A 144,179-nucleotide genomic window follows, 5' to 3' on the forward strand; every position below is an offset into this window, starting at 1 on the left:
TAACAACCTTTGATCATGAGCAAAGTCACTACACAAAGTTTGGAATTATTTAACATGAGTTAAAGGATCACCTTTTCCATTATAAAGTTAAAATTGAGGAACTTCTACATGTTTAGGAGGGATGAGTCTAACAATATCATGAGATAATGGGCTTGCTACATCAAATGTGGGCACATTATACTTGGATCGATTCATAGAAGTTATTTGTTGTTGTAAGGAAGATATTGTTTGGGCTAGACTATTGATTTTAGCTTCGATAGAAGGATTAAAATTAGACATGTTGGATTAAGAGGGTGGACTAATATTGTTGAATGAAGGAAGAGATTGAGAATAAGGAGGTGGAACACTATGATAAGTTGGTAATGGAGAATATTGGGTATCACATGGAAGACTCATGGGAGGAATGAAGGAATTGTGATTGAAGGAGTTGCCCCTTGACTAGCATTTATAGGTAGTGAATGTGATTCAGTAACAAGAGGAACACTCGTGGTAGGAGGTATGAAATAAGAGGTATTTCCCCCATGACTAACATTTGTAAGTATGACATTTTGTGTAGAAGTATCCATGATGTTTGATGTGAAGGTAGGAACACTAGTCATAGAAGTTGTCAAAAAATAGAATGATTAACTTGACTAGGAGGTTGTGTATAACCTAGGTTTTCAGCACAACTCTTCATAGGCATGATATTAGAATCAACAATATGAGAAATGCCATGCAAGATATCAACACCATGTTTATCACTTTGAATCATTCTTTTTAATCCTTCAATCAATGGGAGAGATCCACTTTCTGGGTATTCTTAACTCATCCATTGTTGAAGATTGTCAAATTGATTGTCTATCTTTGCCAATTGGTCAACAGATACTCTAGTGAGTGATTATTCCTCATTGTGAGAATTATCAAGAGGATAAATGGGAATATCTGAAGGATGGGAAGAAGCAACAATATCCTCATTGAAAAAGCTAACCAAATTAGGTTCTATTCCCTCGGTAATTAAGCCTTGGGCAGCCTTAATTCTACAACTTCTTCTAATGAGGATACTATAGGTAGGACTAATAGTAGTAACACTCATGCACTAGGGAAAAAGAAATTGGAAATAATAATGCAATCTCCTAGGAATTTGAAATTTAAAATTACGGCTTTGCTTAAATAACCTCTTAATTTTAAAAGTTTGAAAGGAGGGAAAATCAAAATTAAAATTAGGGTTGTCCAAATTTAACCTTTTAATTAAAATTTTGAGATTTTGAAATATTGAAATATTGAAGAAATCAATTTAATTTTAAAAATTAAGGTATGTGTAGTGAACTGCTTAATTTTAAAATTCAAATTGACAATGGAAATGTCAAAATTCAGATTTTTTTTCAACCTAAGGGTGACCTAAACTCAATAAAATTTCACAAATATCTGGAATTGTGCAGTAAAATACAATCAAAACAAGCTCCCAAAATTTGAGCAAAAAAAGTCAGGACCAAGTAGGTAGTGACTTGGTCCGGACACACAGTTCGACCAACTTTTCTCCAAATTTTCGGGAAAGCAAGATATTGTGGTTTTTATATGAGTTCCAGAAAGATATGGATATTGGAGATGTCTAGATATGTGAAATTAAGCCTTGAAGGTCGAATAGGACACACTTAGGATGTTTGATAAAAGGGCATACTTAAGGGCCAACTTTTTATGATGTTTAGAAGAAAGACAAGAGTCTTTAGATTTAATTGAACCAATTAAATGCTTAAAGGAAAATTTGGATTTGCACAAGATTAATTTAATTTAAAAATTAGGATTTGTTGCATAAACAGCTTAATTTTTAAAAATTTAAATTTAAAATTTAAATCTTGCAAGGAGGGAAAATGAATTTCAAAATTGAAGCAAAGACCCAAATCTGAAAATTAATTCAAGATCTACACAATCTACAATGTCAATTTTAAAATAAAAAAATTAGGGTTTTGTCATCCAACCACATAATTTTGAAAATTTTGAAAATTGAAAGTGTAAATGAAAAATTGAATTCTAAAATTGAAGAGTTTTCATATCTAAAACAATCAATCCAATTTAGACAAATGACAAGCTCTATTTTGACTCTAAAAATTAGGGTTTTGTGAATTTAACCTCTAATGTTTTTTAAATTGCAAAGAAATTAAGCTTTTGAAAATTTGAGTTTTAAATTGCATGCACTCAAATTTGAAAGAAAAAATCATAAGAAAACATAAGACAAGGTTCACCAAAATGTGTAATGGGAAATTGGGAACCTTAGCCAATTCTCCACATGGAGGAAAGGTGGGAACTTAACTAAGGTTCAATTTTCACTTGGGGAGACTTTACATCCAAAAGAGGGGAATGAATCTACTAGATCCAATCCCAAAGGATGCAAGGATTGAATACAAAGTAGATCGGAATGGAATTGACCTTCTTTTATAAGTTGATTGATTGAATTAAGATAAAGTACTAAAAATGGAGAGAAAGTATGTGAAAACAGTGAACTACAGATTGCGGATTCAATCGTGCAATTGGATCTGAGAAGTTTGAGATGATTCAAAGATGCTCTATGAAATCCGATAAAAGTTGCAAGGACCATATATCTAGACAGGGGTGCCCTCCTATCGGTCCTCCGAACTTTTCACGCATCGAAAAGGGTTTTTCCGTCTTTGCGAATAAAGCTTAATTCCAAATTTACAGCTTCGCACCTTTTTCTTGCACACAGAAAGAAAGGGAAATGTGTTGGTAATAAGGGTTTGTCTTCAGATAAAACCCCAGTTTTAAAATAAATCAAGTGGTTGAAGTAATGTAAATGAAATGACTAAAAGTAGAAATCCTCCTCTATGAGGCGATATTGAGTTGAATGAAATTGAAATGCCTATACCTCCTTGTGATGTTTTGTTTGCTTCCACATGGAAGTAGAGTTTCATGAAGTAGAATGTTGATCTCCTCTTCAATGCTTGAAATCCTGTCTCTATTGCTGCTCCATAGCTTGAAGGGAGACTGAAAAATGCTCAATTGCTCTTGAATGCTTGAATTCTTGATCTCTTGAATGCCTGGATGCTTGATTGAATTTCATGATCTGTCAAATGAGAGGGGAAATCCCTCTTATATACTTACCAGTGGTTTTAATTGATTGATTTTCCAACTTAGGCCAATATAGGGGGGATTTTACTGCTCTAATTTGAGATGAGCACAAGGGAGGGACCCCAAAATGGGTCCCAAATAGGGGATCCCATGGCATCATGCCCTAGTCCCAGTGGATCCTATGGTGCCATGCCCTGGTCCTATCCTATTTTTGGGTAGGATCAGGGTGTAGGCAGAGTGCTAAGTTTATTTGCAATGTAGTTTTGATGTGCATGAGCATATTCATGTCTCTGATCAAGTTGAGGAGTGCAATCACTAAGGCGAAGACCCACTAGTACATTCGGAGCTGATTTTCGACGGTCGTTTGTCGGATTTGTGATGAATTTTCGTCGGAGTGCCAACAAATTCAACCATCCAAAACTCGGTGTTGGATTGGTCGACGATGCCATACCCATCGAAAATATGACAATCCAATGGACTCTGTCGACACTATATGTCCACCAATTACGTCGTCAGTCGAAATCTTGGTAGTCGTCGTAATTCCGACGATGATAATTTTTATCAAAAAAAATTTATTATTATCGATGTCGGCATTTCCTTCCTTCGATGGCTCTTTTATATCGATGAGACATCGCTAGGTCTCATCGATCCGGTGTGCTCCTTTATTTTTCCATCGAAATACTTCTTTCATCAATATCACTATGCCCTGTTGATGAATGAGTCTATTATCTCACCGATAAAGTTACATCGGCAAAACCACGCATATCGAGAACATGCCTTTTAACCTCCTCAATACCTATATCCTCATCGATATCTTTTATCGATATAGCTTCCTTTTGTCAAATCAATATTATTCTTTCAATGAAAACACTCCTTTCGGTGGGTCCTTTTTATGTTGCATCAATAGTATTATTTCCTCGAGAACTTTTCCCGTCGATGAAGACCCTCTCTGCTTTCTTCGATATCTTTTGTCGATGAAGTTATTATCTTTGGTGAGTCCTTTCTGGAATTCATCAGCATTTCCTTCCTTTGATGGCTCTCGATGAGACATCACTGGGTCTCATCGATACCTTTTGAATTCGAATCGATATTATTCTTTCGATGAAAATGCTCCTTTCGGTGGGTCCTTTTTATGTTGTATCGATAGTATTATTTCCTCGACTCATTCATCGACAAGGCATAGTGATATCGATGAAAGAAGTATTTTGATGGAAAAATAAAGGAGCACACCAAAGCCCAAGGTTTCTTTGACATAAGACCCGATGGATATCAAATATGTTTCGATGAGGAGACAGTCATACTAACCGAATATAGTATTTCGATGAAGGGAAAAAATACTTGATAGAAGTAATAATCAAAACAAAACTATTGTCGATAGAAACAAAGAGATCGGTGGACTAAAGAAACAAATGATTGAAAGACATATCCTCATCGAAATGATTATTAATTGCTGCAAAAATCAGAAACAAATCCCACAGAAGGTCACATCGCCATTAAATTCAAACGTGTGCCTGAGTGACCATTGTCCAAACCGCCATAAGTAGTGGATCAACATCAAAGGGCACAACATTAAGGAATTCACAGGCAACAAACTGAAAGCAGGAATTGGGTGACTTCACAGATAAAGCTCAGTAATTAAAAGTAAGTTGTTTGCACACAGACCTCTTTTTTAAAACTCAAATGGAATCATCATCTAAAACTAATAAGACCAGAAAGGGAAAAGAACCTATCGTTGCAGAAGAAAAACCTATAAGACAGAAAAGGGAAGGGTGTTCTTTGGCCCAGGACCTGATTGACCAGTGGCCATCATCCAGTTTGAGGTCCAAGAAGATTAGAGCTGATGAGGAAGGCCTGGAGGACCGGTTTGAGGATCTTGGAGACATATGGATAGAATTGAGAGGGTACGAATTATTCATATATGTGTACAGCAGAAGAGTTTCCCCTCAAACTATCAACAATTTATGGCGATTGAACTTAGGAAAGTTAGTTGTGGCTAATGTATTCATGAATGTGGAGCTCATGAAGGCATTGGCAAACAATTATGACCCTAAAGCCAGGACCATATATAACTACATGGGTGAGCCAATTCTTGCAATCAAAAAGGAGGTTATTGACACCGTGTTCGAGTTGGATTGGGGATTTGAAGAATTGATTGACCTCAAGAAGTTAACAAGTGAATATTTTAACCTAGAGCACATTTACAAAATGTGGAGACTCCCTATACATAGACCTAGGAATGCAGGGTCCTTAGTGCCACTAGATCAGGATGACAAAGCTCCCTATGATGTCAACTCTTTCCATCCATATTTCAAGTATACCTATTACTGTGTTGCCCAAGTGCTAGGGATAAAATCCCATCCTTTGATGGATGTTGCAGCCATGGTCATTTGTGCCAATTTGCAGTCTAAGGACCCCCGCTTCTTTGATTTTTCTACTTATTTGGTTGAGGTTTTGAATCATGGGTTAGAAAAGTTAAAGGGGGATGTCATCAATGTTTATTTCAAGCATTATTCCTTACTTATGCATATGCTATTGTATGTGGGCCAAGATGAAGGGTTATGGCCAGAAGAGTTATGTGCCAGGACATATGACTGTTGGCATTCTTGATGTTTATGTTGTGATTGTCATTGATGGACACACACTTGTATTGAGATCCCCTTTGTATGTATGAGCTAGAGCTCAACCGGTATGTGTTCCAACCGGTATGTTGTATTCTAGTCTTTAGACTCATGATTTTTCAGAATGCGTTTCCCGATCTCAAGCGGCATGACAACCTCAAGCGGTTCGTAGATCTCAACCAGTACAAGGGAGCAAAGCGGCACAACACATTCTTACCAGTCTTCATTTTTTTGCCAAACCGGCAACCGGTATTTTGTATGAACCGGTAATACTCTGTGATGAGTTACCAACTGACATTTTGTGATGAGTTACCAACCCATCAATTAATTGATGGTGCCGACACACTGACAGTGCTTTTTGTGTCATGTTACTGAGTATGTCTAGATTCATTGAACCTAGGAAATTGTAATGCAATCCTATTGGACCGACATGAAATCAGATTCCTTTAAAAGGACATCATGTCTAGGTTTTTGAGTTGTTGTTGCTGTTGGTGAAAGGGTTTATGTTGTGGCTAGGGTTTAAGGTGATTGTGGAGTTGTTGTAAGAGTGATCCTATCTGAGAAGATTGAGTTGTAAACAGAAAGAGATAAAGAAGACTGAAGTAATGCTGAAGTGTGTTAGCAGTGGACTATACTAGATCTAATCAAGCAGTCTATGCTATAAGATAGATCAAACACTTGTTGATTACTCACATCTTTGACAAGTCTATAGCCCTTAACCAGGTAGGCCTCAAAGCCTTTGTAAAATCCTCTAACAAGGTGGTTAACTTGTGTGAATCTGAAATCCTCTAACAAGGTAGTCTTTAATCGGACTTATCTCCTAATAGAGATTGAGATTCCTAACAGGATCTGTTTTAGTGAAGAACATTGTAAGACCTTAACCAGTCTGACCTTAACCGGTCTGGTTTCTATTCTGTAGATAGTGACTTGTGAGTTCCATCTCACCATGGTTTTTCCCAGTTGGGTTTCCATGTCAAATATCTTGTGTTATGGTTGTATTGCTTTTGTGGGTGAATGCTTTATTCACATTTTGGTTTGCGTGTGTGGTAACCGGTCTATCTGTTAGACTATTTTACTGGTTTATCTTCAGACTATGTAAGTGTTTAAGTACAGAGATTTTTGGCATACTAATTCACCCCCCCCTCTTAGTATTCATCAATTGGTATTAGAGCCAACCTTTCTATAAGTTTAACCACTTGGAAAGAGATATGGGGGAATACACTTTGAGGGAACTTACTCAACAGCTCACTAAGTTTGAGCAAGCCTATGATGATCTTATGGTCAAATACAAGGCATCTCAAGCAAAAAGGAGAGAACATGCAGAAAAGCTAATGGATCTGTCTGAAAGTAGTTCTGAAGATGAAGCTAATATGGAAGCCATGATTGCAGAAGTGAATAAGCTGAATGATTCAAACTCCAATCTGAGAAAGGAGTTGGAAGGACTGACTATCTGATTTAGTCAAGAGCTTGAGAACCGTAGGAAAGCTGAAGATCGGATAAAGGATAGAGATCATGAGATCTCCAAGTTGAAACAAGAGATTAGTGCACTGACTACTCACCTTCATGAGAGCGGGATGGAAAAGGAAGACATGCAAGGTGAACTAAACATAGACATCTCTAAAAATGCAAGTCTAATGGAGACAAATATTGCTATTTCCAAAGAACTCTCTGAGTCAAAGGAAATACTTGCTAAGTTTGGCAAAAGTACTGTCAAGCTAGAGAAAAAGCTTGAGTCATCTAGACCGGCAAAGAATACCAATGGTCTTGGTTTCTCTAGACATGAGGAAGGAGAATCCTCAGGAAAAAATGTTGAAGCATCAAAGAAGCAACCGGCACTCAAAGGAAATGGTAAGCAAAAACTTAAACCTGTTTGCTTTAACTGTCTTAAAGAAGGACACACTACCAATGTATGTAGAAGCAAAGCCTACAATAATTTTCCATATTTTATTAACAATGTACCTAGATCCAATAAGTTCAATGGTCATTGTTATGCATGCAACAAGTTTGGGCATAAAGCATCTGAATGCAGGTCTATCATGAACAATACCGGAAGATATTTTCAGAGGACCCAAGGAGCTGGTCCGGAATCTTTTGTAAACTGGAACCCCAACCGGTTCAATGCCTACAATTATCAGTCAAGCAACAACGGTTATCAATTGGCAACCGAATGGAGAGAAAATTGTTGGATTTGTCATGGACATGGACACACTGCAGCTACATACAGAAGGAAGAATGGAAATATGAACAATGGACCTTGGAGAGCACCTGGATTGGTTTGCTATCACTGCAACAAACCGGGTCACATTACAAGATTCTGTAGAAGTAGAAAGAGTATATCTGATGATATACCGGTCACTCAGAAATGAGAAGCTGATGTTGAAAAAGTTCAAGCGGACATGAACAAAATCTGGAGGAAGAAACCAACAATGTTGGAAGAGGAACTGGTTTCTGCACCTAGTGTGGAAATATCAGAACCGGCAAACTAAGCTCCAAAGAGGCTTAGGGGGAGAAAATGGCGAAATGATTGTGAACCCCTAGTAACACAGCTAAAAGACCTTAACCAGTACATGATGCTTGTCGCTTGGCAAAAGACCGGAAATGGTAAAGGATGCAAATTAGGGTTTTCACCCTAATAAAGAAGCATTAATGGTGGTAGGTGAGAGACATGTATAAAAGCATATTTCAAATCAATTCTCACTATCTATTTTCGAAGCGAAGAAAAGTTTTCAAGTGCAGAGTGAAGAAAAGGCGATTTGAGCTAAGATTTCAAGAAATTGATAAATCTTGAAGCAGATTCAAATCCAGTTTACAAGCGGTCGTGGAGAACTCAAAGCGATGATTTGGCAACCGACGAAGAGTGAAGTGAAGTAGAATCAGGAAGCCCTAAATTCACATTGTAAAGGTATTTTTCATGTTCTTGAAAATACTCAACAATGGCTTCCGCATCTCATACCAGTTCTAATACATCCATTGAGTCAAAAAGTTTTATTCAAAGGAATTCCAAATATAATTCCTTATCACAAGTTCCGGCTGGAGTCATAGTTGAAGAAGGAATTTCTGATTATATTGATTGCAAAATAGAAGACCTAGGGTCTCTAGCTATTCACACCTAGTTAGGTTTATTTTGCGGCAAGGACAAAAAGATCAAACTGGAGTTTAGTATCTTAGAGAAGAAGAAACTCCATAATACAATATACTTTCTAGAAGATTTTATGGAGGATCACATCAGGATCATTTTGAGCAGAGTCCACAGTGACAAGATGTACCTAGAGAGGACGCATGATATCACGCCTCAGGCAATTGATGTAGTCACCAGTTTTTGCAACATAGGGGAAGTGCCAGCCCTAAGAACAGTAAGCAAAACTGAAATGGCCAAGCTCCCCGGTTCAACAAGTGACTCATGGGGTATGATAGTTAATCCTATCAAGGATGATCTGGTGAAATACGCCTGCATGGTGATAGGCTACAGAACGTTTTCAGCCTGCAGGATTAATTTTGTATCTGCTGTAGTGGTAAATGCCGCTTATCGGATGATTAAAGAGGATGCATCTTTTGACTTATGCACCGATATGCAAAGGCAACTCCTATTGAATCTGAAGGTGATCAAATAGGACAATGTACTGAGGTTTAAGTTTGGACAACTACTGATAGGGTTGTTCTTCTATTTCCAAGGCTACTTTCCTGGAGTAGGAGATGTCCAGTGGTCTCCTGACCAACCGGTAACCAAGCAGATTAAGGAAAGCATACAAGTCATTGGAACCAGTTACCTTGAAGTAGTGAACAAATATTTTGATGAGTTCAGAAGAAAGATGAGTCAAAGGGTAAGAATCTTAGGTGATATAGTAAAGAAATATGAAGATGACATCTGTTTCACCATTCAGGTGGACAAATGCTTAATGGAGGCTATTGAGCCTAGAATGGAGGAAGTGGAGCCAATGGGCTATGAAGTTATGTATGATATGCTGGAAGGGTATGCCTCAACCCTTATTGCCTCGTCTCTTGATCCAAAGGCTAAAAGGACTGGAACCTACTTGGAGAGGATTGTACCGGTTGAAGAACCATCTGTTAAGAAAGGAAAAGAACCAGCATCGAAGAAAGCCAAAGCAGTGCATGTAGCATCGGCACCGGCTACCACTGCAACTCCAAGAGTGACCAAGCGGTCACCTGCAAAGAAGCAACCGGAGGTAACACCGGCAAAAGTCTTTGAAAGAAAAAGGAAGACGAAGAAAAATGAACCGAACTCTAAAGAAACTGAGTCTGATGAAAAGCCAAAGAAGGCTAGATAGACAAAGAAAATGAAGAAGAATGAACCAGTAGCATCCGCACCAATAAATATTGACATCTCCTCATACAAACCTTTGACACATTTTCAAAGGACAGTTAAGAATATTAGGAGAAAATTACTTCATGATTTAATAGATTATTATGATGATTTTAGTGATGAGGAAAAGGAAGAAGTATTACAGGAAATCATCATTTATTTGTGTAAAAATGATCGGTCACCATCAGAGATTAAATCTCAGACACCGGATTCTTTATTTAAAGCACTAGATAATAAATGGTGCATTGCCATTGAAAAAGAACATGAGATTAGGGAGAAAGTCTTTGCACAGTACTTTCCTGACCTCTCAAATTCAAAATTGTTCGATGTGTTGGATCAATATAAAGGTCTTTTCTTCACAAGGAGAAGAAGACTCTGGTTGTTGGAGGGGAGAATTGATGATGTTGAAAAATATACTCATCAGCATATAGATTATGCTATCAACTCTCACAAAGCAAAAATGGCCAACCTCCAAGCGGAAAAAGGACCAGTTGTATCCAAACCGGATGAAGTTTTTTATGAGGAAGGAAACCTGGTTGAAGAACCAATCGACACTATCGATGTCGATGCCCTGGATGTAGAAGATGTCACTCAGGACATACCTTCTAAGGGAACAGAATAGGGGCAACAAGCTGAACAGGGTGGTGAGCAGGCTAAGGACACATAGGAAGCGGCTCAAGAACAGGAAGAGAAGAAGAAGAGGGATGAAGATGAGAAAAGGAGAAAAGAGGAAGAGAAAAGAAAAGAGGAAGAGGAGAAATGAAAAGATGAAGAGGAGAAGAAGCAAGAAGAGGAAAGGAAGAAGAAAGAAGAAGAGGAAAGGAAGAAGAAAGAAGAAGAGGACAAGGAAGAAAAGAGGAAGAAAGAAGAGGAAGAAAAGAAGAAGAAGGAAGAGGAAGAAAAGAGGAAGACAAGAAGAAGATTGAAGAGGAAGAAAAGAAAAGGAGGGAAGAGAAAGAGAAAGAAGAGAAGGAGAGGAAAGAAAAAGATAGGAAAAAGAAAGACGAAGAAGACACGGAACAAGAATAGAAGAAAGAAGTAGAGAAAAGAAAGAAGGCAGAAGCAGAAAAGGCAGCAAAAGCAATGGAGAGAACTTAGATGGAGACTCCGAAGGCAACCGGGAGTCAAGCCAAACTGGCTGATATCTCCAGTCCTATCAATCTCCAATCTGTAAGTGAGTCAGAGCTTATGCAAAGCATCAAGGTTGCTCAAGAGCGCCTTGAGATCATTCGCGGGAAAAAGGAACAGGACATAATTCAGGCAGCTATAGACACCCTTACCGGTCTAATCCCCGACACCAATCTTCCTAACACTGAATCATCACTAGCACAACTCAAACTACTATGTACTGTATTGGATGATTAGGTGCAGAGCCTGGAAGAAGCAGCTAAGGCAAATGTCAAGAAAGAGCACCAAAAGGCTCTTAACGTTGCTCTGGTGAAAAAGATGAATGAGCTTAGGACTGAACTGCTAAAAGACCAAAAGGACATAAGGAATGCCTTGGATGAGGGAAACTTGCTGCTAAGCAAAATATGTCAACCTCATATGTTCTACGATGATGTGCTAGCCAAGAAGCAAAATCTTCAAACGGACTTATCGTCCTACTTGGGCACATTTAAGACACCTTATGATTCCTTTGCAACATATGGGTAAACCATTCACAGATCCAGTCAGCCAAAATAGAGCAGGAAATCAGTACACAATCTAAAGATTTGTAGGAGCTACAACTGGTTTTACTTCCTTGTCTACAAATTCTTCAGAAGTGTTATTTGAACCTAGATTCCTTGACAATCATGTAGGAGCTAAGCACAGTTGATGCCATGGAGGAATAGGTATACCAGATACAAACAGAAAAAGAAGTGGCCACCTCCTTACTTGAATCCTGGTCTTTATCCATGAAAAAAATTTTGCAGGACTATAAATCAGTTTTTGACAAATATTATTCATTGTTGTCATAAACTTTTTATTTATATCAAATGGAAACAGGGTTGTTCAGTGATACTTTGTCATTGTTGGCAAAGGGGGAGAAGTATCTATTTTTGGTTTGAAAATTTGGTCTTCTAATACAGGGGGAGAAGTACTCTATCTATTTCGAAGACAAATAGGGAGAAGCATCTGTTTTTGAAATTTTGATATATGTTTTGATATATGCTATATGCTATGATGTCTCAATGATTATACTCTATGTGCAAAATTGCTATACACTGTGTTGATTAAGGGATAGTGTATATGCTTAGGGGCAGCAATTTTGTTAATAGCAAGTTTTTGTTGTAAAACACTTAGATGTCAAAATTTTATTTTCCTTAGTGTTGCCATCAATGCCAAAGGGGGAGATTGTTGGCATTCTTGATGTTTATGTTGTGATTGTCATTGATGGACACACACTTGTATTGAGATCCCCTTTGTATGTATGAGCTAGAGCTCAACCGGTATGTGTTCCAACCGATATGTTGTATTCTAGTCTTTAGACTATTGATTTTTCAGAATGTATTTCCCGGTCTGAAGTGGCATGACGACCTCAAGCGGTTCGTAGATCTCAACTGGTACAAGGGAGAAAAGTGGCACAACACATTCTTACCAGTCTTCATTTTTTTGCCAAACCGATAACCGGTATTTTGTATGAACCGGTAATACTCTGTGATGAGTTACCAACCAGCATTTTGTGATGAGTTACCAACCCACCGATTGATTGATGGTGCCGACACACTGATGGTGCTTTTTGTGTTGTGTTACTGAGTATGTCTAGATTCATTGAACCTAGGAAATTGTAATGTAATCCTATTGGACCGACATGAAATCAGATTCCTTTAACAGGACATCATGTCCAGGATTTTGAGTTGTTGTTGCTATTGGTGAAAGGGTTTATGTTGTGGCTAGGGTTTAAGGTGATTGTGGAGTTGTTGTAAGAGCGATCTTATCTGAGAAGATCAAGTTGTAAACAGAAAGAGATAGAGAAGACTGAAGTGATGCTGATGTGCGTTAGCAGTGAACTATACTAAATCTAATCAAGTAGTTTGTGCTATAAGATAGATCAAACACTTATTGATTACTCACATCTTTGACAAGTCTGTAGCCCTTAACCGGGTAGGCCTCAAAGCCTTTGTAAAATCCTCTAACAAGGTGGTTCACTTGTGTGAATCTGAAATCCTCTAACAAGGTAGTCTTTAATCAGACTTATCTCCTAACAAAGATTGAGATTCCTAACAGGATCTGTTCTGGTGAAGAACATTGTAAGACCTTAACCGGTCTGGTTTCTATTATGCAGATAGTGACTTGTGAGTTCCATCTCACCTTGGTTTTTCCCAGTTGGGTTTCCACGTCAAATATCTTGTGTTATGGTTGTATTGCTTTTGTGGGTCAATGTTTTATTCGCATTTTGGTTTGCATGTATGTTAACCGGTCTGTCTGTTAGACTGTTTTACCGGTTTATCTTCAGACTGTGTAAGTGTTTAAGTACAAAGATTTTTGGCATACTAATTCACCCCCCCTCTTAGTATTCATCAATGAGAATGCTGGGATGAGAAAACCAGTGCAACTATGGGTTTCTTCATGGGACCAGAGGTATGCGAATAATCAATATTGGCATTTTGAGGAGTTCTTTGTCAAGACATTATATAGACTTTTGGGATGCCCGTGCGATCATGCCCTTGCACCAAAGGTTCAAAGATTCCTAAGACCAAAAGATTTCGCTGAAGATCCCTCAATTGAACATAATTGGGGAGATTGGTATTATTTTTCAGACTACACACAAGTCAAGGTATACGAGTTCGGAGGGAGACCATACTTACTACCACTTACAGTCCCTAACAGAGTGGCTTTTCTGGAAATTGTGAGGCAACTGTCAATAGTGAGTACAGAACATCTGAAAAGCCATGGGAAACAATCAATTGTACCTGGGTTGTTAGTATTTTCAGATTTTATTGTGAAAAGATCAAAGAGTTATGGCCTACTGCAGACAAAATTGGATTATTGTGGCATGGCTATGGAGGATCGAAGGCCCAATTTCGATCCTGAAGGATACATAAGGATAGCCTAGTCATCACAAAAGCTGAAGGCTGGAGAGCATAAATCTTACCTACCGAATGACCTTATTAAGAACATTGGTAGAGAAGAGGCCAGAGTGAAGCAAATAAAGTTTGAGAAAGCAATGCAGGCTTATAAATGGAAGCTTTTTAGAAGGAAAATGGATGAGAACGTGCTGCAAAAGATTGAAGAACCCTTGGAGTTGGCCAACAAACTTGTGGAGCATGAATTGGAAATACTTGAGGGAGTCCCACCTCATGTTTTTAGGGATTACATTGATACTATTAGGAATACAGAGCCTTTGGCTCATATGTCTCCTACTTCCACATCTAGCATCGTTCCATTCACTCCTCGAGAGGATTACCCTCTTGTTATGAAGAGGATACACCGATAGACTTGGCAACAGAACAACTAAATGTCTGAGAAGTGGCTGACATCAGATTCCTGGAGCATGAGGATTTCATTGCTGTAGTGACTTCATTGCTTCCAAGGAGTTCACCGCATTCCTCTATCAATATAAAGGATCTCAAATTAGGAATAACATGAGAAATAGTGAAGAAGAGCAGCAGCTTCAAAAGTTACAAGAGGAGATGGATCTTGTGATGAGAGAAATGACACCTGAGAAGGGAAGATAGTTGCTTAAGGAAGCTGGTGTGCTATTGTACTCTGGATGGGACATGAACTCTACCTTGTTGTTTGATGGATTCCTCAAGAAATAGGACCCAAGTAGGCAAATGATGCCAAAGAGATTGATAAACTCTTTAGAGGATCAGGATATGATCCAGATCAGAAGGCTCTTCTACAGTGGGCTATCTATCCCAAAGATAAAAGACCTATATTGGTTGATACAGAAGAAGCTTTTAGACATTTGATGGTGCAGCATGTTGGAAAGACTGACCCTAAAACAAATACCAAACTAAATTTGGATGTCGCTAAACTGAACCAAGATCAGATAGAGTTTCTGGTCCGAGAAAATTTTACATACAAAAGCCTATATGAGAAAACCGATGAAGAAAAACAGAGGCTGCAAGCAAGAATGCTTCAGATTGATATAGATACCAGTCAAACAAGGATGACATACGGTGTTGATAGAGATGCCATGGATGCCTTGACAGACACTATGTATTGGAGGAACAAGGCCGAAAAGACATCTCGGCAAGTAGAAAAGGTACAACAAAAGATGGATAAGTTGATTCTGGAGATCATTGAACATAGGTTCAGAAATATGATGCAAGTTGCATAAATCTATTGGAAAACATACACTGGAATAGTCAGAGCTTTGAAAGAGCATGAAAGGCTCAGGTCTCGGTTGGGAGACATGATGAATGACAACAGTCTGATTAATCTAGGTGAGAAAATTGAAGCTGAGGCTTACTTGAAGTCCCATGATGAATTGACAAATCAATTAAGGAAAGAGCTTCAAAGGCTGGACGATGGGAATACCCCTAGGGTGCCCTCTTTTTATAGTAATGATGAGTTGGTATCATTCGAACAGTGGAAACAAGAGTTCATTGATGAGAATAATCGAGCAGTAGCAGAGTTGGATCGGGAAAAAGAATTGTCACTTTGTGTTAACCATATTCTATCCAATCATTTCCAGATAGAAAGAGACATGAGGACACTAAACAATGATGTTCTAATGTATAAAGATGATAAGTACATTGAACACATAGGAATGTTGAACTTGTTTATCTTCCAGTTTGTTAACAAAAGTGCTAATTAATAGTTCTGTGTTGAAAAGCCACGATGCTTGGTGACAATGTATACCCTCATATAAATGAGGGAACTTTTGTAACAATAAGGATCATTAGAGAAGAAGTAGAATATAGCCTCAGGCTTACTATTGTACCATTTTGCGAACATACATAATATAATCAGTTGTCTTTCCTTTGTGTATATGTTGTGGATTGCTGCATCTTTCTATAGGTAGTTGCTTGTGATATTATCTAAAGGAGATAAGGTTACTTGTGTTCTTCCAGTAAAACTTTGTGTTTCATATTGTGGATTTGAATAAAAGATTTACTTGCGAATATAGTTTTCTATATAGTGCGCTTGCATATTATCTCAACCATGGTGCGCCTGCATATGTATATAGTTTTGTTTATAGGTGGAAAGCCTGAGGTTCAATGTCGAACTTGATTGCTCTGATACCACATGTAATATTCCACATCTGGCATACACTTGAGCCAACTAACTCAGTGGTTTACTAACCAACTATCTAGCGAACTGCTTAATGTCTACTAAGAATAACAGTCATAAATGACCATCATAAGATAATTAACATACACTTGAGTCAGTTGATTCATTGGTTACAAAACTTCTAGGTTTAGTTGATCCAATTTGTTACATAGCAATCTCATGTCTACTGATATTAACGGTTTACAAGGACCTTCATAGGATTGTGACATAACCTAACAAGCCAACTACTACAAATCCCTTATCTCTAACAAGCTTCAACTGTCATCATGGAATTAAACCTAATACAACATTGATTCCCTTATTTAGTTAAATTAACACACCATATTATGACTCAACAAAAAATACGGTTCTAATATATTTTTTTGTCTTTCTATATTCCCAAAAGTATGCATCTAATTGATGATAAGAATCCTTCTTCAGGTCTTGCAACCATGGAGACTAGTTATAATCTGATTATAACCGATGTACATTGATTCCAAGATGAACCATATTCAGTTGAACTATGAGTTAAGAGTGGAAAACAAATAAACATACAATAGCTACAAATTATAGCAAGGTATTGTGACTATAAGATAGAAACCATCCTAGGAGCCTCCAATATATCAAAAGTTGAGAAAGTAGCAAGCTTACTGTACAAAGACAGTGATCACTATAAAGTTGCAGTCAAGTTCAAAGCATTGATTTGTGGGAACAAAGGGTTTCATATGGGGATAGAGCAGTCTCATGAAATATCATGACAATCATAATCATAATCTAAAGAGTAGTCAAATCTTCAAGATAGATTGGTGATAGTGCAGTCATTCTGTTGAGCATCAAATCTGAATTAAGTAAAATATCTTGATTTGAGAAATTAAATCATAGAAGCCATCTCTCTTTGGAAGAAATCATCATTTTCATTGATACCGTAATAACCCATAAGTTATCGAACAAGTCTAAAAGCATTCTATCGAAGTATCTAAGATTCAAACACTATCAATGAGACCCAGTGATGTCTCATCGATATAAAAGGGGCATCGAAGAAAGCAAACGTCGATCAACTTCAGAAAGGACTCATCGAAGACAGTAACTCCATTGATAAAAGATTTCAAGGAAAGTAGAGATGGTTATCATCGACAAGAAAAGGTCTTCGAGGATATAACACTATCGATGCAAAAAGACTCATGGAAAGAGATGGTCCTATTATCACTGTTTTTAAAAAATGGATGTTCTCGGTCCATAATTAGCTAATTTTGTTGAAATTTTGAGTCTGGTATTGGCCTTGTTACCTCTATTTTGTTGTAAGCCAATGGGAAGGTTTAAGGGTTTTAAGTTTTAACCTTCAAACTGTCTGAGTAAAAACCTGGTTCTAATTCTGCGTTACTTTTTACCACTTAAGTGATGGGTCCGTTTGTCATGAGAAGTGTCCCCCCATTATTATTTACCTAGGCGGGCCCTTAAATATTTTAAATTTTATACGCCTATTACTTTGCCTTCTCCTAATGATTATCGGGCCCTATAAGTGTCATGCAACTCTTTGTTGATCCAACGACCTGCGTTGATTCGTAGCCAGGAGATGCTCATGGTTTACCTATTGCGACGTAGCGAAAAGATGGTAGGCCCAGGCAAGGTGGTCAATAGAAGGAATAAAAGCAGTGCAAGTCCCTGAGATCTAACGACCCCCATTATTTTGTGGGATGAAGATGATCGTGAGTTACCTATCGTGAAATGGCAAAAAGGAAAGTGGGTCCACGTGATAGTAAAGCTAAAGTTAAAGACCTATCATTTCTCTTTTGATCAGACGGATCGCGTGGTTTCGTGGGATGAAGATGATTGAGTTTTACCCTCTGTGAAATAGCGAAAAGTGGTGGGTCCCAGAAGCAGGAAGGTTTTCCAAAGAGTAAAGAGTGGTTGGTTCAGAGAATGATCAATGGCCCGCGTTGATTCACGGCCAAAAGGTGCTCAAGATTTAACCTTTGCGAAGTAGTGAAATGACATGGCAGTCCAGTTAGCGGTCCAGGTGGTTTAGGTGGAAAATCAGAAAGTCGCACATGGCCTCGAGGTTAAGTAAATCAAAGAATAAACTTGGCGACTAGTTGGTGGGCCCAACAGATAGATTGAATCATACCGCCAATGAAGAGGTGATCTGTCAGGCACAGGTGGCAGCTTAGAAGTGGATCTCACGGAAGTTTTTCGAAAGTGGAAAAGTCTTCGAGGATATAACACTATCGGTGCAAAAAGACTCACTGAAAGAGATGGTCCCACCAACAAAAGCTATCGAAGAAAGAAGAGGTGGCCCCCATCGATGAGAAAAGGCTTTCAAAGAAACAATATCATCGATGCAAGATAAAGAAGATTCACCGAAAGAAGCATTCTCATCGAAAAAGTGATATCTATAAAATAGAAGAAAACTACATCGATGAATGATATCGATAAGGATATGAGTTTTGATGGGAGGACAAAAGAAGTCACTGAAGTCAAAAGTCTCTTCGACATGAAACCCGGCGGACAGCAAAAAGATTTCGATGAGAATATGAGTTTCGAGGAGACTAAAAAGTTTTTCGGCAAGTAAGAAGTTGCCACATCAGTTTCTTGGGAGATCAAATGCCAGGGTGGATAGCACTGAATTAGAGGGCCCACATCTACCAGATTAAAGTTGTTAAAGAGCGGGTATCTCAAAGAGGATCCAACAGTGGGCGCTATTTCACAGCCAGAAGGAGCAGGATAGTTACCGTTCGCGAAACAGCGAAGACTGTTAGCCTTAACCACTTGGTGCGTGGTTAGTGAGGTAAATTGTCAGGTCAGGACATGATAAAGATTGATCAAGTTCTATCTGATCTGACGGCTAGCGTGGTTTCGCTAGGTTAAAGTGCACAATGCTTACCATTCATGAAATAATGAAAGGAATTTTAGCCCGTTGCCAGATGAGGAAAAGTCAAAAGGTAAAAGCAGTGCAAGTTCTATCTGATCGGACAGTTGGTGTGACTTCGCTAGATGAACATGTAAGGGTTTTATGCTTTGCGAAATAGCGAAAGAGCGAAGGATAGTTTTGACCCGTTGGAGCCAAATTTTTGAATTCTTTCATGAATTCAATTCTAAAGGGACAATCGAAGCATGCGACATTAAGGGATGGCCGAAGTATGCGGTGTTAATGTCGCAGTTAAGAAGCCCAATTGCCATATATACTCTCACATCAATTGAATGAAGGTATCATTTCAAAGAAGTTGTTGTAGACAAAGTTGGTGCAGAGCAGAATTCTTCAAGCCGAAATCACGTTTTCTTGTTCTTTGCTTACCTATTGCTTGAAAATTGTTGAATTGTGGTTTTGTTCTGTTAAAGAACTGCTTTGATTGATAATTGGCATAGTTGCATACTTTCAAAATGGCACCCAGATGGGAATTGACAGGAAAGGTGAACTATCAGGACAGAAACATCTATGGTGACTTTCTAGAGTAGTTAACCATGTCAACTAATGTCAGGGCTAGGGCCAAAGAGTTAGTACCAAAAATCCCTCGTTTGAAAATTAGGGATGGCCTGTAAGACGAAGGAAATTGGTTAAGGGACCCCGAAATAGGGATATCAAGTCTAAGTCTTTTTAAAGTTGGTTTTGGTCAAAGACATGCCCCCGCCCCTTTGAATAGCATCTGGGAACTGGATGTGGGGAAGCTTGTGGTCCCTAGTATGTTCATGGATGTATATTTGTTGACCCTGATCACACAGAATTATGACCCTGCTGCCAGATGTATCAGAAATATAAAGGGATCAGCCCTAGTTGAAATCAAAGATGATGAGTTTAGAAATGTTTTCAATCGTAGTGAAGCTTCAAATGATCTTGAGCCTATTGATTTTGAAGCATTAGCTCAAGTCTACAATGCACAAAGAGATCATCTTAGGAGTGGCCCATTGAGAGAATTCTTTGTTAAAATAGGAGGGTTAACAGTTGTAGGCCACAGTACAATGGAACCATTTTCCCTGAATTTGTTCACTTTAAGAGCTAAGGGTATGTATTGGACACTGTGTCAGATCTTTGGAGAAGATGCTGAGAAACATATGCCAACCTATTATATGCTGATGATTGCCCAAACTAATCCCTTCCCTCGCAATAATATTTGATTTTGCCGCATACCTCATTGATGCTATTCATGCAGGGCGTGTAAGGATTAAAAATGGTAAGGTGGATAGGCCATTTGGATGGTACCCCCTATTAATGCACATGTTTTTGTTCAAAGGTGTTGATTATTTTGCAAAAGATATGGATTTGGTCAAGGTTAAAGATATAGAGGAGATGCCTATGCAACTTTGGAGCACTGTTCTATCTTGGGATAGAGATGTTAGAGTATTCGGGTATTTACTTGATTAATTAAATATTCTTTGTTTAATTATTTAAGTTCCCTTTATCTCTTTTACACTTAAGCTAACTTTAGGTGCATATAATTAATTATTTTAATTAATTATTATGTGCAAACCTAGGTTTTCCCTTTTTAGGGTTTCTTGACCTATTAAAGGTTGAGTTCTTTCTTTTCATTGTAAGAATCACATTACATATTTTTGTGAATATTGAGCTCTCTCTTTTTGAGCATATTCTCTGTGTTTTGTATGTTTTTCAGATTTTGCTTCATTGCTTCTCCTTGTAACAGGTTATTCGGCTTGCAGAAGATCTTTAGGCTCCTGTGGTGTTGTATTTTCTCTACTCCTATATGGTATCAGAGCTTCAGATCTATAGCTGCCTATTCTTGTTTTGAGAATTTTTGCTTTGGAAGTAGATCTGGGGTTTCAGGAATTTTTTATGTACCTAGGGGTTGAGCTTTTTTTTGAGCACTTTGGACCTAAACGAACCTTACCATTGTGCTCAGAAGGCCCGAAAACCCCTATGGTCATATAAAATTTGACCTATTTTGGTTCCTGAGCCTCTGGGAGCATTTTTTTCTCAGATCCAGGTCGTACGACCTTGGCATGCAGATCGAGAAAAAATTTAAAAAATAAAAAATTTGCCTTTTTACGGCATGCAGGCCGAAATTTGTTTTTAAAAAAAATTTATTGAAAAAAAAGCGAAAAAAAAAAGGGAGGTTTGTTTCTTTTTAAGAAAAAAAAAATTTTGGGGCACATTTTTTGTGGGTACCGTAGGGTACCGGACTGACAGGCCTATCAGACCTGTCAATCTAGCCCCTGCGGCCCCCGCCGGCCATGTAGCTCCCAGTCTCCAGCCGCCACTAGCCATGCAGATCCCGATCCCCGCGCGCCACCCAGCCTAGCCCCGTCGCTCCGCCTGGCTCTGCTGCCACTGCCCAGCCTGGCCCCGCTACACCGCCAGGCGCCCAGCTCCCTAGCCTTCCCGCCGCCCGACCACTGCCTCCCTGTGTTGTTGGCTACCCGGCCCGCCGCCGCCTACAGCCCTCAGTCTCCTCCCTGGCCCTCGCCGCCACTTCCGGTCGCCCTCCACTCCGCTCCCCAGGCATTTTTTTTTTCTGGCCGGCCACCGGTCCGCCACCCGACCGCCACCCGGCCGCCACTGGTGTGCCACCCACTAGCCACCAGACCACCAACAAGCAACCAGACCCCCTTTTTTGGCTTTTTCAGGGGGGGTTTGGTTTTTTGGCCCTATCTTGGGCATACGGAGTCGTTTTTTCAAGAACGAATAAGCATCGGAAAGCTGGTTCCGAGGCCAACCTCATGGTGTTGGTAATTTTTTCCAATTTTTTTGTTTGACTATGTTTTTTTGTAGTCAAAGTGAGGTCTCTTTTTTGTACTCCGGGAGACGTAGAATGAGCATCTGAACTCCGTTTTTCAAAAACTTTATATTTTTGGAAAGCTTGTGCTGTGTACTTTCCAAAAAAATGGGTTTTATTTCTAGATTCTGCTCCATGCATATTTTATTCAGTTTTTTGCTTTTCAGCACTTTGGTGGATATCGTGGTTGTTTCAAGTCCTGGGATCTCTTTTCTGAGTAGGGTGTCTCTATTTTGATTCTCGTTTCTATTTTCAGTCTTCTTATCATTGTAGCATTGTAATTATGCAAACGCACTGAGATAAAGTGCCATCATGCATTGTTTACTTGGAATCTTGCATATCTTGTGTCTTGTTGTACATGCACTATTGATCAAGTGCCATGAGGGGGTTGATGTTTGTCTTTGTTTGTCATCTTCCTTTGTCAAGTGAGTGTTCCTTCCACAACATTCACCTCATAATGATGTGTCTCGGCACCTTTGATGTTCTTGGTTCTTCGTCATGCAGTTATTTTTGGCTGTCCTTTTCAGTGTTCCTGTCCCTCTCCCACTTTCGCATTATGGGGAGGTTTATCCTGTTGGTTCTAATGCTTCCGTGGTTCGATTGATCAGCTCTTCAGGCTATGGTTTCTCATGCCATTTGTATCTTTGATTTCAGTTGTTTTGCCTTATTTGCCTCCTGATTCGAGTAATGTCATTTGAGGGCACTCATGCAGATTACAGTCTTCTCTACCTGGTCATGTTCTAGTTCAGTGGAGGTTCTTCAGATCAGCAGTTATTCTTCAACAGAGTTTGCAGGGTCTTCATGCTTCAATGATATTCTTTTCCATCTCTTTTTGGAGTAGAGTTTTGTTCCCATGTGGTTTTCTCTATTTCTCCGGTTCATAGAGATTTCATTGTATTTGGGTACCTGATCAGGCCTTATTGTCGGGACCCATCTTTATTGCTTTCACTAGCTGTTCTAGGTTTTAGCTTCTCCCTAAGTCTAGCTTAAGGGGGGGTGTTAGAGTATTCGGGTATTTACTTGATTAATTAAACATTCTTTGTTTAATTATTTAAGTTCCCTTTATCTCTTTTACACTTAAGCTAACTTTAGGTGCATATAATTAATTATTTTAATTAATTATTATGTGCAAACCTAGGTTTTCCCTTTTTAGGGTTTCTTGACCTATTAAAGGTTGAGTTCTTTCTTTTCATTGTAAGAATCACATTACATATTTTTGTGAATATTGAGCTCTCTCTTTTTGAGCATATTCTCTGTGTTTTGTATGTTCTTCAGATTTTGTTTCATTGCTTCTCCTTGTAACAGGTTATTCGACTTGCAGAAGATCTTCAAGCTCCTGTGGTGTTGTATTTTCTCAACTCCTATAAGAGAGGATGCTAGTTTTCTGAAGTTTGATAGATGCTTTGCATCTAAGATTAGAGTTCTTTTATGTGCAGAAAATCCTAGGATTCCTAAGGCTCTTTTGGGATTCCTTAGGCCTAAAGAGTTTGCTAAAGATATCAAGATTGTTCACAACTAGGGAGACATGTATTTGTACCCTGTTTCTACTGTTTTCAGAGTATATGGTTTAAGAGGAACCCCCTATCTACTGCCCTATTAGGTCCCATTGAAGATAGGGATTGCAGAAGTGTTGAGACAGATTAGAGGAATACAAGAGGTTGAGATGACCAATAGGGGTAAAGGGACCATTTTCCCAACTATTACCATGGCCCATCATTTTGTAATTACCAAAGGTGGCTGGAAATACTTTGAAGAATTCTTTAAGCCATATATATTGTCAATTACAGTTCCAAGATGCAGACCCTGAGGATTTCTTCAATGTCATTTTCAGAAAGAGGGCAGTATGTAAAAGTAGGCCTCACTAATTTCAATTTCCTGAAGATTTAAGTAGAAATGAATTCATCTTAGATGAGCAGGAATTAAGAAAGGAGAAGTGGGTTGCATACAAAAGAGGACTTGATTTTATTCATCAATTTGATTCTAGCTATGACCCTCTTTCTAGTTTTACCCCTTTTGAAGAGAACGTTAAATTCTTAATTCTTTATTTTGAAGACCTAATGCAAACCCTGAAATAAAAAAGGGAGGTTATAATGCAAAATGATCCTGATAGGGCTAAATTGGTCTTAGCTAAGCCTACCTTTGCTAAGGCTATCCCACCTGGTAATTATATGATGCATAAAAAATCTAAATATACTATGATGATGCCAGTGACAAGTGAGCCTTCCACTTCAAGAGGAAAAAGGGCCATTGAAGATGTCATTGATATTCAAGATTCCCCTAAAAGGCAAAGAGTAGGGAAGGAAGTTGAAACTGATGAGCCTCAATACTCTCCATCTCAATCCCCTATTCACATAGGAGATGAGAAAGCAGTGGCCAAACAATTGCTACAGTTAGGGAGTCTCGGTGAAATTGCATACACCTATGATGAGACCCAAGAGGGAATGTCGAAAAAGCCACCTAGTGCTGAAATGAATATAACTGATGGTGAGCTAAAGGGAAAGGAATTAGACCTCATTGTCAAACAAGCTAGTGAAGAGTTTCTAGCTGACAACAATTTTGTCACAACAGGGGATTTCATGCAATTCGTATGGAAACAAAACATTGAACAATTCAAGGCTAGATGTGAAAAGAGAATGAGTGAGCAGCCTCACAAAGATACAAATTCAGTGGAAGAAGAGGTTAAACAAGAAATGATGGTTGAATTCAAAGCTATCACTCCTGAAGCTGGAAGAGAGGTGGTGTCAAAGGCTGGTGTTATAATCCTCCCTGAAGCAGTAAGAAAAGAAACCAAGCCAATGAAGGGAGTGACATTTAGCAAAGATAATGCTTCTCTGGTCATGTGGTCCCTCAAGAGGGATGAAAGTAGAAGAAGGAAAGATACCTCAGGATCTAATCTATAGCAGATGCATTGGTTCTTGAAGCAGTAAGAAAAGAAACCAAGCCAATGAAGGGAGTGACATTTAGCAAAGATAATGCTTCTCTGGTCATGTGGTCCCTCAAGAGGGATGAAAGTAGAAGAAGGAAAGATACCTCAGGATCTAATCTTCTAGGAGGTATGATAGTAAAAAGAGCCCAGGATACAGGGGTGGTAGAAGCTGCTAGTACAGTCTTAGAAACTACAAAGTTTAATGTAGCAGTAGCAGAGAAAGAAGCAAAGGAAAAAGTTGATCTCCAAGTCAAGTTGGAGACAATTTTAAAGGCTTATAATGAAGCCAAAAAGGAGGTAGCCAACATGGATACTATTATTGCTAGACTTCAGAGTCAGTTGGTAGGACAACACTAAGGAGGTGAGTCCTCTACCCTAGCGATCTCTTCTTCTCCAGCAAGACCTCCACCTACCAGTCCTCTTATAGAATTCCCCCCTTCTCCTATGCCTTCTGGTTTTCAACCAGCTGAGACTTTTCAACATGAGTTGGAAAAAATGAAACAGGCTCAAGCCTTGTTTGCAAGTAAGTATGAAGAGAAGGTAAAGGCCACCATTTTGAGTTTTGCTGATACAGTAGAGGCCCCCACTATGCACACTAATATGAAAAGAATTTTAGACACTCTGTGTGAGTTAAATGAGGACAAGGCTATTTTAGAGCCTATTTTGAATAAGTGGATGCCAAGAGAAGTGGATTTAGAACTTAATTTGTGCATCCTATGAGGAAGCAGGATCTGATGTTACTATCAAATCCACATGTGAGTTGCCAAAAGGTTTGACCAAGTTAGCAGAAGGAAGAGCCACTGTAGAGAGGAAAGCTAACTTATATAGGAAAGAATATACTGAGCATAAATTTGAATTATTTCATGGGGGTTTTGTCAGCCAAAATTAGTTGAAGGACAAATAGGTATGGCTTGATGAGCTGGGAGCTAATTTTTCTTTGAGGGTAAATGAAATTGTTAACAAAGATGCAACCTCTCTCTTTGTTAAAACAATTTAGGAGATAGAAAAGATAAAATCACATTATAGTTTTTTGGAATCAGAGGTGAGGAAAAGAAGAAACTCTTGGAAAAGGTTACTTAAGTTAGAGAAAAATATTGTTGGCTACTCATGGCCTACTGATGATGTGTTCCAAGAGTGGACCAAAAGGTATGCGGTGCAAGAGGAAGATGCTCCATAACAGTTGGAAGATGCTCCGGGACAGTTAGAAGATGTTGCAGAAGAGTTACCAACTGAAAAGGCCGTTGAGATAGAAAAAGACTTGTAACTGCTTCTGGAAAGAAGCTATGGTTGTAACTAATTTTCCTTAGGGATGTCCGAATCTTGTATGTATCCATAATGTTATAAATGGATACCAGGAGAGAGGAAAAATGATCACAAGAATTCGTAAAGAAAACTCTGCAGAAATTTATTGGTGTTTTTTCTAGTGTTTCACAGAAAACTATCTAAGTTTTGTAAGATTTTCCAAATTGAATATAAATATACAGACCATTAACTTTGAGCCTAAAATTTGTGTTGTCTTCTAGTATGCTTTCAAATATTTTACTAGTTTCATTTGGGTAATTTAGGGTTATTTCAATTGAACAGCAAAGAAAGGCACTGGTCATCTATAGAATACAATTCATCAGTTCACATTTTATTTTAAAGCAATAGGAGTAGCTAAGTAGGAAATATAGAGTAGACTATAAATAGTGTATATACATAAATTTCAAGCACAAAAATTGAATAATTTCTACAACAACAATCTTGAACTCATCTGCTATATCTCCATCCTGGCAATTTATGTCATTCTAAGATGCATTAGGTTAGTCTCAGTCACTAGAACACAGTTTGCAACATGCATTAGGAGTTGTCCTCCTTACAAATAGTGCAAAATTAAAAAGGTATTATCAAAGCTACAACCACAATTCAAAGAGGAAGCTTACAAAGATAGGACAAAGCTAGGTACAGTCATAAGTCAAGACAAATTCATAGTTGAAACTCAGTCCAAAATAGTGAAGAAGTGCAACAAATGACATGAGAAGTCTAAAGAAGTATTATAGCAATCATGAGTCAAGGATTAATGAAGATATTTTTTGCATCCATGATACAATCCTTAAAAGCATCCATGATACAATCTCAAACACACTTTTTACCATTCTATTGGTGATTTTGCCCAATTGTGTATGTCTAGCTTATATATGAAAATGGCATTTTGCAGCTTTCCACCGACCATGTATTTGAGATGTCTTTGATTTAGATATGGCATGAGCTTAGTCGTAGAGTGAGACTAGGGAGTTGGACCATCTCAACCATGGTGCGCCTACATATGTATATAGTTTTGTGTATTCATTAAATATTTTCATTTAATTTTAATCAACTAAAGAGCAATATTCATGACTTACAAGTAATAAAAAAACTTACAAGGATGAGGCATATTCATTACTTACAAGTAATAAAAAAACTTACAAGGATGAGGCATATTCATAACTTTTGCAGTCCTACCTTCGATATCAACACTAGAAGAAACTCATATTGTTCGTGTACAGACAAGACAATATGGGAGTTCATTATACCCAGCAACTTGTGGTGTTGTTGTTCATGTTGGCTCCACTTGCACCCTACAATTAAGATTCAATATACATTATTCAATAAGATTAACTGTGCAACATAATGAAATATTGAAAAGTGTGTTACCTTGTTGAGCTTTGCTTGGTTTCAAGAATAGTTTAATATTCTCTACTTAACAGGGCCAACCACGTGAAGGTGGAAGATCATTTGGCCCCTCCCCCCCCCCCCCCTTAACATCACTCTAAATTCCTCATTAACATCTTATAACATTCATTCATTAATTCTTTCTACCATTAATAAAATATAGCATTCATTCATTAATATCACATAACGTTCATTAACACATAACATTGATTGACATTAATTAACACGCAACATTCATCAATATTAATTAACACATATCATCCATAACCATTAATTAGCACATAATTACATTCACTAACACATAAAAATCAGTCATTATCAAATTAGTTAGATTACAATCATTTCTTTCTTTGTTTTTTCTTTGAAGCTATGAAAAGACTAAGTGGAACATCGGTTTCTTCATCATTTCCCCCCTCTGCAGATGTTCTGCCAACTGTTCGTGATCTCAATGTATGCCTAGTCCTATACTAAGGATGAGGACACTGAAGTGAAGGGGGGTTCTCTGCAATAACAAAAAAATAGGTTAAATTCAAAAAAAAATTATTATTGTTACAAGTATTTCATTAATTTAGAGAACATAATTTTTGTGCTCTTTACCTGATGGGGCCACATCATTTTGTGTAACCTCAACCTCAACATGTTGTACACCCTCTAGATCATCTAGAGTTGAAATACTAAAGGTTACATTAATGTTGAACACCAATTGCAATTATATTTGTTTAAAGCAATAACAGTGGTCCTCTTTACCTGAGTGGGGAACATCACGTTCTTGAGGTTGTGTACCCAGATCATGCTCCACATGCTCACCACCGACTACATGCTCTAAAATATTAACAAAAAAGGTTACATTAATTACTACTCTAATTACAAATTAAGATATATATACTTGTATTAATAGCTAAATAAATAAATTTACCGAAAAAAAATAGCTAAATAAATAAATTTGAATAGCAAATGAATACCTCCACTACTGGGATGCACATCCGGACCTTCATGTGCAGGTTGCATTCCAATGACATGCACATTGTTATCATTGCTTGGTTATTTAAAACAAATATAGTCACTTTATGTTGGAACTCAACATCAATTAGATTATTGGTAAAGTATTCAATTTGAAACAACTTCCATTTACCATATTTACCTATGTGACGGATGCACTCGAATGTTGTGTATGGCCACTCAATTCTCGTAGCCAATCAACCACAGCTAAATAGCCTTGCTGGTAGGCAATTCTCTTGTAATCTTCTGTGGGCGCTCTATTGAATTCAGAGCCCTGCATTTTTGCTTGGTACCATGAATTTTGCTTGCATTGTTTGATAAAAAAAACATTTGCAATTTATTAATATTTTGATGCAATATTTCATTTACATGAGATACTTACAATTCATGCAGCAAGTTTCATGTGACCACCAAAGCCGAGTTTGTGTTGCCCGTGTTTTTCTTGCCTTGCCTTGGTTGCCTTTGATGTGTCACTCAGTCTATAAAAAGTATGAAATATGTTAGATTATATAAATATAAAGAGTAATTAATTAGTACATAATTACATTCTTAATAGTATCCAGTACATTCTTCTGGCGTGTAGTGGTTTATTTCCTTTTTTCCTTTCAATTCTCTCCTTAGCATCCAATATCAGGTCCTTCCACTCCCTCTCTGGAATCATGGGGGGACGCTCGTACTTTAGGTTCCTCTCCAAATGGGTCCTGTATTGGACCCTCACATACTTTAGATATGTGCCAGCTTTTTCAAGGAGCTTGGTTTTGTCAAAGGTGTCATTTCCAAACCACTCAACCATTTGCTTTGTCAATTCATCTTTTAACCTTTTTTCTTTGTCATTCCACCTTTTAAAGCAAAAAAAAATCTGTTAGATTCAGAAATGAACTGAATCTACATTTATTACACTTCAAGAAATGGATCAAAGGAAAACTATTCTAGCAATGATATGAAATCAAAAGTGGATAAGGGTTAGTTCACATATGATGTACCACCTTTTACGTATGGTAGGCCCAAATATCTGCAATGCAATGTCACTAAGATGTTTATAGAAAATATCATTGCCTGCAAAAAATTTATGGGATCATTAGTCCAAAACGAGTGATCATAAAGTAAATTACAATTAGAGTATATATAATAATAATTTTAAAGTACCTGGAACCTTTTGTATCTTTAAGGGAAGCATTTCTTCATCACTCACGACCAATGTGGCCTGCAACGTTCCCGTACTAGCAATATGAGAAGATCCAGGAAATGATGATATGTTATCAGCAGTAGTCACCTCTAGCACATCCTCATGTGCATCTCCTCCTGCAAAAAATGAATCCACTATGAAATGGCATTAGAATTCAAGGAAGAACGCTTGAAGGGAAATAAACACATGACAGAAGATAGAGCAAAAGAGAGATCTACCAACAGTGGGCGGGCCAATATGATGTGCACTAGAGGATGTTTGCATGCTACGTGTTGCCGACATTGCAGTCAACAATACAGGTGAGGGTGATCTCTGATGAGGCGGTGGCAACATTTGCACAATAACATTGACAACACCTAAAGAATAATACATTAAATATATCACATTAAATATATGAAAAGTGCAAGAATTGTAAACAAGGATGAACCTTTATTTTTAAAATTGACAGTATCAAGTATGATGTGTTTTGGGTACTCAGAGTGATAAGCCAAGCAAGTGATAATACAAGAAAATCATCATCACCTAAAGATCCTGCAACACCCTGATCGTGGGAATGACTTTCATGAGGGTGGATAAATTATTGTAAAAACAATACGTACATATTTTAGTTAATGACATAAAAGAGAATAAAATATAAACCATTATTGAACTTTTGTTATAATTAAAGCTTTCATTACTGCTTACTTGCAAGTTTTCTGCTATCTTAAACAATAATTCCACCCTCTGTCATATCTCATCAGTGGTAGGATGCACGGCTGCCAAAGCAACAATCTCTTTTCTAATTTTTATAAGAGGCATTTTAAAGAATTTTACAAGGTCTGTGGGATCTTCAGGGTCATCATTTCTTAACCCTAATGATTCCACATCCATAGAAAGGTGCTCAAGTACTACAACTCCCTTTCCCTTTCCCCGAACATCCGCCTGTGTCAAGAATATCATTAACAATTACAAAATTAGTATAAATCACTAAAAAAAGAACATAATAATGTAACAGTTTGCTTCTATCTAATTTGTACAATTACAATGAGGTTTACCTACTCGGTAGAAGTCTCGCAAGCTACATCTCTGTCTGCGATATGTGATGGATCCATGTCGGCCTGTGACAAAGAAAAAGTATAAAAAACGTTAGCGAAATTACATAGTACACAACACGAACAACATGAACTTTGTAGACAAAAAGAGTATTAAATAATAAAATGATGTTGTCATCAAAGTCATTGTAAATTTTTTAATTCCTTACCTTTACTTTATGTAGACTATGCAGGATCCTCAACTAAATGGTTGACGATGTCTATAGTCAATGACCTATTCCCACCAATGGTGACAGCATCACACAGGGACTATACCTGAAATCAACACCATCAATTGAGAATCATAAGCATTACTACATTTGTAAGTTGATAAATAATAAATACATACGTATCATAAGCATCAAAAGCATCACATGATGTGTCATCATATATGTAATTGAGCATCACAATTAGCATCACATATCATGTGTCATCATAAACATGTAATCCATCACATATGTATCATAAATCACCATCCATCACATAGGTAATAAACAATCGCCGTCATCATCATCATCATCATCATCATCATCATCATCATCATTATCATCATCATTGTCATCATCGTCATCGTCATCATCATCACCATCATCACCATCACCATCACCATCATCACCATCACCATCACCATCACCATCACCATCACCATCACCATCACCGTCATCATCATCATCATCATCATCCTCTTCTTCTTCTTCTTGTTCTTCTTCATCATCATTGAGAAACTGTCGATCGTGATCATCATCCACTTCATCTTCTACTTCTTCGGTATCTTCTTCTTTGGTATCTTCTTCTTCCATCGCATTATACTTTATTGACCTTCCTCTTGGATCATGTCTAACAACAAATGACCAACCTGATTTATGTGGAACCTCTGAGTAAAATACTTGCTCACATTGGCTTGGAAGAACATAGGGCTCATCCCCAACTGGTTCAAATGACCTTGTATTTAGCATTATAAAACCATTATCATGTTCAATAATAGTTCTATCAGGATCATTTTTAATCAATCGTAGCCTATACCATTTGATGATGAACAAAACTAATTTGAAGGAATTAAAGTCACACTCAAGTATATCATCCAAAATGCCATAGTATCGATTTTGAGAATGTTGAGGATGAATGTCATTTCTCAATGAAATATTTGTCACCTCAAAGATTGCAGTGATGCTAGAATCACAAGTTTTCTTCGTGTCATTCAACTTTTTTATGCGAAATTTATGACCATTGCAGCACATAGCGTTGTGGTGTTTCACTTGCGATATGTCAAACATGTAAAATTTATTGCATTGTGAGTCGATAAACATATGGGTGATTAATAAATTTATACGTACCTATTTATCTCTTAAACCATATGCTAAATATTTTTCCCTTTGCATAACATTGGAATCTCCATTATGATGTGCTTCTTTAACCAATGAAGCCACACCTTCCCATGTTAACGTGCGTCCAGAATGTTGACAACGTTCAATCCATATTGTCATCCAATCAATATTGTTTGCAATATACAAATGTAGTGCATCCCACTCTCGACCAACTGTACAAAAAATAAATAGACGTCTTACAATCGATTTATTTTGAAGATTAAGAATTAATTAAATACAATAACATCTTATAATTACCTCTCACTTTCCTCGAACTACCTTTCCTCTTCAAGTACTCCCCTTCGAATTTGTTAATGGTGTTGGGATCCCAAATGTGATCCACGTGGATCTTTTCTGCAAACTTAGGAAGATATTCAGAAATGTACACCATAGTCTGGTATACCATATATCCCTCCACCATAGAACCCTCAGGATGTGCTCTTTGTTGAACCAAAGCCTTTAAAAATTGCAAGTGCCTCTCAACCATCCACATTGACCTAGTGTGTAAAGGTCCACACAATTCAATCTCCTCAACTTGGTGTATGAGGTAGTGTTCTTGTGCATTGAAAAAAGTTGGATGTAGACACTTTTGCATTTCACACATTAAATGAGGAATTATTCTCTTCCAATATTTTATATTGTCTTTATGGATTTCTTTGCATGACAACCACCTACAAGGTATTCAAGATTCGCAAAAAAATATATTACATAACAAGTAAAACAAATTGCAAATATAATATCTATACAACAAACTAAATAAATATCACTACTTACCTCATGTATTTTCCAAGATCATATATGACTTGCTTAACATTATTGTCAAAGTCGTCTAGGAGAGATAGAGGTAGAACGTACTGCAACAATTATAAAATTATCTTTTCATTTTTTTGTAACATAATGAAAAGTACATGTACGTACAGTACTTAAATACATACTAAAAACACAAGAACATGAATTACCTTAATGAAGGTATGCCAATCATGCATTTTCATCCCTGGCCCAAATTCACTTTTCTTTGATATGAGATTGTTTATATTCGCAGCAAATCCTGTGGGAAATCGAATTTTTCGTATGACTTCTTTTATAGCATTGCTTTGCTGGTCCGTTAATAACTAAGGAAGCTCACTTATATTAATTTGGTCTCCATGGCTATTTGATTGAATGACATTTATCATTGCATGATTGGAATCCTGAATGTCACTACATATTTTGACAATTTTTTCTTTGTGACTCCTTCCATCCAATATTTTCCATACTGTCTCTGTTATATTCTTTCCAATATGCATAATATCAAACAAATGAACAATTTGTAACTGCTCGTAGTAGGACAACCTACTAAATTGTCGGAGACAACTTTTTATTCCCTTAGGAAGGTGATCATTTATGCCTTCACAACCTTCATGATCATCAATCACATCATCAGTAAACAAAACAAAATAGAAAAGATGTTTTATGACAAACCAATAGATGGAATGGCATTACCTTGATGATTAATTCTATTATATTCCAACTTCCACAGGTGAGGTGTCATTCTTTGTGGCTTTGATGTATTCTCTTCTTTCCCATTGAAAAGATGTTTTTCAGTATTTCGATACTTATGATTTTTGTGGAGAAAGTGCCTATACTCATCAAACACCTGCTTTCGTAAACTTTTTGAATGACGAGATTTCATCTTTGGACCACAAATAGGACATGCAAATTTTCCCTTTGTTTGAAGACCTACAAGATAATGTATAATTGGATTAAATATGATAATTTTTTGAATTATAATGTTCATGCACAACTTAAACACTATAACATACCACAAAAATGTGTTAGCCCCAGGGCATCGTGTATTGTCTATAGAAGCATCGCATGGAATTGAAATTGTCTTTGTCCTATTGATCTAGAGACGTCATACATAGTGACACCATTCCATAACTCCAACAACTTGTCGATAAGAGGCTCAATATATACATTCATATCTTTAACTTGGTACTTACCTAATCGAATGAACAAAAACATTACATAATTATTGATGCCTTCCTAAATGGACAAGGTTAGCAAATGACAAACAACACACAAAAACCAAAAGATCGTTAGTGTTAGTCAATCAAAAACTAATCTAAAAAGGCATACCAAGAGAGACACTAAAAACATGCAAGCATATTTAACTATCAAAGCAAACATGATGAGGCATCTCCAAACACCTCCTAACATGCTCTTAGTTTCTTTCTCCCTTGTTCCTCTCCTCTCCAAGTTCCAAAATAGCATAGCTCTCAGCAGCTTTTTGCACTATGGATGCTTATGGAGGATTGAGATTGTAGTATAGCTCTAAATGTGAAATGAAAAGCTAATACTATGCTTATTGATGCTAAAATGATATATTTTAACCAAAATAACAAGATATTAGATTTCCTATGCTAAAATGCCTATAGCTTAAATGCATACAAGTTTTCAGGATCTGGATTATGAAGAAATGGGCTCTATTTATAGAAAAAATGGAGCAATGGATGGTTGAGATTGAGCAATCTTAACAATGGTCAGGATTGAATGATTTCAAATCCATGTGAAGGCTTTCAACCCAATCCCAGGATGACAAGTGTCAATGTAAGATAGGTTGAGAGGGGAGGGAATAAGCATTAAATGCCTGATATGACCTTGGGATTTAAAGTCAAGGTTGGTTGAATGAATAAACTCTTTATTCAAAGAATAAAGCTTTTATCCAATGGATAAACTCTTGTGCAAATGTGAAATGGATGAATATGGTCAAAACAATAAATGTTTGGGGGGGGACAAGTTTGAAATAACCATAAATGGTTATGTAAGAGCCATAAATGGTCATGTAAGAGCCATTAGTGGTCTTGGAAGACTTTGGGGGTTAATTTGTTGAACACAAAAAGCATTAAATGCTTTTCAAAGACTTTGGAGTCTTTGAGAAGTGACTCCATTTTGCTTAGGAATGTGACAATAATTAGGGGATGGATTAGGCTAATTAGGAAGGGGTTAGAAGAATCTAGAAGGGGATTAGATTTTTGCAAGTGGAGTTGGTGGGTGAGGGAAAATAGGATTTTATTAAAATAAAAATTTATTTATTTCAATAAATGTGTGCAAGTTGCATTTGTAGGAAAATGCAAGTGGGGGGGATAATGATTTAAATAAATGTTTTATTTAATTTATTTAAAAGAGGAATAGGGGGATTTAATTAAATAAATAGATTTTATTTATTTAATTGATTTAGAATTTGATTTAATGAATTAATTAAAATAAATTGAATAATTTATTTAATTAATAGAAGAATGTCTGGGGATGAATTAATTAAATATTAATTTAATTAACTAGTGGCTAGTGGATTTTTAATCAAATAAATATGAAATATTCATTTAATTAAAATGGACAGATTTATGTGACTACATTTGCCCCTCTTTGAGACGGTGTGGTTTATCGCGTCGTTTCAAAGAAAGAAAAACTGGTGTGAAGAAATGCCCCATAAAATGTAAATTTAATGGGTGGTATGCCCCCTTGAGAGATGGGAAGAAAAATTTCAAAAAATCGGGCGATCTCTTGAAAAAGAATGAGAAGTGGAGGGGAGGTAGAATAGAAGAAATTAGCAACAACGGTGAAAGAATGGAAGAAAAATAGAGTGAATACGAAGAAACAACAAGCCAACAAGTACCCTGAGGTCATGCAAGAGATACATAGAAGATGTAGTGTGGGGTTTGGATTGATGCTATACAATTGATCAAAATTGGTTGGACAATCTGGTGCAATCGGTTTAATTGCCCCGGTCAAGTCAAAGCGTGACAGTTGATGTCAGTTGGTTGCTTGGACATGATAAAGTCTGAGTAAGTGAATCAAAGTGACCTGATGTGACTTAAACAATTGATGTAATTGCCCGATGAAGTCAAGGTATATGAAGCAAAATACTCATTGAGACGTAGACAATTGATGTAATTGTCCGATGTGATTGTGTTTGATTGGTTGATCAATTGATAGTGTGTGCATGTGATGGATGGTTGTGGGGAATCATGGCAGCCCCGTTGAGACTAGGTCATTATGATAAATGCCTGATGTAGTCTAGGATTACCATAATCGATTACCTGTTGAGATTTGAAGATACTTGATCAGAGTATCTGTTGATAGTCTAGGTGTGTGTGAGTTGAGGTACCTGTGCAGACAGAGTAACTTGCTTGGCTTATTGGATGACTTAGCATAGGAAACACAATCCCTCCTATTTTAGAGATGGATGGTGATGAATGTGGCTTGATTGGGTTGATTGAGAAATGATGTAGGGTATGTGATGCTGATTATCGAGATGGGGAGGGTGAGGGGGGGGGTTCGATGTTAGATAGAAGAAATGGAGGACCTATGGCTCATTCCTATGGAAGAAGAGGAAAATAGAGTATGCATTATTATGACTATGTATGCATGATATGTAGCTATTATGAATGTATGGATGGGTGGAATGCAACGAAATGCAATATATACATATGAGATGAGATGACGATCCATAGTGCTCTATGTTCATCATTGAGCTTTAAAATGTTGGAAGAGAATACAAGCATCTTGACATAATGATTCAAGATGACCTGAGTATTCCTTACATGGATTTTATATAGCAAGTTAATACAAGCAACTTGATATAATGGATCAAGTTGACCTGAGTATTACATGCGGAACATACAAGGATTATCTCCATTCATGCATGACTTGGATCGTCCTCCTTGATCTTAGGCTGATCATATCCTGAGACAAGTGCATACCGTACTAAGAGATAAAAACCTTTATCCAGTTTGGATGAGGTAGGAGGAACCAAAGGAAGAGAATTGTACCTGAAAACAAATAGTATATACATAAAGAATAAAGAATATGGATCCTTGGTAATGGTTCATGCCCATATGGTCGAGGTATACGCTGTAGTCAGTAAGCCGTAGTGATCTATGACTGTATTTTGCATATGATCACGTAGCTTGGTGAACTTCCCATGTAGACACCATTAGTACATGCCCCAGAACTTCATCGGAAATAATGTGCAAACAATACAAAACAATGCTGAAAGATCCTGATACAGATAAACGAATGATCGTACTCACAAATCAACCAAGTATTTGATAGCTTAACATAATTTTCTTGTCAAAGAAAACGTCATTGTTGTCTTTGTTTTGGTAAGGAAGGATGCATCCTTGTTGAAGACAGTTTTTGAGTGTTGATGTGGATTGTGTGGTCGATTGGTAAATGGTCATTGTGTGAGTATTTTGTCAATGCTTGCTTTGGTATCTGCATGGATGAGTATGTACAAGGTGTTTGTCATGTTTTTGTGTGATTTTTCAATGGTTTTGGATTTTGAATGTTTTTGGTATTTTGGTGAGATATTTTCCAATGTTTTTCGTATTTTGATGATTGCTTGAATGAAGAACTTTAATGAATCATAAGACAATGTAGAATCCACTTCCATCAATAGGTTAAAGGCATTGCCCCCAATTTTAGACATGACAATGAAAAAGCGGGATGCAAGATGTATGGAGTACTATCATAATTGCAGAGGAATAACAAGCCATGGTTTTGGATGGATGGATGTATGTATGAAGTGGATGTGATCGCAACAAGTCTGAAAGACAATGGAGCCATAGCCTATACGAGTGGCACCTGTTTGCCAGGTTTTCACCATCGTACTTACCCAAGGTGCCACCGGAGTGGTTGTTCACCGTTTGGATGCATGATTCTTCTTTACTTTTTTGAATGTTTTTGTATTTTCTTTAGAACATTTTTCTGAATGTTTTTGGTATTTTCTGGTATGTAGGGGAGCCTGATGCTCTGTACATCTTAGGTATAAAACCATTTAAGGTGCATGTTGTTGATTGGATCTGCAAGCGGTTCTCCTTCTGAAGTAGCCAACTGATATGCCCTGGACCCGAATACAGCAGTGACAACATATGGGCCTAGCCAGTTTGAGTCGAACTTGCCTTGATGTTCTCTGTTTGGTTGGTTGTGAGGATTCTCTCGAAGAACAAGATCACCTACCTCAAATGTACGAGGTCTAACTCGGTGATTGTAGCTTCTGCTCATGCGCTACTGATAGGCTTTGAGATGATTGTATGCAGCTTGTCGCTTCTCATCGAGTAACTCTAAGTCTTGGAGGCGGGATACTCTGTAGGCTTCATCATCTATTAGATTGTGCAAGGAAACCCGTAGTGATGGTATCTCAACCTCAATAGGCAAGATAGCTTCTGCATCATAGACCAATGAACAAGGAGTTGCACCTGTAGGGGTTCGAATGCTAGTTCGATATGCCCATAGCGTTGGATTCAGTTGAACATGCCAATCACGACCAGCATCATTGACTGTCTTTTTGAGGATTCTTAATATGTTCTTATTTGATGCTTCAGCCTGACCATTGCCTTTTGGGTAATAGGGGGTGGAAAAGCGGTGTTGGATGTGAAATTTCTCACAAAGTTCGCGGACATCCTGATTTTTGAAAGGAAGACCGTTATCTGTGATGATGGACATGGGTACACCATACCGGCAGATGATGTAGTTGAGGATGAATGAGGCGATCTGCTTGCCAGTGACTTGGGTAAGTGGAACAGCTTCGATCCACTTTGTGAAATATTCAGTGGCGGTAATAATGAATTTATGGCCATTAGATGAAGATGGATGAATCTTACCCACAAGGTCAAGACCCCATTGACAAAAAGGCCATGGTGTTGTAATTGGTTGCAGTTCCTGGGCTAGTGCATGTATTAGGTCACCATGAACTTGGCATTTCTTGCACTTCCTGACAAAGTAGTAGGAATTCTTTTCCATAGATGGCCAATAATATCCATTGCGCAGGAGTTTCTTAGCTAGTGATGGACCACTTGAATGAGTCCCGCAAATTCCTTCATGGACTTCTTCCAAAGCCTTTGTTATCTCATATTATTCTATACATCGAAGGAGAGTACCATCAAGACTGCGGCGGTATAGGGTTTCGACAATAATGGTATATCGAGCAGTTTGGTGAATGAAGGTTTTACGTTGGTTATTTGACTGGTTGGGAGGAAGGGTGTGATCGCGGAGATAGGTGTAGAACTCACCATACCATGGGGATTCAGAACTGACAAGGTGACATATCATCTCGGATTCAGGGATATCATAAGTGGGGATCCAAAGCTGTTCGACCAAGAACTCATAGCGTGTTGAATTTTGTGGAAGATCTAGGAAAGATGTGATGGTAGCCATGGCATCAGCAGCTCGATTCTGATCTCTTGGTATCTACTCAAAAGTGATAACAGTAAATGATGTCTTTAGGTTATCCACCATTTGCTTATATGGCATGAGTTTATCATCTTTGGTCTGATATTCATCTGTTGCTTGTCGAATGACCAGTTGTGAAACGCCATATACTTGTAGTTCTTGTAATTTCCATTGTACGGCTAACCTAAGTCCTGTGATCAAGGCTTCAGACTCTGCTATGTTGTTGGTGCATGGATATGTGAGCCTATAAGACTTCGAGATGCTATCACCCTGAGGTGTGATAAACAGAATGCCTGCCCCCGAGCCGTGCCTAGTGTATGAACCATCAAAATATAGTTTCCATGGTTGTGCTATTATGATCATGAATATCTCTTCATCTGGAAAATTGGAAATGAGAGGATGATCGCCTATGAGTGGTGCATCGGTCAACTGATCTGCAATAACTTGACCTTTGATAGCTTTACGGTCCACATACTCAATGTCAAATTCACTTAGAATCATCACCCATTTGGCCAAGCGGCCTGTTAATGCTGCTTTGTTAAGTAAATACTTGAGTGGATCAATCTTTGCAATGAGTTGTACTTTGTGTGTTAATAGATAGTGCCTCAGTTTAGTGGCTGCTAAGATTACTGCTAAGCAAGCTCGCTCAATAGGTGTGTAATTGAGTTCATAGCCCACCAGTGTGCGAGAGATGTAGTAAACAGCACACTCTTTTCCTTCTGCATTTTGTTGTGCCAGTAGTACACCCAATGCTGTACTTGTTGCCGAGATATAAAGTAACAATGGTCTTCTTGGATCTGGTGGCATTAGCAACAGTGGATTCATGAGATAGTCTTTAAGCGTCTGAAATGCTTGTTGGCATCGGGCATCCCATTGAAAGCGAATGTTCTTGTGTAGAAGATGTGTAAATGGGTGACACTTATCAGCCAATTGTGCAATGAATCTTCGGATGGATTGGAGTCGCCCTTGTAATGTCCTTAGCTGACTGATATTCTTTGGAGGTGGCAAATCCATGATTTCTTTTACCTTTGCTGGGTCAACCTCAATACCTTTACTTGAGACAATATATCCTAGAAGTTTCCCCGAGGTTACTCCAAAGACACATTTCTTTGGGTTGAGTGGAACATGGTATTGTTCCAGTCTATGAAAGATTTTATCTAAGATGTGGAGATGCCCTTCTCTGGTGAGTGATTTTGCTAGTAAGTCATCCACATAATCTTCCATCATGGTATGCATCATGTCACGGAAGATGGTGGTCATTGCTCTTTGATAGGTTGCTCCTGCATTCTTGAGACCGAAAGGCATCACATTCTAGCAATATGTGCCCCATGGACAGGTGAAGGCTATCTTATGTTGATCTTCTAGTGCGATCTTTATCTGATTGTATCCTAAAAATCCATCCATGAGTGAAAGCATGGCATGTCCTGCTGTTAGATCCACTATGATGTCAATATTGGGAAGGGGGAAGTCATCCTTAGGACAAGCTTTATTCAGATCTCTGAAGTTAGTACAAATGCGGATGCCCCCTTTTGGTTTGCCAATAGGCACACTATTAGAGATCCATTTTGCATAATCAATTGGTCTAATGAAACCAACATCTAGGAGTTTCTTGAGTTCTATTTTGACTAGCACTGCAATCTGAGGATGCATCTTACGAAGCTTCTGCTTGACAGGTTTGGCTCCTTCTGCTACAGTAAGGTGATGCATGACTAAATCAGGATCAAGCCCAGGCATGTCTGCATATGACCATGCAAAGTTGATCTGACACTATTGAAAGAACTCTATAAATTTAGGTTGTTCCTCTGGAGTGAGAAGAGATGCCTGAGATGAGGATTGCCAGGAGTCCCCACATTGTATTCTTTGGTTTCCTCTATGAGAATCGTTGATCGTTCTTGTTGTGTACTATCAGGGAGAATGTCAAACCCTTCATCCTTAGGCGCCTCAGAGAGGTTTTCACCATTGGATACGCTCTTTCTTTTTACTTTTGTTGGATCAAACAGTGCCACAGTGTGGTTTTCACTAGAAGATCCATGTTTTATTGTTATATTTTTGCAGCTGAAAGGTTTGGCATCCGCCCCGAAGTATGCGGCGCTATTAAGTTCAATGGCGAATCCAGCTTTGTGATCCCTGCTTGGTAGGTTATCCCTTAATTCCAAAAAGTCAATGATGGCCTCATCATTTTGGAAGAAGTCAAGGCATGGGGAATTTGGTTGGTTCCATTCGATGAGTTCAAGGTGGATAATGGGCATTACTTCATCGATTAGGTTAAGTTCGTTAGAGGTATCAGTGAGGTTTAAGACGTGATGGTGAAGGTTGTTAATGGTACTCTCCTTGTCAGAATCAGGCGTAGGTGTAGACGTAGGGTCTGTGGAAGATGTTTCCAGTTCAGGAACCCAAGTGGTCTTTATCTATGCTTCTCCGTAAACAGGGATGTCTTTACGTGGCGGAGGTGGTGATGTGTCTTCCTCATCTGAAGTATTAAGCTGTACCGAATCAAATTCCCATTCATGTGAGTCGGTCTCTGAGTCACTTTCCAGCATCCGATTACTATACCATACTGGGATGTCTTTTGAGTTAAATACTGCAGGTGTGATTGGTTGATGTACCTTTGTAGTGATCGGTGCTGCAAGGTGGTTGATGGGGATAAAAGAATCTAGTACGGGGAGTATCGGTAATATTGACTCAGTTGCTTCTGTTGGAACTGTTGGTGCTATAGATGTGGCTGCGGGTTCTGACACAGTTGCCACTGCTAATGGTACTATTGATGGGATTATTGGTTTGCTTGGTGGGATGATTGGTATTGGTGGTAGTTGTGTTGGGGTTTTGAGCCTTGATGGGGCAGTTGGGATGGTGCTTGAGGCTGCTTTAATGATAAAAGGCGTCTTTTTTGCCGTAGGTGGACAAAATGGTTTGCTGGGTTTTCCTTTGAACTTGAGTTTAGGAAAGATCTCTTTTTCAAAGCCTAGGCCTGTATTACCTTTGGGCTTTAATTCTGGTAGTAGAGGTTCATGTCGTCCTTGTTTGCAATATCCCAAAGCACTCTGACCATCATATCCCATTCGTTGCATAATGAGGAGACCTTTGCCATACTGATCCGTAGGAAGTGTAACTCGTGGTATATCAGTGGTGATGGGATCCTTATAGATCCATTCCGCTAGGTCCTCATCTTGTGTTTCTTCCTCTTGACTCTTTCCAAGAACGAAAGGCATCAAAGCACATGCTGGTATTTTTATTGGTTGCTGGAGTACCTGTTGTGGTTTACCATGTGTTCTAGGAGAAGTGGGCATTTGTCCCACACAAAAGAGTTGACTCAAGTTGTATTCCCCAGGACCTTCCTCTGCTATTTTCATCTTAAGCTTTTCTTGCTTTGGTATAGTGGTGTTTGAACTGGCAAGAGAGGTGGGACTTATATATGATGTGGAGGAAATGGCTTCTCTATTATTAGGAATGGTAATCTCTGGTTGATGACTGATATTATGGCAAAACGCAAAGGGATTTGCATCGCCCCGGATTGTGATCTCTACACCGTTATGTGGGAACTTGATACGTTGATGGTAGGTAGATGGAACAGCTTGCATGGCATGTATCCAAGGTCTTCCTAACAATAGATTATATGGCAGAGGAAGGTCCAGAACTTGACAAATGATGTGCTTTACCACGGGGCCCACTCGGATTGGTAGTACCATAGCTCCTTTGGATGAACGCTCTACATCATCATAGGCTTTGATTGTGATCTTCTTGCGAGGATCCACTGATTCTACCGCATATCCCAATGTTGTGACCAACTGTAGTGTACAAATATTCAGGCCTGCTCCATTATCGATCAAGACTCACTTGATCCTATGTTAGTTGATAAAGCCTTCAATGTGGAGTGAGGCGTTATGAGGTTGCTGGAAGGAAGAGTTGTCACTTTCGGAAAAAGTGAGACAAGGTGATGACTTTAGACTTCCAACCATGGCTTGAAATTGGTCTGTATTTAGATTTGCAGGGACTGACGCCTCTTGGAGTGCTTGATCCAAGATAGTTTTATGAGAGGGCGATAGGTGCAAAAGCTCTAAAATGGATATAAGCGCAAGGGTTTTGTCTAATTGTTCCACAAGATTGTACTACTTTGGGATGGAGGTGGTGCCTTGTGGAGCTACCTTTATGGTAACTTTGCCGCGACGCGTAACAACATTGCAATTTGAGTTGGGATTTTTGAATGTTATGGTTGCAACTTGTTCACTGGCATCATACAGATGATTGACAGTGTAATTATACGCAGCCTGTGTATAATCTGTGGTATCAGTGCCTCACCTGGAAGTGGAAGGACCCCTTTGATCTTGTGATGGAAGTGGATTTTTGAACATCAGATGATCATTATTTGTTGTTTTTGGGTAATGTCCTTCAATTTCAATTTCTCCTCGATCAATAAGATCCTGAATGAGATCTTTCAATCGGTGACAATTACTTGTCTTGTGTCCTCTTCCTTGATGGAATTCATAGTGTTCAGTGTCTCTCCACCATGTCGGTTTGACCTGAGGCTCATAGTTTGATAGTTTAGGTAGAGTGACCAAATTTTGAGAAATGAGTTGTCGCAACATTGTTTCAATGGGTTCCCCTAAGGGAGTGTATGTGCATTTCTGTTTTTGCTGACGAGGTCTAGGTTCATCATGAGATGTCATGCAACCTTGATTGGAAGGAACATTTGTGTTATTCTGAGGTGGAGGATTTTGTCCTGCAAACACCTGGTTTTTGTTTGGTGTTGCACAGATCAGCCATGGTAATGTCGCATTCAATGTTATGAGAGTAATGAGCGAGGAATTTTTGGATGAGTTCCTCAAATGTTCTAATGCCACTTGGTAGTCGGGAAAACCATGATGTGGTTGTTCCTCCCAAGCTTTGGGGAAAAAGGTGCATTAGGTAGGTGTTTTCATATGCCACTTCAAGACAAGCGGAATGAAATTCTCAGACATGATCATGGGGATCCCCCTTTCCTCTATATTTTTCAAATTTGGGTGTTTCGAATCCTCATGGAAAGGGTGGCATGTAAAGATTCCTATCAAAAGGATAGGGACAGATGTCATTGAGTGAGAATTGGTTAATCTTGACACCACTATGAAGTTGTTGGGCGAGATTCTCGACTTGTTGCCGCAACATCTCCATTTCATTTGGAGGAGGAGGTGGTGGGTTACCTCAAGGAATGTTATATCTGATGGGATCTCTACTTCTTTCTTCTTCATGGCAACTTTGTCTTTCTGATGCTTGTCTTAATTGGGCAAGATCAAAGTTTGAGGGGAGTTTGGCTCCTTCTTGAGTGAGTTTTAAGAAGTGAGCATCCACATTGCTCATGAGTATTTCTTCAAACAATCTGTTAAAGAGAGGGTTATGCTGAGCCCTTTCTATTGTTGCAAGAGTAGGAGTACTTGGGTTTTAGTCATTCGCATTTCCTCCAAGTGCTTCATGGAATTCATTGAGATTTCCTCTTCTTCTTCTTCTATTTCTATTTCTCGTTGTCGTGACTGTGATCGGGTTTGAGCCATTTTGTTTATGAGTCTTTGTTGAAATTGCATGAAAATGATGATGAGTTCTTGATGAAATGAGAAATTGATGATTGGTGGATTGTGTTGCATGTGGATCTCTAGCACCTTTAAGGTGGATGTAACCAAAATTCCTTCTTTGAATTGCTTGTTTGTTTGATAAGTTTTGATGTGATAAGGTGTAGAGAAATCTGAGATGTGTTACAGATTGGACTACCTAGTAATGAGAGGATTCACTCATGAACTAGTTTTAACCTGCGTAGATGTGTTTCTTAGGATGAGCTTATCCTAGATGTAGAAACAATCTAAAAAGTGATGTGATGTGTTTGATTTCAAGCAATATCTAAAAGAGAACTTGGAGCAAGAACCTCTTAATGTTTTGAGAGTTGGAACAGATTGATGATGAAGTGATGATGTATGAAAAAGATGATGGATGAAAATGTTTTCAACTTCAATAAAAACTTTGTGTTACAAATGGGACAAACTCTACCTCTTCCCTTTCAGGTGTTGGAGGAATTTCTCGAGCTGTGTTGTAGGTGATGCAGATGTTTGGGAAGAAGTTGGGATTAATCTTACCTCCTTGGTTTTTGTGATAACTCAGAGCTCTATATTGCATAAAAGCTCTGCGGTTCAATGATTCGGAATCAAATTCGTTTGTTTTGCCTTGAAGGTAGAGACGCATACAATGTAGAAAGACTCTATGTGAGACACAGATTTGTCTATTGATATAGAAGAATTTCCTTCTTTTGATCAAAGCCTTTGAGCTTAATGGTCTTCTTTTCAAGTTGATATTCTGATGACACTTCTTCTTTCGCAAGATGTGAAGAATGGTCATAAAGTTTTTGACTCTTTGTTTGCACTTTGTTTTTGATGTGTTTGGTTGTTTTTGAGAAATGTTGGATGAATACTTTGTTTTTGGGATTGACTTTCTGATTTTTCTTTGACAAGAAAACAAAGCAAGCACACAAACACCAAAATGTTGCCTAAAAGGCACAAATGAGTATGGGTCTAAATCAACCCAATCCTTGGACTTGTATATGACCCTTCCTTTAGATGTATTTTAAGGTGTATTTCCAAAGCCTGAAGTCGGCTCAATTTGCACTTGGTCTTTAAAACGAACACACTTCAAACACTTTTTATCCCTAAGGTCAAATGGCCAATTGTGATAAATTTAGCCCACATCTTGATATTTCTTCGACTTTGGTACTACATACCTTATGAATCCCGCCGTGGCAGGTAAGGATGTGATATACTAAGTCTTGCACGAGCATAACAAATAGATGATCCCTATGATGGGGGAGTCACCACTTTTATCAAGCCACAAGTGACTTTTCAAAAAGCTATGTTTCTACTCAAGGAAATATGTATGGTGAGTATCTTGGGAGCAAAACCATCTATGCTCTTGCACTAAATTGCATCGCAAATATCCTCAATCAATAGAATGGGTGGGCTACTACTTAAAGGTGTTTAGTCATGTTCGATGTTTTTGGACATAAGTTCATTCTGCAGTGACTCACTTAAGAGCCTTGTAACTGGTGGTGGGGCCCATTTGTCCTTTCGGCCAGTTACACTGTAGGAACAGCTATACCCAAGGCTACAGCTTTCGCTCTCACCTGATTTCTATAGCGGCTCAAAGGATTTACCGCTCGAGGTCATTCCCAAGAGTATCGATCCCTTGGCAGGCCTCTCTTAAAAAGATAAAATTTTGAGTGTTACTAACACTTTTCTCTTGCACCTAGGACCACGAGAGCCAAGGGAGAGGATAGTGTGTGTTAGAGGTAGGACCACTCGATTGACTTTTGTGCACAAGCGTGCCAAACACGTAAAACACTTGTTCTTTTTAATCCATCATTTCAAAATGTGGTCTAACTATTTGGAGATGTTGCTCCAACAGCCATGGTGTTCTTTTTAACTTTTAAAGGCAATGTGTTTTGTAATCTAGAATTCGAAAATCCTGGTCAACTTAATGAAAAACACGTTTGCTTGAAGTAAAATTTGTTTTGTAAAAATTTAAACAAGTGGATTGTTCTTTTTATTTGCCCAAAATTGAAGTGTGGCCTGTGATTTTTAAGTTTGATGCAAGGAAAGCAAATTTGTTTGTTGATTTTAAGCACCAAAAGACAATTTATCCTAACTAGAACGCAACACAATTTTGTGTTTGTCAAGTTTTTAAGCACCAAAAGACAAGTTTGTGATTTTTATGGTGAGTTTTTAACCTGCACAAACAAAAACATGTTAGTAAAATCGATGTTCAAGGGGGGCTTCCACAAGCCTAGGAATTTCCATTTTTGTGGTTACAAGGCGATTTGGATGACACTCTGTTACAATAGCGCTAGTCTGTGTTTAAGCAGAGGTGCTACTTAACACAAAAGCGCTTAAAGAAGGGGAGAGACAGAGAGGCCAAAGCACTAGAAGTTTGTCAATAGCGCTAGAAGAACTACCAAAGCGCTAAAACAGTTTTAAAAGCACTGAAATTTGGTCAATAGCGCTATTGTAAGAACAATAGCGCTAAAAGCATAAATGACGGTAGCGCTGAAATGTGTTCAATAGCACCAAAGCACAACCTATGTGACAATTTCAACAATCAGACATGTTAGTTAAAAAAAAATGATATGTTTTTGGTGGTTGGATTCACGTCGGGTTCACCAAATGATGCCTTCCTAAATGGACAAGGTTAGCAAATGACAAACAACACACAAAAACCAAAAGATCGTTAGTGTTAGTCAATCAAAAACTAATCTAAAAAGGCATACCAAGAGAGACACTAAAAACATGCAAGCATATTTAACTATCAAAGCAAACATGATGAGGCATCTCCAAATACCTCCTAACATGCTCTTAGTTTCTTTCTCCCTTGTTCCTCTCCTCTCCAAGTTCCAAAATAGTGTAGCTCTCAGCAGCTTTTTGCACTATGGATGCTTATGGAGGATTGAGATTGTAGTATAGCTCTAAATGTGAAATGAAAAGCTAATACTATGCTTATTGATGCTAAAATGATATATTTTAACCAAAATAACAAGATATTAGATTGCCTATGCTAAAATGCTCTCTTAAAATGCCTATAGCTTAAATGCATACAAGTTTTCAGGATCTGGATTATGAAGAAATGGGCTCTATTTATAGAAAAAATGGAGCAATGGATGGTTGAGATTGAGCAATCTTAACAATGGTCAGGATTGAATGATTTCAAATCCATGTGAAGGCTTTCAACCCAATCCCAGGATGACAAGTGTCAATGTAAGATAGGTTGAGAGGGGAGGGAATAAGCATTAAATGCCTGATATGACCTTGGGATTTAAAGTCAAGGTTGGTTGAATGAATAAACGCTTTATTCAAAGAATAAAGCTTTTATCCAATGGATAAACTCTTGTGCAAATGTGAAATGGATGAATATGGTCAAAACAATAAATGTTTGGGGGGGGACAAGTTTGAAATAACCATAAATGGTTATGTAAGAGCCATAAATGGTCATTTAAGAGCCATTAGTGGTCTTGGAAGACTTTGGGGGTTAATTTGTTGAACACACAAAGCATTAAATGCTTTTCAAAGACTTTGGAGTCTTTGAGAAGTGACTCCATTTTGCTTAGGAATGTGACAATAATTAGGGGATGGATTAGGTTAATTAGGAAGGGGTTAGAAGAATCTAGAAGGGGATTAGATTTTTGCAAGTAGATTTGGTGGGTGAGGGAAAATAGGATTTTATTAAAATAAAAATTCATTTATTTCAATAAATGTGTGCAAGTTGCATTTGTAGGAAAATGCAAGTGGGGGGGGATAATGATTTAAATAAATGTTTTATTTAATTTATTTAAAAGAGGAATAGGGGGATTTAATTAAATAAATAGATTTTATTTATTTAATTGATTTAGAATTTGATTTAATGAATTAATTAAAATAAATTGAATAATTTATTTAATTAATAGAAGAATGTCTGGGGATGAATTAATTAAATATTAATTTAATTAACTAGTGGCTAGTGGATTTTTAATCAAATAAATATGAAATATTCATTTAATTAAAATGGACAGATTTATGTGACTACAATTATTGTGACCATTTTACTACAATATTTATAATTAAATTTAGACGGCTATATTTAAATGATAAAATACCTGGAACAATCATTGCCAACATTATGTTCTCCCTCTTTATTGACATCCATGGAGGAATGTTATTGTTGATAACAAAAATAGGCCACACTGAGTAAACAGATCTCATCTGTCCAAATGGTTTGACACCATCCGCTGCCAATGAAAGCCAGAGATTATGAGGTTCTTCTTTAAAGTGTGGCCACTTTTCCTCTATGTCCATAAATGCTGAACCATCCATAGGCATTCGAATAATTTCATCTCAACTTCTATTGTGTGCATGGTAATCCATAAATTGTGCCAAGCTAGTGCACTTGAATAATCATTGCATACGTGGAATAATGGGAATATACCGAAGAACCTTGCGAGGAACCTTTTTTGTTATTTGATCTCTTTGATATCTACTGATATGACATTCAGGGCATTCAGTTCGAAATTCATGTTGTTTTTGATATATAATATGATCATTGGGACAAGCATCTATTGCTTGATACTCCATTCCAATATCTTTCATAACGGCAGATAATTCTTGGTATGAGCGAGGTAGAATATTTGATGGTGGTAACAAAAACTCACCTATCAATCTACAGCGAAAAAATATAATTTGTTATAATAAAGAATATTAATGGTACAACATGATTCACAGTTTATTATGACATATATGACATGCCTTAACATATGGGACATTGTTATGTTGGATAAACCATTCATAACCTTCAAGTTCACCAACAACAATATAGCGGAGAGATGAGTTGCATGTGAGCCTTCGTAAAGGGCCTTAGATGCCTTCTCAAGTAGAGGGACATCATGAACAACATAAAGGTCATCTTCATCATCATGATCAACTACACGAGTACTAAATGAGTCATGGATCAATGTATTTGTACCATCATCTTCAATTGTGCTTTTTGGCTCATGATCGTCATCTTCCATGGGATAATTATCTTCAGCTTCGATATTCACACCTCCATGTTCATCCACTTTGAAAACCATATTCTCAGGGTTGTGTTGATCCATACCATGTGCTCCAGGGTGCTCGACCTATATAAAATTGATAAACCTAAATAAACTGTGATCATGATCTCATCATCACGTGATTTATTATGTATATAAATTGTCAAAATGATATAATGAAAAAATTACCAGTGGATGATAATCATGTCCACCTTCAAAGTTACCATGTAGCCTACAATGTTTCTTCATTGTTTTGATTAGAAGTCTTCTAGTCTTTAACCCCTTACAAATTTTGCACGGACAATAACATTTTCCATCACCTTTTCTTTTCAAGTTAGACCACAATCTAGCAATTGTCTCCTTATTTTGTTGTTCGTTGATATTGTCTAACACGGTCTTTCTTCACTGGAAAGAAAATAGAAATGATCATCATTGAACAAAGCATCTTATTGAATTTAGATTTCTAGTTTGCTTATTTTGCATATAAGCTCGCCCAAATATTTTACAGTTATTTTTCATCAAGATTCCCTCAGGAGCTGGCAGATCCTGCCTCCATACTTTAATTCTGTTTTCTCAAAGGACAATCCTAAAAATCCATGCATTACAAACAACTTTTTACACCTTTGTTGGTTGTGGTGGCATCACAGAGAGTTTACATCAATAAATGAAGAACATGACAATGCTTTTAATGCAGCAGTAGAAGTCTATCTCTTATTCAATATCTCTAGTGAAACCCCTATGATCTTTTGTTGGAGTAGAATTTGTTATATTCTAGAAAGGGTCTTGTCCTTTGTTGATGTGATATTCATCTACCTCAAGAAATAACTGTTCTTTTCTCCAACAAGAAGTGGAACTAAATGAAGATCTAGCACCATGAAATGAATCCTCAAAAGGATTACTATAGTTAGTTTTGGTAGATAATGATCTGGGTAAAATACTAATGTGGCTTTAGGAAACATTATGTACTAGCTTAGCATACTCTAACAACTTTGGTGCGACATGCTACATCCAATTAAGTCTCCATTGGTATCTCTATTGTGTTTATGGATTGGGATTAAATGTACTCTTTTTATACACAAATTTTACTTTCAACTGAGGAGGTTTGTATGTACTTACTTGTCTTTCGATTGTATTCCTATTTCAAGAATTTTTTCTATCAACAAATCATTTGTTGTAAGCTGTATAGTGGAAGCTTGAACATGCCTTCCATGCTAGCCTTGTTGATACGTGCAACACCATCTTGTGCAACAAATCTTTAGAACTCCACTATTTCATTGAAGAGTGAGTAGTAGGGACAATCTAGGACACTTACAGAGGTTTTGCAAGAGAGATAAATAGACCTAAATATTATGGCTTGATAATGATCAATAGGTAAACAGATAAGAAACTCTCAATATCAAAATGACTTTCTCAATTGTCTTTACTAGAAATGGATAGATCTGCTAATAATGGCTTTATGACTGTATGTCAACTTTAGACTCAATCCAAGAAGAGCTAGAACTAATATGTGATATCTAGATTTATGATCTTTATAATATAACAATCCCATAATTATGTTTCCACGCATCTATACCACAACACAAACATCATGCTAGTGTTCAGCCATAGCAATTGATATCCTAATTATAGAATGTGAAATATGCACATAACTATGAATAAAGATTAAGAAAAACAAAGAAAGATGCTTATTGCAAACATAAATGACTAATGGACAAGAATTGAATTCATTATAGATAGTTTTGAATATCAAATTCACTTATTTGTGTGAATTTACTAACTCATGTACTTATGGCCAACCATTTATCTCTTTCATAAATTAAACACTTATTAATAACATTAAATGGTTGAGTAATTATGTTTTAGTTGAAATTGAAAATAAAATATTTTATTTCAGGACAGCTCACACTATTCCCTATCATATTTTAGACTCTCGGTTTTGTTAGTAATGGTTTGATGTCTTTGGAGCTGATCATTGCATTTTTTTAGTTACGTTTTCCAGCGTACTCCTAGCCTGTGCCAAAATGGGAGCTTTGGAACAAGGTATGGGCATCCATCAAAGCATAAAAGATAGAGGAATTTTGTCAGATGTGGTTGCAACTGCACAAAATGGATTTGTTGAGAAGGGTTTAGAAACTTTCAAGCAAATGCAATCGGCAAGTGTAAAGCCAAATTCCATGACCATTGCTACTATCCTCCCTGCCTGTGCCAAAATGGGAGATTTGGAATAGGGTATGGACATTAATCGAAGCATAAAGGATAGAGAAATTTTGTTAGATGTTGTAGTTGTAACTGCCCTAGTAGACATGTATGCAAAATGTGGAAGCATAGACAAGGCACGTAAACTGTTTGATAGAATGCCTGAAAGAAATGTTGTCTCATGGACTGCAACGATTGCTGGAAATGCACAAAATGGATTTGTCAAAAAGGTTTTAGACACTTTGAAGCAAATGAAATTGGAAGGCATAAAGCCAAATTCCACAAACTTTGCCAACACCCTCCCTACCTATGCAAAAATGGGAGCTTTGGAACAGGGTATGGACATCCATCAAAGCATAACGAATAGAGGAATTTTGTTAGGTGTTGTACTTGCAAATCCCCTGCTTGACATGAATGTAAAATGTGGAAACATGGACAAGGCTCATGAATTGTTTGATACGATGCCACAAAGAGATGTGATCTCATGTGAACAATCAACACGCGCGTATACGGGAGGAAGGGATTGCTGCTACAAAATTGAACGCTCACTCCTCAATCACAGTTCTATGGTTTTACAAGATTAAACTAGGACAATTAACCACCACATGTATATTTTTTGCAACATGAAATTAAAAACTAGGGCAATTTGAATCTACCTTCTGTGTGGGATTGCCTTCGATGTGGGTTTGATGTTCTTGGGGGTTGAATTCGCCACGGATGCCTACGCGGGACTGCAATTCACAAATGAATTCCCCACCTCTTTTTTTATTTAGTAATGGTTGCTATCGTCTAAATTACGACGAACTCGAGCACTTTTTTGAAAAAAAAGAAAATTCTCATTGCTAATGCCTTCTTCGTCGAAACCAAATGGGAAATTTCCATCAGAAATACAACGAATGTGGGCATTTTTTCAAAAAAAATCAAATTTGGCCACAATATACCTTCTCCGTCGGAAACCTCAGTCAAAAATCTAGTCCAAATGTATTAGTGACCCAAATGCAGTCAAAAATTGCAAGGGGTGCAATTTTAGGACATTTCATTTTTCTAATTTTTCAGAGGAAATTTATGGATAGAGGTGGATGGGGAAAAATGGATTTTGAGGATAGGTGATGAGAGAGATGGATAGAGGACTCAAGGATCAAGTTTCATATCAAGGTAGTAGGAGCCCATTTGGAGTGATCATCGGGTGTTGGTACAACTTTATTAGGAATGAGTGGATTATGCAAAGGCTTGGATTAGATGGTTTTGATGGGGAATGTATATGGTGTAAGGGATATGGTAGTGACAATTGTTTGGATGGGATGAAGGAAATTTATTGTGATGGGGGGATGTTGTCAAGACCAACATTGGCACATGTTGTGGGGGATGTGGGATGAGTGGAGGAGAGATGGATATAGCATGTGGATGGGATGGAGGAATTATGATAGGTAGCTTTGGGAAATAGGGACCCAAAATAGATTTAGGAGATGGAGGGGGAGAATGTTTAGCTGATGTAGTAGCAACTTTGGATGACATTGGAAATTTTTCTTTTGGATGCACTACTTCTTTTTTCTTTGGAATCCACATTGTTTTTACTTTTGATTAAGTGGGCATTTGCGGATTTTGGGATTCATTGCATTTTTGTACTAGCTTATTCTTTGTGGGAGCATATCTCTTTGAGTGGATATGGTCATCTTTATATTGTTGCGGATGTATAGCTTTATGCATTTTTTAGTAGGCATCCAAATTGTTGCTAGTAGCTTTGAAAGGAGTGTGTGAAGCTATAGGAGATGGAGGAAATATGGATGAAGTGATGGATGTAGGATGGTGGATAGAATGTGAGGATATGTGTCTTTGTTGATCGTGATTAGGAATGAAAGGAGAAGAAGGTTTATGGTGGGTGACGTGGATATAAGGGCCCAAAATGGATTTAGCATGTGGGTGATAAATGAAGGTAGATTTGGGGATATAGGGACCCAAAATGGATTTAGAGGATGAAGGAGGAAGATGGATGATTGTTCTGGCTTTATACGATGGAGGAGGGGGAATGGTGATAAATGATTTGGAGGATCAATGGGAAGATGCAATGGTGTGTTTGGAAGCATACTTGGATTTTGCATTAGTTGTACCAAAATTTTTGGATGAAGCGCCTTGGGATATGTAACCAAGACCATGAGATCCTAGATGTGCTTTGACATGGATGGGATCCAAAGTACCTTTCTCATGTAGGCCCAAGCCTTTTCCTTGATAGTTAATTTTTTTGAGAAATTTATCTAAAGTAGGATACTTATTCTCTAGGTAACAACATGTGAGTCCATTATTAGATGGAGGAGACTGGGTAGTGTATATGATATGTTCTTCTACTGCGAGTGAACTTCCATGGATGAATGTAATCGTACCAAGGGGATAGACTGAAGGTGGTGAGATGATTTAGATAGGAGGAGATGGAGGATCAAGAAGCGGAGTATATGGGATGAGAGGATCTTGACTTGGCAAAGGCAAAATGGTAGGATCTTGATTTGGATCAATAAATTTTTCAACCTGCTCTAGAATAAGATCTTGACATAAGGGGATTGGTGTGGATGGTGTGATGAGGGGTGAGTGGGTAGAATCTTTAGATGGATTGGATGGAATGATGGAATGTCTAATGACTTGGGTAGCTGGAGTAGATGGAAGGATGGGAGGTTCATCAACTAGGGCAGATGAAGTGGATGAAAGGATAGGGGATCCACCAACTAGGGTAGACAAAGTGGATGAAAGGATGGGGGATTCATCGAATTGAGTTTGAATGATGCTAGGAGTAGGTGATGTGGATTATGGTTGAATGCTCTCAATGGATGGGTGCTTTTTTATGGTGTTAGGAGGTGGGAGAGGAATGATAGTTGTGGGAGTTGGAAGTAAAGTTGGTAGTTTGGAGGAGGGAATGGATGGTGGAGGATTGTGGTAGGATTAAGTGGATGGTGGTTGACTGAGATTGGATGAAGTGGATGAAGGTACTTTGGTGTATGATGGAGTGGAAGATGGTGGATTGAGATAGGATGAAGTGGATGGTGGGGGATTGTGGTAGGATGATGTGGTCGATAAGTTGAGATAGGATGAAGTGGATGGTGGATTACGATTGTATGGAGGATTGAGGTAAGATGGAGGATTAGGATTGGATGGAAGATTGAGGTAAGATGGAGGATTAGGATTGGATGGAGGATTAGGATTAGATGGAGGCTTAGGATTTGATGGAGGAGTGAGATAGGATGTAGGCTTAGGATTGGATGGAGGTGTGAGATAGGATGAGGAATTAGGATTAGATGGAGGATTAGGATTAGACGAAGGATTGAGATAGGATGGAAGCTTAGGATTGGATGGAGGAGTGAGATAGGATTATGGATTAGGATTGTATGGAGTGAGATAGGATGGGGTATTAGGATTATGGATTGTGTAATGGATTTGGGGATAATGATATGGTGGATTTTGATTAGGGATGTGAGTGGTAGTGTTGTGAGGAAAAGAGGGAGGTTGAAATAGGACAATGGGAGAAGATGGAGATATGGATGTTGCATATGAGGGATACGTGGAGGTGATATATGAGGGAGTTGTGGGTAGAAGACATGATGGATTTCCCTTGTAAAATGTGTGATAAGGATTATGAGTGGATGCACATGGAGGAATGGTCGGGTAGCTAGGATGAAAAAATGGATTTTGGTATCTAACACTTGGTGCAAGCTTTCTAAGGATGAGGGCATCAAGTTTTTCAATTTCATATTCATCTTGATCAACCATACCATCAAGGTTTTCAATTTTATATTCATCTTGATCAACCATACCCTCATCATCATCAGAATGGGATGCAGTGGAAGAAAATGAAGGACGACCAAATTGATCATAATAAAACTACAACATGATGATTAGTTGATGAGTTGGGGAGATGAAAGATGAAGATGGAAAAGGATATCAGACTAAAGCTCCAAATGAGACGAGGACTGACTTCGAGGAAGTTGGAAAGAGGATGAAGCTCGATGTTTGATGTTTGATTTTCAACTTAGGAAGAAGGCGATGATGACACAAATTAGGGGATGAGAGGTGATGATGGACGATAGTGATGATGCAAGAATTGAGATGGTTACAACCAAGGTGATGACTAGCAACTAAGATAATAAAAGTGACCATGCAAGTTGAGACCCTATTAGATGATAATAACAATATCAAATTTGAAATAATGACAACCAAGGTTATGACTAACAACGAAGATGATAAAAGTGACCATACAAGTTGAGACCTTAGTAGATGATTATGATGTAAGATTTGAGATGATTACAACCAAGGTTATGACTCGAAAACTAGGATGATAAAAGTGACAATGCATATCACCTTTAGGAGATATGAAGCATTCATATCACCTTTCTCTTCACCCAAGGTCCATGAAGGTGAGGGGAGAGGATACTTGATGTAACAGTTGGTCCACCCTACATGCGCACAAAGCATGCCAAACATGGAAGACATGGGATTCCTTTCCTTTAATCAAATTGAAGTGTGCCTAATTAACAAAAGACACAAATGCAAAATTGAAAAGCAATAAAGTAAATGAAATTGTTTCAGTGAAACCCCTCTTTGACGGTCCTGCGATAAAAACATTAATGTTTTTGAAAATTTAGGGTCTTCTACCAACAAATCTACACATATGTTAGCAAAAAAATAGAAAAAAACAACAAATTAGTAGGTTAGAAACAAAATGATGAAATTAACATTCGAGAAAATGACAGTAAATGAAACACAAAGCGTTCCCATTGCTTCTTAATGCATTCTCGAGGTTTCTTGGTGCATTCTTGAGGTTTCTTGGTGCATTCTCGGGGTTTCTTAGTGCATTCCCAGGGCTTCTTAATGCATTCCTAGGGTTTCTTTCAAACTTGTTGGATCTACCCACAAACCAGAAAATAGCAACAGAATAGTAGGTTAGAAACAAAATGATGAAATTAACATTTAAGAAAATGACAGTAAATGAAACACAAAGTGTTCTCGTTGCTTCTTAATGCATTCTCATGGTTTCTTGGTGCATTCTCGGGGTTTTTGGTGCATTCTCGGGGCTTCTTAGTGCATTCTTAGGGTTTATTAGTGCATTCCCGGGGCTTCTTAATGTATTCCTAGGGTTTCTTTCAAACCCGCTACATCTACCCACAAACCCACCATTTTTTGTTACAGAATGCAAATTTTTAAATAAAATGGTGTAGAAAAAATGCAAAAAGAATGCAAACCCGCTAGAGTTAACCATGAACCCGTTGGAGTTACCTACAAACCTGCTGGAGCTTATTTTAAACACAGAACTGAGCAGCATAAAAAACTGGAATTAAGTTTACCAGTGCAAACCCACAGGAGTTGACCACGAACCCACTATTTCATTGTTAAATCCACAGAAAACACAAAAAAATCTTGAGAGCAAAAAATGAAATTTTTACCCTTTGTACGACAGCAGGAATGCATTTCCACTAGTTCTGTTGGTGATCCAGCTTTTTCACAGAGCGAACCCGTCATTTATCGAAATTGAGTTATTGATGAAATTCACTTCCACCAAGGTGGAAATCAACCTTTATTCCTGCATTTTTGCCTACAAGCATTTAAAATCTGCAAAAAATACACTTAAACAACAAGAAAACGTGAGATATGACTCGTGAAGTGGGTCCCACTAGGTGTGCCAAAAAATGTGCAATGAAAAATGTGTGTGAACACAAAAGGACTAAAAAGCAAGATAATTAATCAAGCAAACACAAGACATCATACACCTCAAGATAAGAATGATAAAATCAAAATGAAATTAAAATAAAATAGCAAATGCAAACCAAAATCTTGCTTTGATTTGATAGTTCCTCAATATTATTTGTGCTCAATGACATCTTCAAATACTCAATTGTGCTCCATGATTATTGATGCAAATGATAATGGATGTGTGATGATGAGTGATTATTTCGGCAGAGTAACGTCATGAATGTATGAAAGTGGATCATTTTGGCATTATAATGATATGATTATGAAAGAGTGGATGATTTGCTTGAAAAAGAGGGGGGATTAAATAGGAGAGGAAGGAGAGGAATGGATTGGGAAAATTCAACACTTGTCCTCAAGGAGGACAAGTGGCAATCCCAACAATGACAAGTGGAATAAGATTTTATTCTTATCCTGGCTCAACAAGGGAGGACAAGTGTCCCTTAGAGGGACAAATGTCAAAAGGGATTTGACATGTGCTCAAGGACACATGTCTATTTTGGGAGGGAGCCACCCAAAATACGCTTCAATTTCCTAATATTAAGGAAAATAGGGAATATGTGTGTGCACACACATGTGAGGGGAGGTTAGGATAAGGTTAGTTTGGGAAGATAGGGTTGGTTAGAACCCAAAGGTTAGATTGGAGGTTAGGTTAGAGATGGGTTAGTTAGGTAGTTAAAAGTTAGGAGGAAAGGGACATATTTAAATAATTAATTAATTATTTAAATGAGGGGGGAATTAATTAATTAATTAAAGGGATTGGAAAGGGGGATTAATTAAAGGGATAGGAGAAAAGGATAATGAATTAAATAAAATAAAGTGAATTTATTTTATTTAATAGAGGAAGGGTTAAAAGAGGGATTTAATTAATTAAATGATTTTGGGTTGTCAAGTAATTAATCATATGAGACTATAGCATAATTAATAAAAATAATTAGCTAGAAGGGAAGGAATGCAAATTGTAGACACCCAAATATGTCCACTTAATTAAATGAATACTTAGCATTTATTTGATTATTTAACAACCGATCAACATTTAATTAAATTAATATTTAATTAATTCACCCTAATCCTCTTCTCCTATTAATCAAATAAATTGAATAATTTATTTGATTTAATTTATTAAACCATATTCTGACTTTTAATTAAATAAATCATATTAAATCTCCTTTTCACATTTAATTAAATCTACATTTAATTAGATACCCTCTTCACATTTAAATAAATTAATATTTATTTAAATATCTATCTAAATGCAAGTTGCAACCAATAATTGAAATAAATCAATTTTATTTTAATTAAATCCTAAAAATCTTCCCACGTGCATTCTCCTACAAAATCCACTTGCATGCCTAAACCCCTTCTATATTCTTCTAATCACTTCCTACTTCCCTAATTACCCCTTAAACATTTGCACATTCCTTAAGAAAATGGTCAATTCTCAAAATCCTCCAAAGTCTTCATAAACCATTAAAGGTTTTATGTCTTCAACAAGTTAACCTCTAAAGTCTTCAATAGCCCTTAATGGTTAACTAAAACTCAACCCTTGGTTATAGACTTTCTCTCTAACTTAACCATTCTTTTAACTCATGGGTCTCTTCGAGCATTCATTGCTTTGACCATGGTTATCCTTTAACTCTTGCACATTATTTTATCCTTTGGATAAAAGGATTATCCATTAACTCAACCCTAACCAAACCCCCTAGGGTAACCATCATGTCCCCTCCTGCATTTAATCTCTCCTCTCAAGCCTTCTTATGTTGACACTTGTCAACATAGGATTGGTTTGAAAGTGTCACATGGATTGAGGATCATTCAATCCTAACCCTTCCTCAATAAACTCAATCTCAACCCTTCATTTGGACATTGCCTCTATAAATAGAGCTCATTCCTTCATTATTGAGGATATACACACACAAATAGGAGTTATCCATGCATTATCATTGTTACTTAGAATTTGAGTGTTTTCTAGGAAGCCCTTTGTATTATGCTTTAGTCTTTCCACTAGTTGGAGTTACTATTTAGTCTCTAATACTTCATTTGCATCCTCATTCAACACTTGACACAATCAGCCATCTCCCATCCTCGATTTGACATCCCTTGTGTGCTAAGTGCTCAAACTGAGGGCATACATCAAATAGCAGCAAGATCTTGGAGAGGAGGATAAGGAAGAGGCATGGCATAGGGAGCATCATGGGGAAGTTCATTTTGTTTTGTTTATTTCCTAATTAGCTTCTTGTTTACTAATCTTTCTTGATATGTTTTGAAAGGGTTTGAGTTCATTATGTTTATGGTTGAGCATGTTATTAGATGATCTAATATTGGTTTTCCACTGATCCCCATTTTCATTGCATCACTAATTAATTAAATAATGCTTAATTATTTAATTTAAAAGTGTTCAGGATAGAAAATTTTAATTAATCAAATTTTAGGCGTCTACAGAAGAATACCTACATCCTTAAATGTTAGCATATGAAAAAATGGGTAAATTCTATAGAATAATTTTATCTAAATAAGGAAATCTATTCATGGATGATAATAATATCAAGTTGAAGTTGCAATAGTTGTGAAAAATGTTTGAGGCATCCACCATTTTGAGGAAGTATTTGTTGGGTGTAAGGAAGTTTTGCAACTTGAATATCTATTTATTCAAAAAAAATTAATTTATGCAAACAAGGTGAATTTTAGATTCACTTGAATGAAGAGGTGATAAGAAGATCGAGAATTGTTTAAGCATGCATGGTACACGGGAAACAATAAATTTGAAGGCATTAGGTGGACTCCATTTTGATAAATAGGGTTCAATGCATTGGCAAATCATTGAGTATGTTTCAATCAACCAAAGAAAACAAAGGGTATTCACTTTGTATGGATGTAAGAAAAAATGCATAGAGTTGGTGAATTTGATGGTTCAGATAATTGAAATGTTGTCATTTCATGGATTTGAAATGGCAGCACTCAAAGGAGAAAGTTCATGATATTTAGCCTGGAGAAAAGTGTCATTCCATAAGGAGAAAAATTTAAATGGGATTTCACTTACTAGTGGAAATATTAAAAATATAATGTACAACAACCAACTAAGCATTCCATTAAGTGAAATTATTTTCATAGGAAAGACAAATAAGAGAAAATTTCTTCAGCTAGAGGTAAAAGGGGTTTTTACATGAGCAGTAAAGTGAGAAGATAAAGTGCAACTAAATAAATATTTTCAATAAGTGAAAATGTTTTACAAGTTGTTTATTTTGTGAAAATAAAAAGTTGTAAGAAATTATTCTCATAGCAACACAAGTCAAGGAGTGAAATATTTTTCGTGGGAGTGCAAATTGAAGATTAAAGGTTTAATGGTAAAATGAATAATAATTTTGTGACTTTTGGTATTCGGGTGGAAGCTAAATAGTTTTTGTTCATTTGTAACTAAAAGGTGAAACAACAGGGATGCTATATAGTAACTCCATAACTATTTTGTAGATACCGATGCCACAAAATACTTCATATCTCCTAAATTATTAAGTAGAATTTCTAAAAGAATTGGTTTTATGGCTAAATCATGGACTATAGAATATGCCAATCAGATGAGAGATCGAGTAGAGAAATGTTTATTTGGCCCTTATAGGGTCAAACTTCTAGGGTTTACTATTGCTTGGTTAACGTATGTAACACCCCTAGGATCCTATAATGTGATATTAGGGATGAATTGGTTGTGGGAGCATATGGCCAAGGTTGATTCTTTTTCCAAGACTTTGGAATACTTGGATGACCTTGGAAACAAGGTTTACCTTCAGGGAATCTAACATGAATTCAAAGTGTGACAAATATTTGTCATCAACTAAAGAGAAGTAATAGGAAGGGGTGTCGGGTGTATGCAATAAAAATGGAAGAAGTAATAAAGTGATAAGTAGGAGGCATTTTTCTACTCATGAATCACGGGTCAATGAGTTTGACTCGTAAACTACACAGTTGAATCCTGATAGCAATATCACAAGAAGTAATAGAGCTTGAAGAAATTGCTTATCATGATGATATGATGGTGTATGAGATGTCTTCACATGGTGGAAACGGGATAAAATAAGTCAACAAGAAGGAAGAAACTCTCACTAAAAAGTATCCTTACCTTCGAGACTATGTAGATGTGTTCCTTGAAGAATTACCTAGAATGCCACCTAAGAGAGTGTTTGATTTCTCCATAAAATTGGTACCAAGAGCTAAAACTGTATCTAAAGTACCATATCACATGATAGTTGTAGAGATTATGGAGCTAAAAGATCAGTTGCAAGAGCTTATCAATAAGGGATTGATTCGACCCAGTGTATCACCATGGGAAGGTCTGATGATATTTGGTAAAAAGAAAAATGGAACTTTGTGCTTATTTATAGATTACCGAATGTTGAATAAGGTCACAATTAGAAATAAGTACCCTTTACCTTAGATTGATGATATATTCATCAAATGTGTGTGCAAGAAGTTTGAGTCCACTTTTTGGCCAAAAAGTGGAAGTGTTTTCCCTTTTTTCAGATTTTTCGACATTTGACCTAAAAAATTGAAGCACTTAGAGATTGAATCTTGAAAAAAATTAGTAATATGAAATGTAGCACTCAAAGTCTAATTTATAAATATTTAATTTATTTTAATACCCAGATAATATAAATTGACTTTCAAAAGGGATTTCTAAAAACCACTGTTTCAAAATGCCTATTTCAAGACCATACCATGCACATGTATGGCCACCACTTTTTGACATAAATAAGAGTTTTTTCGAACCCTTTTGGGAAAAGATTTGTTAGAAACTAAATTAGTTTGATGATGATATTTTTTTGTACTTTTTTTTAATTTAATTTTGTTATTAATATTTTATTGGCTCTAATTGTTGTTTTAAAAACTTCTCATGTACAACCACAATAATTTGACCTAAAATTATCATTTTTTGAAGCAAAAAAATCATTTAGAAAATAATTCTATGTTTTCTAATGTAATACAATTTGTTTTTCAAAAAACATAAAAATATAAAAAATTATTAAATAAATAAGAAAACTTGATATTTCAATTTTATAGACCAAATCCAGTACAAATTGATTAAAAAATAGAAAAATAATCAAATCTTTAAAAAAATTATATATATATTTGGAATCTACACAACATAATCTCTAATGGGTTTTAATTTTATCTTATAATTGTGTAAAAAAGGGCATCGAACATATGACAGAATTTAATATTTTGTTACTCACATAGTCCAGCGTTGTACTTGTAGGTCCAAGGCTCAAGTTTGGGCATTCCAGGCCTTACATGACCTAAATCCCAAGGCACATGGTGAGGTTGGTTTTCAAATTTTAAATAATGAGGCCTTGTTCTATAGCAGGTCCCCGTTATTTAAATGTAATGGGTCCCCACTATATAAAGTGCAAAAATGAGTTTGTAAGATTTTTTTTTTTTTTAAATATACTTTTTCAAAATGGGACCCCATTTTTTTACATAATGGGCCCCCATTATTTAAAAATATATAATTTAAACAACAGGGCTCCATTTTGTAAATAACAGGGCCTCGTTTTGTGAATTTTTGGTTCAGGCACCCAAAGCATAATTGGTGACTGTTTTCTAAAAAATGAGTCCCTATTTCTAGCGATGTTCTTCCCAATGCATGCACTTCTCCCTAATTGGGACCCAACTTCTTGCACCCAGGAGCTGCAGTATTTTCCAAAAATAGATTTGTAGTTGGTTTATCATCAATTTAGATTGAGAGAAGAAGACATTCATAAGATAGCTTTTAGAACCCGATATGGTCACTATGAGTTTACTATATTACCCTTTGGGCTCACCAATGCTCCAACAACTTTTATGAATCTAATGAACAGTGTGTTTAAGGATTACTTGGACAAGTTTGTGATACTATTCTTGTATGATATTTTAATCTACTCTAAAAATGAGGAGGAACACTTCCAACATCTTCAAATAGCCCTACAATGACTTTCAGAACACAAATTATATGGGAACTTATCCAAGTACATTTTCTTCCCAAAGGAAGTACAATATTTAGGGCACATCATCTCTAATAAGGGCATAGCAGTAGATCTGATAAAAATAAAGGACATACAATCTAGAGTGGTCAATTTCGAGAAATGTACAAGAGGTTAGGATTTTTATGGGATTGGTGGATTATTACATAATGCATTTCTCCTGAATTTCTCATCCTATCACTAGACTTCAAATGAAAGGAAAAATATTTGAGTGGACAGAAATCTAGAAGAATTTGAATATTTGAAAGAGAAGTTAACTACAATACCAATTTTGAATGTGCCAAATCCCGAAGGGAATTTTGTGGTAGTCACAGATGCTTTCGAAGAAGGGATAGGATGATTCCTCATGTTGGAAGGATAGGTGATTGCATGTGAATCTAGGAAGTTGAAGAACTACGAACAAAATTATGCACCACTTAATCTTGAACTTGCAACCATTGTGCATGCTCTTAACATGTGGTGACATTACTTAATGGGGAAACCATTTCAACTCCGATCAAATCATCGAGAAATAAAATGTATATTCACCCAACCCAATCTGAATGCATGACAGAGAAGATGGTTGTAGTTAATCTATGACTATGATTTTGAAAATGGTTACATCAAAGGGAAAGAGAATAGAGTGGTACATGATAATTGTTAATACATATTTTAGAGCATGAGTCATACAGGTCTTGGAAAGAGAAGAATATTATAATCAAGTTAGATAAGCCCTTCAATAATACCCCCAAGATCCAAGGTATGAAGGATTCAATGTGGAACCTGACGGCCTACTGAGATATCGTGGACAAATGTATGTGTTAGATTCTTCTGAATGGAGGAAACTAGTTTGGAACCATAAGATGCAAAATCAAGGGCTATGGTTAAGAGGTTAAACAGGTGGTGTCGATTGAAAGAAGATAAGAGTTAGGCTAGAAATATGTAGTCATGTGATAAGTGCCACATGATAGGCAATAATTAGGGTTTAGGATAAGGTTATGGTGACATCCTTATAGGAATGGCTAGGAATAAGAGGTTTAAGTTAAGATGGATGGCTAGGATGTAAAGTTTGGTTGACTTTTGAGATAGGTGTCTAGGTTCAATGAATGAAGGTAAGGCTTAAGTTAGACATGTGAAGCAGACAAGGTAGGACACTCTTCATGCATAACTACGAATTTACACTATGATCCATGTGAACAAGATGGAGGGATAGAATTAGATGGACAAGGATAAAGGTGAAAAGTTGAATCATGAAATTAATAAAATAAATAAAAGATATTTATTCAATTATTTGGATAGGATAAAGGTGAAATAATTAAATAAATAATAATTTTTTAATTAAGTAAGGTTTATGGTAAGCTAAAATTAGGTGTTGATAGGTAAGGGACAATTTCAAGTGTCTACACAAACATTGGTGGCACATTTTACTTTGGGAAGCATATCATTTCTTTAAAATGGCGTGTTGTCATTACAATTGTTGGACTTATACCTCCTAGTAAGGTAACAATTGGTGAGGTTTTTTGCATATTTTAAAAAAAATTATGTCGATTCTTAGCAAATTGGAGGTGCTTGTTACCCTCATCCTAATCCTCACTCAAGAAATCAATGGTTATGATGTCTAGTTGAGATGTGGCATCTCCTAATTGTCTCCCCATTTGTGTGCCTATTTCCTATGGTGTTCTAAGACTAAGAGTGTTTTAGTTTGAATTAAAGGTTGATGATTCCCTCATCCTACCCATGTGATGCAATCCTAAGAGTGCATGAACATAGGTTGGTACTCGATCATCATTTAGATGTCATTTCCCCTCTTGTAGGTTCATCATGGTGGTTCCATCTTATGTTTGGTAAGTATTATTGGTATCACCTTGCTTATAGAAATAGTGAGGTGATATTTTATTTCTATTAGTGTCTTCGTGTCACTATTTTTGACATGGCACTTGTTTGCACATTGGTTTGTAGTATGACAAGTTATTGTCATATCTTTGTTGTTAGTGTTGTTTTAAAAAAAAGTTGTTTGGTCAACAAATTTCATAAGTATGTGGCTCAAGGCATTACACAATAAAATTTTAGGGTTGTTTGGCATTACTTCTAGGTATTTTTTCTACATGTAGATTTTCAATCTCTGTGATTTAAAAAACTAATCCAAATGGCCACTTGAATCAAAAGATATAACCTCTAAAAGTTGGGCCTCTTACATTGAAAATGTAAAAACATCCAAGAGATAGAAATAAGTCATAGATGGAGTTACACTTGTTATAAAAATTATGATGCATGATACAACACATCATAAGGAGTCTTTAGATGGAGATAATGAAGCCAAATATTTTATTTGTTTGTTATGTGTCATTCTTGCTTTGTGTTCTTCATATTGCAATATTGTGTGTTTCCATGTGATATACCTATTTAGTTGATGGCATTGCATAAGTATAATGTTTATGTGTTTCATTCTTGAAACATCATTTTTAAGCCTCTCCTTATAGGAATCCTTCTATCCCTCTACCACCTTAAAATAAATTGAATTTCGTTTACTCGCATTTGGTCATTTTAATGGGGGATCCATTTGCACATACCCATTTTATTACTAGAATCCATGTAATGTTGGTAGCTTATGAGCCACCTAGAAACACAACTTTTTCTATCTCGCATTCCCTTAATATGACCTACCTTGGTAGCTTATGATCTACCTAGTAATGGCATTGATTAGTTCATGCACTTCATATCACTTAACTTTGGGTAGAATGCAAGCTACCTAGTGACACAATTTTCTAGTCCATGTGCCCTTCACATGACCTACCTTGTGACATGTGACTCACCTAGAAACATAGATTGTTATCCCATGTGCCTCACATGACCTATTTTATTAGCATATGAATCACCTACCAACATCCATGCTAGCTTGTGTGCTTCATATGGCCTACCTTTTTAATATCTCGCACGATCACCCTACAACCTAGTTTGTAGTTCTCATGAGTAATGAAGGCATTGCATGGTTCTTATCCATAGAGAATATGCATCCTTGAACTATACATTAAATTATCCTAATAATAGAGCATGTTGGAACTATGCCTCTATCTCCATCATTCTCTCATCTTGAGTGTTTACCTTGTTTTTTTTGGTTTTTTCTTCATATATTAGGTATGCATTAATATGTATGTTTAGGTTAGATGATTTTCTAACGTATTTATTTTGTAGGTTATATTTATCCAATCTTTGTCTTAGGTGATTTTTACATGTTTTTCTAACATTTTTCATGTTGTGCAAGTTTTTATTGTCTAGTGCATTCATTTTGTAAATTCTCAATTTTGGGATATCATCACCCTACTCAAAGAACACTCTACTTCATCTATAATATTTTTTGCCTTCATTATGTTATTTTATTTCAATTCTTTTATTTTCTACTTTAACATGCATATCACTTAGTGGCATTTTTCCTATCAAAGTGGAGATAAAATGTAATAATAAAATTTGCATACCCTTGTAATTTCACATTGGGTTATGGATTTACTTTAGTGTCCATCTCCCCTAATGTGTTTTTAATCTATTTAGCCCTTATATTTTTTCCATCCATCGTGCTAAAGGCTTGCCTCTCATGGTCCTTTTATTAAATTGATGTTATAGCTATGACAATCTTGTATTTCTTTAGTGTTTAGCCCTTTTTTGAAATGGAACTATGTAGACACTAGCACAAAGCATCAATTTCCTCATGATACACTAGAACCTCACGACATTTTATGGTTTAGCAGTTGATTTGAAGCATTTTTTGGTAACAAATCTAAAGAAAATCTAAATGGCTACTCAACCCGCTTATCTCCAAACATTCATCTCATTTTGAATTCTAGTCACTCAAACTTTCAATCCAACACTCAATTTTTTTTATTATTGTAACATTATATCACTTTATTACTAGCATTTTGAGCAATCTACTATCATTCTTGAACTGAAGAATCCAAAATATTGTTACACTCTTAAAAATTTCACCAAGATTTTCTAGCTACATTGTTTCCTCTCTTGTCTTCAACGAGTTTGTAAGATAATTGTGTATTACTTATTTAATCTAGCTTCTCATTTTATTTCATTAATCAATTATATTTGGTTTCCCCTATTTTGTTGCTTTGGTTGTCCTTATTTCCTATTGTGTAGATAAATACCAAATTTGCTAAACACTTTGGATATTGCAAGTTTTCTAGATGGCAATGCGTAAGAATGATTACAATGCATTCATAGACATTTGTGCATCATGATATCATCCTTTAGTATTTCCCTTGATGCCTTGAGACCGCATTTCCCTGTTTAATTCACTCTCAATTACATTCTAGTTTATTCTCATTGCTTTTGTCACTATTCTTTTGATTCCTAGACACATGTGCATAGGATAAGAGCACATACTATGTTTATCATTTTCTTCATCTATCTAAAATGTTGAGATTGAAAAACTAAAGCAAGGGCTTGACAATTCTTGTAAAATATTTTGCAGCCAAATATTTTTCTCTATTTTGACATTTCATGAAACGAGAGTTTGCAGTTCCTTGTTCATCAATTTTATTTATTAAATTCTAGATTAAATCAGTTTAACTTTGTTTCTATATCATTTGATTTCCTAATTTTGTTAATTTGGTTGTCCTTATTTCCTATTGTGTAGATAAATACAAAATCTAGTAAATACTTTGGATATTACAACTTTTCTAGATATAAATACAAAATCTAGTTAATACTTTGGATATTACAACTTTTCTAGATGACAATGTGTAAGAGGATTACAATTTTGCATTCATAGACATGTGTGCATCATGACAGTGTCTTAAGAAATGAGCTTTATCCTTTAGTGTCAAGTTCTTTATTTTCTATCATTTTCATTTATGTATCCAATTTGTTTATTTTGTACTTTTATTTCTTGTAAGCTACAAATTCATGTTACATATCCCTCAATCTCTTTTCTAGCTCAACTAATCTAATATTAAAGTCCAACAATAACATAAATTTTACTTTACAACTAGTTACGATTCAAACTAAAAGAAACACAAAGAAAGGCATCGACAAAAATGAATGTTGTGGAAGTACATTGTTATAATTGACAAAATGATGTTGTAAAGTATATTGTTATAATAAAACATTAGAGGAGTTTGCATCATTAAAGTCATATATGTATCTATATTTGTTTTTTAGAGTTTATCATTACTAGAAGGGCATTAAGAATGTTTTGATCAATATTACAAAATTGTTTCTTACGAAAAATGTTATGTACAAAAACAAGTCTTCAAAAATAACTTCTTTGTAAAAAAAATTATGATTATGAAAATAAAGTCGGATTGACTTTTTACTAAATTTTTGTGAAGTTTACAAAAGTTAATTAGATGCTAACATTAAGTATGGTTGAAAGATTTATGAATAAGAATGTTGATTGTAAGTTGTAAAAATATTTAAGAAATATGTTCAGATAAAAAGGTTTATCGATCTTGTTGAAATAATAACTACACAGTCTAAATAACATATTTTGATGTATAATTGCTCTCCCAATTTTAAAATGGCGCCGCCCGGACTTGAACCGGAGACCTTCAGTGTGTTAGACTGACGTGATAACCAACTACACCACGGCACATTACCATGCATTAACCAGTAACATATTTAAATTTAAAAAAAATAAATTATGAGAATATGCTCCGAAAGACTGTTTGTTTATATTAGTGTTCAAAGTTAATGCACAGATCAATCTCTCAAGCTCCGATAGCTCAGTTGGTTAGAGCACCCGTTTAGTAAGCGGGAGGTCTTGAGTTCAACTCTCAATCGGAGCAGAAAGAAAATTTGCGAGTTTAATCGTAATTTTTCAACAGTTAATTGAATGGAGTTTCTGAATCTATCAAATGCTGTGCAATCGTACTATTTAATTCTTTTTGACGCAGGAAATTGAATATGATTTTTTATTTTCTTTTAACTTATCATTGTTATTGTTTCATCTTACAGTGTAGTAGTTTATTAGATTTCTGATCTGAATCAGAAGTTTATTAGTTTATTGGATTGCCTTATTTGTTAACTTAACGTAAAATGTTGCAATTTCTTAATTTGTATTATGAAAGAGTGACAATTCAAGCATTATTTATGAATAGTAGAAACAATGGCCAAATCCACCACAATTTATCATTATCTCACTCAGAAAATATATGAAAGCCTTTGATTTGGCATTCTTTTCTTGACCATGAATATCGAAAATATAGTATACCATGTGTTTTTGATGTACTACTACACTAAGATACTCTTGATCAAGTACATATATTCTTCACTATAATCTTAACAAGTCAACAAATTCAAATACACATCCATCAAAATGGTAGTCATTGGATTTATTTTCTATGATTGACCTAACCTTTAGGTAGTGTTCATCTACAACTAGTTTGGCTAGTATCTATCATTTGAGCATTGTTCTAGTGTTAGAAATAGTCGACCAATAGCCATTGCCAATTCAAAGCATCTAAAATCCTACTTTCTTGGTGTTTAATATGTTCTATTTGAAAGTCGTCTTCACTTAAGAATTCTAACCAACATTGTTGGCAAACAATCAAATTAGGTTGGGTGAAGATATATTTCATTTCAGCAAGGCATGCACTTTGGCTTCTCTATCAAGGTAGTGTGGTGCAAAATTCATCCGGTAAGCCCTCAACTTTCATGACTCATACAACACTCTTCTTTTCTTTAAAATCATTTCTCCTCCAAAATCATTCAAGGATGTGTCAACTATAACCAAAAACCACCGTTTTTATTTAGTACTTTAGAAATTGGCGCACTAGTAAACTTCTATTCAAAGTGTTAAAAAACCAATTGAACCAATTGACCCATTTTCCTTTCCTTTAGAATTTAGTAATCTAATTGAACAAACTATCTATATTATCTAACTAAACCCATAATATTTATATCTTAGTTGGACTTATGACTATTCCATACCAAAGAAAATGTGACACAATTGAAGACTAGTGCTAGCCAATAGAAGAACCCATGAAGCATCCAAGTGGTTGGAATCTTTGTTCCCAAACAATTTACCCATTACAATCACTAACTCTGAAATGACCCCTTGGAAGCTGGTGATAGTATATTCAGATGTGCCAGCTCACTGCAACAAATCTACGACCTACCCTGCCCAATTTTCTAGAAAATCATAAGGATCATTTTATTTTGGCTATTTCTTGGTTATGCTAAAATCACATTTCAAAGTTGATTCAGGTGACCAAAGCATTTGTTTGAATGAGATCCTTGAGACAACATTGATGAGTTCCCTGTCAACAAGTTTGATATTTTTGTCATCTATGCTACACCAATTAATAACATTTGTCAACAAGTTTGGACATGGTAAGACATTGAATTTCCCTGCAACTCTATGCAAATTGGAATCTTTGTTCCTATGAGCCCATTTATCCTTCTTCCTTGTGTAGAAGGACCCATTTGTATTCTTCTTGAAATCCTTAAAATTATTATGCATGTCATTGAAATGCTTCCCTTCATGTTCGAATCCATTCAGCTTCAAACGATTGCATTCCTAAATATTTTTCAGTTTGTTCGTTCTCCATGGAAGCATTTTACCTTCTATTCAGAAAATGTCTTGTTTGAAACAAATATAAAAATTCTATAATAATAAAAATGTCTTCTTTGTAGTGCTTATTGGGCATCCAATACATCTAGTGTACATCAATCAATGCAAACACACAACTCCTAACATTAGTGGATTCAAATATTTAAACTTTTTTGGGTGATTACTCACAAAATATACATAGGTAGATGGTCTCAAGACTAAAGATTAGGCCTTCGATATCTTTAAAACATTTAAAGCTCTTGTAGAATGGCAATCTAGTTGTTGCATACATGTCTTCCATCAAATTGGGTTGGGAATACTTCAACAATGAGTTATTTGCTTATTTGAGAGGGAAAGGAATTTGATAACAATTGAGTGCTCCTTGCACACCACAACAAAATTGTGATGTAGAAAGATGAAATCACACCATCATTGAAATCGTGCACAATATGTTGAAGGGTTGCAACTTGTATCATCTATATTAGGAATAGGCTGTTCACACAATAGTTTACTTGTTAAAATGTATATCTATTGAAGCTCTAAACAATATCATTTCAAAGGAAGCACATGGTCAAGCTATAACCTTTTTATTTCCCATCGTCATCCTTTTGGTTGCGCAACATACATGTCATTCCAAACAAGAATAGGAAAATTTGCACAAGAGATATTTGCAATGTATCTTTCTTGGATATAATGAAGAATCAAAGGCCTATAAACTCGTGGATCTTGACACCATGAAGCTATGCATTACCAAAGATGTAGTATTTGATGAGAAGGGTGAGTCCAATTGACTTTCCACACCAATATTTGAGACATTTATCCTTTTGATGATGATGAAAATGCTGATAATAATAATAAGAAGAAGAATAATGGTGTTGATGAAAATCAACTAGGTCCTCAAACACCAAAATTAACAATTGTTGCACAACAAATACACAAGGTGTATGCTTATTAGTTAATCTTCCAATAGGAAATAAGCTTTTTTGTTGTAAGTGGGTCTTCAAGACCATATGCAAGGTATATATCAATTTAGACAAGTGCAAGTAAAAATTTGTAGAATACAATTATGTTTATATAGAAGGTTTTAACTATGTGGAGACATTTTTTCTAACAACCAAGATAAAGTCTATCAAAATGGCTATAAAATTTCGCTGGAAGGTCCATTAGATGGGTATAAAAGGTGTTTTCCTCAATGGATATTTGGAAGAGGAGTGATGCAGAGGATCTTGGAAAACCATAAAACTTTCATTCAAGGGTAGACTTTAAACTTGAATCAAGAGGCATATAAAAAGATCAACCACTCTTCTCAACTCCAAACCAATTTCAAAGGTTATATCACATCCCTACAGACCTTAATTCAACATTTCAAATCATAAAATTCACCATAACATGAGAGAACAAATTCTTATTTGCCATGGAATACCCTAGTTCAGGGTTTCATCCCTTAAAAACTGTTTTCACCAAAATAACCACAAAATATTCAATTCTTAACCAAATCAAGTAAGACAAAAATAAATGGAAAGATGACTCAGAGACCTTTCCAACACATATAGCCTTTCTTCATTATGATCTCTCATGTGACCACACCAAATGTTGTAACCGGACTGATACTACCTTCACCAGTTTGCCCTTCACCATGAACTATAACAAACAGTCATCAATAACTTTTTCAATATTGATTATAAAAAAATCTCTTCGGTCATAAATCATAGTACTAAGTTAAAAATATTCTCTCCAAATTTCAGCCAGATCCAACAGTTAAATCAAAAGTTATGAGTATTTTCCCAAAAATGGGTAACCCTTGGCAGGGTTTTGACAATTATTGTAAAAACAAACATATCTTGCCAAATACTCCACAAAAATGTACAAGAAAGGATTCATCTGAAATATATTTCATTAATCTATCATTCAATAACATCTACATATAAAAATTACACCAAATGTGATCCTCCATGGATCTATGATAGTCATAGATTCCTTAAAACCTCATGACAGTTTGAGGGTTTGATGGATAATCTTTGTCAAATCCCCTCCAAACTGATCTACCTTCTTGATTTCGACCAAACATGGTTTTATAAACCATTTCCAACTCCTTTCTAACTACTCCAACCACCTCATAACCAATGGATTTCATTTTTACACTTTTTTTGTACTTTTTGGCAATATTGCAACTTTGCAATTTTTACAATTTTTGACATAAATGACTCTAACTCTTACATGGACACTTTTAAAACTTCATTATGGAACAAATATGATATATTTGGACAAAATGGCTCATTTAGCCTTACATATTATGATTCAATTGACTCAAATAACCTTAATACATTATGAATGACTCAAATACAATAAATTGTTCATATTATGACTTTTGACCTCCTGGTATGCTTGTGTGCTTAGGTGCCTCTGCACCATACTCCCGACCTTGAAAAGTTTCCAAGTCCCTTGGAAACGTGGGTACAATGACCTGCAAGAAAAAATTTGAGTGAAATTTTCACCTTTGTCTTCATCTTTACCTCTTTATGCCTCTTTATGTTTCTACTCTCATCTTCTTTATGTTGCTTCTTCCTTCTCAAACAATCTCTTTGTGACTCCTACCAATGGATTTTGTAGTGGCTGCCACCCAAGTGCTTTTACCAGCCATAAGTCCACCTCTCCATGCTACATCACCTCACCAACAACCTCCTTGCCTCACCTAGGAGTTCTCTTCTTTGCCTCTCTCCCTAGTCTCTTGCCAATCAATGGACCATCCCATGGCCCTGGACCATCCCTTTGGCCCTTGATAGACCTTCATGTCTGCCTTCTTCCAGCTAGATGGACGAGCACCTTGCAACCAAAAACTCATCAGCAAAAACCAAATAACAAATCCTTCATGGCTAGGTCCTGATGTGGATTGCCCCTTCGGCGCTCTACCCACACACTCAGGCTCTTCTAGCTCTGATACCAACTTGATGCAGAGGATCTTGGAAAACCATAAAACTTTCATTCAAGGGTAGACTTTAAACTTGAATCAAGAGGCATATAAAAAGATCAACCACTCTTCTCAACTCCAAACCAATTTCAAAGGTTATATAGTCTTTCTTCATTATGATCTCTCATGTGACCACACCAAATGTTGCAACCGGACTGCTACTGCCTTCACCAGTTTGCCCTTCACCAGTTTGTCCTTCACCATGAACTGTAACAAACAGTCATCAATAACTTTTTCAATATTGATTATAAAGAAAATCTCTTCGGTCATAATTCATAGTACTGAGTTAAAAATATTCTCTCCAAATTTCAGCTAGATCCAACGGTTAAATCAAAAGTTATGAGTATTTTCCCAAAAATGGGTAACCCTTGGCAGGGTTTTGACAATTATTGTAAAAACAAACATATCTTGCCAAATACTCTACAAAAATGCACAAGAAAGGATTCATCTGAAATATATTTCATTAATCTATCATTCAATAACATCTACATATAAAAATTACACCAAATGTGATCCTCCATGGATCTATGACAGTCATAGATTCCTTAAAACCTCATGACAATTTGAGAGTTTGATGGATAATCTTTGTCAAATCCCCTCCAAACTGATCTACCTTCTTGATTTCGACCAAACATGGTTTTATAAACCATTTCCAACTCCTTTCTAACTACTCCAACCACCTCATAACCAATGGATTTCATTTTTACACTTTTGTTGCACTTATTGCAACTTTGCAATTTTTACAATTTTTGACATAAATGACTCTAACTCTTACATGGACACTTTTAAAACTTCATTATGGAACAAATATGATATCTTTGGACAAAATGGCTCATTTAGCCTTACATATTATGATTTAGTTGACTCAAATAACCTTAATACATTATGAATGACTCAAATACAATAAATTGTTCATATTATGACTTTTGACCTCCTGGTATGCTTGTGTGCTTAGGTGCCTTTGCACCAAGGAGGTCTATGTTGAACACACCATGGGACTGGGACTGGGGGGTGGGGAGGGGGTATCAATTCAGACCTTAAATAACTTAATTATAATCCTTTAAATCAACTTCAAATCACAGTTATCTTATCCTTGTAATTCACAGGGGCTTCATTGGCTAGGCAATATTATATCACATGCATTCATATTGGAGGGTTTAATATTCCAAAAATGAGGATGCAATATATTGCCTATCGGTGAAAATGGGGGGGTTTTTAATTCCAACTATGAAAAAAATATAATATTTGGTAAAAAAAAATAGGGGGCTTTTAATTTGGGTTGTGTATTGGGAGGGGGTGACAAAAAAGGAGTTTAGGGCAATATTTTTTGAAAATAGGGAGATTCTTTAGTATGCCATGAACGCACGTGTTATAATCTAGGCTCACTAAGTGAAGCCCCCGTGTTGTAATTTTGAAACATGAAACCATAAACCACAACACACACAAGAACATCAGATTTAAATGGAAAACCCAAGAGGGGAAAACCATGGTGAGAATCACACCCACAATATGAATAACTTATTACAATTTTTTAGGCTCAAGGCCAAGGAAGCTCACTGCACTTGAATGGACTTGCAAAACTAAGGCGCACAACCTTGGGGCAAGATACAAAGTACTTGAATTACTAAAATGCAGAATCTCGAGGCAAGATATAGAGACTGCACGAGCTACCAAAAGGACTCGCTATCTTCCGGCGGGTACAAGGAAATGATGAATTGAAATGAACAATATCTCTTGATCATGAAACTTTCCTTGAACCACTAAAATGCCAAACGAACAATATCTGGCAAACACATCTCACTTCTTTCATTGTCTCAAGTCATTGTCATACAAACTAAAATTCACACTTTTGCTTCTTCACATATGCTTGTATATCATTCACGTCTAATTTACAACAATCCACACACAAATTCACACATTTGCACTTGAACTATTTATACTAGGTTATACAATAAAATCCTCAACTAGGTCTACCACAAACAAAATACAAATGAATTACATAAAGTTGGCCACCCGTTCCAAACTCACACAATGTAGTCCACTCTAGGAGATAAAGAGGACCCAAATACATCACAACACACCTTTCAAAGTTGATTCCAATGAATCGCACATGCTAATACTTCCTCCAAAGGCGACATCAAACATGACGTGTAGAAAAATTAATGAAGCACATTAACTAGTCAACCCAAAAACATCACCCGATAAAAATTACTCAATGTGGATCTGCACACGCTATGGTGAGACCCATATCAACCTTCTAACTCAACCTCTAATGCATATCTGGAACATAAGAGTACGATCAAAATAATATAAAGCAACTGAGTCGGTCAAAGACAAACACAACTAACAACATTGAACACAAAACAACATATCTTCACTTACCGATCAAACCAACACTATAAATTTGAACGAGAACATTGCATGAGCCATATGAACATGTCCTCCAACTTGCATTTCTTGAATAAACACAGCAGAGCAATGCAAATCATTCTTCGAACTAGTCCTAATAGATAACTTCATTGTTAGCAAACCACCACAACCAACTTCATCATCTGAGCAACTGAGGACCTAAAAACATGATAGTGCAACATCCGCAAAACGTAGACATTATATCCAAAACTGCAAGCCATTGTCATCAAGAACAATCTGAGGAATGTGGAGCATTCTTCCATAAGGACATTAAATTCTCTTTCGTACATATTGTAAGTTCCACTATTGTAGCCTTCTTAAAATACTTCATATTCACTTTTCATCGCCACTAGACAACATAACTGTTGGATATTGTTGGTCATTGTTGTTGCTAGGATATGCTATTGTCTTTGATGTCAACATATTCCTATGTATTGCTCCATTGATTGCAGATTGGGAAGATCTTACGATCCAGTTTTTTGTTTTGTTTTGTTGATCACTATTTTGCAGAGCTCGGTATATCCTCCGATATATTTCGGTGTGATCAAATCTTGTGCTGAGTTTTTGGGATATTGATTGGGATGATCTTGTGTATCTTCATTTTAGATGTTTCATGATTTGGTGTTCCACAAGTTATCTTTCTACATGATAGTTGTCGATTGGTTGTGTTCTTGAGCTTTCACACATTGACCGATGAAGATCCAATAAGTGGTGTTGGTGCAACTATTCCTAATGATTCTAACGTGCTTGTTGGTGTTTCCTAGTCATGTCCTATTTTTTTTTATGATCCACATTGATCATTGTGAGATATTTTGATGGTTTCTATGAACCAATGATGATTTTTGTGTTATGTGGTTTTCATGGTGGTGTAGCATGTTGCAATTGATCTTGGGGTGATTTTCAGTGGCATTGAGCATTTGGGAATTTGAATTAGGTCCATGTTATGTCATGTAAATCATTATATTGGTCTGGTGGTTGATCTTTGTATCGTGTGATGTAATTTTGTAATTGAGGGTTGAGGTTTTAGTTGACCTTGTTATCAAGGTTGATGATTTGTATATATAGGTGATATATTCATGTAATTTAGGTGTCGATGTTGTGTCTGCATTATCAGAGAGAGGTGTATGTGTGAACAAGTGATTTATCCTTCGGTGTTGAGATTGAGGTGATTTTGGTGTTGCAGAGCAGACAACTATGCTTAACCAGAACTGTAATCTAGCATTTGGAGATGTTATTCCTTCAGTTCATTTCTTTCGGATTGTATTATGAATCTTATTGTAAGTCAGTGAGACTTCCCTGAGGTTTGTAGCCTTCCAGACCATTATCATTTGAGTAGTGATCTCTAGGAAGTGTTCCTGAATGCATGTGCATTCCTCGTTGTAATATTTTCACATACTACTACAGAGTATCATCTTACTGTGGGTAGGTTCCCACAGTGGTTTTTCCCTTAACCGGGTTTTCCACATCAAAATCATGGTGTTGTGTGTTGTGCTTTCAATTTGCTTATCTGTCTTATTACTGTAGTTTATCATATTTATGTTTTGTGTTTAAGTTTGATATTCTGGTGAAGACTTATTCACCCCCCCCCCCCCTCTCAGTCTTCCTTCCTGGGTGCTACTAACAATAACAATATATGAGCACTTATTTTCGAACCATATACAACATTTGCACAACTAATAGATACAAACTTCCTCTTCACTTCTGACATCACAACACACAATCAAAGACAACACAAATTGTGTCACCAATGCCACCAAATAAGTTTGACATCATTCACAACATAAAACAAGTTTCCAACAATCTTCCCCTTTGCCATCAATGAATTTACACTTGTACTACCAACCAACAATAGCCTCTTTCCAACTGTATTTCTCTCCCCCTTTGACATCAAGGACAAAGGGCATGAGATTGCAAACAATAAATCGCTCCCCAATGGTAAAACTCTCTCTCTCCCTTTTGGGTATAACTTTGATAATTGTAACACTCCCTTTGACAAGGATATCTCTCTTCTACAACCATTTTCCTACAACTAGGAAACCACAACCTCAACTACTCCCCCTGAGACAAGCCACCACATTAGTCCAGGAGACAAACGATAAACTATGGATCTCCTCTTGGAAAGATGCACCACTTCTATGCATCTAGTTTGAAGGAGGAGGGCCAATAACCCCTAACTTCTATCAAAGATAATCAAAAGTATCCTTCATTGGTTCCTTGGTAAATATGTCTAGAATTTGATCCTTTCTAGGCACATATTCCAATCCAACATCCTTCTTTGCAACCTTCTCTCTTAAGAAACAACACACCTCCTTGATCCTCACAACATATATCAAAATGAGTATTAATCTAGGTTTTGGGAAGTAGGAAGACTAATATCATTCAGCTGCTTGATAACAATTGGGTTGACATGGGTTTGTATGCATCAATGGAAACCATTAAAATTAATAATTGATATTGTTAAATTTAAATGACCAAATAAGGGTTGTGTCTTAATGAATGGCAAGGTGGCAACAATGATGTCAACAAATTCAAGGTAATTTGCCAAGGACACTCCTTATTGATCCTCACAACATATATCAAAATGAGTATTGATGTAAGTTTTGACAGGTGCAAAGAATAGTCATTCAACTACTTGATAACGATTGGATATATATATATATATATATATATATATATATATATATGGATGGATAGAGAGAGGGAGACATGTAAATAGGTAGAGGGGGAGAGGAAGATAGAGGTAGAGATGAAAATAGAGGGAAATAGAAAGAGGGAGAGAAATAGATAGAACTTAGATATATATATATATATATATATATATATAGAGAGAGAGAGAGAGAGAGAGAGAGAGAGAGAGAGAGAGAGAGGGGGGGAAAGGTAGAGTGATATAGAGGAAGGGGAGGGACAGATAGAGAGTGATATAGATGGTGATATAGAGAGAGATTGAGATATAAGGAGATATGGAGACAAGAAGAGGAGAGAGAGAGAGAGAGAGAGAGAGAGAGAGAGAGAGAGAGAGAGAGAGAGAGAGAGAGAGAGAGAGAGAGAGAGATGAACAAATTGAGAGAAGTAGAGATAGACAAATAGATATGGAGAGAGGGGAGATAGAATGAAGGAGAGAGAGAAATAGGGGGAGATATAGATATGAGGGGAGAGGGAGAGAAAGTGAGAGATGGGAGAGAGAGAGGTAGGTGGAACATATTAATTATTATTTTTTTCTATTTCTCATTGTATATTTTGAAAACTGTTTTAGAAACTTTTGTATAAAATGAAACCTCTTAGAATGGTCAGTTTATTTACATATTGAAATTTGAAACCAATAAAAAATGTACAACAAACTGTTGAGTGTGTTGAATGGTCAAATTTACTTCTATTGCTCATACAAAAAGGTTGTTCCTATTAGAGTAATTGGGTATTTACTTGATTAATTAAACTTTAAGTTCCCTATTATCTTTTTACACTTAAGCTAACATTAGGTGCATAATAATTAATTTTTTTATTAATTATTATGTGCAAGCCTAGGTTTTTCCTTTTAGGGTTTTTTGACCTATTAGAGGTTATTTTTCTTTTCTTTGTATCATTATGTAATTACACATTTTGGTGAATATTGAGCTCTCCTCTTTTGAGCATATTTTCCTGTGTTTTTGTTCTTCAGATTATTTTTGCTTCATTGCTTCTCCTTCTAACAGATTGTTTTAGCTTGCAGAAGATCTTTATGCTCCTGTGGTGTTGTGTTTCTCAACTCTCACATGGTATCAGAGCTCAGATCTGAAGCTATCTGTTCTTTCTTTTGAGAAATTTTGCATTGGAAGCAGATCTGGGGTTTCAAGCAGTTTTTCTTGTGTGCTTAGGGATAGGCCTTTTTTCTGAGCACTTTGGGCCTAAACGGACCTCACCATCATGCTCAAAAGGCCCAAAAACCCCTATAGTCATAAAATTTGTCTACTTTTGACTCCTGATCATCTGGGTGAATTTTTTCTCCAAAACCAAGTCGTACGGTTCTGGCACGCAAATCGAGAAAAATCCAAAAAAAATATTTTGCCTTTTTTACGACATGCAGGCCGGATTTTTTATTTTATTTTTTTTTAAATCACAAAAAAAATCAAAAATCACAAAAGGTGTACAAAGCAATTTATTTTTCAAAAAAATCTTTTGTTTTTTGGATTACGTAGGGTACCTGACCTATCAGTCCTCCCACCGTACGGCCTGTAGGTCCTATCAGTCCGGCCCCGCCGGCCCCCACCAGCCCGACCCCCGCCGACACCTCCCTACAGCCCCTACCACCAGTAACCACCCTACGGCCCCCTTTCGTCAGCAAACCCCTGCGGTCCCCCGCCATCGGCACTGCCCTGCCTCTGCCCGCCGCTATTCCCGCCTCCCGGCCAGTAGTGTCACCAGTCGTCATCGCGCCACCCAGCTTGGCTCACTTTGCTTAGCGCTGCCAGCGCTCCTCCTGTTGCCCGCTGCTTCGCCGCTCCTCCTTGGAGCACCACCAGAGCGCCACCTCCTCCTCGTTCCTCCACCGAACCGCCACCCTCTAGCCTTTTTGAGGGGAGGTTCATTTTTTGGTCGTATCTTGGGCATCCGGAGTCATTTTTTGGAAAACGAATAGGCAGCGGAAAGCTGGTTCTGAGTTGGACGTCTTGGTGTTGGATTTCTTTTTTGAATTTGCTTTTTGATTGTACTTTTTTCCAATCAAAGTTGGGCTTCCTTTCTGCACTTCTGGGGTCGTAGAATGGGCAAACAGACTCTGTTTTTTGAAAATGAAAGGCGTTGAAAAGATCTCAGCATGCTATATTCATATTTCTGATCTTATTTCTCATAATTTTCATCAGGTACATGAGATATCAGTTTGAAGTTTTTTGCTTATGCACTACTTCCTTCTCATCAGTATGTACTAGGGTTTGGGTTTATCTATTATGGGGGGTTGTTTTTTCTTGCTTTCTGTCATTTATATCAAAAATCACAAACACCAAAACTCTCAAAATAAACAAACCCTTCTACATCTTCTATCTGTAGACACCTAAAATTGTCATGTCTAATTAAATAAATATTTTATTTATTTAATTATCTAAGCTTAATTCTTCTATTAATTAAATAAATCTTTATTTATTTAATTAATTCATTTATCCTCTTCTAGCCTTATTTCTCATTTAAATAAATACATTTATTTATTTAAATTATCATTTTCCTAAATTAAATAAATCTTATTTATTTAATTGATCCCACTTCTTCTATTAATTAAATAAATCTTTATTTATTTAATTAATTCATTAGCCTTTTCTACCTATGACACATGTCATTCATCTCTTAATTCATACACTACCTACCCCTCTCATTATTTTATTATTTCTTTTACCTACCCTCTAATCATAGCCCACCTCCTTTTACACCTCTCAATCTTATCCCTCCATTTCATATAGTGTCTTCTATATAAGGAGATGCTTCCTTCATTATCAAACCCTAATCGTTCTATGCATCCTAATCAATCATTCTAATCATTCACCCTAATCACTGATCTTAAGGACTTGACTATATAACGATCCTACTTGCAACCACATTTCATTCTTTGTTGAGCTCTTGTGCATATAAAATCTGAGAGCAAATATATCAAGCAAGATCAATGGAGATAGAAAGAATGGAGATCAAAACCCTATTGGACATGTGATGGTATAATCTTTGTGATTTCATGTGATTTGCATTGTCTTAGGTAATCTTTATATGCTATGGTGGATCTTTGTTGATTGTTAGGCTAGGGTTTGTTGGTTGAATTCATTTAGCCTTTCAATATTGTTATTATTGTTATCCATTTTCACCATACACATTTTGGAACGCCCCGTAGGACATGGATTTTTCTTAGATCTATGTTTTTTGCAAATTTTTCTAACCCTATATTGCTATTTTGTAAAACAATTTGGAGAATAACCTTGTGCAGCTAGGGTTTTGGACACAAAATCAAGATCTTGGAGAGATTCGACCATATCTCACAAACGGATAGGAAATTTTGCACCAAATTTTTTTTGCAGGTTGAAGAAAGAATCAGGAGCTTCCAATCCAAAATTTAGAATTTTTAGAGCACATTTTCATTTTCTATGAATTTTTTATGATTTTTCATAAAAAATTAATTTTGAGAGCAAATGAGAGACTTTTTCAGATTTTCTTACATTTTTGGAAATCTCTTATAATTATACATAGGATCTATTCTTTGTGAATTTAATTTTGATGCAAAATATTTCCCTAAAAATCAGATCTTTAAAAATTAGGGTTTTTCCTTATTTTGATCAGATCTCACAAACAACTTTGAATTTTGACATCAACTTTTTTGTGCAAGTCAGGAAAAGTATCAGAAAGATTTAGTAAAAAATTCAGATTTTTTGGATAGATTTTGCATTTTATATGAATTTTTTATGATTTTTCATAAAAAATTAATTTTGAGAGCAAATTAGTGAATTTTTTGGATTTTCTTACATTTTTGGAAATCTATCAAAATTATACACAGGATGTGTTCTTTGTAATTTTAAATTTGATGCAAAATCATTCCTCAAAAATCAAATCTTTGAAAATTAGGGTTTTGCATTATTTTACTCATATCTCACAAACTGTTTGGATTTGTTGCAGAAAATTTTTTGTGCAAGTTTGGAAGACCATCAAAACTCTCCAGTAAAAATTTCAGATTTTTTGGATTGATTTTGCATTTATATGAATTTTTTATGATTTTCATAAAAAATTAATTTTTGGAGCAAATTAGCAAATGTTTTGGATTTTCTTACATTTCTGGAAATCTCTTGAAATTTTACAGGTGGTCTTTTTTTATGATGAATCAGATCTTTGAATTGGTCAACAAAACGCATTGTTGAAGGCCCCTATTTCACAAAGTCTTTTGGATCTAAAATTTACCTAACTTGTGTGCTTGCAGAAAGGGGTGATCATTTGAAACAATCCAAACTACTAATAAATCTTTGTTGCAGGTCCTTGGCAAGGGTTTTTTGGATTTTTATTGTGTGCCTTATTTTCATAGACTAGCAAACACTTCAATTGGTGCACTAAAATTGAATCATTGTCTTTTGTGTCTTGAACAATAGGCTTTTTTTGTTTAATCTTTAGAGGGCCTGTCTTCCCGTGTGGTCATTAGGACTACTAGTGAGAAGAGAACGACCCAAGTGGTAGTGAGGAAAACCCACCTCTTCCGAACCACTATAAACAACTGTATTCATGGTGAAAACTATGGATAACGTGTGCTGATTAGTTCATACCGACACTATGTCTCCCCATAAACCCGTTTGATCAAATTTATTTGATCATTTGTAAGGCGTAACCCCTACCGGCTGGGAGCCTTCTGTATTTACAGAGCTGAAAGTGCCGCATGTATGGCCACACGAGCGGATGCCCTTACTAGCACCTTTTTGTTTTAGAAGCCCAAATCCTTCTAGTTGTTGGGGCAGGAGGTCGGACCTCTGGTAGCGGCCCACACACATACGGTTCTTAGTAGAGATACAAAGTTCGCCACGGGGAGTTTTCGTGGGGACTGATGCTTGGCTGACCCGAGAAGTGAGTGCCGAGGGTGGAGCTAGTGAGGTCAACCATCTAAGTATCCGCTCTGAATAGTGTAGCCTCGAGGGTGAAACCTCATGTGGGATCAACAACTATTGTCTTGGCCAGCCATAAGAATTGTGCTTGACTTATTTTAAACATTCAAAACATTCAAAACCAAACAGCAAAACATTGTGTCTTTTGTGTTTTCAAGTGTATGCAAAATATTTTTACATCAAACAACACACTTTTCTTGGAGAGTCTAAACACTTGCAAACATTGAGTCCTCATCAACATTGTGTCCTCTTGTCACGAAAAACAGTCGAACATTCAGATTTGGTCACAACTTCACAAATTGGAAAAATTTTACAGTCCAGCAAACAAGAGCAATCAGTTTCAGAATTCTTGAGCTTCCTAGGTTGTTTCTCCAGGTTTTCATCTAGCATTCAACTTGTCTTTGGGTCTCACAAAATCCATCATTGCTTTACACCTTACATTACATTCACAATTGTCTAAACATGAGTCAAAAGGTCACTTGCTTGTCCTCACTATACTTTGTCAACACACTACATACAACAACACTTTGCTAAGTGGTCCCTCATCAAGGTTTCTTACCTTTGGGTCTCATTTGGTTTTACTTAGAGTCAAGGTCAACTTACCTCATCAAGAGAAACTATCCTCTCTTTGGAAGTCACACCTACTCTACTACATACATACTTGGTCTTACACTTTGGACATTGCAAGTACACTTCAGACTCATTTACATTCCATTCAACTCTTGGTCTTCCATACTCTTTCCATTTTTCATCTAGTCTCTCACATCTTGGTCAATACCTAGTTCATGGTTGAAACCCGTCTTCAAAAATCTAGGAGAGAAACTAAAGAGGCTCAAGAGTCTGCAAACATGAGTTCTTATGACTATGACAATGATATCTTTTTCAATTCTGATCATACTACATTACCTGACATGGATGTCTATAGAAACATTCCAAATGTTGAGAACATGGACACTATAAACAACAATTCTACACACAATGACAATGTGGACAACTTTTCAGTACATTCAGCAGATGTGGAAGAATCCATTATGAATCCCCATTTCAATCGATTGGTTGAGGAAATAATGAGGAGGGATAGACAATACTTCTTACAAATGATGGCACAAAGTGGAGCCAAGATACCTCATGATTTTGACATGTCTCAAATAATGGAACATAGACCATTGCAACAACCTCACTCCAATATGGATCAAAGGAGACCTAATAGTGGAGGAAATAGAGGACCACATATGGTACCTGAATCACCATCAGCTTTGCTTCAAAAACCAGAGGTCCCACATACACATGGTCAAACATATGATACTTACCTTCGTAGACCATTATGGAAGTCTTATGCAGACAAATATGCTCAATCACATACTAATGCTAAGGAACAACCACCAAAACAATTGGATGTTCAAAGGCATGCTCAAAATTTGGACACAAGGAAACCTCATGTCAAATTTGAGAGCAACACAATAGAACATGACATGCCTATAGAATATGGTATACATGCACAAAATAGATATGGTGTTCCTCAACATGAATCTATACCAAGTAGTCCATATATGCAACATCATTACAGACCTCCTCCATATGAACATGTGTATGATCAATATCATCCATATATGCAACATGCTCCTCCTCCAATTGGTGCCTCAAGCATGGGGTATGGTCCAAGAAGTCGATCTCCACCTAAGAGCAATTTGGAACAACAAATCAAGGACTTACAAAAGAAAATGGAGGACATAAATACATCGAAGCCAACATACACAATGAGAGACATATGTCCTTATCCATTTGACAAGAGCATTCCAATGCCTCCTTTTCCTACACACTTTGTGACGCCTAAATTTGATAAGTATAGAGGAAAAGGGGATCCTAAGGCACACATAAGACAATTTTTCACAGCTTGCATTGAGGTAGCAGCAGAAGAGACATATTTGATGAGATTATTCCCACAAAGCTTAGGTGATCAAGCTATGGAATGGTTCTCCCAACTTCCACCTGGAATTAAGTCATGGGGTGACTTAGCAGAGGCATTTATTCAACATTTCTCCTACAACATAGAGACAGACATATCAGTCACTACTTTGTGCAATACTAAGCAAAAAGAGGGAGAATCTTTTACATCATTTTTACAAAGATGGAGAAATCTAGCCAGCAGATGCTCTTGTGAAATTCCACAAAAACAAATGGTAGAAATGTTCACCCAAAATGTTAACAAAGACATAGGCTATGATCTAAGGAAAGCTTGTTTGTCCACCTTCAAAGACGTTATTGAAAAAGGCTTAGCGACAGAAAAGGTCCTAATTGAACAAGGAGTCATTAAGATATTTAAGGAAAATAAGGATGACTTTAAAGGAAAAGACAAGCCAAGATTTTGGAATAAAAATAAGAACACAGTCAATGATGGTGTTGTTGATGCCAATACAGTGCGACCCAAATTCATCTTTTCTGGATCAAGTTCTACAAACAATCAGGGGAATACTCAAACAACTTCCAGATCACGAAGGAAGTACACTCCATTGGGAGAACCACTTGAGTCAGTTTTCAAGAAGTTAGTGGCAAACAAGGTGATCACAATTCCAGATTTCCCGCCATATGAACCAAAGGTCAAACCAAATTGGTGGAATGATGATGAGTATTGTGAAATTCATAAGAGCAAGGGTCATAAGATAGGAAATTGTCATCGACTGAAGAACATCATACAAGATCTCATTGATAGAGGTGACATTGAGATTGAGGGACATTCATCCAATCAAGAACATGAGATGTTTAAGGAACCATTCCCAAAACATGACAAGGGAAAAGCTAAAGCCACAGATGACCAAACCAACTATACCAGAGCATCCTATAACTACGATTCAACTATCAATCACATCTCGATGGACAATTACGTCTCTACTATTATCATCAAGGACAAAGCGTCCGAGAATTCTACCCAGAGACCCAAGATTGTCTTAAAAGGCGTTGGATCTTCTTCCGAACCTACCTCTGAATATCATGTCACAACTCATCAAGGTAAAATCACTTTGCAAGGTGCTCCAGCCAAGAACACCGCTTCCTCATCAACCAAACCTGAGTATGACCTTGTAGAACAGTTAGGGAAGACACCCGCACTCATCTCCATCCTTGAGCTATTACGCATATCTTCTGCACATAAAGCCATTCTTGACAAAATCTTGAGAGATACTACTGTTCCTACTGATCTGAACGTGGACCAGTTTCAAGCCATGGTGGGATACCTTTCCATTCCACACTCCCTTACTTTCACAGAAGCTGATGACGCCTCTGTAAGTCAGCCACATGACGCACCATTACACATTGAAGCCTTCATACACAAACATCGAATAAAAAGAGTCCTGATAGATGGAGGAGCAGGTCTAAACATTTGTACATTGAACACAATTAAACAATTGGGATATTCTGATAAAGCTGTGAATTCTACAAATCAAATCACCATTAAGGCATATGATGACGAAGAGCATTCATCCAAGGGCACAGTCACCTTACCTCTCAGAGTTGGGCCAGTTACAAAGGATGTGGTTTGTCAAGTACTTGATCTTGATCTCACATATAATATATTGCTAGGACATCCTTGGATTCATGAAATGAGCGCAGTCCCATCTACATATCATCGATGTATCAAATTCCCTCACAATGGAGTTAAAGTGACCGTCAAAGCTGACCCAAATCCATTCATATATTGCAACAATCTGTGACCTAGATCAGAAATAATAATTCCAGTCAATCGAGAAGCTATTCCTTCATCAGCATATGTGGATCCAGAATCATTGAAAGCTTCTACATCCAAACAATCAGAGCTGAAAGAAAAAATCAAGATTAAAGACATGTGATGTGGTGAGTATATTTTTCATGTTGACCAACTCCCACTATCTCCTAAGGTATTCAGTCAATAGGAACATCCTACAAACAATTTGCAATGCCAAGGAATTGGGTGTGAACCACCTAGTGTTGTGGCTACTGAGTCTGAATGCAAATCTCCTCCAGTGGTGCAAGCAACTCTTGATATCAATAGTCCTAAGAGTGGTTCCAGCGAAGAATCTATTGACCATATTGCCAACCCTCTTGAGAACTCACATAGCCTTACTATTTCATCCACTCCTTCCATTTCCACTCCACTTCCAGACTTGGATCAACAAGAATTACAAAAGCCCTTACTAACTGGGGATCAAAAATCAAGCTTTGAAAAGAAAAATCTAAAAGTCAAAACTAAAGAAAAGTCCTTTAGTCCAAATCAAAATCAAAAGCTATTGGACTCTGCAAAAATCAAGGTCAAGGATAAAAATCCAATGAAAGAAAAAGAGTAAGAGTTGATCTCCCCTAATACCAAAATAACTGGGGGCAAAAGTTTTAAAATTTTAAGTCAAAAATCATACTTGTTGATCCTAAGTCTCCATCATGCTATCCTACTTTCACTTCTTTTCACAATCATAAGCCTTCATAACTCATCCACTTGTTCCACACATCCTTTCCCTTCTGGTGATACATCATGGACCTTTAATGGAGCTTCCTTGAAGGACTTTGTTATCAGGAATGCCCAAACTTCTTCAGGTGACACGCATATGAGCTTATGTAGTCCACACACTAGTAATTCTATCTCAGTTCCTTTATCAAGGAAGACAGTCACTCGAGCTACATATCATTCAGCCAAGGAACAATGGAGCTACAATCATAAAGTCAAGCCTTGTACATTTGAGGTAGGTGACTTGGTTCTCAAAGAAAATCCTAAAAATCAGCAAGACAGAGAGAAGAAGGGCAAGTTCGAACCAAATTGGCTTGGTCCTTACATCATTACAACAACATATGGATCTGGGGCATATCAGCTCTCAACTACAGAAGGTGAACCTTTGGAGGATCCTATCAACAACATTCACCTTCGCAGGTTTTACACATAGCTCTTCAGAGTATCCTAATTCAAAAAATACAAAAAAATCAAAAAAAATTATAAAACAAAAAAAATCGTTACTTGGTGAAAACCTGGCAAACAGGCGCCTTGTGACACAAAAAACATTGAAAAATAAAAAAAGTAAAGAGAAATAATTTCGTCCAACGGTGAAAACCACTTCGGTGGCGCCCTGGGCAAGTACCATGGTGAAAACTGGGTCACCAGCGCCATGTGTAGAGACATTGCTCCTCCCTCCTTCAAGATTCTCATTCATCATTTCACTTTGCACACACTCACAACCTATTCATTCATAATAAACTTACCCATTCCCATCATGGCTTGTTATTGATCTACCCAAGATTGGTTAGCCATTCATAATAAACCTCCCTTTTCACCTCCCTTTCCATCCATAATAAATCAGATCCTATCTGTGGCTAAGGCAAATCCTATGTCTAGTGATGGGTGTGGAACTGAGAACATCACATGTTTCGAGGAGTATAGTTTCTTCTAGCTTCCGTCAGTCTATCTGCGCACAATCTGCAATAAAGCAACATTTGCATCACAAATCCGCAATAAAGTTTCATCTTCTCCGCAATAAAGTATCAGTTTCATGGATTCAGTCAGTTTTAGATGAGACACAGCAGCAACAATGGGCTTCAACAAATCAAATATTTCAACAGACTCAGACAACATTATGGTTCAGTGCTATCTAATCCTTTCTGTGAAAGTAAACATTGTGACCACAATCAAATAAGACTTATACAAGTGACAAGAGACACTAAACTTGAGGACTACAGTGGATGTTGGTGTCAAGTCTTGGTTTTCTTTTGATTTCATCTTTTTTGGTGACATGTCTTTTAGCTTTTCTGGGATGTCTTTGACTAGAGATTCTATCTCTAGGATGTCTTTGACTAGAAAGGCGAGGATGGGGTATCGTCACCCATTTTCTTTTGCTGTCTGTGGATTGTCTCTTAGTAATGCTCTGACTTGTCCAAGGATATGAGGACACTGTGAGTCTAGTGTGAACTGGGGCATTCCTTGTTTGTGACTGTCTTATCTCCATGCAAACAGGTACAATGACTTTCTGGGTCGAACATATGCCTCGATTGTCATAACCTATTTTTCCATAATAAAGCTCAATGATGATAACGCACAAGAAGCTCTTTCACTTTCATATCTTCTATCTTCCATCCCCCTTTCTTGATTGACTTCCATCATCCTTCTCAAGTCCACGTAGCCTGCTATCACATGACTGAGTATAATGACACACCAAAAACATTTGCATTTCATGTAGCTGCACCTACATTACCACATATAAGTATTTCATACATACATATAGATATCACAACTACATCACATCCTGCACACAACACCTGTTAGCACAATTTACATTTGCATTATCATATTCATCTCCATTACTTACATTCACATTTGCATCATGCATACACATATAAAACATAAACGAAAAAAAAAAAAAATTGCATTGCATCATATACATATTTGCATCCATATCATAAGCATCACATAAGAACATCTCATCACATAGGTACACATGCATATAGCTGCCGCAAAGATGAATCATCTCATATATATATATATAAAGTGTCATGATACAATGATGTCAAAATCATATGGCTACAATCACCCGCAGGTGTCTACATCATTATACAAAATGGTACAAAACTGATACAGAGGAACTCACTGATCACTCCTGCCAACACTATTGGTAGTGCTAATCCTATCCATGTCATGGTATCCCATGCCACGTGTCCCACCCTCATCTCTAGTCTTGGATCCTATAACACTCATCTAAGGGCATCCCTATCTCTGTCTCGATCATACGGAATCAGCTCCCCATCAATCTGTATCTGCATAATCCTATATACATCCTCCAGGGTGACTGTCATCTCACCCATCGGCAGATGAAATGTGCACATCTCAAAGTGCCATCTCTCATCCAGCGCAGTCAGCAAACCCATGTTTGCCCGAAACTCAGGCACATACAGCACATGTCTCAAACCCATCTCCTCGATGGCAGCTCTGTCCTCGAGCGACAACTTAGGTCGCAACCTCTACGTCGACGGGAATCTCTCCCATGAGTCTAGCATCGGCAAATACTCTTGCAGTCAAACAACTCAATCATGTCAGTTACAGTGGCATTCACTATTTATCACAAAATGCTACTCGCTATCTAAATGCATATGGCTATCTACCCTAGTGACACTCACTGTTCATGACAAAGTGTTGCTATTTATCCTAGTGGTACTCACTGTTCATCACAAAGTACTACGTGTGTGACACTCCCTGTTCATCACAAAGTGTTACTCACATTTGCACTCCTTGTTCATCACAAAGTGCTACTCATATTTCAGTACTCCCTGTTCATCATAAAGTACTCTATCTTGGTACTCACTGTTCATCACAAAGTGCCTTGATCTATCGTAGTCTTCCTAGAGGACCTGCTTGAGTGTATCCCCTCAGCAGCTTATCCAATCGACAGTATATGTTCATCACAAAACTGCCGATTTGACCTAGAAGATGCAAATTCATACTTTTCAAACACAAATGCGCTTACATGACATAAACGCGCTCAAAGACTGCATAGACGCGCCTGAAAAACACAGACGTGCCTATGCTCTGCACAGACGTGCGTGGACATTTTTTGACACTTTTTGGACCCTAGTCTAAGCGCATTTATTACCCTATTCGACATGCATTAATGACAAAATTAAATGCATCAAAGTACGAGGAGGTTTGGCGGTACTTACCGGCTCTCCTGCCTCTACTGGCCTCTGGAATCGGCGAACACGGTCGAATCTATGAGTGAAAGCCATCGCTGCTGACTGCTCCTGCTCTATTTTTGCTCTGCAATATGCTCTTGTGAATGTGTAGATGACAATGAGGATGTATTTTCCCCCGTGGTCTATCTTATAGACTACCCCTAGCCTTCGTTTCCCGAGTTAGTCTTCTTTATCCCGTGACTTTGTCACTTTATCCGGTCAGTCCATTCTAGCCTTTCTTTCTTATCGAGAGATTGTCTGGGATCTTTCTAGACATTTTCATCCAATCTCTTGAGGGGGCATATCATTCCCATTCTGGGGTAACTCTATATCAGTTCATCTTATCTTCTTTGAAACAACGCGACAAGCCGCATTGTCTCAAAGAGGGGCAAAATGTAGACACCTAAAACTGTCATGTCTAATTAAATAAATATTTTATTTATTTAATTATCTAAGCTTAATTCTTCTATTAATTAAATAAATCTTTATTTATTTAATTAATTCATTTATCCTCTTCTAGCCTTATTTCTCATTTAAATAAATACATTTATTTATTTAAATTATCATTTTCCTAAATTAAATAAATATCTTATTTATTTAATTGATCCCACTTCTTCTATTAATTAAATAAATCTTTATTTATTTAATTAATTCATTAGCCTTTTCTACCTATGACACATGTCATTCATCTCTTAATTCATACACTACCTACCCCTCTCATTATTTTATTATTTCTTTTACCTACCCTCTAATCATAGCCCACCTCCTTTTACACCTCTCAATCTTATCCCTCCATTTCATATAGTGTCTTCTATATAAGGAGATGCTTCCTTCATTATCAAACCGTAATCGTTCTATGCATCCTAATCAATCGTTCTAATCATTCACCCTAATCATTGATCTTAAGGACTTGACTATACTACGATCCTACTTGCAACCACATTCCGTTCTTTGTTGAGCTCTTGTGCATATAAAATCTGAGAGCAAATATATCAAGCAAGATCAATGGAGATAGGAAGAATGGAGATCAAAACCCTATTGGACATGTGATGGTATAATCTTTGTGATTTCATGTGATTTGCATTGTCTTAGGTAATCTTCATATGTTATGGTGGATCTTTGTTGATTGTTAGGCTAGGGTTTGGTGGTTGAATTCATTTAGCCTTTCAATATTGTTATTATTGTTATCCATTTTCACCATACACACTATCTATTCTGAAAGATCACATAAAAAAAAAAAAACCAACAAGCAGGTGTAGGTGCAGGTACAGAGTTTTGTTCTCATGGCAGATCCTTCAGTTGAGTTGTTGACTTCACACAACTATCACACCTAAAAGCCCCACATCATGAGGCTTCTCAGGGCATGAGGGTTGTGGTCTTGTTTGGATGAGGTTCAGCCTGTATTGCAGTGTCCTTATGAGCTTCTTCAGCATAGAAACAAGATGGATGAGGCCATGGGTTTGCTCTCCTTGCATGTCTCTGACAGTCTTCTGTTTCACCTTGATGAGTTGCTCATTCCTAGGGCTATGTGGTTGAAGTTTGATTCTCTCTTTGGGAGGGTTAATGAGATTTAGGCATTACAGATTGAGGCAGAGTTGGTTTCTTTGTCACCTGATTTCTTTCCCACCATTGAGGATTTTTTGAACGAGTTTAAGACTACCCGATCTGTTCTTCAAGGATGTGGCAAGATCAAGACAGACACAGAGTGCATTCATTTGATTCTTTCAAAGCTTCGAGGTCATTTTCAATTTTTTGCCTCTGCTTTCTACTCCACCATGGATGGCTTGGGTGCTCGTTTCAACATGCCTACCTTTGATGTCTTTTGTGAGCGTTTGTCTCATGAGAAGTCTCATCTTTCTCAGCTGGATATGCTTTTGTGATCCAAGAACAAAGCCTTGGTTACTCAATCCTCTAAAGAGAAACAAAAGTAGAAACCGAAGCCAAAGAAGCCTTCTGCAGTAGTGAGAATCCCTCCAAGCCTGCTCCTAAGTCTAAATCTAAACCACCATTTCCTCCCAAGCATGAGAAATCTTCACAGTCTGGTGAGTCTTCCTCCAAGACTAAGAAGAAATTGGGAGATACTTGCATTTTTTGTGGCAAGGAAGGACATCCCATTTCCAAGTGTTGGAAATGTTTAGAGGCTTTAGAGGAAGCCATGCAACAACATCACATCTCCTCACCTCAGGCATCTTCTCCTTCCACAGGGAAAAGTCATGCTCTCACTGCTCGAGCTTCGACCTATGGTTCCACATGGATACTTGATTCTGGTGCTTCTCACCGTATAACTCACACTCAGCAGTTGGTTACTTCTCTTGCATCTTGTGGTACTTCACAGATTGCAGTGGGTGACTCAGTTCAGCTTTCAGCCTTGGGTTCAGGTTCTTTCTCTTTGGTTGGGGGTACTCTGCAAGATGTTCTGGTTGTCCCTGACATCTCGACAAACCCCTGTTTATTTATCATATTTGTCACTCTGGCTCTGGTAAGACAATTGAGTTCTCACCAAATGATGTGGTTATTCGGGACCTCCATGACTTTGATTTGGTTGTGGCTACTGGGAGTGTGGATACTGCATCTCATCTGTACAGATTTGATGGATTTGAGCCCTCTATGGGTGTTGGTTTGTCTCTTATAGCACATGCAGATTCAGTGAGTAAGATTTAGCATGAGCACTTGGGCCATGTCAATTACAGATATCTTCAGCAGATGAGTACACAGGCACTTGTTCTTGGGCTCCCACAACTTTCCTGCACTAATGGTGTTTGTTATGGTTGTGTGCTTGGCAAGCATCACAGAGATCCCTTTCCGAAGGGAGGAGCCCCTCATGCTTTGGCACCCTTGGAGTTAATTCACAGTGATCTCATGTCATTTCCCACTCCTTTTTCTGGGGCCAAGTATGTGCTCACTTTTATTGATGACTTCTCCAAACGCACGTGGGTGTACTTTCTTAAGTACAAGTCTGATGTCTTTGATTTATTTTGAATCTTCAAGACATTTGTTGAGAAGCAGTCAAGTTGTTCTATTCAGTGGATACATACAGATAATGGGGGGGAGTATGTGAATCAAGCTTTCAGAGATTTTTGCATTGAGCATGGTTTGCAGCATCAGTTTATTGTTCCCTACACCCCTCAGCAAAATGGTGTCACTGAGAACAAGAATAGAACCTTACGGGAGATAGCGAATTGTATGATTCAGTCCAGGTCCATGGATTCATCTTTTTGGGCCGAGGCAGTCAATTGTGCCAACTATATTCAGAATTGGATGCTTCACAAGGCTATTCGACATATGACTCCTGAGGAGGCTTGGTCTCATGACAAGCCTGATGTTTCTTTTTCCGAGTTTTTGGTAGTGAGGCATGGGTTTTTATTCCTGATGCTTAGAGGAAAGCCATGGAGTGAAAGAGCCGACCACTCATTTTTGTTGGCTACTATGAGGATGTTAAGGCGTACAGATTGTTTGATCCTAATTCCAGAGAGGTCTTGTTTCGACGGGATGTTCAGTTTGATGAGCGCCTTCCCACAGTGGATACCCTGACTCTAGTGTCTACTCCTCTGCCTACTCCTTCCATTTCATCTCTTCAGGATCTTTTTGAGGATGATTCTAATGATGGTGTTGATGATCCACCATCCCCTCCTCCACCTGCTCCACCTCAGATGCCCAAGTGGGTTCGCTTTACTGTTCAGGCGGTAGGTCCTCTGGTCGGTGATCCTTCAGATACTCGTCAGACCCATTCTCATACTGTGGGTTCTAGTCTTTTGATTCATGCTATTTCAAATGATCCTCAGAAGCTTTTAGAGGCTACCAGTCACCATGAGTGGGATTGTGCTATGGAGGAGGAGTATTCTTCTTTGATGAGGAATCATACTTGGGATCTTTGTCCTCTTCCTAAGGGCAGAAAGATGGTTCGATGCCGCTAGTTGTATCGCACCAAGTATGTTGCTGATGGTTCCATTGATAAGTACAAATCACGTCTTATTGTGAAGGGTTTCTCACAGGTTGAGGGTATTGATTACTCTGAGACCTTTGCCCCTGCCGCCAAGATGAACTCCATTTGCTTTGTACTATCTCTTGTAGATTCTCGAGGTTGGCCCATTTTTCAAATGGATGTGAAGAGTGCCTTCTTGCATGGGGATCTACAAGAGGAAATCTACATGGAGCAGCCTCAGGGATTTGTGCAGGACAGTTCTTTGGTTTGCAGACTTCGACGTTCATTGTATGGTCTCAAATAGGCCCCTCGGGCTTGGTATGAGAAGATGGATTCTTTCTTGCTCTCCATTGGGTTCACCCACAGTCATTCTGATCACACAGTATACATTCAACTTCTTGAGGGTGAGATCCTGATTCTTGTGCTATATGTTGATGATCTCCTCATCACTGGTAGCTCATCCTCTGTGATTCAGCATACCCAACAAGCCTTGATGGATCAGTTTGAGATGACAGATCTTGGTCTTTTGCACTATTTCTTTGGTCTTCAGGTGATTCAGTCTTCTTGACATGCTTCGGCGCTTCGGCATGCTTGATTGCAAGCCTACTCCCACTCCATTTCAGTCAGGGGTTGTTTTGATCACCACTTGCCCCACTCCTTCAGTAGATTCTACACTTTACAAGCAATTGGTTGGAAGTTTATTGTACTTGACTCACACCCGTCCTGATATTTCCTTTGCGGTTGGCCTTGTCTCTCAATTCTCCCATGATCCTCATGAAAGTCATTGGCAAGCAACCAAACGTATTTTGCGGTACATTCAGGGCTCTAGTTCTCATGGCATTCACTATACATCAGGGGACCCTCACATTGTTGGCTACACTGACTCAGATTGGGCTGGTGATGTCACTGATCGAAAGTCTACTTCTGGCTTTGTTTTTTGTCTTGGCTCTGGTCCTATCACATGGTCTTGCAAGAATCAGACTTCTCATGCATTATCATCTACAAAGGCTGAGTACCAAGCTGCTGTGCTTGCCAGTCAGGAGATCTTATGGCTTCGACAGTTGATGACTGAGTTTGGTTTTCCTCCTCATAGTCCCACTGTTCTTTGGTGTGACAATCAGAGTGCTATTCATATTTCCCGCAACCTAGTAGAGCATCAGCAGATGAAGCACATTGAGCTTCACATGCATTTCATCTACTAGTTGATTCAGGATGGTGTTCTCATTCTGGAGTACATTCCCATTGCCGAGTAGGTTGCAGACATCTTCACGTAACCTTTTGCATCATCGCGGTATCTTCAGTTGCGCTCTATGCTTGGGGTGAAGGAAGTTGTCCTTGGGGGGTCTTTATGAGGCCTTCCTTCCTTCTTCTTTCAACATGTTCTTTTATCTCTTTTTGGAGAGGATTTTTTTCCCACTGGGTTTTCTTTTTTTTCTTCGTTTCATAAAGATTTCATTGTATTTGGGTACCTGATTAGGCCTTATTGTCGGGACCCATATTTCCTACTTTTAGTAGTTGTTCTAGGTTTTAGCTTCTCCCTAAGTCTAGCTTAAGGGGGGGTGTTAGAGTAATTGGGTATTTACTTGATTAATTAAACAATATTTGTTTAATTCTTTAAGTTCCCTATTATCTTTTTACACTTAAGCTAACATTAGGTGTATAATAATTAATTTTTTTATTAATTATTATGTGCAAGCCTAGGTTTTTCCTTTTAGGGTTTCTTGACCTATTAGAGGTTATTTTTCTTTTCTTTGTATCATTATGTAATTACACATTTTGGTGAATATTGAGCTCTCCTCTTTTGAGCATATTTTCCTTTGTTTTTGTTCTTCAGATTATTTTTGCTTCATTGCTTCTCCTTGTAACAGATTGTTTTAGCTTGTAGAAGATCTTTATGCTCCTGTGGTGTTGTGTTTCTCAACTCTCACAGTTCCATGGTAAAGATGATGCATTTCCCAAAGAAACTGACAAATGCCAAAGTTGCTAAAGGGAAATTAATTTACACTTGCTTACGACAGGTTGTCAATCAGGTACAAGTATGCAAAATGTTGTGTGCTTTTTTTCATGTGGGGTCAACATCAATCAACCAAAAATGAGCAAACAAAAAAAATGTGAAATGACAAAAAATAATGAAAATGGCAAAATATTGACAAAAAATCCAACAGTCATTGACATTTGGATCGTCTTGCATCTCTTGCATCCCTTTTGCATCATTGCACACTATTGATGGTTGAATTCAGCTTGTCCCTTTTATATAAGGGAATGCCTTTGGCATAAATATTTTTATGTTCCTAATATATATTTTCTTAAAACTTTTTAGTACTTTTTAAATAATATTTCAATCTTTTGTGATAAACACCTAATTTTGATATTAACATCTATCTTTGCATAAGTAGTTCTATGCATATTTCTTTATTTTTAAAAAAATGTTTTCTATTTTTAGAAGTGTGAAAACTTAAGGTTTATAAAATATTTTTCTAAAACTTTTAAGCATTTTTAAAATAACTTTTCAATATTTTTCCTTAAACATTTCAACTATAATTAGTGAACAACCATTGCAAATTTTCAAAAAGTTAGTAGAAAGTCAATCCAATCTATAAGCGTTTATTCTCTTTCAATGTATAATATAATTCTTCTTGATCCTTCATTTATTCATTAAAAAAATATTTCGGAGTTAGAATGAAGAATTTTTAGCTCTAAATGCTTTCCTATTAATGATATGTCCATGAACATTAAAAATGAGCTCAAACAAATGAATTAGCAAAACAAAACAAATAAAAGATAGCAAGTCAATGTTATAGAAAATGAATAAAGATAACCAACAAAAATGCAAGGTAAGAATAAGAAGGATCATTAGTTTAGGATAAGCTTCAATATAGAGATTTGAATGCTCCTTGTAATCACGTCACTATGATGATGATGATGATGAACTCAATGATCATAGTGATGATTAAATTCCAAAACATTTTTCATAATAAACTTATGAAGTAATATTTAAAAATTACTAAACATTTATTATGTCCAATTTGTGTAATATTAGGGGTGGTTCAATCTCAATATAGAGATGTGAATGCTCATTGTAATCACATCACTATTTTGATGATGATGATGATGATGATGATGACGAACTCAATGATCATAGTGATGATTAAATTCTAAAACATTTTTCACAAAAAATTTATGAAATAATATTTAAAAATTATTAAACATTTATTATGTCCAATTTGTGTATTATTAGGGGTGGTTGAGTGGCATTTACAAAGTATGATTGAAATAAAAGACTAACAACACTAGTATGATGTTCTTTCCTCGTCGTTTCCACAAACTTAGAGCTAACTCTTCAAATGGTGATCACCTCATATGACATTTTACAAATTTATTGATATGTATCCAATTGTTTCAAATATTATTTAAAGTTATAAGATCTAAGTTTTTTTATTTTTAAAAGTTATATAGAGATGAATATGAAAACAGATGATAAGTATGCTTCAATTAATGGATGATATTAATGAGATATTCAGATTTGAAATTGAAGTTATACCAATTGGAAAATCACAATGGTTGCTTTGCTTCCATGTGGCATCTTACAGATTAAGCTATGTATGATTAGTTTTAACAGTTTTCCTATCCGTCAGCTGTTACGGAATGCGAGCCAAAAGGGTTGGAATCTGTCAGAACGCTCCAAGGCCTTCACCGCTTGCTAGGATATAGCAAGCAGGACGTTCATCGGGAGACTAGCTGTTAACAGCAAGCCTCAGCATTCTCGCTCTGGCCTCAGAGCCTTTATTCATCTTCCAGACTCGTGTGCTTGTCTGAGTTTGATACGCAGACCAAGTTGTACAACCTTCAGAACAGATCCTGTTCAAGTAAGGTCGTACTTAACCTTTCCGTACCCTTGGATTATAAATGATTTGGGTTTTAAATGCGCCATAAATGTGGGATATTACACACACGGGGCCGGTTTCCCTTACATGCCGACGGCACGGCAAGCAGTGATCATAACAATGGCGGGAGGAGGACAGAAACTTGGTCTAATGGAACGTCCAGACTGCAGTGATTGTTGAAATTTTCAAGTAAATGCAAATGGTGGGTTTTGAGCCAAATTCCTCATTCTTTACCGGCATCCTCCCAGCTTATCGATTACGGAAATTTGGCTCTAAATTGTCTTCCCCTCCTGCCATATGATCTTCTCCAACTGAAAATGGCTTACAATGGTGATTTTACTATTCCTCTAACAATATGAAAATGAAATCGAGAAATAAGAAGCTTCTTTAAGGGTTCTAAGTTGGGTTACAAGGCTTTGAAGGTTAGTTTTAGATGTTCAAGTATTATAGCATCTCATGGATGCTAAGGGGCCAATCCTCAAGAAACATGCCATAAACATCTCAACTTGGAGGCAATCATCCCCTATATTTCCCCATTATGTTTTTTTATGTTGGTGGGCATTTAGTATGCATACTCATAACCCTCAAATGTGAGAGATGTGGCTATGTATTTTAAACTATCATGTACACATCTGGTTCTTTTTGGAACAATCAATGTATAATTAAGACCTTGTTTAAAAAATTTCGAAGGCATATTTCAACTTTTCAATTATGATGATTGTTGTACTCAATCCAAAATTTGATTGTCTTACATGAAACTCTTTTGTCATAAAGAAAACATCATTTAGGTGTCAAAATTAAAGTTAGGAATATTCATTTCTAATCAAACTATACGTTGTTGTGCCAAACTCCAAATTTTTCAAATTATCTAATTGTTGCGGTCTGTCCATTATTTTTAATTTTAAAAAATAAATAATTATTAATTATGAAATAATATTTTAAAATTAATAAATGAAATTGTTAAAAATCAAAACCCAATCAAGGGGCGTGTCTTACTAATGGTAGGCTGGCAATTTCAATATCAACAAATTCAAGGTAATTTGCCAAAGACGCTCCCTATTGATCTTGACAACATATATCAAAACGAGTATTAATGTAGGTTTTGGGAGGTGTGAAGAATAATTATTCAGCTACTTGATAACAATTGGGTTAACATGGTTTGTATGCATTAATGGAAACCATAAAAATTAATTATTGATATTGTTAAAATTAAATGCCCTTGATTAAAGGGTGTGTCTTAATGATGGTAGGGTGGCAGTACTAATGTCAAGAAATTTGAGATTATTTTTCCAAGGACACTCCTTATTGATCCTCACCACATATATCAAAGTGAGTTTTAATGTAGGTTTTGAGAGGTGCGAAGAATGATCATTCAACTAATTGATAATAATTAGAGAGATAGAGGGGGCAAGAGCGAGTGAGAGAGGGAGGGGGTATATATATATATATATATATATATATATATATATAGAGAGAGAGAGAGAGAGAGAGAGAGAGCGCTCAATAAATAAAGAGGGAGAGAGGAAGTGATATAGATAGAGGGATTTATATATAGAGAGATACAAAGGGATAATGAGAGAGATAGAAATTAGAGGTAGAGAGAAATAAAGAGACAAAAATATAATGGGGAAGATGGAGTGAAAAAGGAGGTAAAGATAACAATATATAGATAGAGAGGGGGTGGGATAAGAAGTAGATATAGAGGGGGAAGGGAGAGAGAAAGGTGACAAAGACAAGTAATAGAGAGAGGTATAGAGAGAGAGGGAGAGAGATAGAGAGTGGGAAGATAGAGAGATACAGACAGGGAGGGAGAAATAAGGAGTGTGTGTATATGATTAAGAGAGAAAGATGTGGAGAGAGAGAGAGAGAGATAGAGATGGAGAGGGAGATAGATATATAAATGGATAGAATCTACCATCAAGTATAAAAATATACTAATTATAAAAATGCATTTTCAAGTATAAAATTGCATTAACATCAATCCTTCTCGTCATCACTGAAAAAGATTGTTGGGAAGGATGATCTCACCAAACACCAAATTGCTTGTTATATGCTTCTTGGTGGATATTGTGTGGGTTTACTTGTGTGGGTGTGCTTGGGTTTGATTGGTGTCTACATACATGTTCGTGAAATATTGTGTTGGCCAAGGTGTGTGTCTGCATCTAAACAATAATGTCCTTATTGGATTTCTTCATAGCAGTTGATTTAAAGATGTCGTCTGATAAAAAATGCATTGCAATGATAGGGGCTCTAGAGATAGTGTTTTACGTTCTTGATTATATCGTTTCATTGCCTAATTGATTTGGTTCTCTTCTTTTAGAGAAGTTTGTCTAATTCTATAGAAAGCTCCTACTAGGGTTTATGTTTTCTGGTAAAGATTTCATTTTGTATATTTCTTACTTGTAACAAGACTTCTCTATGCATTTTAATGCATGAAGTCATTTTTTTCCTTTGATCTAGCAATTAACTCTATGTTTTGCCATTGTTAGCATGATTGGGCACATTGATTAAAAGCTCTCTTCTTTATATATACGTAGTTTTTAGAATAATACAACAGATAGTCTATTATTTGTATTTTTACTAATTCGAGTTTTGAAAACACACTTTACATGAGAGGGAGATAGTTATGGTCAATATAATCTACCATTAAGTATACAAATATGCTAATGAGATACTCAGATTTGAAATTGAAGTTATACCAAATTTTCATTTATTCAAGCTCTTATAAAAAAAAAACAATGAGACTTGATTTAATTTTATTTGAATATATTTACAACTAATTTATTGTAGCGTCATAAAATTACAACCCTTGCAATTTTGACCACATTTTAGGCCATCACCTTTGCGACTGCATCTCCCTACTCAATTGGGACCCCTCTCTGCATCATCATTCTAAATCTCCTTCTATTTCAGCCCTTATATCACCTTGTGACCTTCACATCCTTGTTTCCTTTGGATTTTGATCTAGTGGATTCAACCCCTCTTTTGAATGTAAAGTATCTCCCAAGTGAAAATCATCGTAATGATTTCCTTTCTCTCTCCTAGGTGGGGAATCACTAAGGTTCAATTTTCCACTTTACATTTTGGTGAACCCGACGTCCTACATCTTAATTCTGATTTCTTATTTGTTAGATCTGAATAATTACAATTTGAACTTTAAAATTTCATTTCCAAGTCTGATATTTTTGCAAAATTTAGAGGTTAATTGCATAAAAACCCTAATTTTTCATTTTGTGGAAATTAAGCTTGTGAAGTATAGCATTTTGGTTGCTTGTTTCAGATCTAATTTCTATTTCAAAATTGCAATTCAAATCTGTCTTTTTATTCTAAAAATTAAGTGGTTAAACAGTAAAACCCTAATTTTTAAGAATCTATGTATGATTAGTTTTGACAATTTCCCTATCCGTTAGCTGTTACGGAATGCGAGCCAAAAGGAATTAGGAATCTGTCAGAACGCTCCAAGGCCTTCACTGCTTGCTAGGATATAGCAGGCAGGACGTTCATCGGGAGACGAGCTGTTAACAGCAAGCCTCAGCATTCGCGCTCTGGCCTCAGAGCCTTAATTCATCTTCCAGATTTGTGTGCTTGTCTGAGTTTGATACGCAGACCAAGTTGTACAACCTTCAGAACAGATCCTGTTCAAGTAAGGTCGTACTTAAAATCTCCGTGCCCTTGGATTATAAATGATTTGGGTTTTAAATGCCCCATAAATGTGGGATATTACACACACGGGGCCGGTTTCCCTTACATGCCGACGGCACGGCAAGCAGTGATCTTAACAATGGCGGGAGGAGGACAGAAACTTGGTCTAATGGAACGCCCAGACGGCATCCTCCCAGCTTGTGGATAACGGAAATTTGGCTCTAAATTGTCTTCCTCTCCTGCAATATGATCTTCTCCAACTGAAAATAACTTCAATGGTGATTGTACTATTCCTCTAACAATATGAAAATGAAATCGAGAAATAAGAAGCTTCTTTAAGGGTTCTAAGTTGGGTTACAAGGCTTTGAAGGCTAGTTTTAGATGTTTAAGTAGCATCTCATGGATGCTAGGGGGTCAATCTTCAAGAAGCATGCCATAAACATCTCAGCTTGTGTCTTCCTATATTTTCCCTTCATGTTTTCTATGTTTGTGTGCATATTTAGTATCCATACTCACAACCCTCACATGTGAGGATGCGGAGATATGTCTTAGACCATCCAATGTACAATTAATATTTTGTTCAAAAACTTTCAAAGGCATATTTCAAATTATCGATTATGGTGATTGTTGTACCTAATCTAAAATTAGATTGTCTTGCATGAAACTCTTTTGTCATAAAAATCAATCATTTATGTGTCAAAATTAAAGTTAGGAATATTCATTAAATTCAATCAAATTATAAGTTGTGTCAAAGTCCAAGTTTTCAAATTATCTAACTATTGTGGTTTGTCCATTATTTTTAAATATAAAAAATTAATTTTTAATTAAAAAATAAAAAATATTAATTATGAAGTATGTTATTTTAAAATTAATAATTGAAATTGTTAAAAATCAAAAACCCAATTAAGGAGTATGTCTTAATGATGGCAAGGTGGCAGTGGTAATGTCAACTTGAATTTGAGGTAATTTGCCAAGGATATATCAAAATGAGTATTAATGTAGGTTTTGGAAGCCATGAAGAATAATCATTCAACTACTTGATAAAGATTGGGTTGACATGGGTTTGTTTGCATCAATGAAAACCATTAAAATTAATAATTGATATTGGTAAAATTAAATGCCCAATGGAGGGGTGTGTCTTAATGATGGTAGGGTGGTAGTAGTAATGTCAACAAATTCAAGGTAATTTGCCAAGGACAATCCTTATTGATCCTCACAACATATATCAAAATAAGTATTAATGTAGGTTTTGAGAGGCATGAAGAATAATCATTCAACTACTTGATAATGGTTGGACAGATAGATGAAGCAAAAGCGAGTGAGAGAGAAGGGTGGTAAAGAGATATAGATAGGAGATAGAGATCGAGAGGAAGAGAGAGAGAGAGAGAGAGAGAGAGAGAGAGAGAGAGAGAGAGAGAGAGAGAGAGAGAGAGAGAGAGAGAGAGAGAGAGAGAGAGAGAGGAGAGAGAGAGAGAGAGAGAGAGAGAGAGAGAGAGAGGGGGGGGGGGGGAGAGGTAAAAAGGGATGGAGAAACAATGAGAAGAGATGGAATAAGAAATATTGATAGATAGAATTAGAGAGGCAAATATATATATATATATATATATATATATATATATATATATATATATATATATATATATAGCGTGAGAGTGAGAGGGGGGGGGGGGGGAGAAAGAGGGAGAGAGAGAGAGAGAGATAAAGATAGAGGGCAATATAAAAAAATAGTGAGGGATTATGAAAGAGATAGAGAGATAAGGAAAAAATAGAGAGATGGGGAGATAGAGAGATAGAGAAGTGAGATAGAAATAGAGATATATAGATATAGAGTAGGAGAGATGGATGGAGAGATAGCTCAATAAATAAAGAGGGAGAGAGGAAGTGATATAGATAGAGGGAGATATAGAGAGATAGAAAGGGATAGGGAGATATAGGTAGAGAGATAGAGAGAAATGAGAGGGAGATAGAGAGAAATAAAGAGATAAAGATATTGAGTGGGAGAGATGGAGTGAATAAGAGGGAGGTAAATATAATGATATATAGATAAAGAGGGGGTGGGGTAAAAAGTAGAGATAGAAGGGGAAGAAAAAGAGAGAAAGAAGGTGACAAAGACAAGTAATAGAGAGAGGTACAGAGAGAGAGGGAGAGAGATAGAGACTGGGAAGATAGAGAGATAGAGACTGGGAGAGGAAAATAAGGAGTGTATGTATACGATTAAGAGAGAAAAATATGGAGAGAGAGAGAGAGAGAGAGAGAGAGAGAGAGAGAGAGAGAGTTGACGATTTTGAATGCAGATTCTTCGTTAATTTGGTGTAAGGAGTTACAAATAATGAGGATGAGAATAGATGCATAAGAGTAGTTCAAGGTTAGTTGGCTAGGAGGATGTTTGAGCTCACATTGGCCATTAATGAAGTGACGAAATGGTGAAATGTTGGCACGACAACCATTCTCCCTAGTAATTCTTTCTTGTGCATATGATCCTTAAAATATGGATTTAAAGGTTTGTGAAAAGAAAAAAACAATAGGCGAAGGAGTTTCATTAAGAGTGACAAGAGCTACTCCTCAAAGGAGTAGAAAATAGACAATACATGAAATAAACTAAACTAAAATAAAAAGACTTCTTTAAGAAAATAGACATGAAATTAAATAATAGAAAACGAATGGCTCGTACACACCATCTAAAATATGTAAATAAAAAAAGGGTAGAATCCCATAAGCATCCACCACTTCCCAAAATAGGAGGCAATGTAAGGTGTAGATTCATCCCTGAGGGCTTGGACTCAATCTTATAAATTAATTTGCTCCATAATGCTCAAACCATCTTTTAAAATCACTTTTCTTAAAATTTTAATTGTGTCTCTAATGTTTATATAGCCTATAAACAAATTTGGAGGTAAATGCAAACCATTCGATGAACACTAAATCCAAGGGGGAAAAAATGAGTGCATAGTTGTCATCCAAAAAGTTCTTAAATATGATAACGCTACATGCAACTACTTAGCTAATTTTATTTAACAACCATTACTCAAAAAATTTAGGACCCTTCTTGGTAACTAGTAGTTCTATGATTTTTAAAATTTTATTTTACTTGTTTTAAATAATTTTGAAAATGTATTTTTTTAACCATATAAATTAAAAAGAAAACAAAATAAAATTTTCTCACCTTTTTTTAATAATTTCTTATGCTTGTGAACTTAACTTCCTATTGAAAAAGAAAATGAAGATGGTGCAATTACTCACTCGGAGCCTATTCCCAATTGCTAGGACATACATGATGTATGGAGAAACTCACACCACCTCCTTGTACTTTAGCTCTTCCTCCTTAGTACTGGGGCATCAGCAACACATCCTCATTCTCCTAGTGAATTTATCTTCTCTCTCTTTCTTTGGAAGTGTCTGCGTTCATGATCCTGGCAGCTTAGGAGCATTGCTCCAACACTTAAGGATTTGTTTATTGTTTTTTTCTTTGAATTTGTCATTTAAAATTTGACTTTACACTTTAGAGCGAGATTTTTTATATATGTATAATATAAATCTTTATACAAAATAAAATATAAGACAATCACAAAAAAATATTAAAAAATATTTTGTAATATATTTTCATTTAACGACCATCACATTATTTCAACCCTATAGTTATCCACATGAGAAATTTAAATATTATTATAAAACAAATATTTAAATTATCCTACATTTAATTGAGAATTAAAGAGACGCTAAAAATTAAACCACAAACCACTTTACCCTGTAAGAAAACAGTTCTTGTCGACCATTGATTGTCGTCGTGCACCAAAACTATCCATAAGAAGATTGACGATGGACGCGACTTCAAACAACAGCGAATCTGCTCTGATTGAGAGTTGAACTCAAGACCTCCCGCTTACTAAACGGGTGCTCTAACCAACTGAGCTATCGGAGCCAGATATGCTCTCAAATTACAATTTATATTTCACTATTTATATTCATACAAACAATGAGACATTAATCGCATTGTTATTATTTAGCACAATATATACATAAATGCACATGCTTGTTGTCAATTGGTGCCGTGGTGTAGTTGGTCATCACGTCAGTCTAACACACTGAAGGTCTCCGGTTCAAGTCCGGGCGGCGCCATCCTTTTTTACTACGTATTTGCTCTTCTAGGACATAATTTCATGTTCCTAATATATTTTCTTAAAACTTTTTATTACTCTAAAATAATAGTTCAATCTTTCGTGATAAACACTTAATTTTCATGTCAATGTCTATCATTTGCATAGTTTTATGCATATTTCTTTATTACTATTTTTTTAAGTGTGAAAATTTTATATTTATTAAATATTTTTTTTTAGCACTTATTAAATAACATTTTAATGTTTTTTTCTTAAACATTTCAACTATAATTATTAATTATAAGTAGTGAACAATCATTGTAATTTTTCAAACAAGTTAGTGGGAAGTCAATCCAATCTATAAACTTTTACTCTCTTTCAATATATAATATATATTTTTTTAATCCTTCATTTTTCATAAAAATATTTTGGAATTAAAATATAGAATTTTTAGCTCTAAATGTCCTTTTATTAATGATATACACATGCACCTTTGAAATGAGCTCAAACAAATAAATTAGCAAAACAAGACATTCCAAAGATCAAATAAAAGATAGAAAGTTTTCTTAGGGAAAACAAATAAATATAACCAACAACGATGCAAGCTAAGAATAAGAAAAAAATACAATTATGCCTTCATCAATAGTTTTTGATAAGCTCCAATGTAGATATATGAGTGCTCCTTGTAATCACATCGCTATTTTGACAACATTGATTAGGTCATAAAAATGGTAGCATAAAGTCAACATGAAATTGTGTTGTTAAAAGGGGGAAGGCCTCTCATTAAATAGATTTCCCAAAACAAAACAAAAAAGATGGTGAAGATGCAATTTGATGGAGGCCTAGGATTAAGGTCACATGGATTGAAGTCCTAGCATTGTGACAGTGTCAAAAGGGAGAGGAAGATCTAAGATCAAAGGATGTGATTTCATCAAGGTTTAGGACTAGATGTGCTCCCACATGGGTGAGCATGCTTACCCTTTTCATGAATATAGTCCAAAATCCTAGAAGACCTATGAGAAATGGAATAAAATAAACACGATCTTGTTTTCCATATACACAATGTTCTCAAAAACCAAACTTGAGATTACAATCATCAAAGCTTTTATTTTTTAGGGCTCTAAGATGCTTCTTACCAATGTGACTAAGTATTTGGTGTCACAACATTGTTTTCTTTGTAGGAAGCTTCATCTCCAAGGAATGTGCACCCTTAGGTACCCAAAATGCATGATTGTTCAATGTTGCTACTACAAACTTATTTTCAGATCGATTCAATGGTGAAGATGAAGAATCTTAGAAGAACTATTGCATTGTACTAGGGATAACTTTAAGAAACCCACCCTAAAAATGGATTCAAAACATTATTGAATATTTCTTTTTTTGTTAAAACTATAAATTTCTATTGGTGAATCCTCTTTTTGAAAAAAAAAAAAGAATTTATTGATATTTTTTACGTCACTAAACATTCATAGAAAATATTAAAAAAAATTGACAAATAATGAGAAATGCATTAATTACCATCGAAAATCTTTCCATTTAAAAAATAAAATTCCTATGGAGAAGTAGGAACCTAAGGGTGGAAAAAATTGATGGGCAACTTAAGAGGTAGACTCTATAATATTTAGTAGTTGCTATTGATTTAAAATATAATTTAATGATCTTTGTTGTATTCAACAAGGTAAAATGTGCCCACATTTGTAATGCACATGGGCCCTAAAATTGATTTTAGACTATTGATCTCCATTGAGGTCAATGACCTAAAAATAATTTCAAGCCCCATGAGCACTACAAATCAAGGGTACATTTTACCTCATGGAATACAACAAAGTTCATTAAATTATATTTTAAATCAGTGGTAGAAATTAAAAATTGGTGATATAGTCTTAAAGTAACTAATAATTAGGATCTATTATTGGTAAATTAATTTAAATGTCTAGACAATAACTTAAAAATTTAGGCAAATTTGATCTAATCATGTATCAAATATTGTGGCAAATTTTTTTGTTAAAAAGTTTATTAAAATAAACACTTTGTCGATTTAAATAAGAATAAAATAAAATTCTATAAAAATGTGGTAATTCAATTCACCAAGACAACTTGAACTATTAGCCAAATTATGATTCCTAAATTTTAACCATTTGTCAATTGGCAAACATTAGCCACTTAAAAGATCATTGCAATGTATCGTCCAGTCTACAACTTGTACAAGGTGCCAAACTAAATACACTTAGCCAATACCATAAATCTTCTTGTCATCTAAGATCCTCCATTTGAGAAAGACAACCCACACACATGAATCATTCAGATAATGGACTCCCTTTCAAAAATCAAGATGTTCGTGAACTCTATGAGAAGTTTCATATCCAACACCGTTTTTCCACCCCATATTACCCACAAGGCAATGGTCAAGCAAAAGCATCAAATAAGAATATATTGAGGATCCTCAAAAAGACAATCAATGATGTTGGCCGCAATTGGCACATTCGTTTGAATCTGGCACTATGGGCATATTGAACTAGCATTTAGACCCCTACAAGCACAACTCCCTACTCACTTGTTAATGTAGCAGAAGCCATCTTGCCTATTGAGGTTGAATTACCATCTCTACGGGTCTCCTTGCACAAGCTAATAAATGATGAAGAATATCGAGTCTCACGTCTTCAGGACTTGGAACTGCTTGATGAAAAGCGACAAGCTTCCTACAATCACCTAAAAGCCTATCAACAACACATGAGCAAAGCTACAATCATAGGGTCAAACCTCACACATTTGAAGTAGGAGATCTTGTTCTCAGAGAAAATCCCCGCAATCAGCCAAACAAAGAACACCGGGGCAAATTTGAATCCAATTGGTTCGGTCCATATGTCATCACTATCATCTTTGGGTCTGGGGCATTTCAGTTAGCAAATTCAGAAGGAGAACTCCTCGCATATCCGATCAACAACATGCATCTCAAAAAGTTTCATACATAAGTTGTGTAGAGCATTAGGCTCGTCAAAACTAAGAAAACACCAAAAACATTCAGAAAAAGTCCTAAAAAAAGTACAAAAAAATGAAAAAATCAAGAAAATAGTAAAGAAAAACCATTTCATCCAAATGGTGAAAACCACTTCGGTGGCACCTTGGGTAAGTACGGTGGTGAAAACCTAGTAAACAAGAGCCATTCATAAAGACTATAGCTCCATTGTCTCTCAAACTTGTTGCGATCACATCCATTGCATCCATTCATCCATCATTTATACCATGGCTTGTTATTAATCTGCAATCAGGGTTAGTACTTCATGTGTCCCACGTCACGCTTTCATACTGACATCTAATTGGGGGCAATGGTCTTAAACCTACCAATGGGAGTGGATTCTCCATGCTTGTGATTCGTTGAGTTTCTCATTCAAAACGTCCTGAAATAATACCAAAAACATTCATAAAATCTCAAAAAATACCAGAAACAGTTGCAAAATGTCCTGAAGAAAACACAAAAACATTCACAACATTCAAAAATCCAAAAACATGACAAAAACATCAAAATCAATAAAAAACATTACAAAATAAATTGTTCTTGGTACATGCAGGTCGCAACAGATGCAAAAACAACATTTTGAAACTCCTTAAATGATGACCACCTATCAAATCAACCAACAAATCACACATCTGTGCACAACCATCTTAACAAGGATGCATCCTTCCTTACAAACAAGACATGGTAACATCTTTCTTTGACAAGAAAATATGTTTGGCTGATAGGCACTTGGACAAATTTTTTGTATTTATATCAGGTTCCTATGCTACTCATGGATATCCAAAAGTGATTAGAGTAGCCACGATGGTTCCTGATATCTTTTTCTTTGTTTGTTGTCTATGGATCGTTCCAATGAAGTTCTGGGGCATGTACTAATGGTGTCTATGTGGGAAGTTCACTAAGCTACGAGATCCTATGCAAAAATAACGTCATGGATCGCTATGGTTTACTGACTACAGCGTATACCTCGACCATTTATATATGAACCTAAATGGAGGGGAACTTTCCTTGTCTGTGATGTCTTCTTATAGGTGAAACGCTCAACCTTGGTTTCTAATACCTCGACGAAGATCAGTACTACTATGCTTGATGAGGAAATAAAGCATTATGAATAAGCCACGGATCGCCAGTTTCATCTCATCTGTATATATTGCATTCTGTTGCATATCACCCATTCATTTGTTCATTCATCCATGGTACAAATATGTTGTCAGCATGCAATTAATTCAGGTTTCTATGAGAAAGCTCAACATATAAGCCTTACCTTGGGTACAATCGCGATAGATTTTTCTGATACATCATCTCATATCCCCATTCCATATTTGCATTTTCCAACCAACTTGACATTTATATATCATGTAGGAATGGCATTGTCATTTAGTTGCATTTCATTCATTAAGTGCATTCATTCCTTCATTTAGTTGCATTTTATTCATTAAGTGCACTCATTCCTTCATTTAGTTGCATTTCATTCATTTAGGTAATACATTTATCTCATCCATTAAGTGCATTCATTTATACATTTAAGTGCATTCATGAATTCATTTAGTACATTTTAAGTGCCTTCATTCGCATTCATTTAGGTATTTATCTCATCCATTTAGTGCATTCATTTAATTCATACGTGACATTTTAATATCATTTCATTCATTATGTGCATTCATTAGATTCATTAAGTACATTTCAAAACACATAGTTTACTCAAGACATCCATATCATTATCTCATCATTTCAACATATAAAGTATTACCTATCAAATATCATTATTCATTATCTAATCTCATCATTTAGTACAAACCACCTTAACATCATCACATAAACATCATACATTTATTAACCTACTTTCACATGTTAGCAAATCATTAACATCATCACATAAATATCATGCATCTATTAACTTGCATCCACATATTAGAAAATCATTAACATCATCACATAAACATCATACATTTATTAACCCACATTCACATGTTAGCAAATCATTAACATCATCACATAAACATCATACATCTATTAACCTGCATCCATATAACAAATCATCCATATCATACATATAGAAATCATATCATCAACATGTACATCTAGAAAGCAAACACATCAACACATACATCTAGACATAAATCATATCATCATCATGCATAAAGCAATCGTGTTATCACATAAATGCATATCATATCGTTGCCACAAAACTGATATCTCATCATATATCGCATCAATAATAAAGAACACATGTATCAAAACACAATGATGTCCAAAATATTGGTCACCAAGAGTCATCCAAGTATCAGTATAATAACAATGTAACAATGCAAAAAAAAAAAACCCTCAAATGGCACTCTAGCCAAATGTTGTGGCTCCCACCCCCCCACCACCCTCACCATCTCGTCGAGGAGGACCCATCACACCACCACTGCTCTAAACCCTCTAAGACCACTCTGATCTCGCCTGCCGCATCTAGGAGTATCTCATCGCTCATTGACTACTCGGTACAACCTGCTCATATAATCCATGCCAGTAGTCAATCTCTGCCCCTGCTCATTGCATCTCCCTCATCATCTCCCCAGTCAGGCCCTATCCCTGCACTCCCTCCAAAAATTACACTCTATCTTGTAGCTCCCTCGCTCTATCCACCACATCATCTCTCTCTCGCACAACTGAGGTCAACTCAACCCCCCTTGCAAAAAGATGGACATCCCTGGTCATAATCTCTGCATCTCTGTCCTCCAATTGTTCCTCTAACTCTTGGATGTGCGCATCGGCAGCCGTCAAGCGAGTCTGCAGTCGTAATATCACCACATCTCGTAGGTCCCCCTCTCCCCCACCTACAGCTCCCTGTCCCATCTCCATATCCACATCACCACCCTCTCCACCACTGACATCTCTCCCTCCTGCTCTCGTTAATCCCTATATCAGCGGACCCTGTGACAGTCATAAGGGTTGCCCACCTCCGCCTCTCCTCTGTAACCTCCCTCCTCCACCTCCCCCTCCACCTCCTCCACCTCCCCTACCATCTCCACCCCCTAACTAATCTCCTCCTCCTCCCCCGCCGTGGTGCTCTGTCATCCTCAAACGGTGGCACTAGCTCTATGGGATCTAAGATCCATGGACTCAGATGAGCGGATCGATACTGTGTATACTCATTTGTCACCCCCGCATCTACGACATCTACTCAGTATGGCCATGACCTCGCCTATAGTGTCTGAAACTCTACTATAGCCTGATCATGGGATAATACTGGCCCCCACTGGAATCTCTCTCGTACTACTCTAGCATACTCACCAGAACCCCGAGGCAAACCTTGTGTGCGCCCAAAATGTCTCATCACCTGCTCTGGAAAATGTCTCTCTACCACATACGTTTTATGTCCACTGAGGAACCGCCCCATGAACACACATGGCATCGCCTCTGCATCATCTTCCCACTGCTCACACTCCCAGTAGGGGCGCCATATCACTATATCTAACTCATCCAATGCACGCCACTATTACTCCAACTTCCCCAGTTGGGGTTGTGTCATCATACCTCCATACATATATACATAAGGCTGATCAAACGCCCTAAACCTCAGACACATTGGTCTCGATTTAGAAAGTGCTCCCATGACCAGATATGAAGCAAGGTAATCCCTACTCCCAACGATGAAGTCTCATGGTACACAACCTCGAGAAAAATCCCTGTATAAATGTGCTAGCACACATGGTCCCCATGCATATCGGGTGCCCTCGCTGACCATTCGTTTAATCACTTGCCCCCAACCCACTGCAAGCCCATGTGACCTCTGATTTGAGCATAGTAGCCCTCCCACTATGCCTAATACCATTGCTGGTAATGCCTCATATAAGTCCACTATGTCCTCCCACAACACCAATCCATCAAACACCTTCAAAACTAGATACGAGAATACTTGTCATAGTGTTGCCTCGCTTAGCACCTTGTCATAAGTAACAAGCTCGCCAATAATCGAGATATGCAGTATCCTCCAGACGTCCTCCAATGTCATAGTCATCTCTCCCATCGCTAAATGGAAAGAGCATGTCTTGTTATGCCATCGCTTGACCAACATTGTCAGTAATCCATGATTCGTCTGAATTATGGGTAGGTGCATCATATCATATAAACTTGTTGTGCATATATAGTCTATCTCCAGATCTGTCAACTGATATCCCAAGAGCTGTGTGGTCAGATGCCTCTCACGCATCTACAAGACCCCTAGTTGATCCTCCTACAAAACCACAAATCACACGAACAATTTCAATAATCTTTGTTATGCAACATTGACTCTTACCTAGACTTCATCGGATGCTTTTTCAAAGTATCTAAGTCTCATCGGGTAACTCGACTCACCACTGAACCTAGACTACCAACAAGCATTTACATCACTTGCCTAGTCTCAAAAGGTTCATTGAGTCTCACAGGTCACTATTACACATACAACAACAAACGTTGACATCAACTATCAACTTGACATTCAACTTGGGGCAACCGACACAGATCCTTCTGCACCTACAGACAAAAACGCTACAACACTGACAAAAGTGCCACAACACAAACAAAAGCGCTACAACACTGACAAAAGCGCCACAACAAAGACAAAAGCACTACAACATAGACAAATGTGCCACAACACAATCAACAATGCCATTTTAACCTACAAAAGCGCTAAATTGATCAATGACGCTATTTTAACCTATAAAAAGGCTTTAAAAAATCACAAGCGCTACATTGCGCGACACATGCGCTATAGTAAACTCATTCGCCCAAACCGACAAACACACTAAAACTGCCAAAATAATAGTGCTAGAACCACTCTACAAAAGCGTTGTATTGGCGATAGTGCTAAAACTACTGCACAAAAGTGCCATTGCGGCACAGATGTGCTAATTTAGACAACAAAAATGCTAAAACAATGTTTTAGTGCCTTTGTCGTTCGAATTTTTCCCCTGGCTATTAAATGCAATAAATGATGTCAAAAGGCAATAGTCAAAATTAGACTTACCGGGGGACCATACTTAGCTGGCTCTTGGTACCTCCACATGTGCTCCAATCGATGATCGACAATGGGAAACACCATTTTCGCTCTCCTAAACTGTTGCACAGGTCGATGTCAAAGGCTATGGATTGCTATGGACACGTGTACAAATGAGGACTATTTTACTCCTTCTCACCTACATATAGCCTATCGTTGCACTGCCCCATGACCACCATGACCCCCAGGTACTTCTGAGGCTTGTCATTTTTTTGTTTTACCCTAGTTTCCCTCCATTATTTTGCCATTTCCTCTAAATTCATCTACTTTACAATCCTCTAATTTCTTTCTATTTTTCGAGAGATCGCCCAATTTTCTGAAATTTTTGGCCCATCTCTCGAGGGAGCATATCAACCCATATAACGACCATTCTTGGGGCATTTTTAACATGCCTATCTGTTGTTCTTTGAAACAATGCGATAAACCACACCGTCTCATAGAGGGGCAAATGTAGACACATAAATTTGTCTATTAATTAAATAAATATTTAATATTTATTTTAATGTACTAATATTCCTCTATCAATTAAATTTACATTTAATTAATTAATTCAACCCCCATTTTGCTATTTTAATTAAATAAATTACATAAATTTATTTAAATTAAAAATCCCTATCTATAACCCAATTATTAAATAAATCTAATTTATTTAATTTCCCTCATTCCTCTCATTTAAATAAATTTAACATTTATTTAAAAACACAAATCAAATTCCCCTTTTTAAATAAATCAATATTTATTTAAAATCCCACCCCGCTTGCATTTTCCTACAAATGCAAGTTGCATACATAAATAGATTCTATTTTCTAAATAAAATCCTATTTTCTCTCACCCAACAAATCCACTTGCATATCTAACCCTTCTTCTAGACTTTTGTAACCCCTTCTAATTAGCCTAATCCCCCTCTCTAATCATTTGCACATCCCTTAAGAAAGGTCACTTCTCAAAACAACTCAAAAGTCTTCAATAACCATTTTTGTGTCTCCAACAAGCTAACATCTAAAGTCTTCTAAAACCATTAAAGGCTCTTACATGACCATAAATGGTTAACTCAAACTCAACCTTTGGTTAGATACTTTCTCTCTAACTCAACCATCCTTTAACTCATGGGTCTCTTCAAGCATTCATTGCTTTGACCATGGTTATCCCTTTTACTCTTGCACAAGAGTTTATCCCTTGGATAATAGATTTATCCAATAACCCAACCCACATGAGGTTACCCTCATGTCTCCTCAAGCATTAAATGCTCCTTCCCTCTCCTCTCAAGCCATCTCATGTTGACACTTGTCATCATGGGATTGGGTTGAAAGTCATCACATGGATCCTAAACCCATCAATCTTGACCCTTCACAAGCTCACTCAATCTTAGCCATTCAATCAACATTTTTCCCTATAAAAGGACCTCATTCCCCAAGCAAAAAAAGGCAATTAGAGAGCATTAGAGCATTGTTATTATAGTGGACTTTACATAGACATTAGGAGCTTTCTCATTGCAACCCTTTTACACTTGCATAGCATTTGTTTATCATCTACAACCATCTTGAATCTCCACATGGCATCCATGGATCGTGCTAAAAGCTAAGAGCTACACTCATTTGGGACTTGGAGAGGGGAGAAACAAGGGAGAAGCATCAAAAGGCATCATGGAAGCATCTTAGGGAGACTCTTCTCCTTTCTTTTGTTTTGTTAAACTTCTTTCATGCTTTTTGAAATCTCTTTTGATATGTTTGGAATGGTTTTTAGTTCTTTGTTTTGGTTTTTTGGTTGGAACTAACGTATTAACATTGAACTTTGTTTTGTTTCCTTGTCCCCATTTCCACGACATCAAGAGACATGGTGTGTAAACTGAAGAAAGCTCTTTATGGATTGAAACAAGCCCCTAGAGCCTGGTATGCAAGACTAGATAAATATTTGTTGAAATTGGGATTTATTAAAGGTGCAACTGACAGTAACTTGTATTTCAAGATTGAGAATGATAACATCCTGATTGTTGAAGTCTTCGTTGATGATATTATCTTTGGAGGTGATGATGATTTGAGCATGAATTTTGTTGATGATATGCATAAAGAATTTGAGATGTCTATGATTGGTGAGATGAAATTTTTCTTAGGTTTGCAAATTTCATAGACTGGAAAAGGTATATTCATATCTCAAACTAAGTATGTGAAGGAATTGTTGAAGAAGTTTGGGTTAGATGACTCCAAACCAGTTGGAACTCCTATGGTGACTGGTGTAAATTATCTAAGAATGATTAATCTCTTAAAGCTAATCAGAGTTTGTATAGATCTATGGTAGGAGGACTGCTATATCTTACACAAACTAGACCAAATATTATGCATGTCGTATGCATGGTTGCTAGATATCAAGATATTCCGAAGGAGAGTCATGTCATTGTTGTCAAGAGGATATTCAGATACTTGAAGGGAACTATGGATTATGGATTGTGGTATCCGAGGAATGATGATTTCATGTTGTGTGCTTACACTGATGTTGATTGAGTTGGTGATGTAGATGACCAAAAGAGCACTATCGATGGAGCATTCTTTTTGGGTAAGAATGGTTTCATGGGCTAGCAAGAAACAAGATTCAATGTCTTAGGATGGTCAGTTTATTTACATATTGAAATTTGAAACCAAGAAAAAATGTACAGCAAATTGTTGAGTGTGTTGAATGGTCAGATTTATTTCTATTGTTCATACAAAAAGGTTGTTCCATGGTAAAGATGATGCATTTCCCAAAGAAACTGGCAAATGTCAAAGTTGCTAAAGGGAAATTAATTTACGCTTGATTATGACAGGTTGTCAATCAAGTACAAGTATATGCAAAATGTTGTGTGCTTTTTTTCATGTGGGGTCAACATCAATCAACCAAAAATGAGCAAACAAAAAAATTGTGAAATGACAAAAAATAATGAAAATGGCAAAATGTTGACAAAAAATCCAACAATAATTGACATTTGGATCGTCTTGCATCTCTTGCATCCATTTTGCATCATTGCACATTGTTGATGGTTGAAGTCAGTTTGTCCCTTTTATATAAGGGAATGCCTTTGGCATAAATATTTTCATGTTCCTAATATATATTTTCTTAAAAAAATTTAATGCTTTTTAAATAATATTTCAATCTTTTGTGATAAACACTTAATTTTGATATTAACATCTATCTTTGCATAGGTAGTTCTATGCACATTTCTTTATTTTTTTGAAAACTTTTTCTATTTTTAGAAGTGTGAAAACTTAAGGTTTATTAAATATTTTTCTAAAACTTTTAAGAATTTTATAAATTACTTTTCAATATTTTTTCTTAAACATTTCAACTATAATTAGTAGTTATAATTAGTAATCGACCATTGCACATTTTCAAAAAGTTAGTAGAAAGTCAATCCAATCTATAAGCTTTTACTCTCTTTCAATGTATAATATAATTCTTCTTGATCTTTCATTTATTCATAAAAAAAATACTTTGGAGTTAGAATGAAGAATTTTTAACTCCAAATGCTTTCCTATTAATTATATGTTCATGAACATTAAAAATGAGCTCAAACAAATGAATTAGCAAAACAAAACAAATAAAAGATAGCAAGTCAATGTTATAGAAAATGAATAAAGATAACCAACAAAAATGTAAGGTAAGAATAAGAAGGATCATTAGTTTAGGATAAGCTCCAATATAGAGATGTGAATGCTCCTTGTAATCATGCCACTATTTTAATGACGATGATGATGGTGATGATGATGATGATCATCATCATCATCATAGTGATGATTAATTTCTAAAACATTTTTCAGAATAAATTTATGAAGTAATATTTAAAAATTACTAAATATTTATAATGTCCAATTTGGTTCAATCACTACCTGGTCTGACATTTATTTTTCATTCAATTTGAATTCCTTTTGAATGTCAAACACAAAAGCTCAAAAAACCAAGGCCACGAGTGGCATTTACAAAGTATGATTGAAATAAAAGACTAACAACTCTAGTATGTTCTTCTTTCCTCGTCATTCCCACAAGCTTAAAGTAAACTCTTCAAATGGTGATCACCTCATATGACATTTTACAAATTGTTTCGAATATTATTCAAAAGTAATAAGATCTATATTTCTTTATTTTTAAAAGTTATACAAAGATGAATATGAAAAAAATCTATGTAAAGAGGTGATAAGTATGCTTCAATTATGGATGATATTAATGAGATATTCAGATTTGAAATTAAAGTTATACCAATCGGAAAATCACAATTGTTGCTTCCATGTGGCATCTTACAGATTAAGCTATGTATGATTAGTTTTAACAGTTTTCCTATCCGTTAGCTGTTACGGAATGCGAGCCAAAAGGGTTGGGAATCTGTCAGAACGCTCCAAGGCCTTCACTGCTTGCTAGGATATAGCAGGCAGGACGTTCATCGGTAGACGAGCTGTTAACAGCAGCCTCAGTATTCGCGCTCTGGCCTCAGAGCCTTTATTCATCTTCCAGACTTGTGTGCTTGTCTGACTTTGATACGCAGACCAAGTTGTACAACCTTCAGAACAGATCCTGTTCAAGTAAGGTCGTACTTAAAATATCCGTGCCCTTGGATTATAAATGATTTGGGTTTTAAATGCGCCATAAATGTGGGATATTACAAACACGGGGTCGGTTTCCCTTATATGCCGACGGCACAGCAAGCAGCGATCATAACAATGGCACGCCCAGACTGTAGTGATTGTTGAAATTTTCAAGTGAATGCAAATGGTGGGTTTTGAGCCAATTTCCTCAACCTTTACCGGCATCCTCCCAGCTTGTGGATTACGGAAATTTGGCTCTTGTCTTCCCCTCCTGCCATATGACCTTCTCCAACTGAAAATGGCTTAAAATGGTGATTGTACTATTCCTATTCCTCTAATAATATGAAAATGAAATCGAGAAATAAGAAGCTTCTTTAAGGGTTCTAAGTTGGGTTGCAAGGCTTTGAAGGTTAGTTTTAGATGTTCAAGTATTATAGCATCTCATGGATGTTAAGGGGCTAATCCTCAAGAAACATGCCATAAACATCTCAACTTGGAGGCAATCATCCCCTATATTTCTCCATTATGTTTTTTTATGTTGGTGGGCATTTAGTATGCATACTCATAACCCTCAAATGTGAGAGATGTATTTTAAACTATCATGTACACATCTGGTTCTTTTTGGAACAATCAATGTATAATTGAGACCTTGTTTAAAAAATTTCAAAGGCATATTTCAAATTTTCGATTATGATGATTGTTGTACTCAATCCAAAATTTGATTGTCTTACATGAAACTCTTTTGTCATAAAAAAAAACATCATTTAGGTGTCAAAATTAAGTTAGGAATATTCATTTCTAATCAAACTATACGTTGTTGTGCCAAACTCCAAATTTTCAAATTATCTAACTATTGTGGTTTGTCCATTATTTTTAATATTAAAAAAAAAATGATTAATTATGAAATAATATCTTAAAATTAGTAAATGAAATTGTAAAAAATCAAAACCCAATCAAGGGGCGTGCCTTACTAATGGTAGGCTGGGAATTTCAATATCAACAAATTCAAGGTAATTTTCCAAAGACGCTCCTTATTGATCTTGACAACATATATCAAAACGAGTATTAATGTAGGTTTTGGGAGGCGTGAAGAATAATCATTCAGCTACTTGATAACAATTGGGTTAAGATGGTTTGTATGCATTAATGGAAACCATTAAAATTAATTATTGATATTGTTAAAATTAAATGCCCTTGATTAAAGGGGGTGTCTTAATGATGGCAGGGTGGCAGTAGTAATGTCAACAAATTTGAGGTTATTTTTCCAAGGACACTCCTTATTGATCCTCACAACATATATCAAAGTGAGTTTTAATGTAGGTTTTGAGAGGTGCGAAGAATGATCATTCAACTAATTGATAATAATTGGAGAGATACAGGGGGCAAGAGCGAGTGAGAGAGGGAGGGGGGTATATATATATATATATATATATATATATATATAGAGAGAGAGAGAGAGAGAGAGAGAGAGAGAGAGAGAGAGAGAGAGAGAGAGAGAGAGAGAGAGAGAGAGAGAGAGAGAGAGAGAGAGAGAGAGAGAGAGAGAGAGAGAGAGAGAGAGAGAGAGAGAGAGAGAGAGAAGAGGGGGAAGAGGGGGAGAGATGGGTAGAGTTGGGAGAGAGAGATATGTAGAGGGTAGAGAGAGAATAGGGGAAGGAGAAGGATAGGTAGAGGTGGGAGAGAGAAATGGGGGAAGAGAGAGAGAGAGAGAGAGAGAGAGAGAGAGAGAGAGAGAGAGAGAGAGAGAGAGAGAGAGAGAGAGAGAGAGAGAGAGAGAGACCAATACATAAAGAGGGAGATGGAGAGGGAGAGATATAGAAAGAGAGAAATATAAAAAGATAGATATGGATAGGGAAAGAGATAGAGAGATAGGGAGATAGAGAGGAGTGAGAAAGAAATGGAGAGATAGATATATAGAGTAGGAGAGATGGAGGGAGAGATAGCTCAATAAATAAAGAGGGAGAGAGGAAGTGATATAGATAGAGGGATCGATATAGAGAGATAGAAAGGGATAGTGAGAGAGATAGGAATATAGAGGTAGAGAGATATGGATAGAAAGAGATAGAGAAAAGTAAGATGGAGGTAGAGAGAAATAAAGAGATAAAAACATAGTGGGGGAGATGGAGTGAAAAGGGAGGTAAAGATAACAATATATAGATAGAGAGGAGGTGGGATAAGAAGTAGATATAGAGGGGGAAGAGAGAGAGAAAGGTGACAAAGACAAGAAATAGAGAGGTATAGAGAGAGAGGGAGAGAGATAGAGAGTGGGAAGATAGAGAGATATAGATAGGGAGGGAGAAATAAGGAGTGTGTGTATATGATTAAGAGAGAAAGATGTGGAGAGAGAGAGAGATATGGAGAGGGAGATAGATATATAAATGTATAAAATCTACCATCAAGTATAAAAATATACTAATTATAAAAAAGCATTTTCAAGTATAAAATTGCATTAACATCAATCCTTCTTGTCATCACTAAAAAGATTGTTGGGAAGGATGATCTCAACGAACACCAAATTGCTTGTTACATGCTTCTTGGTGGATATTGTGTGGGTTTACTTGTGTGGGTGTTCTTGGGTTTGCTTGGTGTCTACATACGTGTTCGTGAAATATTGTGTTGGCCAAGGTGTGTGTCTGCATCCAAACAGTAATGTCCTTATTGGATTTCTTCATAGCAGCTGATTTAAAGATGTCGTCTGATAAAAAAATGCATTGCAATTGTAGGGGCTTTAGAGATAGTGCTTTGTGTTCTTGATTATATCATTTCATTGCCTAACTGATTTGGTTCTCTTTTTTTAGAGAAGTTTGTCTAATTCTATAGAAAGCTCCTACTAGGGTTCATGTTTTCTGGTAAAGATTTCATTTTGTATATTTCTTTCTTGTAACAAGACTTCTCCATGCATTTTAGTGCATGAAGTCATTTTTTTCCTTAGATCTAGCAATTAACTTTATGTTCTGCCATTGTTAGCATGATTGGGAACATTGATTAAAAACTCTCTTTTTTATATATACGTAGTTGTTAGAATAATACAACAGATAGTCTATTATTTATATTTTTACTGATTCGAGTTTTGAAAACACATTTTACATGACAGGGAGATAGATATGATCAATATAATCTACCATTAAGTATAAAAATATGCTAATGAGATACACAGATTTGAAATTGAAGTTATACCAAATTTTCATTTATTCAAGCTCTTATAAAAATATAACAATGAGACTTAATTTAATTTTATTTGGATATATTTACAATTAATTTATTGTAGCATCATAAAATTACAACCCTTGCAATTTTGACCGCATTTTAGGCCCTCGCCTTTGCGACTGCATCTCCCTGCTCAATTGGGACCCCTCTCTGCATCATCATTCCAAATCTCCTTCTATTTCAACCCTTATATCGCATTGTGACCTTGTCTAGGCCCCAAAATAGGGCATGACAAGGGCGTGGCGCCCCTGTCCCCCCTAGGACAGGGGCGTCCCTCTTAGGGTGGCCCTAAGATGGGTCCATCTGACCCTTGGACCTAATTGGCTTCTCGGGCACTTAAATTCTCCTATGTCGGCCTTCGGTGAGATGAAAATTATCCTCTGAGGCAAGTATAAAAAGGGATATAGTCCTCTCATTTGGATAAGCGAAAATAACAAGAATAAGCAAGGATAAGAAAAATTCAAGTGGAAGGTCTCCATTATTGTCATTGGGCATTCAAGTCTTCAAGCTTTCATCAAGTCTTCTTCTTCATGTGTCTTCTTCATTCATCCATTGGAGCAACATTACAACATTCATTTGAAAGCATGTGTGTGTGTGTTAGGGTTTTGTCATGTTACATGCCATTTCGTACAACATTTGTGATTACATTCAAGAAGCAAAGCAACCATCATCAACAAATTGTAGATCTACAAGGTATACATTTCCATCATTTACATTTAAGCATTTGCAATTACTTTCTTTCAAGGTCGATTCCTCAACCGAGGTTTGACTAGGGAAAACCCCTATCCACAACCCTTATTCCCTTCTTTTTTGTGTGTAGGATGCAAGTTCATAGCTGGAATTGCAGATTTAGGCTTCATTTGCAGAGACAAAAACCCTTTTCGACTGGCGGATTTTTCGAAGGACCAAGTACACTTTCAACTCGGTCCCGACGACTTTTCTCCAAATTTACAGGGCAGATCTATATCAGTCTAAATATCTCAAATCCGAAGTTACAGTGCGATCCTGAGTTGGTAGCTCCTTATTTCACCCATTTTGTCTTCATTTTCTACATAGTCAACAAGTCAACTCTTCTACTTACAAAAGAGGGCAAATTACATTCCAACACTTGCAATCCACTTAGAATTCACATCCTTATTTCCCTTGGATTTGGATCTAGTGGATTCAACCCCTCTTTTGAATGTAAAGTATCTCCCAAGTGAAAATCACTAGGGTTCAATTTTCCACTTTACATTTTGGTGAACTTGATGTCCTACATCTTAATTCTGATTTCTTATTTGTTAGATCTGAATAATTGCAATTTGAACTTTAAAATTTCATTTCCAAGTCTGATCTTTTTGCAAAATTTAGAGGTTAATTGCATAAAAACCCTAATTTTTTATTTTGTGGAAATTAAGCTTGTGAAGCATAGCATTTTTGTTGCTTGTTTCAGATCTAATTTCTATTTCAAAATTGTAGTTCAAATCTGTCTTTTCATTTTGAAAATTAAGTGGTTAAACAGTAAAACCCTAATTTTTAAGAATCTCCTATTTCGACCTTTGATTGCTAATTTGACCTATCTGGACATCTCCAAATCAGCTATTTTTTTGGATTCTACAATAAAATCATAATTCCTATAATCCCTGAAAATTTTGGAAAAAGTTGGTCGGACCAAGTACACTTTGCACCTAGTCCATAGTTTTTTTCTTGAAATTGTAGGAGTCAGAATTGACTGTATTTTTCTACTTAAATCCAGGAAATTGGTTGATTTTATCAATTTTTAAACATCCTAAGGTCAAAAGAAAATTCAAAATTGTATGTTTGATTTTCTTGCAATTTACAAAAAATCTAGATTTGAAATTGAATTTGTGCAAAACTTGGATCTTACTTCAATTTTAAATTTATCATTGTTGTCAGACTTGTCTTCTTCCCTAAAATTCAAAATTTCAATTTCCCTCCTTTTCCCAAAATTCAAAATTTCAAAATTCAGTGGTTAGGTCCTAAAACCCTAATTTTCAAATTTAATTGGATTTTATGCAAATTTTGAAATCAATCTCAACCAATATTACAAAGTACAAATTGAAATAAAAGACTAACAATACTAGCATGTTCTTCTTTTGTCATCGTTCCCACATGCTTAGGGCTAACTCTTTAAATGGTGATCACCTCATATGACATTTTACAAGTTTATTGATGTGTATCCAATTGTTTCAAATATTATTTAAAGTTCATAAGATTTATATTTCTTTATTTTTAAAAGTTATTGATGCTCTACAAAAAGGATTAGAATAGTGATGGCAACACAACAACACAAGAAACAAGTTCAAACGTTACTGTTAGCAACAAAAGACTGTCCTAAGCAAGTATATCAAGAGAGATATTAAACATGAAATGGAAAGCATGCAAATATAAAAGAGATAAACTACACTCCTCCAAATGCTAACCAAGATGCTCATAGTTGTTCCTCCCTTGTTCCTCTCCTCTCCAAGTTCCACATGAGTGTAGCTCTCAGCTTTGCACTACTATGGAAGTCTTATGGAGATTCAAGATTGAAGATGATTATGAAAATATGAAAATGTAAGTTAAGAATGAGCAAACATGATTTAATTAAGCTATTATCAATTTTAACCAAAAGACAATGTGGATTATGATTTTACTCTAAAATGCTCTCTCAAATTCACTATAACTTAGATGCATACAAGATTTCTGGATGTGGATTATGAAGAAATGGGCTCTATTTATAGGAAAAATAGAGAAATGGATGGTTGAGATTGAGGAATCTCAACAAGGGTCAGGATTGATGGGTTTATGATCCATGTGAGGGCTTTCAACCCAATCTCATGGTGACAAATGTCATCATGAGATGGCTTGAGAGGAGAGGGAAGAAGCATTAAATGCTTGACATGACTTGAAGGTTAGTTTGGGAGGTAAGGTTAGTGTTGATTTGAATGAATAAAACCCATTATCCAATAAATAATGTCTTTTTCCAATGGATAAACTCTTGTGCAAGAGTTAGTGAGGATAACCATGGTCAAAGCAATAAGTGCTTGAAGAGACCCATGAGTCAAATGGGGGTTGAGTTACAAGGAAAGTCTCTAACCATGTGGGTGAGTTGAGTTAACCATAAATGGTTATGTAAGAGCCATAAATGGTCATGTAAGAGCCATTAGTGATTTGGAAGACTCTAGGGGTTAACTTGTTGGATACATAAAGCATTAAATGCTTTTCAAATACTTTGGAGGCTTTTAGAAGTGACTTCAAGTTGTTTAGGAATGTGACAATATTTAGAAGATGGGATTAGGCTAATTAGGAATGATTAGAAGAACTTAGAAAGTAGTTAGAAGAGTCTAGAAGGGGATTTAGGATTGCAAGTGGGTTTGGTGGGTGAGGGAAAATAGGATTTTAATTAAAATAAAATTAATTTATTTCAGTTGTGGTTGCAACTTGCATTTGTAAGAGAATGCAAGTGAGGGGGTGGAGGGGGTTGATTAGGGATTTAATAAATGTTTTAATTGTTTATTTAAAAGAGGAAATGGGGTTAAATTAAATAAATATGTTTTATTCATTTAATTGATTTTGAGTGTGGCTTAATGAATTAATTTGAATTAATTGAATAATCTATTTAATTATAGGAGAAGGGATTGGGGATGAATTAATTAAATATTAATTTAATTAACTGATTATTGATGTTAAATAATCAAATAAATAGTAAATATTCATTTAATTAAGTGGACAGATTTATGTGACTACAGTTATATAAAGATGAATACGAAAAAATCATTTCAAAATATTTTTTATGTCTCATTTAAAAGATGGTCATTATGTAGAGAGGCGATAAGTATGCTTCAATTATGGGTGTAAGCATTCTACACTTCTAAATGGTCATTACTTCCATGGGCATTCTACAATTATATATCAATGTAAGAATTGTAAGAATTCTACAATTATTTGTGGTCATTATTTGGAAAGACATTCTACAATTATATATCGGTCTAAGTGTTCTAAGATTATTTATGGTCCATATAATCTATCATCAAGTATAAAAATATATTAATGAGATAATAAAATTTGAAATTGAATTTATACCAATAGGAAAATCACAATGGTTGCTTCCATGTGGAATCTTATAGATTAAGCTATGTATGACTAGCGGTTGGACCTAACAAAGGTCCAATGTGTAACACCAATAGGAATTCATCAGTAACTTGCAGGTGTAGCATCAATTGTGCTTATTTTGCAGGTGAAGACTCTAAAAGAGGCAGAGCCACTGATGATAAGAACTTGAAAGAACAGCGGCAAGTTGACTCTGAAATGAAAGAACATACATCTAGAGGTGTTGTAACAAGTTCATCGCCTTGCTTTGAACTTCTCCCACAAACACGAACTCATTCCCAGTACTAGAAAATCACACAGAATTAACTGCATTCTAGGAACCCTTGAGCATGGTCACTTAGTTTCAGGAGCAAATTAGCAGAGAGAGACCTCACGAATGCTTTAAGTTGTCAGATAATACAAGATCCTATTCAGGTGTAATATTTGACTTTTTGTCCACTCTCAAAAGTTGTTTCTTTTGTGGGATTTCAAATCAGCACATAAATGCTAGATATGATGTGCATGCATGCTTTCTTTTGAGACATTTAAAGGAGAAGCAAAAGGCCAAGTGCAAAAGTTCCACAGTACTCAAATTTTAATCATATGCACTAACCCATTCATATATAATAAAATATAAACTCATCATAATCTAACAAGTGTCTCCAACCCCCTCATTCCCCAGATATGTAAGCATGCTCCTAGCACATGTGAATCCTCTGTATTTCTTACACATATCTTTCTCACACATTCTCTAGTGTTTCAAATTGTTCAAATATAAATGAGAAAGTGGAAAGTTCACATTTTGTTTATTTTGAAGAGCAAAGATGTGTACTGTTTGTTAGAAAAAATCCATTAATAAGAACTATTTATTTAAATACTTTTACACTAAATAATAAAGTAATTATTAAAAGAATTTAAATTTTTTTCAATTTTAGATTTACAAAATAAATCTATTAATGGTAAATTATTTTAATTAGTAAGAATTCTTCTTTTTAATATTCTTATACAACAATAATAAAGTAATTGAAAGGAATTTTAATTACAATAATAATTAATTGTTAAATAATTACTAATTATAAATTTTAATTATTTTTTAAAATAATAATCAATAATAAATTATTGAGTAGATTGTTTAAAATGAAATTTGGTGATATATTATCTATAATTTTATTAGAAATTGATTATTTTGGCTTTATATATAGGCTATGGATATCAAGCAAAGCATAATAGAAGTGAGAGTTTTGTCAGATATTGTAATTGAAATTGTTTTGATAGACATGATATAAATTACTATTGTCTTATTTGATTTCAGCAAAGGCGTATGGGAGATGTTGGTGAAAAATGATGGTAGTTTGTGCATGGATTGGTGAGAGAGGGTATTATTGTGTGTTGTTATGCTACGTTTGAGGAAACATCACTGGTTTTTTAAGAAATGAGTCGCTAAACAAAACAATTCTTTGGAGATTGCACAACTACTATAGTAATTGGGAAGAGATTCAATTATTTTTTTAAGTTTTTATGGTGTTATGGATCTATCATCTCTTTGAAAGAGAAATTGTTCAATGTTATCAATGTAGCTTGCACATGGAATTTGACCTAGGCGATGGGATCTAAAATCACTTCTACTTCTATAGTGATTGAAGATCAACTTGGGGATTAAATTATAAATTGATCCCATTGCTTACTCTCCAGTAGTTGCTTCATTTGACCCTCTCTAATATATTGGAAGGTAAAAATTGAATATCAATTTTTTTTTCACGCAACTTCATGGATAAGGTGGTCATGGAGATGATATTTTAGGTAGATATCTCTCTACCCATTTTTCATTTTTCAATTCCACTTTTAAAGTAATCAATTTTAACCCTTTACTTATCATTGCTTCCAATATGTTATTAGTCTCATTTGATAGATATTTAATTAAATATTTAAAAATATATAAATTATTATATGACATCTATAAATAATTTTTTTTTAAAATTATGTCACCTAACATATATTTATTTATTTATTTATAATAAACCATAGAATTTGCATTTATTTAATTTAAAATTCTTATATTAAATTGACTAATGTTATATTTTGATAATTAAAAATTAAAAATTAAAAAATCAAAACTCTATTTAATGATATTCTCTATATTGAAATAAAGAGCCATAGAATAATAAATTATAACTAAATAATTAATATATTTAAATTGAAATAAAATTTATAGCTATGAGCAACATAAACTACTTAATTTGTATATTTAAATATTATTATAAGTACTTTCCACATACATTTTATCTTTGGAATCTCGCGTAGAAGTTCGTTTACTAATGTTTTCACATCATCTCAATACTATCTCTCCAACCATAAATCCTAGTTGTGTAATTAGTAATTTTCATAAGCCCTCATACAAACATTTAAAGAAATATTAAAAATTAATATAATGCAGAAAAATTATGCATGAGGAAGTTTATTCTCGAATTGTGAGACACAAAATCAAATAAAAAGAAAATTTAGTTCGCCAATTGAAGTTTTTAGAAATGAGTAATTGTTATACAATAACCTAATGGCTCTAACGATAATTCCTTATATATATTAAGCCATTCTTTCTTGTCAATACTACTACTTGGATGGTGACCACTTGTTATTAAATTAATCTAGACTTGTTTTGAGAGATAAACTATTATTTTTGATGGATTTGTCTTGTATATTGTATACAATATTTATCACTTTAGAATACAATTTTATTTAATATGTCTTTCCCTAACACACCTAAAGATAATTTCCAAATATTACTTTTTGTTTGTGTTCATCATATCTCATGTGTGTTCTCACATTATTCATTTTTTTATGCTCCTAATGGACCATAGCTGATTGTTAAAGGGGTTTTTAGTTTTCATTCTCCTTCACCTATATTGTTTCTTATATATCATAAACTATCACTCATTAGGTTTCTAATATTGACAAATATCGTGAGGTTAGAATATTATATCTAATCAACTTAAGATTTTATTTTATAATCATCAAAAATAAGGATAAAGGGCCAAAGATTACATCTAATCTTATTATTTTAACTCTTCCAATTATAACATATCTCCTACACCTATATTCACTTACAAGCCCTCAAAGATATATGATATTATTCACCAATCATAACATGCAAATAAAAATATCACTTTAAGATCTACTATGCACAACATCATTATACAAAATATTTGTTCAAAAACTTCTAAAATGGTACAAACCCAATCTATTACTTTTCCATAAATAACTTTTTGATTATATCAAGAGAAATTCCAACCCAACCAAAATATCCTTTAACAAATCACTTGTAAAAAATTCTATAGGAAAAAATTCTATGGGAAAAAACCCTTGTCTTTTTATAGGGAGGTAGGGTTTCTAAAGGTCCTCAATTTCACTACACTATGCTAAAGCTTCATAAAAATTAAACGATTCAGTATTGATCACCCTTAATCTATCTATTGACACATTATATGCACAAATAAATCCTATGATATGAAAATTTGGAGGTAACCCCGTCTATGCCTATTTCATGCTACGCACCTTTCCAAATTAAGCAGTAAATCAATTTTATAACAAAAAAATTCCAGTTTCAATTTTATATTGAGTCACTGCATATTATATCAAACCAGAAGCTTTGAAAATAGGATCTGGACATCCATCAAAGCACAGGAAAAACATGGCAGTATCCGTGAAAAAAACATGGCACGATGAACACCAGGGCATGGACATCGTGTGAAAGATGGGATTGTTTTGAACATGCTTCTAGTAGCTTCCATCATCCATATTGCGCAATGGAAGGAATATACCTCAAAATTTGGACCTCTCTAGTTATATAAAATATAGAGAAAGCTTCATATTTAGAGGATATTTTATTCAAATTCTTCACTTACCGCTGCCAGGGGCCTCTGATTAAGTTCATTTGGTTTGTGGCTCTAGCTTTACACATGCCCACGACATTGACTTGAATGTTCATAATCGATGAGAGAATAATTTTGTGAGTACAGAAAAAAGACATCGTTCTCCACTCAAGGCCGCTTCAGATTTTGGTACAAAAGACAACGTGAGAGGATGGAGGTGCTCTAGGGATTCGACGCCTAGCTAAAGGAAATAGCTCTGGCATGAAAGTCTCTACTTTTCTTTCTCCATCCAGTTGGTTGTATGTTTACTGTGACTGGAGACACCACCGGTTTCTAATTTATGAACAAAACTTTTTTCAGTAAAATTGTCTACCGAGAATTGTCCGCCGGGAAACTTTTCGGGCGCAACAAAAGAGAGAGAGCTACAAAATGAGCTTGTTCGAAAAGCTTTGGAGACGTGCCAGCAAATGCAAATGGCAGATTTAAAGCCGTGCTCTGCAACCTTTCCTACCATCCTGCCTGTGCCAAATGGAAACCGGCCAACGAAAAACTCCGGCGTGAGACAATTCTGGTGGGGAGCTTCCCCACAGGTGCTAATTAGTTTTAACAGTTTTCCTATCCGTTAGCTGTTACGGAATGCGAGCCAAAAGGGTTGGAATCTGTCAGAACGCTCCAAGGCCTTCACTGCTTGCTAGGATATAGCAGGCAGGACGTTCATCGGGAGACGAGCTGTTAACAGCAGCCTCAGTATTCGCGCTCTGGCCTCAGAGCCTTTATTCATCTTCCAGATTTGTGTGCTTGTCTGAGTTTGATACGCAGACCAAGTTGTACAACCTTCAGAACAGATCCTGTTCAAGTAAGGTCGTACTGAACGTCTCCGTGCCCTTGGATTATAAATGATTTGGGTCTAAATTGCGTTATAAATGTGGGATATTACACACAGGGGGTCGGTTTCCCTTTGATATACGCCGATAGCACAGCAAGCAGTGAGGAGGACAGAAACTTGGTCTAATGGAACGCCCAGACTGCAGTGATTGTTGAAATTTTCACGTGAATGAAAATGGTGAGTTTTGAGCCAAATTCCTCAACCTTTACCGGCATCCTCCCAGCTTGTGCATTACGGAAATTTGGCTCTAAATTGTCTTCCCCTCCTGCAATATGATCTTCTCCGACTGAAAATGACTTCAATGGTGATTGTACTATTCCTCTAACAACATGAAAATGAAATCGAGAAATAAGAAGCTTCTTTAAGGGTTCTAAGTTGGGTTACAAGGCTTTGAAGGCTAGTTTTAGATGTTTAAGTAGCATCTCATGGATGCTAGGGGGTCAATCTTCAAGAAGCATGCCATAAACATCTCAACTTGTGTCTCCCTATATTTCCCCATTATGTTTTCTATGTTTGTGGGCATTTAGTATCCATACTCACAACCCTCAAATGAGATGCGTCTTAGGCCATCTAATGTACAATTAAGATTTTGTTCAAAAACTTTCAAAGGCATATTTCAAATTATCGATTATGGTGATTGTTGTCCCAATCTAAAATTTGATTGTCTTGCATGAAACTCTTTTGTCATAAAAATCAACCATTTATGTGTCAAAATTAAAGTTAGGAATATTCATTTTCAATCAAATTATAGGTTGTGTCAAAGTCCAAGTTTTCAAATTATCTAACTATTGTGGTTTGTCCATTATTTTTAAATATAAAAATTAATTTTTAATTAAAAAATAAAAAATATTAATTATGAAGTATGTTATTTTAAAATTAATAATTGAAATTGTTAAAAATCAAAAACCCAATTAAGGAGTATGTCTTAATGATGGTAGGGTGGCAATGGTAATGTCAACTTGAATTTGAGGTAATTTGCCAAGGATATATCAAAATGAGTATTAATGTAGGTTTTGGAAGCCATGAAGAATAATCATTCAACTACTTGATAAAGATTGGGTTGACATGGGTTTGTTTGGATCAATGAAAACCATTAAAATTAATAATTGATATTGTTAAAATTAAATGCCCAATGGAGAGGTGTGTCTTAATGATGGTAGGGTGGTATTAGTAATGTCAACAAATTCAAGGTAATTTTCCAAGGACAATCCTTATTGATCCTCACAACATATATCAAAATAAGTATTAATGTAGGTTTTGAGAGGCATGAAGAATAATCATTCAACTACTTGATAATGGTTGGACAGATAGATGAAGCAAGAGCGAGTGAGAGAGAAGGGTGGTAAAGAGATATAGATAGGGGATAGAGATCGAGAGGAAGATTGAGAGAGAGAGAGAGAGAGAGAGAGAGAGAGAGAGAGAGAGAGAGAGAGAGAGAGAGAGAGAGAGTTGACGATTTCGAATGTAGATTCTTCGTTAATTTGGTATAAGGAGTTACAAATAATGAGGATGAGAATAGATGCATAAGAGTAGTTCAAGGTTAGTTGGCTAGGAGGATGTTTGAGCTCACATTGGCCATTAATGAAGTGACAAAATGGTGAAATGTTGGCACAACAACCATTCTCCCTAGTAATTCTTTCTTATACATATGATCCTTAAAATATGGATGTAAAGGTTTGTGAAAAGAGAAAAACAATAGGCGAAGGAGTTCCATTAAGAGTGACAAGAGCTACTCCTCAAAGGAGTAGAAAATAGACAATACATGAAATAAACTAAACTAAAATAAAAAGACTTCTTTAAGAAAATAGACATGAAATTAAATAATAGAAAACGAGTGGCTCGTACACACCATCTAAAATATGTAAATAAAAAAAGGGTAGAATCCCATAAGCATCCACCACTTCCCAAAATAGGATGCAATGTAAGGTGTAGATTCATTCCTGTTGAAATGTGGCGACTGATTAGCAAAGCACTGTACACTTAGCACGTATCTTTGTCGGGGTCTAGGGCCAGGCCGGGCCCTGGGTAGGGGTTCGGGGGCGAGAGCCCTCGAGAAAAAATTTTTTGGGTATTTTTTTTGTTGATGAAAACCGACATTGTAATAAAACCCTAAAAAGTCCGACTTTGTTTTTGCCCTAAAAACGCATGTTATAAGCGGCTGGGATGCTTAAGGCATTGTAAGGTTGATGTATTGTTTTTGCTGGATAATAAGAAAGATTGGACGACTATGTATGGTGGACGTAACCCATTCTAGGTGAACCACGTTAAATCTCTGTGTTATTTGTGTCCTGTTTTATTTCTTTATCTTTTGTATTTAAATCTACATATAATTGTTAGTTCATATTTGCTTCGGATCTGCTTGAAACCCTAACAATTCCTGAGGGCTTGGACTCAATCTTATAAATTAATTTGCTCCATAATGCTCAAACCATCTCTTAAAATCACTTTTCTTAAAATTTTAATTGTGTCTCTAATGTTTATATAGTCTATAAACGAATTTGGAGGTAAATGCAAACCATTCGATGTATACTAAATCCAAGGGGAAAAAAATGAGTGCATAGTCGCCATCCAAAAAGTTCTTAAATATGATAACGCTCCATGCAACTACTTAGCTAATTTTATTTAACAACCATTACTCAAAAAATTTAGGACCCTTCTTGGTAACTAGTAGTTCTATGATTTTTAAAATTTTATTTTACTTGTTTTAAATAATTTTGAAAATGTATTTTTTTAACCATATAAATTAAAAAGAAAACAAAATAAAATTTTCTCACCTTTTTTTAATAATTTCTTATGCTTGTGAACTTAACTTCCTATTGAAAAAGAAAATGAAGATGGTGCAATTACTCACTCGGAGCCTATTCCCAATGGCTAGGACATACATGATGTATGGAGAAACTCACACCACCTCCTTGTACGTTAGCTCTTCCTCCTTAGTACTGGAGCATCAGCAACACAACATCATTCTCCTAGTGAATTTATCTTCTCTCTCTTTCTTCGGAAGTGTCTGCGTTCGTGATCCTGGCAGGGTTAGGAGCATTGCTCCAACATTTATAAAGGATTTGTTTATTGTTTTTCTCTTTGAATTTGTCATTTAAAATTTGACTTTACACTTTAGAACGAGATTTTTTATATATGTATAATATAAATCTTTATACAAAGTAAAATATAAGACAATCACAAAAAAATATTAAAAAATATTTTATAATATATTTTTCATTGAATGACCATCACATAATTTCAACCCTATAGTTATCCACATGAGAAATTTAAATATTATTATAAAACAAAAATTTAAAGTATTCTACATTTAATTGAGAATTAAAGAGACGCTAAAAATTAAACCACTAAACGGGTGCTCTAACTAACTGAGCTATCGGAGCCAGATATGCTCTCAAATTACAATTTATATTTGACTATTTATATTCATACAAACAATGAGACATTAATCGCATTGTTATTATTTAGTACAATATATAAGTAAATGCACATGCATATTGTCAATTGGTGCCGTGGTGTAGTTGGTTATCACGTCAGTCTAACACACTGAAGGTCTCCGGTTCAAGTCCGGGCGGCGCCATTTTTTTTTACTACGTATTTGCTCTTCTAGGACATAATTTCATGTTCCTAATATATTTTCTTAAAACTTTTTAGTACTCTAAAATAATAGTTCAATCTTTCGTGATAAACACTTAATTTTCATGTCAATGTCTATCATTTGCATAGTTTTATGCATATTTCTTTATTACTATTTTTTTAAGTGTAAAATTTTTATATATATTAAATATTTTTTTAGCACTTATTAAATAACATTTTAATGTTTTTTTCTTAAACATTTCAATTATAATTAGTAATTATAAGTAGTGAATAATCATTGTAATTTTAAAGTTAGTAGAACTTTTACTCTCTTTCAATATATAATATATATTTTTTTAATCTTTTATTTTTCATAAAAATATTTTGGAATTAAAATATAGAATTTTTAGCTCTAAATGTCCTTTTATTAATGATATACACATGCACCTTTGAAATGAGCTCAAACAAATAAATTAGCAAAACAAGACTATCCAAAGATCAAATAAAAGATAGAAAGTCTTCTTAGGGAAAACAAATAAATATAACCAAAAACAATGCAAGCTAAGAATAAGAAAAAATTACAATTATGCCTTCACCAATAGTTTTCGATAAGCTCCAATGTAGATATATGAGTGCTCCTTGTAATCACATCACTATTTTGACAACATTGATTAGGTCATAAAAATGGTAGCATAGCGTCAGCATGAAATTGTGTTGTTAAAAGGGGGAAGGCCTCTCATTAAATAGATTTCCCAAAACAAAACAAAAAAGATGGTGAAGATGCAAAGTTTGATGGAGGCCTAGGATTAAGGTCACATGGATTGAAGTCCTAGCATTGTGACAGTGTCAAAAGGGAGAGGAAGATCTAAGATCAAAGGATGCGATTTCATCAAGGTGTAGGACTAGATGTGCTCCCACATGGGTGAGCATGCTTACCCTTTTCATGAATATAGTCCAAGATCCTAGAAGACCTATGAGAAATGGAATAAAAATAAACACGATCTTGTTTTCCATATACACAATGTTCTCAAAAACCAAACTTGAGATTACAATCATCAAAGCTTTTATTTTTTAGGGCTCTAAGATGCTTCTTACCAATGTGACTAAGTATTTGGTGTCACAACATTGTTTTCTTTGTAGGAAGCTTCATCTCCAAGGAATGTGCACCCTTAGGTACCCAAAATGCATGATTGTTCGATGTTGCTACTACAAACTTCTTTTCAGATCGATTCAATGATGAAGATGAAGAATCTTAGAAGAACTATTGCATTGTACTAGGGATAACTTTAAGAAACCCACCCTAAAAATGGATTCAAAACCTTACTGAATATTTATTTTTTTGTTAAAACTATAAATTTCTATTAGTGAATCCTCCTTTTGAAAAAAAAAATTAATTTTATTGATATTTTTTACATCACTAAAATTCATAGAAAATATTAAAAAAATTTGACAAATAATGAGAAATGCATTAATTACCATTGAAAATCTTTTCATTTAAAAAATTAAATTCCTATAGAGAAGTAGGATCCTAAGGGTGGAAAAAATTGATGGGCAACTTAAGAGGTAGACTCTATAATATTTAGTAGTTGCTATTGATTTAAAATATAATTTAATGATCTTTGTTGTATTCAACAAGGTAAAATGTGCCCACATTTGTAATGCACATGGGCCCTAAAATTGATTTTAGACTATTGATCTCCATTGAGGTCAATGATCTAAAAATAATTTCAAGCCCCATGAGCACTACAAATCAAGGGTACATTTTACCTCATGGAATACAACAAAGTTCATTAAATTATATTTTAAATCAATGGTAGAAATTAAAAATTGGTGATATAGTCTTAAAGTAACTAATTATTAGGATCTATTATTGGTAAATTAATTTAAATGTCTAGACAATAACTTAAAAATTTAGGCAAATTTGATCTAATCATCTATCAAATATTGTGGCAAATTTTTTAGTTAAAAAGTTTATTAAAATAAAACACTTTGTCGATTTAAATAAGAATAAAATAAAATTCTATAAAAATGTGGTAATTCAATTCACCAAGACAACTTGAACTATTAGCCAAATTATGATTCCTAAATTTTAACCATTTGTCAATTGGCAAACATTAGCCACTTAAAAGATCATTGCAATGTATCGTGCAGTCTACAACTTGTACAAGGTGCCAAACTAAATACACTTAGCCAATGCCATAAATCTTCTTGTCATCTAAGATCCTCCATTTGAGAAAGACAACCCACACACATGAATCATTCAATTTACTCACTAAGAGTAGGTTCCATGCCAAACTTGAGATATGCAAGCTGAAACCATCAATCCCCTTCACCCTACCATTAGAGAATCTAATATTGACTCTTCCACAACCAACATTCATCAAATAAGAGTCATCACACAGATACACCTTCCCACTGTCACATTCTTCATACTTTGTAAACCAAACCCTATGTGTGGTCATGTGGAAGGAACCACTTGAGTCTATCAACCACATATCTTCCAATGAATGTGTTGCCAAGGCTATGACAAAGGCATCTACATCATCTTGAGAGGATTTATTAGAGGACTAGAATAAAAGAAATTATATTTACTTGTTTTTTCTGCTTATCTTGCACTCTTTCCAAAAATGACCAATTTTATCATAGTTCCAACACTTCACCTTGGACTTAATAGGATTGCAAGGACATCCTTATTCATCTCAAATATTTCCTCCACATCTCTTTAAACAACAACAATGTGACCACCTCATCCATCTTTAACATGTTGGTAGTACGTCCAATAGCCATCACTAGGTGATTTCGTGAGTCTAGTAAAGAACACAACATAAGCATGAAATGACCCTTATCTCCTATTTTGTCACCAATAGAACACAACTAGGCTAGATGCATATTTTATGCATTTAGGTGATTTACAATAGACCCTTCATCTTTGATCTTCAAAGAATAAATTTTTAAAATAGACCCTTGATCTTCGATCTTCAAAGAATAAAATTTCTTTTGTAGAAATGACTTGTTTACCAAGTTTTTAACTTGATAATGTCTCCAATTTTCTTGCAAAATTTTTTAGTAGACCTCTCTTCATAGGGCACTAAATTAGCCAAGCAGAGTCTTATTAGACCCTTAGCCTTCTAATCCACTAGATCTCAATATTATTAATTCATGTTGGTAGATTTCGTATTGGATATTGTACCTCATAATTCTCTATCCATGAACGTTGAAATGTGTTGCTAAGGAACCTCAAAGAAAACAAGCCAAAAATACCTAGAATAATTTTTTTTAAACATTCTAGATAAATTTAACATCTATGCTAAAGTTATGACACCACATGTCGTAGTTACACAATGACGTACACAATTGTTGTAAGGGAGACAATGAAACATAGAAACATCTATGCAAGACCACACCATTGCACAAGCAAGGTGACCACAGTAGAAGACTAACAATGAAACCACTCGCCATGTGAAATGGTAGAAGAGAGGATAAAGACAACTTCTTGATGGAAATCAACACATACCACAATTGCACCCTCTCATGGAAACGACAAGATGGGATGAAGGATTCATCAACTTCCAATCCAAATTTGGAAATACTAAGCATCTTGAGCCCACACACTAATGACACTTCTAGGAGTCCACTAGATCAACTGCAACCATATAATATCCTGTCACAAATTAGTAATGCATAACCAAAAGATTGAAGTCCCTAAACACTGATTGACTAGAGAGAAAGGCTCAAGACATATAAAAACAAGATCAACCAAGGTTTATGACTCTTACAAGACAACACAAAAAGCTACAAGACTTCTCTCAACAAGCTATGCTTTCTCCTCGGTCCTAAGTGCAATGATTGGTCTTTGACAAACACAAATACGCATATCGATTTAATTGATACCACTAAAATGTTGAGAATGAGTGTCTCAAACTTACTGGTTGAAATCTCAATCAAATGGCGTTTTGGGTTTCTACAATGATCAGTTTGGTGTGGAAAACTTTTGTGTTGTCGACCAACTCCAAAGGTGACTGAATTCTTTTTGTGTTGTATACACAATTGGAGATGCAGTGAGTTTGATAAGACTTATAAAGGTCTTGACAACATCGAGCATTGAAGTATGATTAGTGTCGGGCAAAAGTGTTATCGTGAGAACTTAAGTTTTTGGTAACCAAAGTCACTTTCTATCTGATGATATCTATCCGATAAGACTGTTTAATATCAGGAAAAAGTATTATCGGTAGAAGTTAAGCTTTCGGAAAAGCCATTTTAATGTTGATGCTCGATTCTATGTTGATAAGCCAATATGAGACTTGTGTGGGACCCATGGACACAACACTATCAAAGATCAGAGATCGGGTGAAACAAAGCTCAATGAGAACTAATGTTCTACACTTCCATCGGGTGGCGATATGCCAATAAGCTTTGAGATGGTGTTGGTGGGGACCACATCTGACTTGGTTTCACCTCTTGAGTTGGAAGATGGTGGTTGATCTGAGTTGGAACATTTGTCGATAGAATTTGGGATTCAATGGGACCACATTTGACTGATTGTTTCATGTTGAATTGGATGTCGATAATTGGTTTGAGCTGAAGTTTGTTTTTGACAATTGAAAAGTTTGACGGTTGGAGTCATGAGGAAATTGAATCAAACCATTTTTCTTGACAGAGGTATACATGTCTAAGGAAAGAGTTGCAGAGTAGTTGGAAGCAAATCAAAGAGAGCATGTTTCTTGATTGATTAGGTTGTAATTCTGTTGAATTGAAGACAATCCATGTGTGTGGTTTGTGGGTCAAATTATGTTTGTAGGTTTAGTGCTACCAGAACAAAGACTATGAATATACACCTAAGAGTATAATTTGTAACCTGTATGTAATTGTCTTATTACTGTAATACAAGAGATATTGCTTTGGTGGTGGGTTTTTTTCCCATAAGGGTTTTCCCGTGTAAATTTAGTGTTTTCTTTATGTGTGAATCTTGTTTTGTTCTGATTTGTTATTCTTGAAATGTGCATCTTAATGACTATAATCTGAAATTGAAAGTCGCCTTTTCTTCTCTGCTCTTCAAATTTAACATTGTGGAAGGCATGTTCGCGTTGTGCTTTCCTTACAAGTGGTATCAGAGCCTGGCCAATTGTGTTATCCTTATGGGTAGGATGAGTTTTTTTTTGTTAATTTTGTTGTGGGATTTTTGCAGAGTACTATTGATTGGAGATTAAGATGACGAGCATATAAGGAAGAGTAGACATTAAGAAGTTCAATGGTAGCAACTACAAGTTATGGAAACTCAAGATGGAACACCTGTTGGTGGACAAACCTTTTGGTTGTAGTGTTTGGGTCTAAACCCTCGGGCATGAAACAAGAGGATTGCAATCTTGTAGATAGGAAAGCCAAAAGGCTGATTAGACTCTATCTTGTAGATTCTATTCTTCTAAATGTTCATGAGGAGAAGACAACAACTACTCTATGGAAGAAGATTGGCAATATTTATCAAGGAAAGTCTCTGGTAAATAAGTTATTCTTGAGGAAAAATTTGTACTCCTTGAGATGAATAAAGGTACACCTGTAGCAGACCACCTAAATGCTTTCAACATAATTTTTGCATAGTTATCTTCTATGGGTGTAATAATTAGTGACGAGGATCATTGTATGCTTTTCTTGTGTTCCTTGTCGAACACGTGGGATCATCTGGTCATGGCCATTAGAAGTACAACAACCACTTTCAAAATGGAAGATGTGGTTACTTCGTTGTTGTCAAAGGAAGCATGAAGGAAATATTTTGAGATGGTCAAGGATGCTCTGACTGTGTGGGGCAGATCAAAGGAAAAAGGTAAGTGGAAGGACAAGAAGTCCAAATCCAAGTCACAGGGGAGATCAAAGTCTCCAGGAAAGAAGTCCAAGGTGATATGTTGGAATTGTGGGTAGATTGGCCATATCCAAAAGGATTGTGTGGAGAAGGAGAAGAAGAACACTTCTGACACTAAGTCTTCTCAAAGTGATGCTAGTTCCTACAGTGATGCCTTGGCAACATGACATCTCAATAGAGGTGAGTCTTGGTATTGAGTATTTTGGTCATTTGCTTGGAGAGCTTCATGATGCTGTAGTGTTGCATTTTGGAGCTTAGCATGGATTGATCATGGAGGTGCTCTGGAATATCAAGAGATTTGTGGATATGTTGAAGAGCTATTTTCTAGGTCTCATTCCTTTGGGGTGTTACTAGATGAGATAGTTGCAGTTCTGCATGCATGCTTTGTGCATGGTGAGGGGAGGTGATATGATTTCTCTACATGAGGATGTTGATAGTGATTAGTCACTCGACATTTCTATGGTGGTGCTTGATGGATTCCTAGACTATGGTACTCAATGTGGACATGATTGGAAAATCAGATCTGTGCTTGATCTAGTGCTTAAGTCATGTTGTCTGCAGGAGACATGTTGTCTGTATGAATATTCTCCTAGAGATCTCATTTTGCATGTAGCTAATGTGATGGTGAGTTTGCATGTAGCTGATTAGATCTGTGAGTTATGTAGTTGTGTGGGATGAACACCTATTCAGTTGCAGTGGGATAACTCAAATGTGGATTGCCTATATCCATGAGGTTTGATTCAGTGCTTATGCTGACTTGTTAGCTGGCATTGTCTACGGTCACTTGTGCATTGGTGTGGTTGCTTTGAGATAAGAGGATGGATGATAAGTGAGTACCTAGATAGTCAGTTATGGGGTCATGTAGCATGGTGTATTTCCTTGTTTTGGAGATCTTGGTATCACTTGATGTGACTAGCAGTACACTTGTGTGTAGACCTAGAATATTTTCAGATTTGGGAGATGGTGTGTCATGATGTTTGGAGAGCTCGGTTCCATAGATCAATGGGAGCTTTAGCAATGCCTACTTATTCACCATTGGATGGTGGATGATCTTCTTAGTGTGTAGATGTTTAGAGGACACCTTAGATCATGTTTTTGAAGAAGGGTTTTTCACATTTGTTGGTACACTTGTAGGAGATGGTGATCTTCTTGATATGTTGACATCTTGAGGGCTCAAGTAGTCCTTGATTGAGGTGTTGGTTATGCTTGACAGGTGATGTTGGTTTAGAGTATGTTGGTATTATGTCATGGTACACTCTTGATACTAGTTTAGAGTTTGGCATGATACATTGCTCTCGAGACCATGGTATGTTCACCTAGAGCATGTGATCTCCTAAGAGGGGATGGTAAGATCACGATGTCATGGGGTTACTGATTTTGAAGATTAGAGCTTTGACAGTGGTTTCGTGAGTTCTCTTTGTATTGGGTGTGTTGGTCATATACCTAAGAACTTAATGGGAATGTAGAGATGCATTTGGAGTTTGGCAAGGATTGATCAATTGCTGGTACTCATGGATACATAGAGACTTAGGTGAGGCTATACTTATCATGAGATGAGAGATGTATGTTGAGATGGTTACTCTTGATGAGATTTCAGCTGGAAGTCTAACGAGCCTACACCTTGGTTGGATGTGAATTCAATAGACCTATGAGGAGATTACTCTTGGATTAGTCATGATGACCTGGAAATCTTGGAGGGGCATTCTCATTCCCCACTCTTGGTCTACTCGGTAGTTTAGAACTTGAGAGCTTTTTCCCATTGTTTCTTAGGTGCTTTATGTTTTTCTTTCATACTCATGGATCTTGAGCTAAAGTTAGATAGTTCTGGAGGATTCATTATCAGAGATTGATAGCATGTTTATCTCCTTAACATAGGGGATGGTAGTGGGCTAGTTTCCTAAAATAGGAAATGGAATAGTTTGATATTCTCTTGGGGTTGTAAAGGAGATCATACTTGTCACAATTGACACTTAGAGGTGTATGTAGAAGGCCATGCTACATTCTTATGGTTTGCAACTTTCTCTCTTTGGTTTTTTTAAGTGATCTTCCTGGATGTTCAAATTCACTTGGCATTGGATGTGAGGTTTTGTATGGAGCTGCAATGATCACTAGTTTGTGGTCATATTTTGTCACTTGGGTGATGACATGGAGGTTCTTGTATCTCTTTCTTTTTTCAGATGTGGAGAACTTGGAAGAGCTATGTGAGACTTGTTGAGAGAGGTGTTTCTAGCAGTAGTGTTGTTTGTAGGATTTTCTTATCTTTGTGGATGGTCCTTGGTACTACATGGTTACTTTTTCTATGTGTTGTGATTGGGAGACTCTATATGTTTTTTATTCTTTTCAAATTTGGCATTATCCATGCAGTGGGAGTTTTTGGATGTGTTTGGTCTTCATCAACTGGTTTGCACATGAAGCTTGTGGTTGTAGAATATGGTTAGTTTTGTTGGTGACATGAGTTAACTAATGGTGGATACCTTTTTGGTATGTGAGATTGGATGGTTAGCGCTTGTCATGGGTGTTATTTTTCAATCATGTGGGTTTATTATTTTGATGG

General features: G+C 36.2%; 1 protein-coding gene and 9 non-coding genes across 10 annotated transcripts; 3 read left to right on the plus strand and 7 right to left on the minus strand.

Annotated features, from left to right (window-relative positions):
• Window positions 1–21,351: 21,351 nt before the first annotated feature.
• Window positions 21,352–81,179, minus strand: LOC131856960 (uncharacterized). Its single transcript, XM_059208926.1, has 2 exons — window positions 80,952–81,179; window positions 21,352–21,582 (listed from the first exon to the last, which is right to left on the minus strand). The coding sequence occupies exons 1-2, from the start codon at window positions 81,177–81,179 to the stop codon at window positions 21,352–21,354; spliced, it is 459 nt and encodes a 152-aa protein (XP_059064909.1).
• On the minus strand, window positions 69,365–69,438 carry TRNAV-AAC (transfer RNA valine (anticodon AAC)). Its single transcript has one exon. It is a non-coding gene; the product is annotated as a tRNA-Val (tRNA).
• TRNAT-AGU (transfer RNA threonine (anticodon AGU)) lies at window positions 69,558–69,631 on the plus strand. The gene has a single exon. It is a non-coding gene; the product is annotated as a tRNA-Thr (tRNA).
• An 18,442-nt stretch (window positions 81,180–99,621) lies between the features above and the next one.
• On the minus strand, window positions 99,622–99,832 carry LOC131033080 (small nucleolar RNA U3). The gene has a single exon (XR_009103559.2). It is a non-coding gene; the product is annotated as a small nucleolar RNA U3 (small nucleolar RNA).
• Window positions 99,833–103,282: 3,450 nt separating this feature from the next.
• LOC131033081 (small nucleolar RNA U3) lies at window positions 103,283–103,493 on the minus strand. Its single transcript, XR_009103560.2, has one exon. It is a non-coding gene; the product is annotated as a small nucleolar RNA U3 (small nucleolar RNA).
• Window positions 103,494–107,327: 3,834 nt separating this feature from the next.
• Window positions 107,328–107,401, minus strand: TRNAT-AGU (transfer RNA threonine (anticodon AGU)). Its single transcript has one exon. It is a non-coding gene; the product is annotated as a tRNA-Thr (tRNA).
• A 123-nt stretch (window positions 107,402–107,524) lies between these two features.
• Window positions 107,525–107,598, plus strand: TRNAV-AAC (transfer RNA valine (anticodon AAC)). The gene has a single exon. It is a non-coding gene; the product is annotated as a tRNA-Val (tRNA).
• Window positions 107,599–119,962: 12,364 nt separating this feature from the next.
• Window positions 119,963–120,172, minus strand: LOC131033079 (small nucleolar RNA U3). The gene has a single exon (XR_009103558.2). It is a non-coding gene; the product is annotated as a small nucleolar RNA U3 (small nucleolar RNA).
• Window positions 120,173–131,965: 11,793 nt separating this feature from the next.
• LOC131857229 (small nucleolar RNA U3) lies at window positions 131,966–132,175 on the minus strand. The gene has a single exon (XR_009358618.1). It is a non-coding gene; the product is annotated as a small nucleolar RNA U3 (small nucleolar RNA).
• A 3,526-nt stretch (window positions 132,176–135,701) lies between these two features.
• On the plus strand, window positions 135,702–135,775 carry TRNAV-AAC (transfer RNA valine (anticodon AAC)). The gene has a single exon. It is a non-coding gene; the product is annotated as a tRNA-Val (tRNA).
• The last annotated feature ends 8,404 nt before the right edge of the window (window positions 135,776–144,179 follow it).

The sequence above is a fragment of the Cryptomeria japonica genome, chromosome 7 (genome assembly GCF_030272615.1).
Source record: "Cryptomeria japonica chromosome 7, Sugi_1.0, whole genome shotgun sequence".
Taxonomy (NCBI): Eukaryota; Viridiplantae; Streptophyta; class Pinopsida; order Cupressales; family Cupressaceae; genus Cryptomeria; species Cryptomeria japonica.

Bases quoted from the DNA above. Each gene is read 5' to 3' on its own strand.
- LOC131856960 (XM_059208926.1), bottom strand. From the start codon at position 81,179: ATGACGACTGGTGACACTACTGGCCGGGAGGCGGGAATAGCGGCGGGC. The intron at 21,583-80,951 runs GTACCCTACGTA...TGAGGGCTGTAG, and splicing joins TGGGAGGACTGATAGGTCAG to GCGGCGGCGGGCCGGGTAGC.